Source organism: Felis catus, chromosome B4 (assembly GCF_018350175.1).
Source record: "Felis catus isolate Fca126 chromosome B4, F.catus_Fca126_mat1.0, whole genome shotgun sequence".
In the NCBI taxonomy this organism is placed as follows: domain Eukaryota; kingdom Metazoa; phylum Chordata; class Mammalia; order Carnivora; family Felidae; genus Felis; species Felis catus.
The window spans coordinates 53048711-53192889 of record NC_058374.1 but is presented as its reverse complement, the minus strand read 5'-3'; the positions used below and the strand labels follow the sequence as shown (position 1 = coordinate 53192889).

General features: G+C 38.1%; 1 long non-coding RNA gene across 1 annotated transcript; it reads right to left on the bottom strand.

Annotated features, from left to right (window-relative positions):
- Positions 1-51894: 51894 nt before the first annotated feature.
- Positions 51895-141001, bottom strand: LOC109501478. Its single transcript, XR_006600577.1, has 9 exons — positions 139034-141001; positions 132454-132571; positions 118471-118685; positions 115140-115238; positions 112183-112290; positions 111573-111739; positions 71371-71501; positions 68587-68717; positions 51895-53157 (listed from the first exon to the last, which is right to left on the bottom strand). It is a non-coding gene; the product is annotated as an uncharacterized LOC109501478 (long non-coding RNA).
- Positions 141002-144179: the final 3178 nt, after the last annotated feature.

Genomic DNA, 144179 nt, shown 5'->3' with positions numbered 1-144179 from the left:
CAAGGTCCCAAGGGTTGGGTTTCATCTGATCTGAAAACTATTGACAATTATCCTTTATTGTTACTATTTCTCTAGAACCCTCTCTTTCCCTAACTACAGTCTATGAGAACCTTCTAACTATCCTGTCACAAAGATTCTATTGTATTCAATAATATTTTAAAGAATGCCCACCATTGTTTATTCCATAATTTTGTAAGGTATTTGAGAAGTCTGGGTTTGAATCCCAAATCTACCATTTCTAAGATATCACTTTGGGCAAGTTACTTTACATCTCTGAGACTCAGTTTCATCATCAGTAAAAATAAGAATAATCACATTTCCCTTGCAGAACTGTTGCAAGTATTATAATAAATAAGGTAAAACATGTCATGGCTGCTTTCTATAAACAAGAATGATGATGATGATGATGTCGTCATCATCCCAGCTCCTGCCCTCCGGGACCTCACTGTCTAGTAACCTCTGTCTCTCCTCACCCATGTTGCTGCTTATCCCAACCAATTAGAACTTGTGTCCAAAACAAGTGAATGAGCCTCTCTATGGGCAAGTGCAATATGTAAATACGGGTTTTTTTTTTTCTTATGTCTGAGGCAACGTAATTGCACAGCATCTTATTTTCATTTGCATCTTGTTTTGTTATTTAAACATTACCCTGATTCAAATTCATTACAGCACATCAAGTTCTAAAATGTCTTCCCTTTCAGATCTTTCTATATAAAATATTACTTTCTCTTTGCATAAAAATAGTTGGCACTCTTAAATTAATTTAGGTTTTCCCATCACTAAATATATCTAAATGTTTTTGTGAGTAAGTAGGACCTTGTTACAGAGTAATACGTCATCAGTAAGACAGAAGACACAGCTGGTGTATTATCTGGTGCAAATAGATTTTTTCCAGATTAAGAATCTTTGTTAGCAGTAAGTGTGTAATAGAGGGAAAGAATGTAGTTAAGCTATTGGTATGAGGTTCTAATTCATGGAATTAGAGGAAAAATATTTTGGTTAGGAAATTAAGAAAGCAAGACCTCAATATCAGTATATGAAATAATTTGGAATACTAAAAGTCACTGATATTTGTTCTAAATTGAATATTGAATACCAGAATTTCAAATACAGAATGGAAACTAGCCAAGGTTGAAGAACCCAACTTTTTTTTTTAACGTTTATTTGTTTTTGAGACAGAGCATGAATGGGGGAGGGTCAGAGAGAGGGAGACACAGAATCTGAAACACGCTCTAGGCTCTGAGCTGTCAGCACAGAGCCCGACACGGGGCTCGAACTCACGGACGGCGAGGTCATGACCTGAGCCAAAGTCGGCCGCTTAACCGACTGAGCCACCCAGGCGCCCTGAAGAACCCAACTTTTTAATTTTTATACCACAATGCCCTAATACAGAGATAAAACAAGAGAAAATAGATTATCAATACATTTTTAATAATTTATGAACATAAAAATAGAACCAATTTTAATAAACATTTATGGCCATAATATTTCAAAGAAATCAGTAGAACCTCAATTATGTTATAAAATGTCTGTGATTTTGCCATTTTAAGAGGGATGTACATTTTGGGGCGCCTGGATGGCTCCATCTGTTAAGCGTCTGACTTCTGCTCAGGTCATGATCTCACAGTTCATGGGTTCGAGCCTCACGTCTGGCTCTGTGCTGACAGCTCACAACCTGAAGCCTGCTTCAGATTCTGTGTCTCCCTCTCTCTTTGCCCCTCCCCTGCTTGCACTTTGTCTCTGTCTCTCTCAAAAATAAATAAAAAATTAAAAAAAAAGAGGGATGTACATTTCATATACATTCAAGGGTGACCCTGTATATACATAGTTGCCTATATGATATGGTTTCAGAAATTCCTAAAAGCCTGATATAGTTTTGAAAATGATTTCAGACTACGAAATTTTCTTGTAAGTCTCCATTGTAGTAAATCATTTTACCTAAGCCACTAGAAGCAGAATCCAAATTTACAAAAACAGACAATGGCTGAAACTCCCTATGCAGCTAGGTATTAACTTCTTCCTTCCTCTGCAACCCCGTAACATCAAGAAAAAAAAAAAGGAAAAAAAAGGACGCTGCACATAGCCATAAAGTGCTGAGGAGAGAAGACTCCTGAGACAGCTAAACACGAGAAGTTATTCATGGAGATGCCTAGAGTAGAGTAACCAACTCAAAGTAATTTTCCACTCAATTCAGTATACCTCTTCCATGAGACGCTGATTAGCCAACTGCTAAGATAACTGGTCCCAGTTTTAGAACCCTTTCTTAAGATGAGACCTTTGGTTTCCTCATCTGTCCAGAGAACCCATCTCTCAACCAGTACTTTGTGTATTACCCTTATCTCCATACCAGTTTCAGTTATCTACTGCTGCATAACAGGCTGCCACAACAATTAGTGGCTTAGCAGGGACAGCCTCCTCTTTGCTTCATGTGATGGGCATTGAGACTTAAGAATCCAAGATGGCTTCCCCACCTGCCTGGCACACAGCTGAGATACTGAAAGGGCTTGAGGCTGATTATGTCTCTCTCTTTCCATGTGCTCGGCAATCAGACCTGGAGCAACTCCTTTACCTAGTGGCTCCGGGTTTCAAAAGAGCATCAGAGAATTCTTAAAACCCAGAACTGGCACACTTTCATTTCTGCCCCATTTTGTTGTAAAAACAAGTCAGTCACAAAGTCAGCGGACACCCAAGCGTAGGACAAATAGATTCCATCTGGGAAGAGAGGAGTGGCACATGCTTACAGGGATTGGAAGAACTAAATCTTTGCAAAACATCAGTTTAAAGTTTAACTTCAGCACATTTTAGATAATGCCAGCACACCATCACCTTAGTGATGACAGATGAAATTAAAAGGAAAACTGCTATGGAGTATCAGAGGATAAAACCAAGAACAGTTTCAGAGAAGAGAAGTTCTTGAGATGCACTTTGAGAGGTGGATAGAATTTTTAGAGTGGATAATAGGAAAAGAAGAGTATTCAACGTGGACGCCATGGGGCGAACAATGAAAACTGTAGAACATTTTCCAGGAATAGTGTAGGAAATCGGACAGTTTACAAATATTTAAGGTTGGTGAGGAATAATAATTAAAAATTGAAAGTTGGAAGGTATGTGGAACTCTCACTGTCATTCTAAAGCTTTTGGGTTCTATTCCAAGGTCTTTCTTTGCCCAGGTAAATGCAAAAGAATTTTGAAAAGAATGTATACTTCCTTGCACAATTTTTCTTTGCCATTATGATATAATTGTTTAGTGACAAGAATATAATTTCTAGTAATATCATAAATACTGAATTTTTAAGACATTTTTATAAAATTCTTTTAATCTATCCATTGGAATTCAGAATCAATGATTTGAAAAATATATGCATATACTCTTCTTAAATAATCAGAAATTCAACATTGTTTCCTTTTGTTTCTTGAACTCCTGCTTCTATTTCTTTCTCCTCCATAATTTTATCCTAATTTTCTTATATATATATATATATATATATATATATATATATATATATTAATTAATTTATGTATTTTGAGATAGCATGAGCAGATGAGGGGTAGAGAAAAAGGGAGAGAGAGAATCCCAAGTAGACTCTGCACTGTCAGCACAGAGCCTGATGCAGAGCTTGAACTCATGATCTGTGAGACAATGACCTGAGCTGAAATCAAGAGTCAGATGCTTAACCAACTGAGCCATCCAGGTGCCCCATCTTTTTAAAATATTTTTTAATGTTTATTTATTTATTTTTGAGGGAGAGAAAGAGCACAAGCAGGGGAGGGGTAGAGAGAGAGGGAGACACAGAATCTGAAGCAGGCTCCAGGCTCAGAGCTGTCAGCACAGAGCCAGAGGCAGGTCTCAAATCCATGAACCCATGAGATCATGACTTGAGACAAAGCCAGATGCTTAACCAACTCAGCCATCCAGGTGCCATATCCTAATTTTCTTAAATGTCTTTATAGATCCAGCTTTTATACTTCTCTGGAGAAAACATATACCTAATATATAAATGAAATTTAGTTTGTTTAAATCTTGTTATCAAAATGCTGTGTTTTATAAAAATGTTCCAGATTAAGTTATTACCATGATTATCAGCGCACAATTGATCAAAACAAATATTTTATAAATTTTTATAAATATTATTAAATATAAATGTAGAAATTATTATTGGAAGTGTATCCCTTAATAAAATAGATGAGACTTTTTTAAAAACTTGTTCTGTGCATCAGTGGATGAATATCATTTATACAGAAGCAGATTCAGCATCAACTCTGTTTTTTTCTTTTAGAGATGTTTATAAATGTCATGTAAATAAGTATGTGAGAGAAAAAAGAGTTCTGTTATTAAAAATACCACTCAATTCTTTGAATTCTTGAGTTATATGTCAAAAATCACAATGATCTATCATCAAAAATTATTTTTAGCTATCATCTGGCAAATTGATTAGATCCACCTTAATTTTATGCAAAATAACGATTCGACATTATCTGATCAACAAGAGAGTGTTATTAGAGTCCAATCACCACCAATATTTTAAACTGTCCTTTTTTGATACTTCAAAAATCTCAGTTTGAACCAGTGTATAAGATTCAGAATAAGTGAAGCAGTCACTTCTGTCACATAAGAGAAGGACAACTATTTAAAAAAAAAAAAACAAAAAACGTAGGAAAGAAAAACCCAGTTTGTATCCCAACTCCACGGCAGGCAGATAAATTTGAAAACAAGGAGAATCTGGAAACTAATGCTCATAAAAACTACCTGGAAAGTTTTTGAGAAATCTTCATGTGTCTCTGGGTAATTCTTTGTGTGTCTAACATGTACCCTGTTAGAATACTCCTACAAAAGGGGCCACATGACAGTTTTTGATCAGGGAAATACTACAATTATAACCATGCTTTGGAAATATTAAGCTACAAACAATGTACAGATTGGATTGAAAGGAGAAGCTGTTCAAAGCAAGGAAACAAATGGAGACCTTACTGTAGATCAGCAAGTATTAAAGAGGGCGTGAACTAGAATACTAGCTTTGAAGCAGGAAGGAGTGAAAGACATTATGGAATAAGAACCAAATGATTTAGTAAATAAAATTTGATGTGGGAAATAAGTTTCTCATTTCCCTCTCATTTATTCATTCAGTGAATAAATATTTTTTTAATGCTTGATATATAGCTACTGTGAAGGCAAACAAAAAAAGATGGCACACAGGAAGACAGTGCAGTGAAATTATTTATGTGCTATGATAGAGTATTGGTACAGGTCTTCAGGCTGTCTCCTGAAAGCTAGGGAAAATCATTAGAAGGATGGTAAGCAGAATAGATTTCAAAGGGCAAGAATATCTCTGGAAGACTTGGAGACCTTCTTGAATATTCCAATTCACTAGCTTGGGTATCGCTTCTTCTATTCACTGCCATACAAAATTCTGCCCATTTTTTTCCTTTAGAAGGTGACTTGTATTGGTACCTTATTGCTCCTCTCACTACCCAATACATTGCCTTTAAATGTGTTGAAAGCAAAGAATTAGATATTATCTGATCTGCAAAAGGAAGTTACTTAGTTATTAGGGCCCAATTATACACCAGTATTCCAAACTGTCCCCTTTTTGGCATTTCAGAAATCTTTACAGCCTGAAGCAAAGCACAAGATTCATGATAAATCTTAAATAGAACTGTCAATATCTCTGCATTCCTGACTCATGAAGTGTAATGTGTACCCAGTGCCAAATACATCAAAGCCTACTTCTGCCCCCCAGTTATGAAGTCCCCTCATAGCTGTCCTCTCTGTTGACTTAATCTTCTGATAAATATTCTTATTGATTCCAACATGCCATCTGTATTTTCATGAGATTGTCTCCCCAACCTGGACCAACAACAGCTAGATTCATTCCCATGTCCACTTATGCTCTTATCCGTCTCTGCTATATCATTCCTGTTGCTTATACCCTCTCTCACTCATACATACATCTCAATGTGCATTCTCCCAATCTAGTGCCCAGCTCCCCTTCAAGATCTAGCTCAAGGTTTATATGCTACATGAAGTCTTTTTCCTGTTATTTCTACACACAATATTTTCCTCTGTGTTGATTCCCATTTTATTTAATTAATTAAAACTCAATTCCATTTCCATTTACTAGATTATTTAAGGTTGGTCTTATCATTTCTCTTGCTTTTCAAAGGAACTTCCCCTCTCCTTGTAGTCAAAGTTTCCAGTATTAAATGTAAAGGACAGAATTGTATTCCAGATATTATCTTTTAGATGTGTATACTCATATTCAAATTTTCCAAAATAATACTATGAAATCTAAAACATTAAGGCACCATCTACTTCTCTAGGGAATTACTATTAACTTCTGGGAAACCTTGGGAAAATAGTTCTTTCTATGGGACAAAGGCATTCTTTCCCCTTCTCCTAAACCATAAATTCAAAGGAATAAACAGTAAAGACAAAACCCCTGATATTCCCACTGCTATATTTCTCATCAGCATTAGGCTTGTTTTAGGATGAGATTTAAAAAGGAAACAGATAATGGAGACAACCTACCTTTAAAACAGAATGACTATCCTCAGAATTTCAAAAACATTATTTCAAGGGGTTAAAAAAGTCAACTTATATTAATAATGCTTCTTTAAATCATGATCTTTGTTAATATTGTTAGTAATTAAAATTTATACTCCAGGGGCGCCTGGGTGGCGCAGTCGGTTAAGCGTCCGACTTCAGCCAGGTCACGATCTCGCGGTCTGTGAGTTCGAGCCCCGCGTCGGGCTCTGGGCTGATGGCTCGGAGCCTGGAGCCTGTATCCGATTCTGTGTCTCCCTCTCTCTCTCTGCCCCTCCCCCGTTCATGCTCTGTCTCTCTCTGTCCCAAAAATAAATAAACGTTGAAAAAAAATTAAAAAAAAAATTTATACTCCAAAGGTATGCTTCTCCCACAGATTAGTAAACTACAAGTAAAAAAGAAAATTTAAGTGAAATTCATATTGGTTATGTCCAATATCTTAACAGAAATGAAGAGACTGATACTTCAGAGTCATGGTAGTGGGCAAAATACGGTACACAAAGAAAATGAATCTTATTACAAAGTTGAGAAAGCTGGCCAAAGTGCCATGCTTTACCAATCAGGTTTCATTGATTTATGAATTAGATTTATGAAAAAAGGCATAGAACAGCAGGTGGAAAAATTTCAAGTCAAACATCCAATCAACGATTAATTCTCTTGTTTTTCTAACATTCCTGACTATCAAAAAGATCCAGAGCAGATGTTCAAGTACTTCTTTTGATTAGAAATCCTCTATTTTCCAAGTTATTCCATTCTGTCAGAGAAAAGTTCTGATTATTAAAAATAAACGTCGTAGAGTCAAAAATCTGTCACCCTTTAGCTTCACCCATCAATTCTAGCACCAGTCCTGGGGGTCATAAATAATTGCTTAAATTTATTGCATAAATAATGTGCTTATTACCATTTCTTCCCCTTAAATACTTAAAAATAACTTTACAACTCTGCTTTATGTTTTCTCTTTTAAAGGCTGCATATGTCTAGATTCTTTTACACCACTTCATAGGACTTTATAGGATTTTACACCACTTAATAGGACTTTACAAATAGGACTTTACACCACTTCATAGGATTTTAACTTTCTCATCTTCTTGGTCTGTCTCTTGCCCATGAGTGGCTTTTTCAAGTGTGACTCTTTAAAAGGAATACAATTGTATTCCTATCAGGGGAATGTCAAACCTATCAGGGGAAAATATAGCAGGGAAATCACCTTCCCTCTTTTGGTTGCCATACTCAATGAGCTGGTAACAGTGGCGGGGGGGGGGGTTGGTAGTCAACAGGCCAAATAATATTGTAGAGAATGAAAATTTTCCCTTCTATTCTTCTAGGTTCTGTGTGGCTGGTCTAAGAATAAAAGTGACAGAATACAGATTAACCAGAGAAAAAACCTGAATTATGTACATATGTATAGAAGCCCCTCAAGGATATGAAACTCCAAAAACCACCACATGATTGAAGTTTATACATTATCCTGAGCAGAGGAAAGGGATAAAGATCTGAAGCATCAAAGGGCAGGAGAGGCAATTCATGGGAAGGTGAGAAGAGGAAATATTTGATCAACAGAGATTTCTCTGCCATGCAGATCATTCAAAATGGAGGAAAGACTTGAATATAAGATCTGAAACCACAAAACTCCTAGGATGAAATATAGGCAGCAAGCTCAGTTAGCAGTATTTTTTGGACCAGTCTCTTAGGCAACGGCAACAAAAGTTAAACAAATGAGACTAGATTAAACTAAAAAGTTTTTGTACAGCAAAGGAAACCATCAACAAATGGAAAAGGCAACTTACTGAAAAACAAAACATATTTGCAAGTCATGTATCCAAGAAGGGGTTAATATCCAAAATATATAAAGAACTTATACAACGTAATATCAGAAAACAAACAACCTGATTTTAAGAGAGGCAGAGGACTTGAATAGACATTTTTCCAAAGACATACAAATGGCCAACAGGCACATGAAAAGATTCCCAACATCACTCATCATCAAGCAAATGCAAATCAAAACCACAATGAGATATCACCTCTCACCTGTCAGAATGGCTATAACCAAAAAGACAAAACATAACGAAGTGTTGGTGAGGATATGGAGAAAAGGGAACCCTCACATCATACACTGTTGGCAGGAATGCAAACTGGTGCAGCCACTGTGGAAAACAGTGTGGAGTTTCCTCAAAAAAATTAAAAATAGGACAGAGAGGAAGATGGCAAAGGAAGAGGATCCTGAGCACACTTCCTCACATGGACACTCCAATAGCTACATGTAATACAACTCACTCTGAAAATGACCATAGATTGGCAGAGCACATCTTCCACAGCTAAAGGCAAATGAGAAGGCCACGCTGAGAAAGGTAGGACTCAAAGAGACGGAGTAAGGAACTGGATTCGAGGTGTGGTTGTGACCCACGAGTGGGAGGGATATCACAGGTGTAGAGGCACTCCCTGAGGAAGTGCGGATCAAACCCTAAATCAGACACTCCTGGCTCTGGGACCTGCACCAGGAAGACAAGCCCCCAAAACATCTGGCTTTGGAAATCAGCGGAGCTTAGCTCTAGGAAAGCTGAGGGGCTATAGGAAACAAGTCTCTACTCTTAAAGAGACAGTACATTATGTCTTGGGCCAAGATCCAGCACAGAAGTAGCAGTTTGAAAAGCACCTGGACTATACAATAAAGGATATTTATTGACTAATTTTAGCATGTGTGCTGGAGGGGCAGGGATTTACGAAAGCTTTCTCTGGGAATAGAAGTGCTGGTGGGTGCTATTTCTCTTGCCCTCCCTTCAGCATAGCTAGCCAGATGTTTGGGGAACTCGTTCTGATACTGTCCATCTACCTGCTAGCACAGCTTGCCCCACCCAAGTGTTCTTCTATGGACCCAGCCTGTCCAACAAATCACAAGAGAAGGTGCCTCTCATCAAATCACAAGAGAGCAAGAGCAGGAGAAAAGAACAGGAAAGAAATATAAAAACAACCAGAAAACAACAAACTGACAGACTGTATATACCTATCAGTAATTACTTTAAATGCAAATAGTCTACATGTTTCAATCAAAAGACACAGGTGACTGAATGCACAAAAAACAAAAACAAAAACAAAAACAAAACAAAAAAACAAACAAAAAACAAGAGCCATCTAGGTGCTGCCTACAAGAGACTCCTTTTAGACCTACAGACACATACAGACTGAATGTGAAAGGAAGAAAAAGACATTCCATAAACTTTTAGCAAGACTCATCAAGAAAAAAAAAAAAGGACTCTAAAATCAGAAATGAAAGAGGAGAAGAAACAACCAACACCACAGAAGTACAAAGGATTTTAAGAGGCTACTATAAAAAAGTATATGCCAACAAATTGGACAACTTAAAAACTTACAATCTTCCAAGACTGAATCAGGAAGAAATAGTAAACCTGAACAGATCAACTGCTAGTAACAAAGTGGAATCAGTAATCAAAAAACTTCCAAAAACAAAACTTTCCGGACCAGATAGCTTCACAGGTGAATTTTACCAAACATTTAGAGAAGAGTTAATACCTATCCTTCTCTAACTATTCCAAAAAATTAGAAGAGGAAGGAATGCATCCAAATTCATTCTTTGAGGCCAACAGACACATGAAAAGATGTTCAACATCACTAATCATCAGAGAAATGCAAATCAAAGCCAAATGAGAGATCACCTCACACCAATCAGAATGGCTAGCTTCAAAAAGACAAAAAATAATAAGTACTGGCAAGGATGTAAAGAAAAAGGAACCCTCATGCACTGTTGGTGGAAATGTAAATTGGTGCAGCCACTACAGAATATAGTAGAGGTTCTTCAAAATATAGGAGTTCTTCAAAAAATTAATAATAGAAGTACCATATGACCCAGTAATTCTGCTTCTGGGTATTTATCAAGAAAATGAAAACACTAATTCAAAAAGATATATGTACCCTATGTTCACTGCAGCATTATTTACAATAGTCAAGGTATGGAAGCAACCTAAGTGTCCATCAATAGGTGAAAGGACAAAGAAGACGTAGTATGTATCTATGTGTATATCTATGCACATATATACACATACACATATATATATCCTTATGTATATATGTACACAGATACACACATAGATATATACAGACCATGTGTGTGTGTGTATATATGTATATATATATATACATACATTTATACAATTATACAACTTAGCCATAAAAAAGAATGAAATCTTGCCATTCTCAGCAGCATGGATGGACATAGAGGGTATTATGCTAAGTGAAGTCAGTCAAAGACAAATACTATGGTATTTTCACTTACATGTGAAATCTGAAAAATGAATGAAAACAGAAACAGACTCATAAATACAGAAAAAGAAACTAGTAGTTTCTACATAGTGATTCAACAATTCTGTATATTACACAATGTTCATGGAAGTGCCATATGATCCAGCACTTTTTCTTCTGGATATCTATCTAAAGAAAATGGAAACACTAATTCAAAAAGATCCGTGCACCCAGGGCACCTGGGTGGTTCAGGCAGTTAAGTGGTCAACTCTTGATTTCAGCTCAGGTCATGATCTCATGGTTCGTGAGATCGAGACCCTGTCGGGCTCTGTATTGACATCACACAGCCTGCTTGGGATTCTCTCTCTCCCTTTCTCTCTCTGCTGTCCCCGTCTCACATGCACCCTCTCTCTAAAAATAAATAAACTTTTAAAAAAAATATATGTGCACACCTATGTTTATTGCAGCACTATTTACAATAGTCAAGATATGGAAGCAGCCCGAGTGTCTATCAGTAGGTGAATGGATAAAGAAGATGTGGTGTATATATGTATATATATATATATATATATATATATATATATATATATATATATACATGGAATAAGAGTCATAAAAAAGAATAAAATCTTGCTATTCATGACAACATGGATGGATCTAGAGCATATTACACTGAATGAAATAAGTCAGATAGAAAAAGACAAATACCATATGATTTTACTTATATGTAGAATCTAAACAACAAAATAAACAAACAAATAAAAACAGGGTCCCAGATACAGAAAACAAACTGCTGGTTACCAGAATGAGGAGAAGATGAAGGTGGGCAAAATAGGTGAAGGAGATTGAGAGGTACATACTTCCAGTTATAAAACAACTAAATCATGATGATATATGGTAAACCACAAGGAATATAGCCAGTAACATTATAATACCTTTGTACAGAGACAGATGGTAATAAGGCTTATCATAGGGATCACGTTGAAATATATAAAAATATCAAAGCACTATGATATACACCTGAAATTAATAGAATATTGTATGTCAATTATGCTTGAATTTAAAAAAAAAGTTATCTCTGGTAATAGCTCTGTTTCTGGCACAGGCCCCTTTCTAAGGTAAATTTCCCTCAAAAAGGGTAACTTTCAGTCTGTTTTCAGAGCTTCTTCTGTGTTTACAGTTTTTCAAAATAATCAGTTCAGAATATTCCTTATGCCAAAGAGACATATTGTGGGGTGGCATATTCTGCTACCCCTTAATATGAATGTCCCATTAGTAAAAATAATCAGAGAAAAGGGCATAACCTCACTGCACCTTTGCCTTCCTTTTTTATATATATTTAATACCTGAAAGTCTCCATTTCACAAAAAAAGCAGGATTTTTAAATACAATTAGCACATTGCCATTAGAAATGCCAATTTCCAGTCCTCACCAATTCTTCCCAGAATTCAAAATCTTAAATTATGCTATAAGAAAGCCTATGGCTTTAAGAAAATCAGCTCAACTTTATAATCTAAATAATCTAAAGCAAAAACATTTCATTAGTTACACAATCCATTCATTTACTTAACACTCTCAGATGCTAATGAGCATAATATGAGATCAGATACTCCTCTCCTGCTGTTGGGAAAAAAGTTCAAGCAAAGAAGACAAAAGCAAAGATTATCCCCAAAATAGAAAACAAAACAACATCTTAAATCCAGACAAATGTTTATACCTTGACATACTATTTTACAATATCTCAAGGAAAAGAATTGTTCAATAGGAAAGAAAACAAAACTGGGGCACCTGGGTGGCTCAGTCAGTTAAGCCTCCACCTCTTGATTTCAACTCAGGTCATTATCCCGGGGTTGTGGGATCGAGCCCCACTTCAAGCTTCGTGTTAAGCATGGAACCTGCCTGAGATTCATATTCTCTCTCTCTCTCTCTCTCTCTCTCTCTCTCTCTCTCTCTCTCTTTCTCTCTCTCTCTCTCTCTCTCCTTCCCTCCCTCCCTCTCTCTATTAAAAAAAAAAAAGAAAGAAAGAAAAAGAAAACAAAACTTTATCTCTTTTTTAAAGTCCTTCCTCACTATTAGGAAACCACTGAAACAAGTCATATTTGCTTAATTCCTAGAAGAAATAGTCATTATCTAGAACAAGTAGGGAGGTGTTAAAGGCTCTTGCACAAATCTTAAATACAGTCAACCCCAAACTGTGTTTCTCTCATTGCTAAATAAAATGGTCAAGATTTTTAAAGTCAAGGGAAGACTGGCAGAAGGCCTGAAAGGCTGAACTTCCAGTTTTTAATATTTAAATGTTTTCATTTTTCAAAAGGAACAAATTATAGTATGCTTTAGGCTGGCCTTTCTTTATGGTCTTACATAAGTCCCTTAATTGTATACAACTAAATTCCCTTTGTTCATACCTTCTAGGCATCCAAAAAACACTGACAACAGATACAATACCGAGTTTTTTAGTTCCTTGGGGGGCAAGTAAAATTTGAAATCAGGATATTACTATTGTCCCTATATTTGCTCTATATTTTATTTATTTTTTATTTTTTTAATGTTTATTTATTTTTGAGGGAGCCTGCTGAAGCAGGCTCCAGGCTCTGCGCCCAATGCAGGGCTCAAACCCATGAACTGCGAGATCATGACCTGAGCCAAAGTCAGAAGCTTAACCAACTGAGCCACCAAGGTGCCCCGTACTTGCTCTGCATTTTAAATAATGCCTGTGAAGAAATTTGTGATATGCTGTGGTTTGATGTTTGTGATCCACCCCCCCACCAAATTCAAATGTTATATCCTAATATTCAGTATGATGGTGTTAGGAGGGGTGGGGCCTTTGCCAGGTGATTAGGCCACAGGGAAGAGGCTTTATAAATGGGATTGATGCCTTTCTAAAAGAAGCTTTAAAGAGCTCCCTATGTGTGGATACAAGGAGAGGTCTGTGTGACCCTGAAGAGGGCTCTCACCCAACAATACTGGCATCATGATCTCAGATTTCCAGCTTCCAAAACCATGAGAGATAAATTTCTGGTTTTTATAAGCCACCCAGTTTGTGGCAGTTTGTTATTAGAGCCAAAAAAAACTAAGACAAGAGATTAGAAACATGTTGAGGTTAAGTCCTCTGCAACGAACAGGATAGTATCCAGAGGAGAATTAGGCCCAATTCTTATTGCCAACCAAGGTTCATGGATTATGAAATTTCAGGTCTAAGGGCTTTATCTGCTGTCCTAATTATTGATAACAAATGCACATTTTTAAGTCTAGCAGATGAAGTAGAAAATATGGCTACCAGATAACACCAGTGGCCAAATAAGTCTTTAGAGGTGTCACAAAGGGCTATGAGAAAATTCTAAGTATCTCCATAAGCAAGTCTACTGGGGTGCTGGAAATATTCTAAAATTTAATCTGGGAGGTGGTTGAATGGAGGTGTAAATGTGTAAAATTGGGTGCACTTCACTCTATGTGAGTTATAGCTCAATAAGGAAGGGAAAAAAATGTATCTATAAGTTCATCTTGTTTCAGTAGCTCTAAAATCCAGTTTTAAAGTGTTTAGACTTAAGACCTTCCATTATAATAATGGTTAAGAGCACATGGGTCCTCCATGGGTTTTATGCAACAATGGCATTCATGTTAAAACTCTGCAATGCTCTTGAGCAGAAATGTCCCTCCCTGTTTAATTAGAGCGGAGAAAAACAGAACCAAATCTGACCTACAAGTGAGCAAAAAAGTAACTTTTGTTGTAATTTGTGTTAGGGCAAAAGATTACTGTTCCCCAAAGTCCTTTCCACCAATCTGAAAGAATCCAAGAAATGTCCCTTCTTTTTTTTAACTAAGTTTTTTTTACTTTAATTCCAGTATAGTTAACATACACTGTTATATTAGTTTCCTGTGTACAATATAGTGATTCAACAATTCTATACATCACCCTGTGCTCATCATAACAAGTGCACTCCTTAATCCCCACCACCTATTTCACCCATCCCCCATCTACCTCCCTTCTGGTAACCATCGGTTTGTTCTCTACAGTTAAGAGTCTCTTTCTTGGTTTGTCTCTTTTTTTTTTTTCCTTTGCTCATTTGTCTTGGTTTTTAATTTCACATAGGAGTGATACGGTTTTTGTCTTTCATTGAGTGGCTTATTTCACTTAGCATTATACTCTTTAGGTCTATCCATGTTGTTGCAAATGGAAAGATTTCATTCTTTTTTGTGGCTAATATTCCACTGCATGTATGTATGTGTATATATATATATACCCCACCTCTTCTTTACCTACTCACCTATAAATGGATATGCAGGCTGCTTCCATAATTTGGGTGTTATAAATAATGCTTCAATAAACATAGGTGTTCATGTATCCCTTTTAACTAGTGGTTTTAAGTTTGGCAGGGGGAGGTAAATACCCAGTAGTGCAGTTACTAGATCATATGGTCGTTCTACTTTTAATTTTTTGAGGAACCTCCATACTGTTTTGAATCATGGCTGTACCAGTTTGCATTCCCACCAATAGTGCACAAGTGTTCCTATTTCTCCACACCCTCTCACACTTGTTGTTTTTGTGTTTTTTATTTTACTCATTACAACACGTGTGAGGTGGTATCTCTTCATAACTTTGATTTGCATTTCCCTGATGATAAGCAATGTTGAGCATATTTTCATGTGTCTGTTGGCTCTATGTCTTCTTTGGAGCAATGTCTGTTCCTGTCTTCTGCGCATAGAAATCTCCACTCTTAATCCAACTTTTGGGTACAGGAAGTACTTCAGTAAAATGCAATTTTTTTCAGGTGTTCCAAAGTTACCATTTGAAGAAATGGTACACATGGCAAGTGTTTATTGGAAGGTTTAGAAAATCCAGAGTCTGGATATTGCCCAGCAAGGACAGGCCCAAATGCCACATCACGATGTTGTTTGATGGCAGAAATGGGAAAAGTAGTGGAATGGGGGGTGGGGAAGGGGACAGCAATCTCTCATATGGAGAGACTGTGCAATTATTAACAACCCTACCACCCCATCCCCTCACCACCAGAAATACATGCTGGAAATAAGAGTGTGGGGAAAAAAAATAAGAGTGTGGGAAGCATGAAGAAAGGCAGGGCAAGGGGACAAAACAACTTTCCAACAATTAATTAGCCCCAATGCAGAAGAAACCATACTGGAATAATAAACCAGGAAACTTGGCTTCAGTTCCAAACCTGTCACTATGTAGCTGTGCAATTATCACTTAATTTCTCCCATTCACCATCTCTTCATCTATAAAAGGAAGAGGTGAACAAAATGATGTATAAGTTCAGGGATTCCAAGTGCTCCCGGTCTTACTGACTTATGATATCTCCTACTGTGTCCTGTTGGGCTCTACAATTTTGTAGTTAGAGAGGTGAAATGTTTCCACTTGGGAGAGGAGGCAATCTTTGTTTATTTTCATGTCTACCGTAGCAACATTGAAACATGCTGGGATCACAGAAATGTCTGGCTCTCTCCCCAGTGTCCTCTTGCTGGCATGCTTTCCAAAGAAGCAGACTTGAAACAATAAAGTACAAAGTCATGAGGAATTCCTATATCTTTCTTAAGATAATGCATCACTATCAGGAGCCGGGGTTGGCCAGTGTCAGTACTTCTGCCAATGGCACCAATTTCGCCCCCAGGCTTTTGTGTTCGAATTTATACGTGATTATCCCCAGGAGATATTCGTTAGATTATACTGAAGGGCTATAGTCTTAAAATTCTGAACATTGTTCTATTTCAGAGGGCAAATGTGCCAACAGAGCTAAAACTGAACAGCTAGCAAAAGTTCAAATATCTTACTCTTTTTGGGGTTTGTTGTTGTTGTTTTTAAAAGCTCAAATATTTTATACGTGAGTTCTTCATTTCAAAGCAATACCTCAAAAAAACAACTTTTCATGGATTGAATTCCAATTTGCAATATTAGAATGATATCGAGGAGTCTGAGATTTCGTCTGGCAATGATGACAGTGTCCAGTGACTTACAGGATGAAAAGCGTTGTGGACCTATTGGTGTTGAAGTCCTGACACATCATCTAGGAGACTGCACAATCAAAATTACTCAGGCACACAACAAATGCATGTAAAGAAACAAAAAGTTGGCATTGTTCCTGCTCAGAAAACAAGTTTAGGAGACAGAATCAGGACTTAGGGACTGTAGCAACCATCACCGGGGACAGGTTTAGTCGAATGGTTCTAGTTTATTCTCTAACCACTACGCAGGATTGGCTCCACTACTATCCTCACAAACACCTGCCCTTATCTTTGGGCTGGAGGGGAGACAGGGCAAGTGAAGAGGTAGAAGGAAAGAGGTTTAACATCAACTTTTGGCTACAGATATGGGATCCAGAGGAGAGAGAGGAAAGACCCCTCAGTTACCTGTATCCTGACTCTGCAGAAACAAATAGGTTCCATGAAATTCTACCAATACCAGAAAAAGAAAAAGAAAAGCAGGATCTGCTTAATACATTGTTTACCATTTTCATTTGTGTTTTCATAAAACTAAATTTTACTAACCAGCACACCTGATAAAAATAAGTATGGTTTCATAATAAGCTTCCTTTTAACTACATTATCATTCTGATTTCTATAAATCCAGCCCTAAACAACCCTGATTTTAAATTAAAAGTTCACTCTCCTTTTTATATAACTTCTAAAAATAGTTCGCCGAGCTAAATATGTAGGTCCTGCACAATTGGCTAGATGTATGAAGCATTCTTTAATAAACCAAACAATGTCTATATAAAAAGCAGATGCAATACCTTTGTAATTCAATTTTATAGTCTAAAACTATTCTACATGGAAGTGCCAAATTCTGCCCTGCAGAGACACAGGGCTCCCAGTGACGTCAATAAGAGTCATGTATCCACAAAGGAGGGCAAATCTACGCCCTGAGCACTTAAATTTAGTAATCCATTAGGCACAGCGAGGAAGAAAAAGATCAGTTCAAATACTATCTCGCCAGCATTGAAATCTGCCAGTGCTAGACGCTGTTGGAGGCCCATTTAAACCCACAAAGCTGATAGATGGAGAAGAAACACAGAAGCAGAGGAACAGTCGCTTTTCACACGACTCACCAATTTTTTCATTTGGCATCTCGCGGACCTTTCTGAAACCATCTTTTACCATCTCAAGAAAGCAGGAGTTCTGCTTTCCTGAAATAAAATGTAGAACTTGTGGTTGTATAAACAAGGAAAATCTCCCCCTTAAATGAATAGAAAGAGGATATATATGCGATTCAATGACCGTTTTTGAGGTGAGCCAGCACTCCACATTCACTCGACTAGGGTAAAAGTAGGGAAGACAGTAACAAGAGAGAAAGGCCGAGGGTTGCAAGATCAGAGCTGTGCTTCCAGATTAGGTACGTGCTGTTAAAATGAGGCCGCAGTCCCACATTAATTGTAAAAATACCTTAAAGAGCTAAAGGTATCAGAGAAAAATCCAGTAGTAGCAAAAACATTATGTTGATACAGCCTTCAAATTCAAACATGCTTTCATGTTTCCTTGTCAGAGTCTGTCACTAATGGAATTTTCCACAGGAGGCCTCATGCCTTGACTGCTTTATGAATTTTAAACATCATAGAGATATAACAGGTGCTCTTAATTTTAAAGCAAGACTAAAGTTTACCCCTAATAAGTCTTCATTCTTTCCAGTCTCTTACTCTTTTGGTCACTTTTACTTCCCGCTGCCAGAGTGATCTTAGTGAAGAACACGGTTCCCAGTTTAAACAATTCTACTGCTTTGTCATTAGCCAAAGGGCAATTCCAAACGCCCTAACCTGACAGTCAAGGTTCTCTTTAACCTGACCCCACTTTCCAGTAACCAATCTGAACTATTCACTGTCCCCTCATAATGAGCCTCACACTTTCCCACTTCTGTGCCTTTCCATTTTGCTCTGCCAACAGGCCCATCTCCAGAGGTCCTCACCCAGGTATCTGTCAAGGTGAAATCCACAAACCAGCCCACAATGCCACCCAAACTTCCCATAACAGTTAGCTTTTACTCCCCTACTGCAATGAATTACCTTCGCCATTCAGTTTTGGTGAATAACAAGCGATTTATTTATTAGCCTATAAACACCTTATGGGCAAGTTGCATATTTAATTCTTATTTTTATCATAAAATACCTAGTCCTTCACTAGCACTGCAAGAGCTAAAGACATTTGCCGAAAACTAAGAAGATTAGCCTACAATGTTATAATTGCTGGTTGAGGAAATGATCGTTATAGTCAAAGTCAAAATAGAATAAAATGCTGGCTCTATCTCAAGAGTGGTCAGAACGCCAAGGAGGGCTATAAAACATTCTGGCACAAGAGGCTTCTTGTCTGGCAACAGCTACCAGGGAGAATTTCCTCCCTGGGACCAGGTCTTAAAATGTGAAGCTGTCACTTGTTACATTATTGCCCGAAAAAGATAAAGAGGGAGGTAGCTGAGAAGCCTTTTTGGCTGTCACCATTCAATCCTCAAATTCAGCTATAGGCTGCGCTGCTTGTACTGATTTGAGAAGCACGGTAGGTTTTATAAAAGACAATAACAACAAGGCATACCGGAATACTCTTCCACCCCTTCCTTGACAGAAGCGAGTCCCTGAGGTGGTGTCTTATCTCTTGTCTCCGTTCCCCAGGCAATTGAGGAGCAGACACTTTTCTGGGTAGTAAGGAGGGGCCCGGTTGAAGAGCCAAGGAATATAAAGCATTGGTGAGATGGCTGTAAATTTGGCTGAAGGAAACACATCTCAGAGAATAGAATCCGTTGCGCTGCCACGGGAGAACCCTTAACCATTTCCAGCTGCGCAGACCTGCCCAGCCTCTACACCTGGGGCGCTCAGGGAGCACGTGGGGGCTGAATCCATCCCCACGATTCCTGATTGAGCAAAACTGGCCTAGATATTGGGCATCTGTGTTCTTAACAAGCGCCCGGGACACTATGCGGTATAAATCAGAGATGAAGATTCAAGTGAGTTTAAAAGCTCTTTTCCTTTTTTTTTCCCCCCATTACCTCCATGTAGGAAAACTACGTCATTACGTCCATGAATTAAAATGACTAATCACTGCTCTGAGGTTCATCAAAGTAGGGTGATCAGAATCAACATCAAATATGTACCGGATGGGAATATTTTACTAAGTGTCTTATTGATTAATCAATTATAATCTCAAGCAGAATTTGCAGGGGAGGGAGCACGTATACAAATGATAAGCAGAGTTTGCCAACTAAAAGCAAAACCATCGTGTACCTCGGTATCACCTTCTTTGGCCATCATACAATAGAATTTCATTAATGTGATCAACATTTTTCTTTCAAAAAGACACTGTGTCGAGTAGGTAACATAAGACGTAGATATTCATCAACTACCCTGGAGTGCTTGATGTAGCACAAGGTTGCATTCCCTCTCCTCCCTTTGCAGGGAGGCCCAGGTAAGGCACATCGAAGGCTTATTTTCTTCTGGAAATCCTTATTTATTTTTTTTTCTCCTTCTCCTTTCCAATTACTTATTTCTCTTCCTTTATTATTAGAATCAACAACTGGGTCTCATCATTTGGAGGAGGGCCTTAGAGTAAGAATCCAGTCTGAATTCAACATTTGAATGTACCCAGTATATCTGAAATCCCTGAGTTTCAAAAAACCTGGCTAGAAATAAGCTATTTCTCAGATATGCTATTTAGCCCTTCCTGCTGCATGTTTTCTGTTTGCTGCATTACTAAAAAGTGAAGAAATGGAAGATAAGATGGTGAAAGTTATTCTTTATTTTTTAAAACTTGCAAAAGGGTATGTTTCAGGTGTGAATCATAAGGTTTCTGCTTTGTCTCATTTTCTCTTTTAACTACTGTCTCTCTCCTTTTTATAAGATCTCCTTTTTATAAGATCAAAATTTTGGTGCAGATCTAGTTTGGAAAATCTTTCCCTTCCCCAACCATCACCAATTTTTACTTTATTCTGTAACTCAACATGTTTTAAAATTTACTTGAAAAGGACATTCTTCTCCATTTAGCTGCCTTATATAGAGAGTCTCAATGAGCCTCGCAGAGTAACAGTAGCAAAAAGCAATAATAATGGGAATTGAGAAAAAGGTTAACCATGCCCTTGCTTCAACAAAAGCAACAAATTTCACTCCTAAGTAAAGGTCACCTAACTATTATAGGATATAGGGTATCATAAGAAGAAAGAAGTAAGTACAAAAAGAAAGACCAAAGAAACAAACTATCATCTAGGAGACACCAATTCAAATAGAAGCTTTGTGATTCTGATTTTTTTTTCAATATCAGGTTCACTTTCTCAACTATTTCCAGCCCATAAGACAGCTTTTTGAGTAAGCTACCCCAGTGGCTTAGTATGAAGCCAAGTGCTGATTTTTTTTTCCATCTTTTTAATTTGAGCATAGTTGACAATGTTACAATAGTTTCAGGTATACAACACAGTGATTCAATTTCTCTGTATGTTATGCTGTGCTCACCAAAAGTGTAGCCAAGTATAACTCTAGAATGGAGCTCATCAAGTCAACTCCAAAAGTACTCATGCAGCAAAAATCCTTTAATTCCTTTTGTGATTATCAATTCTTCCTGAATCAAGATCCAAAATGACAAGGTTGAGAAAACTAGGCACACTCAGCTTGTAACTCAAAAAAAAAAAAAAAAAAAAAGAGAGAGAGAGAGAGAGAGAGGCCAGTCAGTAGGTCAATGTCCCACTCTTGATTTCCACTCAGGTTATGATCTCACGGGTCCTGTGTCTGAGCCCTCTGTTGGGCTCTGTGCTGCTCAACAGCATGGAGCCTGCTTGGAATTCTCTGTCTCCCTCTCTCTCTCTGCCCCTTCCACCCTACTGTGAGTTCACTCTCTCTCCCTCTCCCTTTCTCTCTCTCTCTCTCTCAAAAGTAAACATTTTTATAAAGGAGGCCAGAACAGAAAATGATTTTCTAAAATGAGCTCCTGATCTTGACTGCAATGAATCTCTTAAGAGTGGTTGTTATCAAGGCTACTCACAATAAAGCCTGTATCACAGTCCCAATGGCAGAGGAAGGTTGGTGCTATATAATAGTATGTTTTCTTTATGTAAAACTTACCACTGTTAGGTTGTTTGAAAGTTGTAGCTTATTTATATACACAATAAAGATATAAAACAGGGGGTGCCTGGGTGGCTCAGTCAGTTGGGCATCCGACTTCAAGTCAGGTCAAGATCTCATGGTTTGTGAGTTCGAGCCCTGCATCGGGCTCTGTGCTGACAGCTCAGAGCCTGGAGCCTGCTTCAGATTCTGTGTCTCCATCGCTCTCTGCACCTCCCTGGCTCGTGCTCCCTCTCTCTCTGTCAAAAATAAATAAGCATTAAATTTTTTTCTAAGATATAAGATAGATATTAGAAGCTAATCATAGAAATTGTTCACCACTAAAGTTGGAGAACTTAGAAGCTACTTAACCCAATTTTTCACAAAATGCAAAATCCCCAGGCTCTCTGTAATGGGAAGAGGTTGACAACTCATAAATATGAAATTATTCCTAGCACACAGAAGAGCACTAATATATTATAAACACCCAAAATATTTCCTGCCAAGTTTACTCCTTGAATCTAGAACTCTAAGAGAGATGAAAGAGGGAAAGCAGAGAGAAAGTTTATTTGTTAGAAACAGAAACCTTTAGGTTGCTTGGTCCCTCCAGCTAAAGTCCCTTCCATTTGCTCACATATTTTGTGTTCCTTTTTTCACAGACACCCTGCAAATCTTGTGGCATAAGACCTGCTTTCCTTATGTTTCTATTTCTCCACTTAGATGATGAGTTTCCCAAGGGCAGAGGAGAGAAGTCAGGGAGTTTTTATCTTTGAATTCCTGTTGCATAGCACATTACTGTGCTGGGCATCTAACTGCATGCATGACACCAGCAGTAGTGACAGTAGTAAACGTAATACTGTCTTTGGAGAACCCAATAAGCACTAGCTACTCTGCTCACAACTGTTTAAATAGTATCTCTGGTGATGACAATAATCCTGTAAGGTAGATTTGACTGAAGCACGAGTAAACAGGCAGGAAGAGAATATGGAATTGGCCTAGCTAGCATCACACAGGTGTTAAGCGGTGGAGTCTGAATTTTAACCCAGATCAAAATAATTAATGCAATATACTTTCCATTATACCAGTTAGCAGGTGCACCACATAAAAATGTGTTGAGTTGAAATGAATAAAACCAAGGAAATAATATGGATAATATATCATCAAAATGATATGTAACATAGCATCTGAATAACTAAAACAAGTAACATAATTATACAAAACTGGCAAACTTATCTGCTTTTTCTGCAAAATGAGGATTATAAATATGATGACAGATGACCTCGAAAATCCCAAGGACATATAAAAGTATAACGTTTAAAAAGAAAACCTTAAATCCTACTACCCAGACATTGTGAATATTTTTGTAAATATTATCTTAATCATTTTGATACATATAAATACTTTTCACATACATGAAATCATACAATCCTGTGTATAACCTACATTTTTATTCAGTAATGTGGATTAGAGGTGTTTCTATACCACTGAATCTACACCATAATTGTTAACACCCATATAGGACTCCAATCAAAGCTATTTAGCCTACTTCCTATTAATAGATATTAATCTCTTCTCATCTCTTTTTATAATCAATTTCTAGAATATTATCTTATTTTAAATTCTGGGAAAAAGTGAACATTATAAAAGCTAGAAAGCATGACTACAGTGAATAAAGCATTTATTCAAGATGTATATTCATTACTGTAGGAGGGTTCACTGTTTTTCTTAAAAATAAAATCTATGACTAAACAGTGGCCCTTTTCTACTTCACTTCACGTATAAACAATTCCCATTAGGAAAGGATTATTCACATAAAATAAGGAGAAAGCCACCAGTGGAAAATAGCCAAAGTATCAGCCTTTAAACCAGGTATTTTACATGAAAAAAATATATATCTTCATGTACAAGTTGCCCCAACCTATGCCTGGTTTTTACTTCCTCACCTAGACTTGGAGAGTAGGAACATAGAAATCAACTCCAAAAGTGTTCAGTATTTTGCATTGACTTTCCCTCAGTGCTAACACCTAAAATGATCTAAAAAACATGTGAACACTCATGTAACTATACATGCCTAATACAGTGCCTTTTACCTAAAGGAACTCAATAAATTGGGGGGGGGGGTGGAAATCAGTTAAAATAAATCAACTAAAATGAACTATCAGGAAGAAATTAAGAAAACACTTCCACTTAAAATAGTATAAGGGGCGCCTGGGTGGCGCAGTCGGTTAAGCGTCAGACTTCAGCCAGGTCACAATCTCGCGGTCCGTGAGTTCGAGCCCCGTGTCGGGCTCTGGGCTGATGGCTCAGAGCCTGGAGCCTGTTTCCGATTCTGTGTCTCCCTCTCTCTCTGCCCCACCCCCGTTCATGCTCTGTCTCTCTCTGTCCCAAAAATAAATAAACGTTGAAAAAAAAATTAAAATAAAATAAAATAAAATAGTATAAAAAAATAAATAAAATACTTAGGGATAAATTTTACCACGGAGATGAAAGATCTGTACACTGAAAACCATAAAATGCTAATGAAAGAAATTAAAGGAGACACAAATAAAGGGAAAGGTATTCTATGCTTATGGATTGGTAAAATTAATACTGTCAAAATGTCCATACTACCCAGAGCCATCTACAGATTCAATGCAATCCCTATCAAAATTTCAATGACATTTTTCAAAGAAATAGAAAAAAAAATACTAAAATATGTATAGAAGCACAAAATAGCCAAAGCAATATTGAGAAAGAAGAGTGAAGCTGGGGGCATCACATTTCAAACAATATTACAAAGCTACAGTAATCAAAGCAGTATGGTGTTGGCATAAAAACAGACACATAGATAAATGGAACAGAGTAGAGAGCCCAGAAGTAAGCCCACACATATATGGCCAATCTTTTGTAAAGGCAACAAAAATACACAATGGGTAATGCATGGTCTCTTCAATAAATGGTGCGGGAAAAACTGGATATCCATATGCAAAAGAATGAAACTAGACCCCTATCTTTCACCACACACAAAATCAACTCAATGGATTAAAGACTTAAACATAACACCTTAAAATTCCTAGAATACACAGGATAAGATTCTTGCCATTGGCTTTGGCAATGATTTTTTGGATTTGACACCAAAAGCAAAGACAGCAAAAGCAAAAATAAACAAGTAGGACTCCATTAAATTGAAAAGCTTCTGCGTAGCAACAAAAACCATCAACAAAATGAAAAGGCAACATCTGGAATGTAAATAAAAACATTTGCAAACCACAAATCCAATAAGGGGTTAATATCCAAAATATTCAAGGAACTCCTGCAACTCAACAACAAAGAAACAAATAACCAAATTTTAAAAAGAGCAAAGGACCTGAACAGACATTTTTCCCAAAGAAAACATACAAATGGCCAACAGGTATATGAAAATATGCTCAATATCACTAAGCATCAGGGAAATACAAATCAAAACCACAATGAGATATCACCTCACACATGTCTCAACATCTATTATCGAAAAAGACAAAAGATGACAAATTCTGGTGAGGATATGTAGAAAAGGGAACCCTTGTGCACTACTGGTGGAAATGTAAACTGGTCGAGTCACTATGGAAAATAGTATGGAATTTCCTCAAGAAATTAAAAATGGTCCAACAATCTTATTTCTGGGTATATATCCAAAAAAATGAAATTATTATCTCAAGCAGTATCTGCACTCCCATGTTCATTGCAGCATTATTCACAATAGCCAATGTATAGAAAAAATCTTACAAGGCCTTCAAAGATAAAGAATATGTAGTATATACATATTGATAATGGAATATTATTAAGTGGGAAGGGGAGGGCAGGGAAGGTCAGGAAAGGGAAGGCAAGGGAAGGCAAGGAAATTCTGCCATTTGTGACAACACAGATGAGCCCAAAGGGCATTTTTCTTTTTCTTTTTTTTTTCAATATATGAAGTTTATTGTCAAATTGGTTTCCATACAACACCCAGTGCTCATCCCAAAAGGTGCCCTCCTCAATACCCATCACCCACCCTCCCCTCCCTCCCACCCCCCATCAACCCTCAGTTTGTTCTCAGTTTTTAAGAGTCTCTTATGCTTTGGCTCTCTTCCAATCTAACCTCTTTTTTTTTTTCCTTCCCCTCCCCCATGGGTTTCTGTTAAGTTTCTCAGGATCCACATAAGAGTGAAACCATATGGTATCTGTCTTTCTCTGTATGGCTTATTTCACTTAGCATCACACTCTCCAGTTCCATCCACGTTGCTACAAAGGGCCATATTTCATTCTTTCTCATTGCCACATAGTACTCCAGTGTGTATATAAACCACAATTTCTTTATCCATTCATCAGTTGATGGACATTTAAGCTCTTTCCATAATTTGGCTATTGTTGAGAATGCTGCTATAAACATTAGGGTACAAGTGCCCCTATGCATCAGTACTCCTGTATCCAAAGGGCATTTTTCTAAGTAAAATAAGATGAAGACAAATACTTCACAGTATCACTTATATGTGGAATTAAAATTTTTAAAATAAAAATAAGGCAAACTCACAGAAACAGTACAATGGTGATTGCTAGGGGCTGGGAAGGAGAGGATGAGAGAAGTTGGTGAAAGGATACAAACTTTCAGTTATGAGATTAGTAAGGTCTGAGAATCTAATGGATTACATCATACTATAGTTAATAATAATGCACTGTATCACTGAAATTTGCTAAGTAGAACTTAAGAATTGTCACAAAAACAAACAAAATAAGTAACTATATAAGGTAATGGATGTGTTAATTTATTCCTTGTGGGAATCATGTCACAATATAGCCCATATCATATTATCACATTTTACACGTTCACTGTATTAAAATTCTGTATGTAAATTATAACTCTATAAGCTGGAAAAAATAATAAAAAGGTATTGATAAACTGATTTTAAATTTTATATGAAAATTCAAAGGACCCAAATTGGCAAAAAAAAAAAAAAAATACTGAAAAAAATAACCTTTAAGAACTCACTACCTGATTTTTAGACTTATTTTGGAGCTATAATTAAGACAGCGGGGTATTGGGGCACCTGGGTGGCTCAGTCGGTTAAGCCTCCGACTTGGGCTCAGGTCATGATCTCACGGTCAGTGAGTTTGAGCCCTGCGTCGGGCTCTGTGCTGACAGCTCAGAGCCTGGAGCCTGTTTCAGATTCTGTGTCTCCCTCTCTCTGACCCTCCCCCATTCATGCTCTGTCTCTCTCTGTCTCAAAAATAAATAAATGTTAAAAAAAATTTTTTTAATTTAAAAAGACAGCGGGGTATTGATATAAAAGGCAGACCAGAAGCTCTGAAGAGTTTTGGTCTCAGCATTCCTGTACATGCTTGCTAATTACTTAGGATACAAATGAGCTTTTGTTTATATGGGTTATATTTACCATATTTGATATAGAACAGAAATTTTCAAAACTGTTTTTTTAATTCATCTAAAAATAATAAACCAACTACATGTTAACAAAAATATTTTAAGAAAAATAACTATTCTCTAAAACAAAGAAAAATCAGTGACAAAATTAGCATTGTTTTACATTTTTGAAAATCTTTTTTTTTTTTTAAATGCTTATTTGTGAGAGAGAGAGAGAGAGAGTATGTGCATGAGATAGGGGAGGGAGAGAGAGAGAGGAGGACAGAGGATCCTAAGCGGGCTCTTTAATAAGTGACTTAATTGGGGGCGGCTGGGTGGCTTAGTCAGTTAAGTGTCCGACCTCAGCTCGGGTCATGATCGGTCAGTTCACAAGCTGGAACCCTGTGTCGTGCTCTGTGCTGACAGCTCAGAGCCTGGAGCCTGGTTCACATTATGTGTCTCCCTCTCTCTCCACCCCTCTCCTGCTCACACTCTGTCTGTCTGTCTCTCTCAAAAATAAATAAAAACAGGGGCGCCTGGGTGATTCAGTCCGTTGAGCGTCTGACTTAGGCTCGGGTCATGATCTCCCGCTCCATGAGTTCGAGCCCCACATTGGGCTCCGTGCTGATGGCTCAAAGCCTGGAGCTTGCTTCAATTCTGTGTTTCCCTCTCTCTCTGACCCTCCCTCACTCGCACTTGGTCTCTCTCTATCTCTCTCAAAAATAATAAACATTAAAATTTTTTTAAATAAATAAAAAATTTTTAATAAAATAAAATAATAAGTGACTTCACTGAATTAAGGATTCTCATATCTCGTTCTGCATTTAATCCCTTGCTATATTGGTTAGGTTGAAGCAGATGAAGAAAATCAAGCAATACACTGATACGCATCGGGAAAGTGAGGAATATGTTCACAAAGTTTCAAGATTACATAACAAAATTCATCAAGTGGTAACTTTTTAAAGGTTAGTTGTAATGTAGCACCTGAAAACTTACCATGAAGTGTACATGCTTCATTGGTCTGTCTTGTACTGTGAGATTTTTTTTTACCCATGCATGCTTTTGTAACTCGTACAGGTCATTGGGAAAATAACTGATTCAGCAAGTTCAGCGTATCTTCCATATGATGACACATTGTATTATAAAATACTTTAAAATCACATTCATTACTATCACCATCAATGTTATCAATGTCTTTAAGTATTGGTAAGTGATCAAGCTCATGGCATCAGATACATATTTTGCAAAATCATGATTTTATCGATGGCAACAGGCTGTCAGTTTATCTCCTTGGAATGACAGGCTCACTTTGTCCATTTTTGAGAAAATATCTGCCAAATATTCAAATCTGAATGAACAATCATAGTTTGCCAGTCAAGTAATGATGGTGTTTCACAGAAAGAAAAAAAAAAGCATTTAATTCAACCTGCAAATCAAACAATTTCACAGGTGCTTTTTTTCTAGACTGGAAGTCCACAAATTATGACCAAGAAAACCAAATCCAGTTTCACATGGGTTGTGGTAAATAGAGTCTTATTGGAACACAGCCATACCCATTCATTTACATGTTGTCTATGACTGCTTTCATGCTATGGTGGCAGGGCTGAGTAAATTGCAGGATTTTGTGTGTAAAGCTGAAAATATTACTATCTGGCCCTGTACAGAAAAATTTTGCCAATTCTTGCTCTAGACGACCATCAGAACTTCAGCATGTAATTGAACTGCTTTGTGCCTACTTCCCACTTTCGTCAAATAGAAATATTTTTAAATGTATACTTAGGAGACAGATTTAATAAGTTCATTTTTCTCACTTCATCATGGACTTAAGTGTATGGCAGTGAGAAATACAATGACAGTGAGCACAGTTTGGCACCATGGCCTTGATTCACACTAAGGTACCAACAATTTTACCCAGAATTGCTTTTACGTCATCAGTGCAAACAGCAGTTCAGTGAAAAAAAGCAAATAATATCTTAGTATTATTATGAAAATAGTTCTGGCTTCACAAACCCTCTGAAAGGATCTCAGGGACCCCCATGGGTCTGTGGACCATAGTTTGAAAAACATTTTGATGGGAAAATAGGTCAATGAAACAGAATAGAGATTTAAGAAATATACCCACACATATATGTTCAATTGATTTTCAATAGTCACCAGAATAATCAATGGGGGAAACAAGATTTTCCACAAATGAAGCTGGAATAACCAGAAAAAGAAGTGGAAAAAAGGATCCTTGAGACCTTACCTCATCCCAATTACAAACAATTAATTTGAGATAGACCATTAGCCTAACTACCATACCTGAAACTCTAAACTTCTAAGAGAAAAGATCTTTATGATCTTAGGCTAGGTGAAGATTTTTTAAGAAAAACACCGAAAGAACTAACCATAAGAAAATTATCTAGCCTGTCTGTTCCATGAAGATGTGCACCTCCTGGGTTTCCTTTCCCTCAGACATCATATTACACACCCACAAAAATTAACATGCACCAAACAGATAACTTCATTGTGTTAGCAACCTTTACTAAATTGCCAGCAAAAGGAAACACCATCCCTCTCCATGGTTACCACCTCATCACAGACATGCCAGAGGTGAGTCAGATCAGAAGCACCGACCCCCTTATATTTCGAGAAGAGCAATTGAAATTTCATCATTAAACCTTAGTCCAGAGTCTCTACACTCAGGTTTGGGAAAAATGTTTTCAAGAGTAGACGAATTGCTTAGCCTGCTACATGATGACAGTGACACATTTGAATAAGTAATTTCAGAGAGGAGATATGAGGTCACTAAGGAGGAAGCAGTAAATAAAATTACCAGCAGAAGTATCTTACCATGTACTAACAACTACAGATATAAAGCAATCACGTTTAGTTCTATCTCCTACATTGACTGCCAACAAAGCACAGATGCACGCCACATGAGCAGGTGCAAGGATGGTTTCTCGAGCTGTGTGATGGCTGTTTGGAAACAGTAGTGGGCCCATCCCACACTGGAACTGTACATCTGTTATATATCCAGCATTTCATTATGGAAAATCTTTGTATTTGTTTAACCCCTTTGGTGGTGCATTCATTCCGCTGAGCTAAGTATTTCATGAATATTCACTAGTGTACCTTATTGACATAGTTACTAAGCTGTTAGACGCTGCAGCCAATATTCTCACCCAGAACTCTATCTTAACCATTACTCGTGTACAACCACAGTACCATGACAACTGATGGTCATAATGACCCTAAACTATCACATGATTTTGAAGTCCGTTCTTATCAAAGGAAATAAATTCACCTCCAAATCAAATCTCAACTGAAAATAAAAATGGTAATGAGATACCATGTCTGGTCTGTTAAGCTGGCAAAGATTAAGAGAAATGATGAAGGTATGGGGAAATGGGCCCCTAAATACTATTAAGGGAACAGAAATTAGTACAGACTTTTTTAGAGAACAGATTGTCAAGATATGTAAAAGCCTTACAAATAATACTAGCTAATATTTATATGGTGTTTATTATAAGTCATAGAAATTTTAAGTGTTCTGTGTTTATTAACTTATCCTAAAAAATCCCTATGAAATATGGTTATCATCAGCTCCATTGTAAAGATGAAAACACTGAGTGCCAGAGAGATTAATCCACCTGAACAAAGTCACACAGCTGGTTCAAATTCCAGAACAGGAATTTGAACACAGAAAATAAGTCTTCAAGAGTCCATGCGCCTCATAGCCACATTGTATTGCATTAGATTGCACCTCAACATGTACAGACCTTCAAACTCCAATTTCTCTTCTTGGAATTTATTCTAAGGAAACTAAAAAAGATATGTACAAAAATGTTCCTACAGGGATGTTTATTGTAGCATTTTCAATAATAAAAATTATAAATAATCTAATTATTTCATTGTAAGGATATCCATATCCATGTGACAAGCTGCCATAAAGCCATTTTTTAAATGTTAAGTTAAAAAAATGGAAAATGATTATGCATAGTAAGATCTCGTTCTGATTTTTCCTGTTTGTTCTTCTCCACATTTCCCAACCCTTAACCTATGCCCCAAGAGACTAACCCCCACGACCCATATCACCTGGGCTCCCTTCAAGGCTAGATTCCAGCTGAGTTCTGCCAACAAAAAGCATTCACTGTATTCTAGAAGACCAGAATAAACTTGGACGTCTATTTCCTTCCCTACATTAGGGAAGTTTTGTTACTTTTTCTTCAAGTAAGTTCTCCACACCTTTCTCTGTCTTCAGATCCCTACAATGTGAATGTCTGTTCACTTGTCCCAGAAATCTCTTAATCTACCCTTTTTTTATTCCTTTCTCTTTTTGCTGTTCAGTTTGTGTGTTTTCCATTATTCTGTTTCCAGATCACTGATTCATTCTTCAATGTCCCCTAATCTACTGCTGATTCCCTCTAATGTGTTTTTTACTTCAGCTATTGTATTCTTCAACTCTGATTGGTCTTTTAAATATCTCTTTTATGTCTCTTCATTGAAGTTCTCACTGAGGTCTTCCATTCTTTTCTCCAGCCCAGTGAGTATCTTTACAGTCATTACTTTAAATTCTTTATCAGGCATATTATTTATCTCTGTTTTCATTTGGCTCTTTTTCTGAGATTCTTTCTTATTCTTTCTTTTTGGAGCATATTCTTCTGCTTCTCCATTTTGCTTGACTTTCTGTTTCTGTGGGGTAGGAAGAATGGCTCATCTCCTAAATTTGAAGGAGTGGTATTGTGTATAACGTCCCCTATTCAGACAGTGTGTGATTGGTAACTTGATGGCTGGCTGGAGCTGTGGCTGTATATGCATGTAACCCTTTTAAACTGGCTTCTTATAGAAAGAAGAAAATTAATAATAATAATAATAATAATTAGAAAAGAAAAAAGAGAAAAAACAAAAGGCAGAACAAAAAAGTAAAACAAGACAAATTTTTTAATTAAGAAATAAAAGTTTTTAAATTTTTTAGTTTTTTTTTCTTTTGAAAGAGAGAGAGAGAGACAGAGCACAAGGAGAGGGGGGGAAGAGAGAGAAGAGACACAGAATCTGAAGCAGGCTCTCGGCTCTAAGCTGTCAGCACAAAGCCTGATGCAGGGCTCAAATCCATGAACCGTGAGATCATGACATGAGCCAAAGTCGGATGCTCAACCGACTGAGCCACCCAGGTGCCCCAAGTTTTCAAATTTTTAATTTAAAAAAAACCTGTGACTTATTTTCTATGCCCTAGTGCCACAGAGGTTGGTGTGGGCTTGTGGACCTTGGGCTCACTGAGGTGACAAGCTCACTATAAGCCAGACCTTGTTCCAGTCTGGGCTTCTAAGGTGAAGGGGGAGAAAGTAGTCCCTACTGTTCCTTCACTCTTTTAAGCCACAGCTTGGCTTTTTTCCCTGTGTCCCAGGACCACCAGGGCTGTGATGGGCTTGTGGACCCTGGGCAAGCTCCTTGTGAGTACCAGATCTGCTAGTTATGGTGTCCAGACCCGGCTCCAGTCTGGACAGCTACATGTAGAAGAATGAAACTGGACCACTTTCTTATATCATACACAAAAAGAAACTCAGAATGGATTAAAGACCTAAATGGGAAATTCAAAACCATAAAAATCCTAGAAGAGAACGCAGGCAATAATTTCTCTGACATTGGCCATAGCAACATTTTTCTAGATATGTCTCCTGAGGCAAGGGAAAGCAAACATAAACTGTTGGGAATACATCAAAATAAAAAGCTTCTGCACAGTGAAGGAAAACAATCAACAAAACTAGAAGTCAACCTACTGAATGAAAGAAGACATACAAATGACATATTGATAAGGGGTTGGTATCCAAAATACATAAAGAACTTACACAACTGAACACCAAAACAAAACAAAACAAACAACAAGAATAAAAACCCAAGAAATCTGATTTAAAAATGGGTAGAGGCTCTGAATAGACATTTTTCCAAAGAAGACATATAGACATGTAAAAAGATGCTCAAAATCACTAATCATCAAGGAAATGCAAATTAAAACCACAATGAGATATCACCTTACACCAGTTAGAATGGCTAGTATCAAAATAAGAAATAACAAGTGTGGACGAAGATGTGGAGAAAAAGGAACTCTTGTGCCTTATTGATGAGAATGTAAGTTGATATAGCCACTGAAGAATACAGTATAGAGGTTCCTCAAAAAATTAAAAATAGAACTCCTACATAATCCAATAATTACACTACTTGGTATTTACCCAAAGAAAATAAAAACATTAATTCAAAAAGATATATGCACCCCTCTGTTTATTGCATTATTACAATAGCCAAGATATAGAAGCAACCTAAGTGTCCATACATGAAAGGATAAGAAAAATGTGTTACACACACACACACACACACACACACACACACACACACACACTGGAATATTACACAGCCATAAAAAAGGATGAGATTATGCCATTTGAGAAAGCATGGATGTATCTAAGTCAGACAGAGAAAGACAAATACCATATGATTCCACTCATAAGTGGAATCTAAAACAACAACAACAAATGAATAAATGAAAAGCAGAATCAGACCTATAAATACAAAGAACAAACTGATGTTGCCACAGGGGAGGGGGAGAGGGGTTGGGCAAAACAGGTGAAGGAGAGTGGGAGATACAGGCTTCTAGTTATGGAATTAATAAGTCACAGGCATAAAAAGGATACAGTCAATGCTGCTGTAACAATGATGTAAGGGGACAGATGGCTGCTAAGTTAGTGGTGAACATAGCATAATGTATAAACTTGTCAAATCACTATGTTGTATGCCTGAAACTAATGTAACATTGTGTGTCAACTATACTAAAACTTTTTTAAAAAACCAATAAAGTAGAAGTCACAAGAAAAGAAAGAAAGAAAAAAGACTAGAATGGAAAGAGAGAAAGAAGAGATGGAGGTGAATTTCTTTTTCCATTATCGCCCTGTGCGTGTAGCGGTGGTCACAACCCTCCTGGACTATAGCCGCTGGTAAAAAGCCCCTTCTCCTGGCTAGCTTTTGCTGGGCTCCTAGAACTGTATTTTTTTCCTGACCTTCTCAGGCTGGGGAGGTAACAGGCTGCCAGTGTTAGTTTCCAAGTGGCTCAACCTTCCTTGTTGGCAAAACCACACTTACATAAATCATGCTTCGTTGAAGTCTCTTCGGTGAAGCCATCTGAGTAGAATTATGTTGCCAACAGAGACCCTAACTGTAAGGGAATGAGATGGGAGATATATCTTAGCTTAGAAAAAATCTGATAGAATATACAAGAAAATGCTGCCAGTGTTTACCTTTCAGTGGTGACATTATGAGTTATTTATTTTAATCTTTATTTATAGACATTGAGAAAAGAGAAGACTTTATTAAATTGTGGTTCAAAGACTTACTGCACTGAAGGCAATGGGCAAGCAATGTCACATGACCCGGGTGGCTCAGTCAGCTAAGCATCTGACCCTTCATTTCAGCTCAGGTCATGAACTCACGGTTCATGGGTTAGAGCCCAATGTCAGGCTCTGCACTGACAGCACTGAACCTGCTTTGGATTCTCTCTCTCTCCCTCTCCCTCTCTCTCTCTCTGTCCCTCTCTCTCTGCCCCTCCTTTGCTCTCTCCCAAATTAAGTAAACATTAAAAAAAATAGATAAATCACCTAATGTCATGCAGCCATTTATAAAGTAAAAATGATAATTTCTATCGCTTCAGGTTTTTATGGATATTAAGTAAGATAGTCCATGTAAAGACCCAAGTGTACAGTAGGTATTCCAATGACGTCTTGTTTTTAACAGCTTCCTAACACATGATTATTTGTGTGGCAAAACTGCATTAAATGTGAAAAAAGCACATATCCAAAAATACTCAGCATTATCAAGAGCCATATATATATGTATTTTTTGGAATTGTATAGTGGAAAAAAAAGAACTTCCACACATAATAAATAGTGATCTGAAATATTTCTGGTGATTTTTTTTGAAATGATAATACATCTATTCATTAAATTATCACATAGAATATTAGTTTAAAATGAAAGGAACAGAAAGTCATTCTTGGTTTGCATCGATAGCCAAGAATTAGCTCCATACAGAAATAAACAGAATTTCCCCCAAACTAATATATTAGCTGTAAGATTGCCACATGAAGGTGAGAAACACATCCAGCGCATCTCAATAACACAATCCCTCTTTTGACAATAAATAAAATGTTAATTTCACTTTGGATCTATGCACACTCATACCTGCAAGCCATTCATCTGCTTGGTCCCATAGCTCATACGTGACTCACAGTATCATTCCGACACTCTCCCTCCTATCCTAATCAATGCTGGGTGACTAAAAGATTGGCATCGCTCAACCCCAAAAGGCTGTTTCAATGGTAACTTTTTCCACTGCTCTTCCCCAAAATGAGTGACTACATAAAATAATCAAAATTTCATAATAAAAACAAAATTAACGAGAATTCCTCCAAGTTGAAGGTTTGAAAGGAGCCAAACACTATTGAAATGTCTGAAGCCAGACGGGGCTAAGGAGTTCACAAGTTCATTCATTATGGGAAACTGAAGGAAATGCGGTCAGACCTGCTGTCAGTTTAAAGAATATCACTGAAGCTTTACAAAAATGATGTATGTTCCCATTCAAACATAGCAAAAGCTATTGAACTTAATTTCCTTTTTACACATGTACTTTGCTATCCTCAGTTGCTGATGGGTGAGGAAATGCTTTAACCCACAGGGCATTTTTGGTTCACTGACAAATGTATTCACAAGCAGCAGATTGTTCCCAAAAAAACATGTTTTTATGCGTAAGATCTCAAGTAGACCTCCATTTCAAATGTCTTGCCTCTTTTTATTCTTTGTCTTGTTCAGGAATCCAGCCATCTCTCCATCCTTCCATCTCCCTTCCTCGTCGTGTGTCAATTTGGTGCAGCAAACATCTGCGCTAACATCTTCTGTAACATGTGCAGCTAACATCTTCTGTACGTATTATCTTGGTCATCAAAATCAAATCATATTATTTCTCTCCTTGAGTCTTTTCATGCATGTGTCTTGATTTTTGCAGCCCTTTTTGGTCTAACATTGTGCAACTGATTTATTATACTGGCGTGAGTTTCTTCAGCAATAGCAACCAAACTCAGCCCCACAGCAGGACACCCGACTTCAGCACCCAAGACCTTCATGCTTCACTTCATTTACTGTCATGGGAACCTCTCATCCAAAAAACAAAAGTCATAAGTTGCTCCTGGGCTGATTCTAAATAAATCTACCATAGAAAAATAGAAATCAGCTTCCACTCTTCTAGCTGGCCATTAGTAAAGACTAAATACTTCAAAATTCCCAGGATCAGATGGGAAGACTGATGTGTGCTGTTATTTTCCTGCATTTTTTGTCTTGCTTAAATCTGTGGAAACAAGGTAATTTAACGTACAAAATTCCCATTCATATTGAAATATATCCTATGGGCCTCTATGCATATTTAAAGGTATATGCACAACGTTTGTGTGCATTATAACATCTTCCTTACAAACTACCAGAGAACCAGTGGTTCAATGGCTTCTAAGTAACCACATGTTAGTTGAATGGAACCACTCTTCTCTGATTATCTTGTAATGGGCTTCAGAGACTATCAGGATAAAGAAGTTACAGGACAGAATCTGAATATAATCTGATGAATTCTAATTATCGCTGCCATGACTGATTGTTTTTCCTCCAGTTGTCTAAGCTGATTCACAACTAGGTCCTGTTACTTCTAAACTGCATATAGTAATATGGCATGTATTCCAACGAAAGGCCAGGCACGTGTCAACCAACTGTAAGTACAAAGCACTCTAGCCCTAGGAAAAAATTTAAAAAGGACACGCTTACTTGTGCTCAAGGAGAATTTATCGGAAAGTTGTAAACTGTAAAATATAAATTTAGCTTTCGTCAATTCCTGATGGAAAAGTAAATACTTAAACACCAAGGCACACTGATAAAAGGATTATTTTTTGACCATCAGCCTTCCCTCCCCGTAATGCTAGGCTGCATTAAGCCAAAGAGAAATATTGACTCTCTGGTGCCAATTCACTTATTCCCTTTTTGTGATATTTGCTTGGACCACGCTCACATCCTGCCAGCATCACCTCCCTTCTCAGCTGTCTAATCAGTCTTTAAATGACTTGTGATAGTGTAACTGAATGGGCTGAATGAATGAGCTAGCTGCAAATTATTAAATACAGGAAAATTAGGTTAGATACTATTTAACACTTCACAGAAGCAATCCGAGTCACTCAATTCCTATGTAAACACTGCTACTTATTTTTTCACACTCAATTCTTAGTTATTAAAACACAGCGCTTGCTCTCTTCCTCGCTCGCTCGCTCTCTGTTTCTCTCCTCCTCCTCTCTCCCCGACCCTCATTCACAATGGTTTGGAAACTCTCTTAGAGAAAGTTTAGGGGTATCTGGCAGGCTCTGATCATTTTCTGTTTTTCCATGGGGTACGTCTACATTTGTTGCTAATGCTTTTGCAGTATATTATCCTAAACATTAAAATATATAAATAAATAAATATAAACAATATAGAACATTAAAAAAAAGACTCAAGGTTTTAGCTGCCTTTAATATTTCTACTCCCATATGATCCTAGATAGTCATCATAATTCCCTGGAAGATACCACCCACACAGGCTTTAGACTCTTGTAGTGCAGCTAAGTACGTGAATACATGAGACAGTCAGAAATTCTTATTCTGAAAGCATTTACTGAGAAAAACTTTCTGTTGTGCCATGTATTATTAAGGTTCTGTTTTTAACTTCAGATTGCATTAAAAATCATGTAAAACCCTAAAGTTTTTTTTTTACCTTTTCTATGATAGGCAAATATCCAATGCAGAGCTAGTTGCTACCTAAAAACACATCTATAAAGAATGGGTACAGACTTCAAAAAGCTGGTGGTGAATCTATGCACATATTCAAGCACTAAAAATGATGTATACCTGTTCTTCTGTCTTCCCTACTAGGGTGCTACACAAACTAAGGCATTATTCTATAACCAGGGAAATATATATTTTTTAAAAATACATAACAATTGTAGCATAAAAGAATTACAACACAAAAGAAAGTCCAGGATCGTTTTGGAAAAAATATACTAATTTAAAATCTCTAAAAATTAAAAGTACACTTGGTAAACTAGGGATTGAAAATAAACAATAAGAATAAACTTTCAACAATTCATGAGTTGAAGAAGAAACAATGTAAAACAGAACATATTTTTAACAAATTGATAATAAAAATGAGACATATTAAAATTTGGGGGTTACAATGAGGTAGTTCCCAGAATACAGCCTGTAAGATGACTTAAGAAAAAAGAAAAGCACAAATCATCAATATGAAGAATGAAAAAAAGGAGACATCACTACAGATATGACATATATTATAAAGATAAATTAGAAGGAAACATTATGAATTATAGAATAAATTTGAAAATTTAGATGAAATGGGCATATTTCTTAAAAAATACAACTTATCAAAACTGACACAAGACAAAGTAAAACTTTTGAACATTCACAAATACATTAAATACATTTAATCTATAACTTACATAGTCCCAAAAAAACTCCAGGTTCAGATAAACTTACCAAGAAAATCTTCCAAATATTTAATCAATGTAACACAGGTTTTAACAAACGTTTTGAGAGAACAGAAACTTATTTCATGAAGGCATCATGACCTTGACACAAAACTATGATAATGGCATAATAAAAAAGGAAAATTACAAGCCAATCTCAATCTTACATATGGATGTGAAAAATCCTAAGGCACAACATTGAATATTCAGAAACAGACCCACACATATGTGGTCAGCAGATTTACATTAAAAGTACCATTACAGCACAGCAGGGGAGGGATAGACATTTCAACAAATAAAGGCAGATATTGATTTTTTTTATTTAAAAATGTTTATTTATTTATTTTGAAAAATACAGAGTACAAGCAGTGGAGGGGCAGAGAGAGGGGGAGAGAGAGAATCCCAAGCAGGCTCTGTACTGTCAGCACAGAGTCCAAAGTGGGGCTCCAAGTCACAAACCCCAAGATCATGACCTGAGCTGAATTCAAGAGTCCGACACTTAACCAACTGAGCCACCCAGGTGCCCCATGATGTTTGTTTAAAGGTAAGCCAGGCACTATGGCCTTACCTGTTGCCACACCAAGCTATCCTTTGGAAAACAGCAGTGTAACCAGGGTCTCTGAAAATCTCTCCCAATGTCAGGCCCAGGCCAGGTCTCATATGGACAAACTTAGCCTTGTTTCCAAAGACACAAGGATTGGATGGGAGACTAAAGTCTGTTGTTCTCAGAAAGCCAGGCCATGTTGCAAGGGTACCAGTCTTCCCAGAAGTGATCTCCTGGGGCTCTAAGCTCTATGATAGTGATTTGGCCTCACCAGAATTGTTACTAGAAGACAATTCCCATTGTGTTCTGCAGCCTCACAGGGTTCCCAAGAATATCAACTGAAATTTCATGTGGAAAAAATAAGCCCTTAGTACTACCTCACACCAAACACAAAAATCATTTTTAGATGGATTACAAACTAAACGCAAAACATTAAACAATAAAGCCTCTAGAATATAACTTAGAAAACAATTTTAGGGGTACCTGGGTGGTTCAGTTGGTTAAGCATCTGACTTTTGATTTGGGCTCAGGTCACGATCTCATAGGTCTTGAGGTGAAGCCCCACATTGGGCACTGCACTAACAGCACGGAGCCTGCTTGGGATTCTCTCTCTCTTCCTCTTTCTGCCCCTGCCCATTCGTGCTTGCTCACTCTCTCAAAATAAATAAACATTTTAAAAATGGAGAAGAATTTTTATATTTTGGAGGTAGGCAAAGATTTTTTAAATAGGAAAAAATAAGCACTAATCATTAAGTAGATTTAAAAAATTGAAGTACATTAAAATTAAGAACTTCCAACTATCACAAGATGCCATAAATAAGAAAAAAGGCAAGCCACAGAGCAGGAAAAGATATTTACAATATACATCTGGCAGAGGATTTATGTGCATAATATAAAAGAACGTACATAAGTCAATTAAGAGAAGGAAAGACCAGGTTTTGGGGGTTTTTTTGTTTTTTTCTTTTAATGAGCAAAAAAACGAGCAGGTCTCTTTACAAAAAGGATATCCAAGTGTCCAATTAACACAAGAAAAGATATTATACCTCATCAAGAAAAAGCAAATTAAACTCACAAGATACTATTGCACACATAATAAAAGAGATAAAATTTTAAAAATCCAGCATTATCAAATGTTCAGAATGTGGGGCAACTGGAATTCTCATTCACTGATATATGATGTAAATTTTAATTGGTAGGATTGTTGTGAAAAAATGTTTTAGCACTTTATCAAAAAAACACAAATTTTATGGTCCAGCAATCTAACAACAACAAAAAAAAGTGTACATATGTTCACCAAAAGACATGTACAAGAATGTTCATAGCAGCACTATTTGTGAAGATCCAAAACAGGAAGTAACCTAAATAAGAGAAGTACAAAAGATAAGTAAATTGTACATTCATACAATGGAACACCACAGAGTAGGAATTGACAATCATTTTCTGTAAAGGAACAGATGATACATGTTTTAGGCTTTGCAGGCCATATAGGTTCTCTGTTGCATATTCGTATTTATTTTTACGATCCTTGAAAATTATCCATATCACTCGTAGCTCAAAGGCAATATAAAATAGGTAGTGGGCTGTATTAAGCCTGTGGGCAGTTTTATGCCAACCCACAGCATGGAGCAATACAACAAATTATGTGACTACATGAGTGAATATCATAAGTGAAGCACTGGACAAAGACAACAGACACAAAAGAAAACATACTGTATAGAAACATACCACTATAGAAAGTTTGAAAACAAGTAAAACTCTTCTACAGTGTTAGAAGTCTGAATGGTATGGCGGGTATAAAGAGGGCTTCTGGAACACAAGAAATGGTCTCTATCTTGGTCTGGATAGTGTTTACATTGTCCAAATAGTGTTCACTTTAGAAAAATGCCCAGACCTGGGACACCTGGGTGTCTCAGTCAATTGAGCATCCGACTTCAGCTCAGGTCATGATCTCATGATTCATGGGTTCAAGCCCTGCCTCCGGCTCTGTGCTGACAGCTTGGAGCCTGAAGCCTGCTTCAGATTCTGTGCCTCCCTCTCTCTCTCTGCTCCTCCCTTGTGCTCTCTCTCTCTCAAAAATAAACATTAAAAATTTTTTTTTCTCATTTTTTAATTTTATTTTTTATTTTTTAAAATTTACATCCAAATTAGTATATATGAAGCAATGATTTCAGTAGATTCCTTAATGCCCCTTACCCATTTAGCCCATCCCCCCCTCCAACAACCCCTCCAGCAACCCTCAGTTTGTTCTCTATATTTATGAGTCTCTTTTGTTTTGTCCCCCTCCCTGTTTTTATATTATTTTTGTTTCCCTTCCCTTATGTTCATCTGTTGATAAGTCCTCATATGAGTGAATTCATATGATTTTTGTCTTTCTCTGACTAATTTCACTTAGCATAATACCCTCCACGTGGTTGCAAATGGCAAGATTTCATTCTTTTTGATTGCCAAGTAATACTCCATTGTATGTATATACACACACATATCTTCTTTATCCATTCATACATCGATGGACATTTGGGCTCTTTCCATACTTTGGCTATTGTTGATAGTACTCCTATAAACATGGGGGTACACGTGTCCCTTCAAAACAGCACACCTGTATCCCATGGATAAATGCCTAGTAGTGCAATTGCTGGGTCATAGGGAAGTTCTATCTTTAGTTTTTTGAGGAACCTCCATACTGTTTTCCAGAGTGGCTGCACCAGCTTACATTCCCACCAACAATGAAAAAGAGATCCTCTTTCTCCACATCCCCGCCAACATCTGTTGTTGCCTGAGTGGTTAATGTTAGCCATTCTGACAGGTGTGAGGTGGTATCTCATTGTGGTTTTGATTTCTATTTCCCTGATGATGAGTGATGTTGAGCATTTTTTCATGTGTCGGTTGGCCATCTGGATGTCTTCTTTGAAGAAGTGTCTATTCATGTCTTTTGCCCACTTCTTCACTGGATTATTTGTTTTTTGGGTGTTGAGTTTGATAAGTTCTTTATAGATCTTGGAAACTAACCCTTTATCTGATATGTCATTTGTAAATATCTTCTCCCATTCTGTCGGTTGCCTTTTAGTTTTGCTGATTGTTTCCTCCACTATGCAGAAGCTTTTTATTTTGATGAGGTCCCAGTAGTTCATTTCTGCTTTTTTCCCCCTTGCCTCCAGAGACGTGTTGAGTAAGAAATTGCTGCAGGCAAGATCAAAGAGGTTTTTGCCTGCTTTCTCCTTGAGGATTTTGATGGCTTCCTGTCTTACAGTGAGGTCTTTCATCCACTTTGAGTTTATTTTTGTGTATGGTGTAAGAAAGTGGTCCAGGTTCATTCTTCTGCATGTTGCTCAGTTTTCCCAGCACCACTTGCTGAAGAGACTGTCTTTATTCCATTGGATTCCTGCTTTGTCAAAGATTAGTTGCCCATACATGTGTGGGTCCATTTCTGGGTTCTCTATTCTATTCCATTGATCTGAGTGTCTGTTCTTCTGCCAGTACCATACTGTCTTGATGATTACAGCTTTGTAGTATAGCTTCAAGTCTGGAATTGTGATGCCTCATTTTCTTTTTCAAGATTGCTTTGGCTATTCTGGGTCTTTTCTGGTTCCATACAAATTTTAGCATTATTTCTTCTAGCTCTGGGAAGAATGCTGGTGTTACTTTGATCGGGATTACATTGAATATGTAGATTGCTTTGGGTAGTATCAACATTTTAACAATATTTGTTCTTCCTATCCAGGAGCATGGAAACTTTTTCCATTTCTTTGTGTCTTCTTCAATTTCTTTCATCAGCTTTCTATAGTTTTCAGTGTATAGATTTTTCACCTCTTTGGTTAGATATATTCCTAGGTATTTTATGGTTTTTGGTGCAACTATAAATAGGATCAATGCCTTGATTTCTCTTTCTGTTGCTTCATTGTTGGTTTACAGAAATGCAACCGATTTCTGTGCATTGATTTTATATCCTGCAACTTTGCTGAATTCATGAATCAGTTCTAGCAGCTTTTTGGTGGAATCTTTTGGGTTTTCCATACAGAGTATCATGTCATCTGTGAAGAGTGAAAGTTTGACCTCCTCCTGGCCGATATGGATGCCTTTTATTTCTTTGTGCTGTCTGATTCCAGAGGCTAAGACTTCCAATACAATGTTGAATAACAGTGGCGAGAGTGGACATCCCTGTCTTGTTCCCGACCATAGGGGGAAAGCTCTCAGTTTTTCCCCATTGAGGATGATATTAGCATTGGGTCTCTCGTATATGGCTTTTATCATCTTGAGGTATGATCCTTCTATCCCTACTTTCTTGAGGTTTTTTTTATCAAGAAAGGATGCTGTATTTTGTCAAATGCTTTCTCTGCATCTGAGAGGATCATATGGTTCTTGTCCTTTCTTTTATTGATGTGATGAATCACGTTAATTGTTTTGCAGATATTGAACCAGGCCTGCATCCCAGGTATAAATCCCACCTGATTGTGGTGGATAATTTTTTTAATGTATTGTTGGATCCAGTTGGATAATATCTTGTTGAGGATTTTTGCGTCCATGTTCATAAGGGAAATTGGCCTATAGTTCTCCTTTTTAGTGTAGTCTCTGTCTGGTTTTGGAATCAGGGTAATGCCGGCTTCATAGAAAGAGTTTGGAACTTTTCCTTCCATTTCTATTTTTTGGAACAGCTTCATGAGAATAGGTGTTAACTCTTCCTTAAATGTTTGGTAGAATTCCCCTGGAAAGCCATCTGGCCCTGGACTCTTGATCTTTGGCAGATTTTTTATTACTAATTCGATTTCCTTACTGGTTATGGGTCTCTTCAAATTTTCTATTTCTTCCTGTTTCAGTTTTGGTAGTGTATATGTTTCTAGGAATTTGTCCATTTCTTCCAGATTTACCATTTTGTTGGCACATAATTGCTCATAATATTCTCTTATTATTGTTTTTATTTCTGTTGTGTTGGTTGTGATTTTTCCTCTTTCATTCTTGATTTTACTTATTTGGGTCCTTTCCTTTTTCTTCTTGATCAAACTGGCTAGTGGTTCATCAATTTTGTTTAATTCTTTCAAAGAACCAGCTTCTGGTTTCATTGATCTCTTCTACTGTTTTTTTGGTTTCAATAGCATTAATTTCTGCTGTAATCTTTATTATGTCCTGTCTTCTGCTGGTTTTGGGTTTTATTTGCTGTTCTTTTTCCAGCTCCTTAAGGCGTAAGGTTAGGTGGTGTATCTGAGATCTTTCTTCCTTCTTTAGGAAGGCCTGGCTTGCTATATACTTTCTTCTTATGACCGGCTTTGCTGCGTCCCAGAGGTTTGGGGTTGTGGTACTATCATTTTCATTGACTTCCATATACTTTTTAATTTCTTCTTTAACTGCTTGGTTAGCCCATTCATTCTTTAGTAGGATGTTCTTCAGTCTCCAAGTATTTGTTACCTTTCCAAATTTTTTCTTGTTGATTTCGAGTTTCATACCATTGTGGTCTGAAAATATGCACGGTATGATCTCGATCTTTTTGTACTTACTTAGGGCTTATTTGTGTCCCAGTATATGTTCTATTCTGGAGAACATTCCATGTGCACTGGAGAAGAAGGTATATTCTGATGCTTAAGGATGAAATGTTCTGAAAATATCTGTTAAGTCCATCTGATCCAATGTGTCATTCAAAGCCATTGTTACCTTGTTGATTTTTTGATTAGATGATCTGTCCATTGCTGTGAGTGGGCTGTTGAAGTCTCCTACTATTATGGTATTACTATCGATGAGTTTCTTGATGTTTGTGATTAATTGATTTATATATTTGGGGGCTTTCACATTTGGCACATAAATGTTTACAATTGTTAGGTCTTCTTGGTCTGTAGACCCCTTGATTATGATATAATGCCCTTCTGCATCTCTTGATACAGTCTTTATTTTAAAGTCTAGAATATCTGATACAAGTATGGATACTATGGCTTTCTTTTGTTGACCATTAGCATGATAGATGGTTCTCCATCCCCTTATTTTCAATCTGTAGGTGTCTTTAGGTCTAAAGAGGGTCTCTTGTAAACAGAAGATAGATGGGTTTTGTTTTCTTATCCATTCTGTTACCCTATGTCTTTTGATTGGAGCATTGAGTCCACTGACGTTTAGAGTGAGTACTGAAAGATATGAATTTATTGCCATTAAGATGCTTGTAGAGTTGGAGTTTTTGGTGGTGTTCTCTGGTCCTTTCTAATCTTTTGTTGCTTTTGGTATATATATATATATATATATATATATATATATATATATATATATATATATTCATCTTTTGTCCCCTCAGAGAGTCTCCCTTAATATTTCCTGCAGGGCTGGTTTAGTGGTCACGAACTCCTTTAATTTTTGTTTGTCTGGGAAACTTTTTATCTCTCCTTCTATTTTGAATGACAGCCTTGCTGGATAAAGAATTCTTGGCTGCATATTTTTCTGATTCAGCACATTGAATATATCCTGCCACTCCTTTCTGGCCTGCCAAGTTTCTGTGCATAGGTCTGCTGCAAAGCTGATCTGTCTTCCCTTGTACATTAGGGACTTTTTATCCCTTGCTGCTTTCATGATTCTCTCCTTGCCTGAGTATTTTGTGAATTTGACTATGATAGGCCTTGTTGATCGTCAGTTTTTGTTGAATCTAATGGGAGTCCTCTGTGCTTCCTGGATTTTGATGTCTATGTCTTTCCCCAGGTTAGGATAGTTTTCCGCTATGATTTGCTCACATAACTCTTCTGCCCCTATTTTTCTCTCGTCCTCCTCTGGGACCCCTATGATTCTGATGTTGTTCCTTTTTATTAAGTCACTGATTTCTCTAATTCTTAAATTGTGCTCTTTTGCCTTAATCTCCCTCTTTTTCTCTGCTTCATTATTCTCTATAAGTTTTTCATCTGTATCACTGATTCTGTTCTGCCTCGTCCATCCTTGCCATCGCTGCATCCATCCGTGATTGCAGCTCAGTTATAGCATTTTTAATTTCATTCTGGCTATTTTTTACTTCTTTTATGTCTGCAGAAAGGGATTCTAATCTATTTTCGACTCCAGCTGGTATTATTATCATGATTTTAAATTCTGGTTCAGACATCTTGTTTGTGTCTGTGTTGGTTAAATCCCTGGTTGTTCTTTCTTTTGTGCTCTTTCTTTTGGGGTGAATTCCTTTGTTTTGTCATTTTGAAGGGAGAAAAGGAATTAATGAGGTAGAAAACTTGAAACTAAAAAAATTAAAGTTAAAAAAATATTAAAATTAAAAATTAAAAACATTCCCACACAAAATCAAATAGATATGCTAGATCCTTGGTGTGTTTTAGTCTGGGTGTAGAAAGTGGTTTGACAGATTAGAGAAACAAACAAAAAAAGGGGGGGGAGAGAAAAAAAGGAAATCATTTGAGAATTTGAAAAAATGAATACACTAAAGTAGACTAAAATACACAAAAGTAGAGAATATAGTAGAAAAAATTATAGAAAAATATTTTAATAAAAATTAAAAAGAAATATGAATTTTTTCATTTTCTGTATTTAAGAAAAAAGAAAAGAAACGAAAAAGAGAAAAAAGATAAAACAAGAAAAAAGGAAAAGAAAAAAAAAGAAATTGAAAATTTGAAAAAGTGAATACACTGTTGTAGACAAATAAAATGATGGGAGTAAGAGAGAATTTGAAAAAACTTACATAAAAGCAAAAAATATAGTAATAAAAATTAAATAAAAATATTTTTTGAAGAAATTGAAAGTAAAAATGAAGTTTTTCCTCTTTCTGCATTCAAGAAAAAGAAATGAAAAAAAGAAAAAGAAAAGAAGGAAGTTGTTTGAAAATTTGAAAAGGTGAGTACACTGAAGTAGACTAAAATAAAATGATGGAAGTAAAGTAGAATTTGAAAAAAATTACACAAAAGTAAAAATATAGTAATAAAAATTAAAGACAGATATTTTTAATAAAAATTGAAAATAAAAATGAGTTTTTTCTCTTTCTGTATTCAAGAAAAAGAAAAGAATTGTAAAAGAGAAAAAGGAAAAAGAGAAAAAAATTGAATAGATGAACCTGCTAACAGAGTGAAGTAGGACTGAAATTGCTTTTTTTTCCCCTAGAGGTCAGTCCATGTATGTCTTTATAGTCCATAGATTAAGCCGGCAGTGAAATTTGTGTTCTTGAAGAGCAAAGTTGGCTCAGTTGGGCAGGGCTTGGTGTAACAGCTCCGCTCTCCCATATATGGCGCTGCTAGCCTACTGGGGTGGATTGTTGCAGTGCTTGTCAGTGTGCATGTGCATACATGGGAACGGTGAAAAATGGCGCCACCCAGCCACCCAATCTGTTCTCCCGGATCAGCAGTCGCGCACCGGTCCTCCATCTTCAGGTCTCCCCCACTCCCCGCTTTTCCACTCTCCGTGACCAGGCCCCAGGCAGTACCTCTCTCCCAAGTTTTGTCTCAGATGCGGCTGTTTCTCCCTGCCCCTTATTTCCAAAGGACTGCGGCTTTGACTGGCTCTGCCCCTCTGCAGGAGGGTCTCACCAAACGATGGCTGAATGAGCAATGGCCAAATGTTGGCTGAACCCAGGAACACCTGCTGGATCCTGCTGTTGCCAGTGCACAGAGACTGCAGCCAGGTGCCAGCCCACCTCCCAAAAAAATTGTGAGACAGTGTAGCCTCAGCGTTTCAGGGACCATGGAAAATTGCAACACACATCTGGCACCAGGCTTCACCCTCAACAACCTTGCCCCAGCACCAGTGAATGTGGCTGCCTTCCGGGGTCTGCTGGGACCAGGTGGCTTCAACAGTCTCTACCAAATGTCCTTCCAGAAGTGGAACCGCTTTTCCCCATATGGCCCGAGAACCTCCCGGACCCACCAGAGCACCGCCAGATATCGAGCTGCGGAGTTGCAGCCTTTGCGCTCCCCTTGTTTACAGTCTTAATGGAATTTAAACCCTCTCCTTTCTCCCTTTTTAGTTTAGTCCCTGCTGTTTCCAATTTTCCACTTTCTTTCCAGCTGCTTTTGGGGAGGGGTGCTTTTCCCATATGCTCTCCCCCTCCCCAGTCTCCGTCCTCTCTCAGCCCTCAAAAGGGGTTCCCTACCTTTCCGAGTTTCTTGCTCCCCAAGTTCAGCTCTTCGTGTCATGTACCTGCTGAATTCTGTGTTTCAAGTTGTACAGATTGTTGTGTTAATCTTCCAATCGGTTTTCTAGGTGGGTAGGATGGCTTAGTGTTGGTCTGGCTGTATTTCATGGACGTGAGACACACAAAAAGCTTCCATGCTGTTCCGTCATCTTGGCTCCTCCCCATTAAAAAATTTTTTAAAAAACGAAAACAAAAATTCATTGACCTAAGTAAGGTCTATGCACTTTATTATATTTTTGCCTACTGCAATAAAAATTTACAAATTGAATTACAATTATCTTTATTATATATATCTTTATTATTATATATATCTTTATATATATCTTATATATCTTTATTATTATTTATATAGGACTTCTCAGACCATTTGATAAATGAATGGGCATTCTGAAGTTCCCAGAAGAGTATGAAAAATACAGCATTTCCCAAACTTATTTAATCAAAGAATGTTTTCTCCTAGAACACCTCTCAAATTGAATATGACTCTTTGGGAAAAAAAGGAGTGGAACACAAGGTGTGAGAGTGTATAGAGGACAATGAAAAGGAAATAACAGGCTAAGATCATAGAAGACTCCAGTGCCATGTCTTCAAATGGCACGTCTAGTTTCAACTTTTATTTTGTGGGAAACTATTAAAGATTTTAAGTGGGAAAGGGATAGAATCAATTCCATGGGCTTCAAAGATAATAGTGGCAGTAAAGCGAGAAGATACTGGATGGGGGAATGGGTGTTGAAAAGCAAGAGAGAGAGAATAGTAGATTGGGGATCATTCAGTGACTGCAGTCACTCTAACATGCAGATGGAAAGGCTTAATTTGAGCAATGACACCAAGCATAAGACAATTAAGCAGGCTCAAGAACAAATAAATGTGCCAATTGGTCAATAAACACTGGTGATAGATAAACACACTTGTCATATTTTTAAGTAGCTATGTACTACCATTCTATAGTTTCTAATTAAACTTACTTCAGGGAACCTAGGTAGCTCAGTAGGTTAAGCATCTGATTTCAGCTTGGGTCGTGATCTCATGGTTCTTGAGTTCCAGTTCTGCATCAAGTGAACTCGAGTCCTGCTTCGGGTAAACATGAACCCTGCTTCGGGTGAGTCCCACTTCTTTCTCTCTCTCCCCCCTCCCTCCCTCTCCCTCTCTGGATTCTCTGCCCCTCATGGGATTCTCTTTCTCTCTCCCACCCTCGCTCATTTGTGCCCTCTTTTTCTCAATTCAAACAAACAAACAAACAAACAAACTTACTTCAAATCCGGAATTCAATATTATCAGCAAATACAAGATGAAAGAGGCAGCACAGAAGTGCTAGAGAGAAATACTTAGAGAGGGTTGGAAAGGAGCCCATGAAGGTTCTTCTTTACAATTACATTTGAATAGCAATGCCCAATTTTTATTTATGTGAATTTCCATTTGAGATGGCTTGATCCTATATCTGCAGAGCAAAAATTGTATCTTTACATAGAACCTTATGTTTATTTGGTGGTTGTCTGTGAAGGGGCTGATGAAGATTTAGGGGAAGTCAAAATCTCCCCATCTGAGCACCCCCTTGCCTTGGCAATTAAATTAACTTGCAACGTTTTAAAAACCTAATGTTTTTGTGAAATCAATTGGCTTTGTATGCTTTGTTATCTGCCACCAAAGTGTCAAAGATAATAATGGCCATATGAAAATGTTTTGACTCGTGGGGCGCCTGGGTGGCTCAGTTGGTTAAATGTCTGACTTTGGCTCAGATCATGATCTAGCAGTTCGTGGGTTTGAGCCCCACTTCAGGCTCTGTGCTGACAGCTCAGAGCCCGCAGCCTGCTTTGGATTCTGTCTCTCTCTCTCTTTCTCTCTCTGTGTTCCTCCCCTGCCCGTGCTCTGTCCCTTTTATTTGGAAAAATAAGCACAAAAAAGGGAGGTGAACAGGCAATGAATTAAGCATGACAATCTGTTATTGAACTTCATTTACATCTATGATTTCTACAGGAGATTTTATCACGCAGTCTGTGCTAAGCTGAATAATGCGCCCCCCCCCCAATATATGCACATCCCAATCCCAAATACCCAAAATGTTATTTTATATAGCAAAAGGAACTTTGCAGATGCGATCAAGGTAAGGATCGTAACATGAAGATTATTCTGGATTATCTGGATGGGCCCAACACAATCACAATGGTCCTCCCACAGAAGTGAGAGTCAGAGAAGGTGATGTGATGACAGAAGCAGAGACTAATGTGACATGCTTTAGACTGGGAGAATACAGACAGCCAACAGAAGCTGGAAAAGACAAGGATGCTTCCTACAGCATCCAAGGGGAACCAGGGGCCTTGAAACCTTGACTTAAACTCAGTGACACTGTTGGCCTTCTGACCTCCAAAAGGAGGTCATTTGTGTTGTCTTAAGCCATTAAATTTGTGGTGATTTTTTACTGCAGCAATAGGAAACTAATATAACACCCCCGTGAAATGTTTATCAAACCTGATGCACATCAGAATCATCAAGGCAGTCCGTTAAAAATATAGATCCTTGGATCCCATTCCGAGAAATTCTGACTCCCTCGGTCTGTGATGAGACACAGAACTCTAAACTTTTTAAGAAGCTTCTGTGATGATTATTATGCTGCAAACCAGAGTGTATGTCAGAAGAAGAGTGACTGGGGGAAATTCACTGCCTGCATTGGTTTCCTGGGGTCACCGTATCAACTTACCACAAACTTGAAATCTTAAAACAGCAAAAATATATTCTTTCACAGTTCGGGAAATCAGAAGTCCGAAATCAGTTTCACTGAGCCAGAATCAATGTATCCACAGGGCTACATTTGCTGCAGAAGCTCTAAGAGAATCTGCTCCCTGCCTCTTCCACGTTCTGGCAGCTGCAGGCATTCCTGGACTCAGGGCCACAAGGCTCCAATCTCAGCCTCCGTGGTCACACTGCCTCCTCTCCTGTGCACACCAAATCTCTCTCTGCTTCTCTCCCATAAAGACACTGGTGATTGGAATTAGGGCCCACCTGAATAATCCAGGACAATCATCTCATCTCACGACCCTTAGTTTAGTCACCTTTGCAAAAATCCCTTTTCCTTATAAAGTAATACTTATGGGTTCCAGGAATTAAAACCTGGTATCTTTGGAGGGCCATTATTCAGCCTATTACGATCCCTTAGTGCCCTTCAAGGTAAATTAGGGGTGAAGACAATGGAGCCAAAGCAGACTTTCCAAAAAGACTAAAATCTTTTTATATTCAAATCCCCTTTTGACCCCTCACAAATTACAATTACGCTATTAAAAAACAACCGGTCTCACTGGAGTACTCGGATGATTAATGAGGTTGTGATAAGCAGGGAATTGGGGGATTAAAGGAAGAAGTAGGTCCTTAGGCTTCCGTAGCGTTTTCATTATGAGATTATATGCCCCCTTTAAAACCTGGCTTCTCACAAGGGTGCTTCTGAGCATAAAAACATTGCCAACAAAGGAATCTTTATGAAAAGTTTCTATCACAGAGGAATTTACTACATGTGACCACACAAACAGATTACAAGAAATGTTTGTCGAGCAGTTATTTTATGCCAAAGCATATTTCAAATTTAAATAAATTCGAGATTCCGTGCCCCCCACCCCCCAGCGTTTTCACTCTAAGCAATCAAACAATTGAGACTCCTTGGTTCACTGACAAGAGCATCCTTGTCCTGTTTGGCTTTCTAAGGCACTTCAGGTAAATAATCCAGAAGAGAGATTATCTTGAAGTCACAAAGAACACACACGGGAATTCAAACAATGGCCTAAGACGTGTGTATAGTGTGTGGTGATGTTCCACAGAAATAAGTAACAGAAATTTTATTTTCAAAAAAATGTCCTTACTTTTGGAAATGGCAAGTACTGATGCTAATATTTTTCCAGCACCCCTGTACAATAAGGCTGAAGGCCTTTCCTATCTTTTTCTTAAATGTACATTTTTATATCCCATCCCCTAAAAAACATTTGTAGTTCCACATTCTTCCATTATATTCTCCACTCAAAATCTAAATGACTGTCTCCCCTTTATTTATTTCTTTAATGTTTATTTAGTTTTGAGAGACAGAGTGTGAGTGGGAGAAGGGCAGAGAGAGAGGGAGACACAGCAGACTCCAGGCTCTGAGCTGTCAGCACAGAGCCCAACACGGGGCTTGAACCCAAGAACTGTGAGATCATGACCTGAGCCAAAGTTGGACACTTAACTGACTGAGCCACCCAGGCGCCCCAATAACCATCCCCTTAAAATAATCCATGCCTTGGCTTTCACAACCTAATTTTCACTTTAGCAGGTCATTATTCCACCCTTTGAATAGCTTTGGAAAAAAAATAAAAACTTTCTAATTCATTCCACACTTTTCTTGCCTACAAGGTATTTTTCACTTATTTGAATTCCCTTAGTAGTACTGGCTCCAAATTGTGCTGTCAGTGCTCTGGGCTATCTGCCAGCCTATGTCCCTTAAAATTCTCAGAGCAATAGTGTTGGCTAATAACCAACCAATAGTCTAATAAATAATATGCATGATAGCTAATAGTGTTAGCTAATAAGCAACTAATTATAGTGCTAAGAACCACTTCATCAGAACCACCCAGGAAGCTTGCTAAAATGCAGATTCCAAAGCCTTACCTCGGACCTATGAAATATAATTTCTGAGACAATAATTCAGGAATCTGTACTTTTCACAAACACAATGGAACCACTAGTAAATTAGAATCCAATCCAATCTAACACTTGGGAATACCCACTTGGCGCATTCTCTTCTCCTTATACCCAAGTTTTGATGGCTGAATCGCACTTCTGTGGAAATAAAGTAGTTTTGGTTAGTGTCGCAAAGCATCATCCACACGTAACTCAGGAACCTGTTGTACCTTAACTGTACCTTACTGTACCCTTAAATGCTCACTCTGTTTTTATGTTCTTAAATTCCTATCCAATTTTATTCTTCCTTTTTCAATAAACATAACTCCCATCATTTCCTGGAGAAATCCGCCCTTATTTACTCCTCATTTTCAGTGTCCGGTTCCATTTTCTAGAGACTTCACCATAGTGCCCTTATCCCAGTCCACACACAGGAGGGTGGGTAGACAATGAAAAATCAAATATCTACAAGATATATTATTTGGAAAAGTGTTTGTTGTTGTTGTATTTTGTTTTGTTTACAAATGGAGCAAGAGAAGGTAGCAATTAATCTACTGTGAACATATTTGGGACCGCAAAATTTACAAGCAGGACCTAATTTCCCCTTGGTTAGCATAATAGAGACCAAAGACAAGAGGATTATTCTTAGAGGGAGAAAAATCTAGTTCTGTGTTCTGTGACACAGGGAACTTCACTCTTAACTATCTAGAGATTTTTAGTCGCTATAACAACATGAGTGCAATTTAATCTTGTTCAATTTTTCTGTGGATAAACATTTTTTCCAAAAGGACGTTAACTTATCCAACACAGACACAACTCCTCACAAAATGCCAGTGACAGGAGCAATTACCATCCATGCTCTTTGCACTAAAATAGTGGAACCTCGTGGGCAGGACACTGAGAAAGAAAACCTGGTTGTAACTGGGACAGAGAACACATTTTGCTTCGCACAAAGTGAAACTCCTACATTCAAACTGTCTTGTTAAAGTGCTTCACGGCAGAGTGTTGTTGGCCAATTTACATGGCATTTGGATTTGAAGTTATATGCCATTTGGGGAAGATTACTATAATTAGAAAAATGGCCTAATTACTTTTCTGGCAACAGTGAAGAAAGAGAACAGACTTTTCGGCTTATGGAGACAAGTCCTTGAGAAACCTCAAAAGGTTCTGGGATCCTGTTTGACAGGAAAGAATATCTCATCTGAACTTCTTGGATCTGTTAAAAACCAAGTTTTTTTTTTTTTTTTTTTTGAAAAGCCAAACCACAAGACAGGGAGAAAGAAAGAAAACACACACACACACACACACACACACACACACACACACACACACAGAGAAAGCAAGAAAAATACTCCTTCCTATTGGATTTTGAAACAGAGATGACAGGAACAGTCTTTTTCGCTGTGCTGCAAGCTTCATCTGCCAGTCCTGGTAAGAAGCACAAACAGGAAATGATGGGCATGAGAGGGAAAAGTGTGGATTCTCAATGACAACACTTGGAAGATGGTTTCACATGAACATCGTTTGATGGCTTTGTCTGCTTCAACAGCAAAGAACATAACGTTACAACTTCAGTGGTTCAAAGAGAAGCTTCTATTATTTGAGTCATCAAGTTAACACTTATGATAGAAAAGGCAAAGTCATACTAAGTTCCTCCTTTTCTGTGCTGAGAGAGGGAGACAAGGCTGCACTGAACTGAACACCCATTCTCCTGGCCTCCGTCTTACAGGACGCTGCCTTTCGCCTGAGGAAAAGTAGAACAGTGAGAGCTTTGTTAGAGGAAAATGACCCAAGGCTTTTGCTATTTAGACTCTATTTCCTGAACTCAGCAATTGGAAAACCTGCACTCGATCAACCATGTCTTCACAAAAATACAATTTAAAACTGTCATGAATTTTTTTTTAATGTAAGGGTAAAATCAGGATAGTGAAATAACTTCAAAATGTGCATTTTGAGGGGAGAGAGGCGAGAGTGGTATCTGGGGAGAAGCATAAAGGGTTATTAAATGGTGACTGTTTTCAAGTCATGAGCTGTCTAATGAAAATGTTCCCTTGGTCAACGTGGCTCTTGTTATACTGTTTCCTATCATTACTATCATCCCCAAAGTTCCCCCACCCCACTTCCAAGGCACTTTATCTGACACAGAAAGGGGAAGCTGATTTCAGGATGTGTTAAAAGTGAAGGGGCAGCCCCATCCGTCCTTCACCTGTCTTGGAAGAGTCCCCATAGAAAGGCCCCTTTGATCTAGAATCTCAGAGTTTGTTTTTCTTCAACAGCCTAAATGGAAAATGGAAATACATATAAAAATACTGCCCCCTCCTATAGTGGTTTTGGATCTTGTCCAATTTCAGCCTGGCCTTTAAAGATCATCTGTCGAATTGTTTCTTACTTGATGATAAGTTCATACAAGTGAGCATTTTAAAAAGCATGTGTATTGTCCCAACAAGGTTCTCATTAATTTTATCTTCTGGAAAAAAGGATTTGGTGTATGGTATTGCAGCAGTAACCAAGTAAATCTGGTGTTCTTTTGGCAATAATCCATTCCTTTGGAAGAAAGGGAAAATCTACCATTACACAACCTAGGTTAAGCTTTGGTGTGTATTATGTTAACTATTGGAAATACAACCCTTTAATGTAAGGTATATAACATAGCACATGGGTTCTTTATAAAGACACAGAGTAAGAATTCTTTTCAATGAGAGGAATATAGGTCTTTTTAATTAAGCTGCTCTGAACAGAGATGGATCAAGAATTCATCTTGGGTCAAGAATTCTAAAACCAAATTCTTATGGATTGAATTAGGTCTCTTCAAAATCCATATGTTGAAGCCCTAACCCTGGTACCTCAAAATGTGACTGTATTTGTATTTGACAGATCTTTAAAAAGGTAATTAAGTTGAAATTAGGCCATTAGAGTAGGCTCTAATACAATCTTTTAAGAGGAGTTTCATTTTTTAATAAAAAAATTAATGTTCATTCTTGAGAGAGAGAGAGAGAGAGAGAGAAAGAGTGTGAGCAGGGGAGGGGCAGAGAGAGAGGGAGACACAGAATCCAAAGCAGGCTCCAGGCTCTGAGCTGTCAGCACAGAGCCCAACATGGGGCTCGAACTCATGAACCGCAAGATCATGACCTGAACCGAAGTCAGATACTTAACCAACTGAGCCACCGAGGAGCCCCAAGAGGAAATTTAAACACACAGAGACATGAGGGATGTACACCACAGAGGAAAGATCTCATGAGGATATGGCAAAAAGGTGGCCATCTACAAGCCAAGGAGAGTGGCCTCAAAGAGACAGCAACCCCACTGGCACCTTGATCTTGGACTCCTAACCTCCAGAACTGTGAGAAAACACATTTCTGTTGTTTCCACCACCTAGTCTATGGTTATTTTGCTATGGTAGCCTAAACAGACTAAGACACAAACCATCAAGTAAAAGCAGTAATCTCAAAGCCAGACCCTGATAGTAGACTGGAGTTGATAACGCAAAGAGCTAGTATAAAACAGCAGGAGTAACATCAGGAACACAGGAGAAGAGAGTCAGGCTGCCAAGCAACAGCAAGAGGCAAAAGAAGTAAACATCTTGACTTAAGGTATGAAGTATAAGGTAGGGAGATACAGCTTTTTCCTCTATCAGATGAGGATTCTGTTAAATGCAGTGCTAAAATGTATCAGATTGATTCTGTGATAGAAGGGAGAAGAGCCCCCCAGGCTTGGATTTCATGAGATGTTGGTAAAGCAAGATCTTTTGGTACTGAGAGAATTAGGCAAAAGAGGACATAAGTTCTCATTAAGGCATCACTAGAGAAATCTCAATTGTTACAACAGGGATCAAAGCTGATAGAATTATCCCAGGGAGAGGAGAGGGGAGAGAGACAGGGAGAGGGAGAGGGAGAGGGAGAGGGAGAGGGAGAGGGAGAGGGAGAGGGAGAGGGACAGAGAGAGACAGAGAGAGACGGAGAGGGAGAGGGAGAGGGAACCAGGGAAGTAAGTGAAATACAAACCTGGTTAGACTAAGAAAGTTCCCAGATTTTTTTTTCCTGTATCAGGAAGGAGAGCACTTGGTGATTAAGTTGATTAATATTACACTTTCTCACTCCTGAGTCTGTGAAATTTCTTTCATCTACACAATATCTGAAACCTCTTCTCAGAGGTATATTTAAGTATGTAATGTAAAATATTTTATTTTTATCTCTTTTCCATTTGACTATGTCTGTATTGCTTACTCCCCAGGCTCATTATTTTATTCTATACCATGTGGACTATTTTTTTTTAAATGCCAAACTCACTACTTCTCTAAGAATCACAATTTTGAAGCTTGAGGGCTTTTGTTACTGTGCTGTTTTATTTACGACCCTCTCTCAACATTTGGGAATTATAGTAACATGGAATAAGTGCAAATAAGAAGCTTTTGTAATATCATTAATAAATTCTAATATTTACTAAAATAAATATTTTTCCCTTTGTAGTTTAATGCTCCCCCCCTCTTATTTTTTTTTACCAACTACACAGGCAGAATAAAATACTAACATAGGAAGGCACAGGAGGGCATAACTCACCCCATTTTCAATATTTCAGTTAATAAGTATTACAGAATTAGGCCCAGATTCCCTAGCTTGAAATTCAATGTCCTTCACAATTTGAACCATTGAATCATTCACTTGCTAATGCACACTGAGGTCCTATTATGTGTCAGGTTCTTTCCGCTATTCCCTAGAAAACTCCAGCCAGACTGGTCAACTCCATTGGTTAGAAAAAAACCACATATATTCCCTTCTCCATGTTTTCTTCACACCCTCGCCTGTCTAGAATGCCCTCCTTCTCCCTTCTGTTTAATTTCTTCTATTCTTTCAAGACACAAGTCAAAACTTTTCCATGAACCCACTGAGAACTTGCCCAAGCAGAAGCTACTCATTGTCAGAACTATCACTGAGGCTGCAAGTACTGAGAAGGAATGTTTCCTATTCCCTTCTTTGTAACAGAAAAGATGTACTTTGTCAAATAATGTCTAGTTCTTTGAATCATGAGAACTATAAACTAATAAATTAAGGTTTTAGCAGGGAGTTTTTTCAGCCTAAGCAAAGTATCATAGTTTAGGAATAACTATAATCCAAAGACCTAAGTCAAGTAGAGGGCAGTACCAAAGAGTATAGAGGAATGTGAAGATTAAGGATAGTCTTCCAGGATTACAGGAACCAGAGTTCACTCTCTGGGAGAAAGGAACAATAAAAGGGGAAGAATGGGATATTGAGAGCAGTGATGAGCTTTAAGGTCTCAATTCTGCTAAAGACATCATATAACTTTATGTCCCCATAAAGGTATCTTTACTATACTTCCTTAAGACACATTCAATCAGCCCAGGGAGTTACCATATCAAGTGGATGCCTATAGGCCTAGGATCAAACTTTCATATACATGTCTGATGCAGGCAAGAGCTGAGAAAGCTTAAGGAAGGAATAGATCAATTCTAAATGGGGACAAAGAAAAGGCTTCCCTGAGGAAATCGTATTCAAGTTTGAGAATCCTACTTGATTGGGCGAAACTCAATTTTGAGAGCCCTATTTTCACGTTAGCAGTGTGAGATTCCTTGAGGAGGCTGAATAACCATCAGCGGTAGAGGGAAAATACGAGTGTCATATTAACTTATCTTGATGCCTAATTCTTCTGAAATTAAAAACTCAGAAAGGCATCCATAGCCAGGTCTATTAAAAATAAAGCCTCAGTGACTCACTAATAGTTTCATTCCACTTATTTTGGAAAGTCAATTTTAACAGAAATATTACAAGACAAATATTAAGAGATGGCTTCAGGGCAGCCGGCCTCAGAAATCTGAATCTGCCACTCTCAATACATCAGACATGGCGACTGTTATTCCAGCGCAGCCACAGACTTTTTTTTTTACCAGTTATGCACTGTACTGTCATGGGTCATTGAGTGCAACAGGACACCACGGACGTGTGCATGTGCGCAAGTGTGTGTGCACGTGCACTGGTACGAGATTTGAATCTGAATGCGAACACAATGAACTTCATATGATAGTCCTGAGAAAAGGTAACAAGTCTAACAAAGAACAGTCCTATTCTTCGTTCCTTAGGAGTGTACTGTAACTGTTAAATGACACAGGGATCCAGATGAGCCAGCTCCTGAAACCAAATACACATATTTGGAATTGTTTTTCACAGTCTCCATGCCTACTCCTGGGGTTGCCGAGTCTTCTCAGAACCCTGTTTTCACACACATGAGGGAGGAAAACCACACCACACACAGACTCCAAAATTTACACTGGCTCCTTGTTCAGTTAAGGATCCTTCTTAAATTGCTTTCCTAGTTGTTTTGAATTTTCTTCCTGAACTTCCTCCAGGTCCCTGGGACGCCTTCACCTTTGTCAGCTCCTTCTTCACTCCATGCCTTCAATATCAACCATCAAGACCTGGAGAGCCCTGGTTTCCTGTTCTACCAATAAATCCCTGTCAGTTGAGGCAAGTGCCTGGAGACAAAGAGAACTCCCCTTACTGTACCCCATTTTTTTTCCAGCCCCATTCTTCCTGCATGAACCAACTAAACACTCTTCTCCCAAGAGGTTTTTGTAACATCCCTGCTCCAAATCCATTTGTAAGATTAAGTCCAAATTCATCAGCTACACATAATGGACCCTCCACAATCTGGCACCTAGACCTTATCTACTGAAATTGCTTTTCAGCCTTGAGGCCAATTAGAATCATCTATTGTCCATTCCTTACACAACCATGAGTTTCCCCAATCCTGTTCTTCTGTTCATGCTATTCTAACTGTGGCAACATCTTTCCACTTTCTCTTCACTCAACTAAAGCACAGTTGATTCCAATTGTTTGCCGTAGTTATGTTCTATAAAATCACCATGCACACTGAAGGAAGCAATACTGAACCATTGCTCTTAGGAGGAATACAGGGTTAGGTTCCTGTGAGCCTCCGGTCACATTTTTGTCAATCAATCAATACTTAACCTTGTCTGCTTAAAGACACCTTATTTAACATACACTGTTGATTCATTAACATTGAACTCATGGCCAACACCACTATATAACCCATGCCTTAATGAAACTTATGTAACACACATATATTCTCCATAAGGCACATCACAACCTTCCTGCATTCAGGAACACTAGATAGCACTTCAACGCTGCACTTGAGAGCCATTTTTAAAGAGCAAAAGCACCAGCTAAATCGACCACGAAAAGGACACTTGTTTACAGTGTGAGAGCTGAAGCAAGAAGGCAGAATGTTGCCTTGTTCGACCTCAGCTGGGAACATGCATGCGTTGGGGGAGCCAAATGTTCAACCACTCTGTTCCTGTCCATAAATGACTGCAAAAGTGCCACAAGTACCGATTTGGGGGGTACAAATAAATTCTAGCAAATAGGCGAATTCTCAATTATGGAATCCAAGAATAACGAGGATTAAATGTATTACCTATTCATCAAGGAAGCCAGAGAGTAGCAGAATTGGTCCTAGACTTTAAGTGGAAAACCTGGGTGTGACGACTCCTTTCTACCCGGGCAAGTGGTAGCCACGTTTTTGTCTCTCAAGGCCTCAACTTCCTCAGCTTTAAAATGGCAGTAATAATGTGACACTGAGAAGATGAAGTACGTAAAATCCACCTGTTTCAATAAAGCACTATATATAAATGAGAGGTGGTATGGTACTCCTATCTTCCACAAAAACTTTCCTGATTATTCTAGCCCGTCCAATCTGTCTTCCCTGAATTCAGGGCGCTTATTATTTAAAATGCTTATCTGTCATTGGACACAGCCTTTTTCATATTTTGTGCTTCCTCAATTCATTAGATTATTTCACTTGTGACGTTTCAAATAGAAGATAAGCTTCTGGAGGGCAAAGAACTCTTTTCTTTTTTTTCTTTTTTTATTTCTTTTTTTTTCTTTTTTTAAATTTTTTAATGTTCATTTATTATTATTTTTTTTAATATATGAAATTTATTGTCAAAGTGGTTTCCATACCAATACCCAGTGCTCACCTCATCCCAAAAGATGCCCTCTTCAATACCCATCACCCACCCCCCATCAACCCTCAGTTTGTTCTCATTTTTTAAGAGTCTCTTATGAACCAAAGCATAGGGGGAAAAGAACTCTTAACTGCTTCTCTGTCTTGTTCATCCACACCTGGAGCATTCATAAATGAATGCATGAATGCAAAGCTCACATAGATCATTCCACAGACATCCTGTAGGATCCTGACCGTAGGGGTATGGTTTACACATCAGCAGGCATCTTCATGATACCAGGTTAGGGCTCTTAGCATCTGACGGGCAAGCAGTCCGACCAGCAAACTTTTGAGACCTGTTTGCAAAAGACCTTATCTCTCCCTGTTGATAAACTACCTGGCACTGAACCAAAGCCACTTACATACAAGTTAAGAAAGTTCAGTTACTTTCTGATAGCTCTATGCTTCTGGCTTTGGACGGAGACTAGCCTCAAGCATGCTAAGCCTGGAAGAGCAAATCTTCCCACAGGGCATGTGATCTGCAAACACAAGAGAGATTTTTACCCGCCATGAAATTGCTATTTTTTCGGTTGCTGTTTTTTTGGAGTTTTTTTCCCAGATATACAAGGTTTATAAAATGGTCTCTGATTTAGACTAACGTTTGCATGTTGATTAGAACCCAATAGCCAAACATTCTGATATTCTCCCCTTTTCTAATAACCTAAGCTATTTTCATCCACTTCCAATACCGATTCATAGCAGCCCACAGTTTCACATGATCCCATGTTGGGACTAACTGGAGAGAACAAAAAAAAGGGACAATATTCAAAGGAAAGCTATCTGTCTGATATAACAGGACAGAACCATATCACACGGGTAGCTTGTGATGTGCTGTTAGCTGCTGGTCTATCCTTATACTTTCTTAGTGATTTACTCAAGGGGCTCTGCTTTGTTTCACTTGCAAACTATTTTAACATTGCTGTGGGTAAACAGAGTGTCACCAGATTTCCCGTCTTCCCTGGGTCATTTTTCCTGGTTATATAAATGTTTGTCTTAATCCTACTTCTTCCTCTGCACTTTTCAAAATGTTTTTCTATGCTTCTAGTCTGCACAGGGTCAGTGTGCTAATTACCAAATGAGACGAAGATGGAAAAGACTCCGTATTCGGGGCCAAATATCTAGGCTACAAGTCTTCAGGCACCATCATGTTTTTTATAACATTTGTTAGTTATCCATCCAGGCACCCTTCACCCTCCCATGTTGTTTCGTATTATTAACTGACAGCTCCAAATGGGCTCTGAGCAGAAAAACTCCATGTGAAGGATCCAGTAATGGCTGTTTCTGTTCTTGTGGTTTTCAGAAGTGGGAAAGACAATATAGTCAGGTATGATTTATCAGCATGTTTTCTTCAGCCCCAAATTTGTATACGAGGGAGAGAATTCTCGGTTAAATGTGAATGCTCTACAGCTTTCCCACCATCCGAACTGTGTTGTATTTGGCAAATGGTTTTCTGGAAGGGGAACAACACGTTAAGCTCTGGCCATGACATAGTTTGCGATAAGCTTAACTGAATTCAAGAAGGAGCAAATGATGCCAACTGTTCTTACACTCTTAAAATTTCTCATGCACGGAGTGGGGGAGAAAGTTCAAACAAAGCTTGCATGTTTCAAAAGCAATCTGATACACAAACCCAATTAATTAATCCTGATACTATTCTGAAGTGGTTTTAAAATTATAAACAATCCTCTGATCATGTCCAGAGAGAAATATTTAGACTAAAATATTAACGATTGAAACAGGATAAAAATATGCTATTAAGTTGTGTCCTTTAAATACTTCCTGTTCAACCCCAAAGTGAACAGAAAAATAGAGCACTTTTGCTATAAACTAACATAGCTGAAATAATCACAGGCATTAAGTTTTCTGTTTCTTTATGGGAACTGCTTATAATTATAAGCCTCCCAGCAGAAGAGTATTTCTACTAAAACTGTTGAATGGTAGAGACTAAAAATTCTATCACCTAAAGTTGAGCAGCTTCCAAATTTTACTCACCTAAGCCCAGCATACCTTTTGCTGAGGGGAATCATTCTAGCCATAAAGAGATAATTCATTCACGAGCAACCAGCCAATACATTCCATTTTATCTATGGAGAGGCTGACACGTGAGCTCAAGTTCTGTACGTGGTTAAAAGAGGAACTACTTGGAGAAACTTTTCAGAGATACAGCAGTGACATTTCCAATGATTTTAGAGTATCTTAGAGGTAAGGACAAATACCAAGAGAATGGCACAGGACAGCCTACATAAATTATTCTTTCATTTAGCACTATGATCATGGTACTTGGTATGTCATAAAGAAACTCTCTTAGGGGCGCCTGGGTGGCTCAGTCAGTTAAGCATCCGACTTCAGCTCAGGTCATGATCTCACAGTTCGTGGGTTTGAGCCCCTCACTGAGCTCTGTGCTGACAGCTCAGAGCCTGGAGCCTGCTTGATTCTGTGTCTCCCTTTCTCTGCTCCTCCCGCATTCATGCTTTGTCTCTGTCTCTCAAAAATAAAGTGAAAAAAAATTTAGAAACTCTCTTAGATGTAGGTAAGGAGACAGATGCCAACTCAAACAGGACTTCAGAGGTTCAATAAAGGCCTCTGCTTGTCCTCTGGTCTGCCTCTTATGCCCGAAGAGTACCTTTACAATGAAATTGTCAGGCAGGCAGCTAAAGCGAGAATGAGGACAGGATACCTTTGAGAATCATAAAAATTATAAACTTGTTTCCTATAAAAATGATTATATGCACAATTTCACAGGTGTGAAGGAGTTTTTGAGCTTCGTGAAACTCATCTGCAGAATTATAACGATTTATGGACCGCATATTAAGAATCCCAGAAATAAAGGGCATTTTCTCCTAGTAATGAGCTAATGTCCTCTAACAAAGTAACTTCAAACAGTCTGAATCATTAACACTCACAGATTTATTCTCCTTCAGTAAATTCTTACTCAGCACCTACCCTCATACAAGGCACTATACAAAATGCTCTATACCCCTAGGTGGTCTCAGCAGAACCTTACAATTTAAGACCAGGTTTGGATAAGGGGCAGCATTTCCCTTTATAATAGTATTATTGCAACCAAAGCGTTTTGTTCATTACTGTTGTTCTGCTCAAGTTTAACTTTTTATATTTATTTTTCAAAGAAAGATTTCTGCAGGCTCAGAAAACATGTTCACTTTTATAATTTTTTATGTGTATTTATTTATTTATTTATTTATTTATTTATTTATTTATTGAGAGACAGCGTGAGCAAGCATGAGCAGGGGAGGGGCAGAGAGAAAGGGAAAGAGAGAATCCCAAGCAGGCTCTACCCTGTCAGCACAGAGCCCAACGTAGGGCTTGAACTCACAAACCGTGAAATCATGACCTGAGCCGAAGTCAGACGCTTAACCGACTAAGCTACCCAGGTGACCCTGAAAACATGTTAACTTTTAATGATGCAATTTGGGGTCAGTTTCTACAAAAACCTCACTGACTCAGTGGAGACTGTATCATCAGTTATACGTTCCAAAGTCTGACCCAAATCTTACGCCACTTCGCCTCTAGCTATACAACCCAAGCACACCGTCAGGAGGAGGGCTCCAGAGTGCCACGCAGGCAGATATCTACCTGCCTACTGCTGTGGCCAGCAGGTTCAGAGAGCAAGGCCCTACACGAAGGGACTAAGATAGCTGCTGAATCCTGGCAGAACACAAACTACAATCCTGATACTTTACTCTGAGACCCTTTAGCAGAGAATTCCCCAGACTCCTTCACTATTTCTATTATCTTGCCTTTGGCCACTGATTTACAAGAGAAAAACTGTGTTTCAGGTAGGTGGGTTGGAATCCTGCCTGCACCTGCTACTCCCTAGCTTTGTAACTCATGGGTCGAGCAGTTAACATTTTTAAATCTAGTAAGGTCCCTATCATGGAAGCTTTTGTGAACACTAAATGAGATCATCTATCTCCTGGAGGATTTAGCGTGATGCCTAAGAAAGAGAAACACTCCGTAAGTGTTAATTCTTCTCATACATTACCCACTCTGATCCTCACGGCCTCTGAAAGTTAGTTGGGTCTGGTTCAAAAAAAAAAAAATCAAACTTGCTCAAAGTCACATAAGCTGCCAGGTTGGGGAGCCTGAACTGGAAAGGAAGGTTCCTGATCTTACACGTTGGCAAGCCCTCTAGTAAATACACCACGGGCGCATGTAAACATGGACTCAGGCAAAGTGTGCTAAATGCTGCTGATGCAGTAGTAAATAAAACAGGGGTTTTGCTTTCAGGATGGAACAGAGTCCAGTGAGAGAAGCCTCTGACATGCACATGCTTATGTACATGAGGAGAATTTTCAGTAGCAAAAACAAACATAGGGGGCACTACGGGAAAGTCTGTGGGGGATGCGTGTGAGCCAGCAATAGCTTTTACTTGATCTGGGTATCAAGGTACAGTGAAAGACATCTGAAGTCAGAACACCAGGACAGAACTACTGCTTAAAAGCAATGAGGCTTTGAAGAAATGCCTCAATATTCTCTAAATTATAGCTTTTCTGGCGTGGAAAATGGGGATAATAATATCCACCTCACAGAACTGCTATGAGAATTATTAATGTTTGTAAAACCCTTAAAATCAGGTAATCTGTTGTCTAACCTAGGACACTCTTGGGAGTATGAGAAAGTACTATTAAAAATTATCCCAGGGTAACAGGCAAAACCTGGCCATACGGTCACCCTACTTATGACCATACCTACCTAGCACACAGACATCAGTTCTCAAAATATACCAGTTCTTTCATTTGTTCCCAGGGCCTTGAAGGATGCACAGCAATTTCTCAGGCAGGGGAGAGGGGGAAAGTACATAACAAACAAAGAATGTAAAAGGCTTGTAACAACGTTCATTCATGCAGTCACATAATTATAAAATTTTACTCCTTGAAGGAATTGAGATATCATTAAATCTAAACAAGCCATTTTGTAGATGAAGCAGTTGAAGCTCTGAATGGTTAAATGACAGGAGTATTTTGTTTCAGAGCCAGGACCAGCACCTTGATTTTCTGACGGCTCACCCAGGGACCTTACCGTGATCAGCCCTCATCTCTAAGAAAGATTTCTCCTACTCCACAGCTGTCATAGAAATGACAGGAAATCCATAATTCCCCTCAACAGCTTGCCTCGCAGTTCTTAAATTCTTACCGATTGAATCCAACCAATTGCAGCCCCAACCAGTCCTGTCTTCAGGGAGGAAGAGTACAACCAGCAGGTTGTTGGCCAAGACGGAGGAGGAATTTCACTCAGCTACACGTCATTTATCACGTCTCATTTATAGAACGCCTTTTCTTTGCATTTGAAGATTCCATGAATTCATAACAGGTACATTTTATAGAACAAATAATTTTAAGAAGAGGATTTCATAAAAAATAACTTCATATAAAGCTCGCTCTTCCAATTGACAAAATTACGCCCTAGGGCAGAAGCTATCAGTATTTTTCTGCACAGCACGAACGAACTGGTACCCACTCCTGTCCTTAACAATGGTTCACAAAAAGGAGTAGGGAACAGAGGACGGAATCTCTGGAAGATACATAAAATTTTTTTCCTCAAAGGCCCTCAAATTATTATGATCCTCTCTTGACTTCCTTCCCAAATTCCCCCCAGCCCCTAAGCCACTTTTCATGGTTGTGGAAGTAAGTTAAACATGGAGAATATCTCCGCCTGGAAAATAAGTTGGATAGAGAGAGATTCCATCCTTGTTTTCTCGTATTGTTGAAACTGTCCTCAATAGTTTCTTCTCTAAAAGCTTTACAGCCTCATCCTCCAAGCACAGGTAGTTACTCTACCCTCTGGGACCCCAGGGCATTTGCATTCACGCCTAACATATCCTTAGCCGCACTCTCTGCTATAATAATTGCTCAGATCTCTCTGCTACCCAGAGATGTGCAGGAAACTCTGCTTTGTTAACCCAATAACAGCCTGGCACACAGTAGGAGCTCAAATAATCGCCACTAAATAAATTACTTGGGAGCCTTGGGAACAATATATAATACAGAATACTACCCAGGAATTGTTTTCAGGATGAAGGAAATGGTCTATGTAAAAACACTGCAAGTTCTTTGGAAGAAAGATAACTGTAAAACCGCAAGGCACTATTCTCCTTTATTGTATGGCAAATCACCACAGCGCTTTCCTTAAATGGTACTTACTGGCCTGGAAAGCGAATGTCTCTCGTTAGGTGCCTGACTCCCGGAGAGTCACTTATGTAACCTGAAGCACTTGAGTGATTCCACCATAGGAAGTCATCTCGTTTTAAAAAGTGCTGCACACAAGAATTTTTTTATCTTACTTACCACATTATTTGTAATCTTAAGGAAATTATTTAAAAATTTCTAATTTTGAAACCCTGTCATAGAAATATGAGATTAAAAAAAAAAAAGCCAAGACCTGTGAAAGAAAATGTTTAAAAGGTAGGGTGGGAGTGGGGTACTAGCCCAATCTAGCCTATTAAATTAACCCATGTAGTTCCCAAGCTCTCAAGTCCTATTAGAACACATGATTTTCAAGAAGAGTTTGCTGAAATATACATACCTTGGCTTTCATAAATATGCTTTCGGGTTTAAAGAAGGGCCAAGTAAATCAAAAAGAATGAAATCTTGCCATTTGCAACTACGTGGATGGAACTAGAGGGTATTATGCTAAGCGAATTTAGTCAGTCAGAGAAAGACAAATATCATATGACTTCCCTCATATGAGGACTTTAAGACACAGAACAGATGAACAGAAGGGAAGGGAAGCAAAAATAATATAAAAACAAGGAGAACAAAACAGAAGAGACTCTTAAATATGGAGAACAAACAGAGGGTTATTGGAGGGGTGGTGGGAGGGAGGGTGGGCTAAATGGGTAAGGGGCATTAAGGAATCTGCTCCTGAAATCATTGTTGCACTATAGGCTAACTAATTTGGATGTAAATTAAAAAATAAATTAATTAAATAAATAAAATAAAAAGAGAAAGAAAGAAGAGCCAAGTAATTGCAAGATGGAGTGGACAGAGAAAGCCATACAACAGAGACATTAAGAGTTTAAATTTCACCTCACATGATTTTTCACAAAGTACATAAAGTTGTCAGATTCAGTAAAACAATTGATTTTATGTCCTACAGCTATTTTATTTTCCTTATGGCCATCCTGAATGGAAACAGTAATTCATCTGTTGGCCTAGAGATGTATTTTTAAAAATCCTTTACAACTGTGTTATGCAAAATAAATAGCAAATACACTTCCCTGCACTATTAGTGGAGGTCTGGATCCAAAAGTCTCTTCTTCAGACTGACAAACGTGGTCCCTGATTTCATCAGTGAATAAAAAGATTTCAATGCCCATGTGCAATACTACTGCCACCCTCAAAAAATAAAAAATAAAACCACAACACTTTCGACCTGCTGATCAGTTCACATGCAAAAATATTCATTTATCACTAAATGTATTCGTTCCAAATTGTTGCTCAGGGTGTTATGAATTCTAAATGTACATTCTGAGATGTCCAGATATTATCAACATTTAAGCACTATACTGATATATTATGAACTCCTTAAAGATACCTTGGCAATGTCCCCATGTTATCATGATGTCCAAGCAGATCTTTTGAGCCAGAATTTATTGATCCATAAGCAGTCGCCATAAGCAGCTGAAAACTTGATTTTTGCCTCAAGGGGTTTCTATCATTACACACCTTAAAGAAAGAAATGTAGGCAGGGGGAATAAAAACACTTAAACCTGTTTGTCCTAAGAAGAAGGCATCTTTCAACTTTACGTTAACATATTTAATATATATTCAGCTTCCCCACTGATGATACTATGAGTTTAACTTCTTCCCTCTTTTTCAAACAGTTTACTGACTGTCCCATGAATACAATTCCAGTGACCTTTGGCATACAGTCTCCTACACACAATGAGGGACACTCCGGGGCACTGAGCATCAATACATTTGCAGGCCAAAGAACATACGTCATATGTTCTACTGGCTAATGAGAAATTGTGTTTTTCAAGATCTCAATTTTTATATTTACCTGAATAAACATTATGGCACACCTGCCATGTGCCCACTATATTACATTAAGTACCATATATATAAAAATGAATGTTTCCCTGACTTCAAGAAAGCAAAGTCTTCAGAAGGCTTATAAATAATCATGGTCTAGAGAAGTTCACAAAGACCAAATTTCATGCAATTTTTTTGTTTATTTTATTTTGAGAGAGATAGCAAGAAGGGGAGGGGCAGAGAGAGAAAGAGAGAGTGAGAGAATCCCAAGCAGACTCTGCTTTGCCATCCCAGAGCCCACTGTAGGGCTCGAACTCATGAACTGTGAGTTCGTGACCTGAGCCAAAACCAAGAGTCAGATGCTGAACTGACTGAGCCACCCAGTCCACAAATTTCATGCATTTTTATACTCCTTTTAATTTTCTTTCTCAGAGAATGGTCCTATCATCTACTCATTCATACCAATGATCATTAGAGATTTATCCTCTCCCATAATCCAAATTTAAATAGAATGCAAGCCCTGTCGATTCCACCTAATAAATTCCTTTCCATCCAATTCCTGTCACCACTGCCATAGCTCAGATCTGCTTCTCTTTCCACCTGGAATGCTGCCATAATTTCTGTATTTGTTGGAATTGTTTTGGTAGGAAGAGATCAAAACCTAACTCAATGTAGCCTAAGCAAAGAAAAAAAAATGTGGGGGAAGGCACTTTTCTGAAAGGAAGGAAATTTGGGTAGCCAAAGTCAGAAGAATAACCTTGGGAACTCAATACAATTATAGGGCAGTTAGAGACCAGAAGCCAGGACTCCTTCCCTGCCAATATTCTCTCCACCTATGATCTGTCTCATTGTGAGCCATGGCCTTTTTCTGTCATACTGCATGGGCTTATGGAATCAAACCATCAAGGAATACGGCTGTATTGGGTATAACTGTGCTTCTGCCCCCAAATTCATATCCCCCCCTCCAGAGCCTATGAACGAGACCTTCCTTGGAAATAGTATCGTTGCAGATGTAATCAAGTTGAGATAAGGTCATGCTGGATCATGGTGGACCTTAATTCAATGACTCCTGTCCTCATAAGAGGGAAATTTAGTCACAGAGATGCACAATGGGAAGACTGCCCCATGACAATGAAGGCAGAGACCAGAGTGCTGTGTTGATAAGCTAAAGAACCCCAAGGGATGCTTGTAACCACCAGAAGCTAGAAGAGACAAGGAAGGATCCTCCCCTAGAGCCTTCAGAAAGAACGTGGCCCTGCCAAAAACTTGATTTTAGACTTGCAGCCTCCAGAACTGAGGGAGAATACATTTCTATTGTTATAAGACACTCGGCCTGTGGAATTTTGTTAATGGCAACCCTAGGAAACTAAAACAATGGGCATTGGTGGACTGGAGTTTCCATCACTTCTATTTAGGAACCCTGGAAGAAAGAATGCTTCCATCTTTCTTACTAGTGCATTTAAAACCCTAGTCCTAGAATCTTATTGACCTAACTGGAGTCAGGTGCCTATACTTGGACAGATCAGAGTGCCAGGGATGGGATGCCATGATGGGCATGGGATGCTAATGCCTAGGAAATGTATGCATCTCTCTGACTCAGGATAAGGGGCACATGAAAGTGACTGAAAGCCTCACCAAAAACACAGGAGTAGGAAAGGAGCAAACCTCAGACAAAAAGACAAAGATGCTTGGGGCGCCTGGGTGGCGCAGTTGGTTAAGCGTCCCGACTTCAGCCAGGTCACGATCTCACGGTCCGTGAGTTCGAGCCCCGCGTCGGGCTCTGGGCTGATGGCTCAGAGCCTGGAGCCTGCTTCCGATTCTGTGTCTCCCTCTCTCTCTGCCCCTCCCCCGTTCATGCTCTGTCTCTCTCTGTCCCAAAAATACATAAAAAAAAAAAAAAAAAAAAAACATTGAAAAAAAGACAAAGATGCTGATACCAAAACAGTAGTGAAGGGAAACCGAGCAGACAAACCGACACCAACCATGGTCCCTTATCTCTCTTTATCTCACCTTATCTCCCATTTATCCATTCTCCAAGTCAGCAGTAGACAAGTCTTCCCCACCCTTTGGCCTCTCCAAAATCTTTTAACAGCTGTCTTTAGTTTTCAGAGTAAAGTATATTGTCATCTTGCCCTGGCCTCCTGAGCCACCCCAACCACTCCCCCCACCTCTAGCCGGACTGAACTTCTCACAGTTCTCTCAACTCCCCAGCCACTTTACACACCCCAATCTCCTTGCTCCTTCCTGGAATGTTCTTCCTACTTTTCTCCACTTTGTTCATTCCTACTCATCCTTTAAGATTACATGCAAATTTCAACAGGAATGTGCTTCTACATTATCTCACCTCTCTAGCTTCAGAGCTCTCATCTGCAATATGAGATCATTATTAATTTCCAGAATAAATCTCTTCAAACTTAGTGTGCATCCCTGGTGACTATGGGTAACTCTCTGCTTTCTTCTATGAGGCGAATAGGACTGAGAAAAAACATACAGATATATTAAATGACGGCTAGCAAATTTGTCTATCTAGCAACAACATCCTCCCTAATTCTGAAATACCAGCTTCATCGTTAAGTTAGAAATTCAGAAGCAGAAAGAGTTGTTGTATAGGTTAAAGTAATGCTGCCATAAATAAAATAAAAGCAAGTCATTTGACAATTAACAAAATAATAGAAGAAAGAAAGGAAGACGCCATCTAACGATATGTCTGGAGGGTTATTATGAAAGGCCTGGGTGCCTCTTGGATACCCTCCCCCGGTTCTAGAATCTAGAAATACCATATCTGGGAATCATCATAAAATCCAGATCTGACTGGAAAGGATGGCACACTAAGCTAGGACCATTCGTGTACACCTCAGCATTAATTGTCATGTGTAGAGCTGAATCATATAAGCTCTACACTCAGACTAATTTAGTTCAAATCTGTGCTCTGCCATTACATATATGGCCTCGGAGAACTTATTTAAATTCCTAATGTTTCTCACCTATCAAATTGGGAGGATAATAGTACTTCTCTCATAGAGTCTATATGAGGGTTTATTGGCTTGAGATGTATACAGCGCTTAAGACAGTAATGAACACACAAAAAGCATTCCGTAAATGTTTTTATTATAGTATCTCAGTCTTCCAGCAGGACCATAGGGAATAAAGAGACCTGAGGTGGGGGAGGGGAGTGGGTAGGGTAGAGGGGAGTTGCAGGGCTGGCAGGGGAGAGGGGAAGGGACAAAGAGCATAAAGCAGAGCCCATGTAAAAGAGGAGTTGATATGACAGCTAATGGAAAAGGAGGATACAGATGCTAAACCTGGGCTCTGGTGGCATCCCTGCCTTAGCTGAGGCAGGCATTAACTGGAAGCAAGCTGAATGACAGAAGACTCAGTTATTGGTTTGGGAACAGTCACTTTTTTTCCATAGCTTCTCTCAAACTGGAACCTCCTTTAGCGGGGTCTGAAAATAGAATTCTCATCTTTAATTTTTTCTCTACTTCTTCATGCTTATTTCTGGCAGGCAGGGGAAATTTTCAGGGCTGCAATTCATAGATCCTCTATAATCTAGCAGGAGAAAATCTTGTCTGCTATGCTGTAATGATACACCCTGATTCTTTAGCACAGAATGGTATGAGAGCCTACAGAACAGGCTGAAGGTTTTAAGATTACAGTTAGAAAGAGAAAAATACACAAACTGATGAGAGATGACATATTATTTTATTTATTTATTTTTTTGAAATTTATTGTCAAATTGGTTTCCATACAACACCTGGTGCTCATCCCAACGGGTGCCCTCCTCAATACCCATCACCCACCCTCCCCTCCCTCCCACCCCCCATCAACCCTCAGTTTGTTCTGTTTTTAAGAGTCTCTTATGCTTTGGCTCTCTCCCACTCTAACCTCCTTTTTTTTTCCTTCCCCTCCCCCATGGGTTTCTGTTAAGTCTCTCAGGATCCACATAAGAGTGAACACATATGGTATCTGTCTTTCTCTGTATGGCTTATTTCACTTAGCATCACACTCTCCAGTTCCATCCACGTTGCTACAAAGGGCCATATTTCGTTCTTTCGCATTGCCATGTAGTACTCCATTGTGTATATAAACCACAATTTTTTTATCCATTCATCAGTTAATGGACATTTAGGCTCTTTCCATAATTTGGCTATTGTTGAGAGTGCTGCTATAAACATTGGGGTACAAGTGCCCCTATGCGACAGTACTCCTGTATCTCTTGGGTAAATTCCTAGCAGTGCTACTACTGGGTCATAGGGTAGGTCTATTTTTAATTTTTTGAGGAACCTCCACACTGTTTTCCAGAGCGGCTGCACCAGTTTGCATTCCCACTAACAGTGCAAGAGGGTTCCCGTTTCTCCACATCCTCTCCAGCATCTATAGTCTCCTGATTTGTTCATTTTGGCCACTCTGACTGGCGTGAGGTGATATCTGAGTGTGGTTTTGATTTGTATTTCCCTGATGAGGAGCGACGTTGAGCATCTTTTCATGTGCCTGTTGGCCATCTGGATGTCTTCTTTAGAGAAGTGTCTATTCATGTTTTCTGCCCATTTCTTCACTGGATTATATGATTTTCAGGTGTGGAGTTTGGTGAGCTCTTTATAGATTTTGGATACTAGCCTTTTGTCTGATATGTCATTTGCAAATATCTTCTCCCATTCCATTGGTTGCCTTTTAGTTTTGTTGGTTGTTTCCTTTGCAGTGCAGAAGCTTTTTATCTTCATAAGGTCCCAGTAGTTCATTTTTGCTTTTAATTCCCTTGCCTTTGGGGATATATCAAGTAAGAAATTGCTACGGCTGAGGTCAGAGAAATCTTTTCCTGCTTTCTCCTCTAGGGTAAAAGATGACATTTTAAACATAGCTACTGTATTAGAGAAGATCAGGAAAAAAGAACCAATATATATATATATATATATATATATATATATATATATATATATATATATATATATATCATATAGAGAGAGGAGGAGGGAGAGGGGGATGGATTTTAAGAAATTATCCTGCATGACTGTGGGAGCTGGCAAGTCCAAACTCTGTAGAGTAGGCAGGAGTCTGGAAATTCAGATAACACTTGTAGGTGTTGCAGCCTGAGTTCAAAGGCAATCTGCTGGCAGAATTCCCTCTTCCTCAGGAGAAGTCAGTCATTTTTCTCTTGAGGCCTTCAACTGATTGGGTGAGGCCCACCCACATTTTGGCAGATAATCTGCTTTATTCAAAATCTACTGACTTAAATATTAATCTCATCTAAAAAATTTCCATAGCAACATCTATGCCAGTGTTTGGCCAAATTTCTAGGTGCTGTGGCCTAGCCAAGTTGACACATAAATTTAACCACCATGTGTATCAATTAATATTTTTCTTTCCCAGTCCCCAAGAAAATGCCATTGCTTTCAACAACCAGACACAAGTTAGGCTAGAGCTATCTCTACTTCTCTCTTCTATTCTCGCTCTTTCTCTGTCTTTTTCAACTATAACTGTAACAAGAATCATCTCAGTTACATATTTTTCTTTGCTTTACACTCTTCCTTTGAAAATGTAAGATGCTCAGCCCCAAATTCTCTGAGTGCAATATCACAGGATTCAAATTCCATATTCATTTATAGACATACTATAGAGAGCCACAACCAGAGGCAGCTCCTTAACATTGGTGTGGCTTTATTGATAAGTTGTTTAAAATAAAGCCAAATGATGCCAATAGAATTTTAACACTATTGCTCTTAACTCATAATGAAGTTAATACATCATAATAGGAGGCACAGATCCACACAAAATTACAATGCATTAAGAACCAAAATGGCATTTGACAAAATACAGCATCCTTTCTTAATAAAAACCCTTGAGAAAGTCGGAATAGAAAGAACATACTTAAACATCATAAAAGCCATTTGTGAAAAGCCCACAGCTAATGCCATCCTCAATGGGGAAAAACGGAGAGCTTTCCCCCTAAGATCAGGAACACGACAGGGATGTCCACTCTCACTGCTGTTGTTTAACATAGTGTTGGAAGTCCTAGCATCAGCAATCAGAAAACAAAAGGAAATCAAAGGCATCAAAATTGGCAAAGATGAAGTCAAGCTTTCACTTTTTGCAGATGACATGATGTTATACATGGAAAATCTGATAGACTCCACCAAAAGTCTGCTAGAACTGATACATGAACTCAGCAGGGTTGCAGGGTAAAAAATAAATGTACATAAATCAGTTGAATTTTTATAACCAATAACGAAGCAACATAAAGAGGAATAAAGAAACCGATCCCATTTACAAATTGCACCAAGAACCATAAAATACCTAGGAATCAACCTAACCAAAGATGTAAAAGATCTGTATGCTGAAAACTATAGAAAGCTTATGAAGGAAATTGAAGAAAACACAAATAAATGGAAAAACATTCCATGCTCATGGATTGGAAGAAGAAATATTGTTAAAATGTCAATACTACCTAAAACAATCTACACATTCAATGCAATCCCAATCAAAATTGCACCAGCATTCTTCTCAAAGCTAGAACAAACAATCCTAAAATTTGTATGGAAAATTTGTATGGAATAGCCAAAGTAATATTCAAGAAGAAAACCAAACCAAGAGGCATCACAATACCAGACTTTAGCCTCCACTACAAAGTTGTAATCATCAAGACAGTATGGTATTGGCAAAAAAACAGACACATAGACCAATGGAATAGAATAGAGAACCCAGAAGTGGACCCACAAATGTATGGCCAGCTAATCTATGAAAAAGCAGGCAAGAGTAACCAATGGAAAAAATACAGTCTCTTTAACAAATGGTGCTGGGAGAACTGGACAGCAACATGCAGAAGAATGAAACTAGACCACTTTCTTACACCATTCACAAAAAATAAACTCAAAATGGATAAAGGACCTGAATGTGAGACAGGAAACCATCAAAACCCTACAGGAGAGGATTGAGGAGGAAGATGGCGGAGTAGGAGGACGCTGGGTTCACCGTGTCCTGCTGATCACTTAGATTCCACCCACACCTGCCTAAATAACCCAGAAAACCACCAGACTAGCAGAAAAGATTCTCTGGAGCCAAGCGCAGACAAGAGGCCCACAGAAGAGGGTAGGAAGGGCAGAGAGGCGATGCGCGCTCCAGGGACTGGCGGGAGGGAGCTGGGAAGGAGGGGCAGCCCACCAGCAAAGCAGAGCTGGCAGAGTCTGGCTTGCAAAAGCAGAGGGGCCAGATGGAATGTGTTCAGACAGCAAGTGGGACTTAACATCTGGAAGGTTATAAGGTAACAGCTGTGCTCAGAGAGCAGGAGGGCTGGAGGACAACGGGAGGGAGAGTTGTTGAGCCCCGGACGACAGAGCTCAGCTTGGCGGGGAGCAAAGGCGCTCACCAGCGCCATCTCCCTCGTCCATCCCCCAGCCAAAATCCCAGAGGGAACCAGTTCCTGCCATGGAATTTGCTTGCACCACGCAAACACCCAAAGCTGTGCTTCTGCGGATCCATCCCTCCAGCAGCGGGTCTGACTCACTCCCAGTGCTGCAGGGCCCCTCCCAAAGCGGATCGCTGAAAGAAAAGTGAGCTGAGCCTAACCCTCCCACCCCTGTGCACCTTGCCGATCCACCCCAGCTAATACGCCAGATCCCCAGCACCACAAGCCTGGCAGTGTGCAGGGAGCCCAGACGGGCCACGACTCCCCACAGTGAATCCCGCACCTAGGAGAGGGGAAGAGAAGGCACACACCAGTCTGACTGTGGCCCCAGCGGTGGGCTAGGGGCAGACATCAGGTCTGACTGCGGCCCCGCCCACCAACACAAGTTATTCAAGACAGCATAGGGGAAGTGCCCCACAGTTCCGCACCACTCCAAGGACTATCCAAAATGATGAAATGGAAGAATTCCCCTCAAAAGAATCTCCAGGAAATAACGACAGCTAACGAACTGGTCAAAAACGATTTAAACAATATAACAGAAACTGAATTTAGAATAATAGTCACAAAATTAATCGCTGGGCTTGAAAACAGTATACAGGACAGCAGAGAATCTATTGCTACAGAGATCAAGGGACTAAGGAACATCCAGGAGGAACTAAAAAATGCTATAAATGAGCTGCAAAATAAAATGGAGACAACCATTGAAGAGACAGAGGAGAGAATAGGTGAACTGGAAGATAAAATTATGGAAAAAGAGGAAGCTGACAAAAAGAGAGATTAAAAAATCCAGAATTATGAGGGGAACATTAGAGAACTAAGTAATGTACTAAAGAGAAATAATCTACACATAATTGGTATTCCAGAGGAGGAAGAGAGAGGAAAAGATGCTGAAGGTGTACTTGAAGAAATCATAGCTGAGAACTTCCCTGATCTGGGGAAGGAAAAAGGCACTGAAATCCAAGAGGCACAGAGAACTCCCTCCAGACATAACTTGAATTGATCTTCTGCATGACATATCATAGTGAAACTGGAAAAATACAAGGATAAGGAGAAAATTCTGAAAGCAGCTAGGGATAAACGTGCTCTAACATATAAAGGGAGACTGACAGACTCATGACGGATCTCTCTACTGAAACTTGGCAGGCCAGAAAGGAATGGCAGGAAATCTTCAATGTGATGAACAGAAAAAATATGCAGCTGAGAATCCTTTATCCAGCAAGTCTGTCATTTAGAATGGAAGGAGAGATAAAGGTCTTTTCAAACAACTAAAAACTGAAGGAATTCATCACCACTAAACCAGCCCTACCAGAGATCCTAAGGGGAATTCTGTGAGACAAAGTAGCAGAGATATCACTACAAGCATGAAAACGACAGACATCACAATGACTCTAAACCCATATCTTTCTATAATAACACTGAATGTAAATGGACTACACGCTCCAACCAAAAGACATAGGGTATCAGAATGGATAAAAAAAACAAGACCCATCTATTTGCTGTCTACAAGAGACTCATTGTAGACCTGAGGACACCTTCAGATTGAAAGTGAGGGGATGGAGAACTATTTATCATGCTACTGGAAGTCAAAAGTGAGCTGGAGTAGCCATAATTATATCAGATAAACTAGACTTTAAATTAAAGGCTGTAACAAGAGATGAAGAAGGACATTATATAATAGTTACAGGGTCTACCCGTCAGGAAGAGCTAACAATTATAAATGTCTATGCGCCAAATACAGGAGCCCACAAATATATAAAACGATTACTCACATACATAAGCAACCTTATTGATAAGAATGTGGTAATTGCAGGGGACTTTAAGACCCCACTTACAGAAATGGATAGATCATCTAGACTTACGGTCAATAAAGAAACAAGGGCCTTGAATGATACATTGGATCAGATGGACTTGACAGATATATTTAGAACTTTGCATCCCAAAGCAGCAGAATATACTTTCTTCTAAAGGCACATGGAACATTCTCCAAGATAGATCACATTCTGGGTCACAAAACAGCCCTTCATAAGTATACAAGAATTGAGATCATACCATGCATACTTTCAGACCACAATGCTATGAAGCCTGAAATCAACCACAGGAAAAAGTCTGGAAAACCTCCAAAAGCATGGAGGTTAAAGAACAACCTACTAAAGAATGAATGGGTCAACCAGGCAATTAGAGAAGAAATAAAAAAAAATATATGGAAACAAATGAAAATGAAAATACAATAATCCAAACGCTTTCGAATGCAGCAAAGGCAGTCCTGAGAGGAAAATACATTGCATCCAGGCCTATCTCAAGAAACAAGAAAATCCCAAATACAAAGTCTAACAGAACACCTAAAAGCAATAGAAGCAGAACAGCAAAGACACCCTAAACCCAGAAGAAGAAGAGAAATAATAAAGATCAGAGCAGAAATAAACAATATAGAATCTAAAAAACTGTAGAGCAGATAAAAAAAACCAAGAGTTGGTTTTTTGAAAAACAAAACTGATAAACCTCTAGCCAGGCTTCTCAAAAAGAAAAGGGAGATGACCCAAATACATAAAATCATGAATGAAAATGGAATTATTACAACCAATCCCTCAGAAATACAAACAATTATCAGGGAATACCATGAAAAACTATATGCCAACAAACTGGACAACCTGGAAGAAATGGACAAATTCCTAAACACACACACACTTCCAAGACTCAATCAGGAGGAAATAGAAAGCTTGAACAGACCCATAACCAGTGAAGAAATTGAATCAGTTATCAAAAATATCCCAACAAATAAGAGTCCAGGACCAGATGGCTTCCCAGGGGAGTTCTACCAGACGTTTAAAGCAGAGATAATACCTATCCTTCTCAAGCTTCAAAAAATAGAAAGGGAAGGAAAACTTCCAGACTCATTCTATGAAGCCAGCATTACTTTGATTCCTAAACCAGACAGAGGCCCACTAAAAAAAGAGAACTACAGGCCAATATCCCTGATGAATATGGATGCAAAGTTCTCAACAAGATACAAGCAAATCTGATTCAACAGCATATAAAAATAATTATTCACCATGATCAAGTGGGATTCATTCCTGGGATGTAGGGCTGGTTCAACATTCACAAATCAATCATTGTGATACATCACATTAATAAAAGAAAAGATAAGAACCATATGATCCTGTCAATCAATGCAGAAAAAGCATTTGACAAAATTCAGCATCCTTTCTTAATAAAAACCCTTGAGAGTGTCGGGATAGAAAGAACATACTTAAAAATCATAAAAGCCATTTATGAAAAACGCACAGCTAATGTCATCCTTAATGGGGAAAAACGGAGAGCTTTTTCCCTGAGATCAGGAACACGACAGGGATGTCCACTCTCACTGCTGTTGTTTAACATAGTGTTGGAAGTCCTAGCATCAGCAATTAGACAACAAAAGGAAATCAAAGGCATCAAAATTGGCAAAGATGAAGTCAAGCTTTCACTTTTTGCAGATGACATGATATTATACATGGAAAATCTGATAGACTCCACCAAAAGTCTGCTAGAACTGATACATGAATTCAGCAAAGTTGCAGAATACAAAATCAATGTACAGAAATCAGTTGCATTCTTATACACTAATAATGAAGCAACAGAAAGATAAATAAAGAAACTGATCCCATTCACAATTGCACCAAGAAGCATAAAATACCTAGGAATAAATCTAACCAAAGATGTAAAAAACCTGTATGCTGAAAACTATAGAAAGCTTATGAAGGTAATTGAAGAAGATATAAAGAAATGGAAAAACATTCCATGCTCATGGGTTGGAAGAATAAATATTGTCAAAATATCAATACTACCCAAAGCTATCTACACATTCAATGCAATCCCAATCAAAATTGCACCAGCATTCTTCTCGAAACTAGAACAAGCAATCCTAAAATTCATATGGAACCACAAAAGGCCCGAATAGCCAAAGTAATTTTGAAGACCAAAGCAGGAGGCATCACAATCCCAGACTTAATCCTCTACTACAAAGCTGTCATCATCAAGATAGCATGGTATTGGCACAAAAACAGACACACATACCAATGGAATAGAATAGAAACCCCAGAACTAGACCCACAAACGTATGGCCAGCTAATCTTTGACAAAGCAGGAAAGAACATCCAATGGAAAAAAGACAGTCTCTTTAACAAATGGTGCTGGGAGAACAGGACAGCAACATGCAGAAGATTGAAACTAGACCACTTTCTCACACCATTCACAAAAATAAACTCAAAATGGATAAAGGGCCTGAATGTGAGACAGGAAACCATCAAAACCCTAGAGAAGAAAACAGGAAAAGACCTCTCTGACCTCACCCATAGCAATTTCTTACTTGACATATCCCCAAAGGCAAGGGAATTAAAAGCAAAAATGAACTACTGGGACCTTATGAAGATAAAAAGCTTCTGCACTGCAAAGGAAACAACCAACAAAACTAAAAGGCAACCAACGGAATGGGAAAAGATATTCGCAAATGACATATCGGACAAAGGGCTAGTATCCAAAATCTATGAAGAGCTTACCAAACTCCACACCTGAAAAACATATAATCCAGTGAAGAAATGGGCAGAAAACATGAATAGACACTTCTCTAAAGAAGACATCCAGATGGCCAACAGGCACATGAAAAGATGCTCAACGTCGCTCCTCATCAGGGAAATACAAATCAAAACCACACTCAGATATCACCTCACGCCAGTCAGAGTGGCCAAAATGAACAAATCAGGAGACTATAGATGCTGGAGAGGATGTGGAGAAACGGGAACCCTCTTGCACTGTTAGTGGGAATGCAAACTGGTGCAGCCGCTCTGGAAAACAGTGTGGAGGTTCTTCAAAAAATTAAAAATAGACCTACCCTATGACCCAGTAGTAGCACTGCTAGGAATTTACCCAAGAGATACAGGAGTACTGTCTCATAGGGGCACTTGTACCCCAATGTTTATAGCAGCACTCTCAACAATAGCCAAATTATGGAAAGAGCCTAAATGTCCATTAACTGATGAATGGATAAAGAAATTGTGGTTTATATACACAATGGAATACTACATGGCAATGCAAAAGAACGAAATATGGCCCTTTGTAGCAACGTGGATGGAACTGGAGAGTGTGATGCTAAGTGAAATAAGCCATACAGAGAAAGACAGATACCATATGTGTTCACTCTTATGTGGATCCTGAGAGACTTAACAGAAACCCATGGGGGAGGAGAAGGAAGAAAAAAAAAAAAGGAGGTTAGAGTGGGAGAGAGACAAAACATAAGAGACTTAAAAACTGAGAGCAAACTGAGGGTTGATGGGGGGTGGGAGGGAGGGGAGGGTGGGAGGTGGGTATTGAGGAGGGCACCCATTGGGATGAGCACCAGGTATTGTATGGAAACCAATTTGACAATAAATTTCATGTATTTAAAAAAATAAAATAAAATAAATAAAAAGCAAAGGCAAAGCCCACCTAGGACACCTTTGCTTGCTTCACTTGCCTATGGTAAAATAAATAAATAAATAAATAAATAAATAAATAAATAAATAAATAAATAAATAGTACAGTAAGAAAGAAATCTATCTTTAAAACCTATCATTTACTTATATTAAAATAAGGCTTATTGATTTCATTCTGGGAATGGATAAAATCTCAAAAGGTGTATATATTGTGCTAAAAATAGTTACTACTTTGGAATATTAATATAACCTAAAATTCTTTTTATTTATTTATTTACTTTTTTTGAGAGAGACAGAGTGTGAGTGGGGGAGGGACAGAGAGAGGGAGACACAGAATCTGAAGCAGGCTCCAGGCTCTGAGCTGTCAGCACAGAGCCCGATGTGGGGGTCAAACCCACAAACTGTGAGATCATGACCTGAGCCGAAGTCAGATATTTGACCGACTGAGCTACCCAGGCACACTTATATAACCTAAAATTCTAATTAACTTTTGCTTTATTCTGAAGGCCTTTTACAAATCAGGTTCTTGGTATTGTTTTCTTGCCTATAAAAGTAATAGGAAATATGACAGCTTCATGTTAGTTCTGATCAAATTTTGCTGCCAAAAGAGTCTGTTTTCTCTGTAAAAGTTTTTTTTTTAAATGGGATCATGACAAAGATATGACAACATAGTTTTCTGACCCATTTTTTTCTCTTAATGTTGCATTATGAGCATTTTCCCATGTCACTATTCTTCCAAAACCGGATTATTTTCATGGCATTTTAATATTCTTCTATATGGACATACCATACATTTTTTTTAAGTTTTTACTTAAATTCTAGTTAGTTAACATACAGTATAATATAAATTTCAGGTGTACAATTCAGTGATTCAACACTTACATACAACACCTGGTGCTCATCACCCTGCATAATCCCCATCACCTATCTGACTCATCCCCCCATCCATCTCTCCTGTGGTAACCATCAGTTTGTTCTCTATAGTTAAGCGTCTGTTTCTTGGTTTGCAATCATTCTTTCAATTTATACATTTAGGTTATCTCTGTTTTTTTTTTTCTAATACAAATTACACTTGAATAAATACTGTTATGCACAGATTTACATTCTATGACAATAAGGAAATCTGTTTTTCCTGGAGATTTTGTAAGTCACTTGAATTATTTTTCAGTGATTTATTCACCTAAAGAACTTGTATACATCTTATTAATCTATATAAGCTCTTCATATATTAAAGATATTAATCCCTTTTTAAAAAAAGCCCTACAGGAGAAAGCAAGAAACAACCTCTTCAACCTCAGCCGCAGCAATTTCTTACTTGACACATCCCCAAAGGCAAGGGAATTAAAAGCAAAAATGAACTATTGAGACCTCATCAAGAAAGAAAGCTTCTGCACTACAAAGGAAACAATCAAAAAACTAAAAGGCAACTGATGGAATGGGAGAAGATATTTGCAAATGACATATCAGACAAAGGGCTAGTATCCAAAATCTATAAAGAAGTCACGAAACTCCACACCCAAAAAAAACCCAAATAATCCAGTGAAGAAATGGGAAGAAAACATGAATAGACACTTTTCCAAAGAAGACATCCAGATGGCCAAGAGACGCATGAAATGATGCTCAACAACACTCATCATCAGGGAAATACAAATCAAAGCCACACTGAGATACCACCTCACATTGGTCAGAGTGGTTAAAATGAACAAATAAGAAGACTATAGATGCTGGAGAGGATGTGGAGAAATGGGAACACTCTTGCACTGTTGGTGGGACTGCAAATTGGTGCAGCTACTCTGGAAAACAGTGTGGAGGTTCCTCAAAAAATTAAAAATAGAACTACCTTATGACCCAGCAATAGCACTTCTAGGAGTTTACCCAAGGGATACAGGAGTGCTGATGCATAGGGGCATTTGTACCCCAATGTTTATAGCAGCGCTTTCAACAATAGCCACATTATGGAAAGAGCCTAAATATCCATCAACTGATGCATATATACACACACATACATATATATGTGTGTGTGTGTATATATATATATATATATATATATATATATATATATATATAATGGAATATTACTTGGCAATGAGAAAGAATGAAATCTGGCCATTTACAGCAACATGCATGGAACTGGAGGGTATTATGCTAAGTGAAATAAGTCAGTCAGAGAAAGGTAGATACCATATATTTTCATTCATATGTGGATCTTGAGAAACTTAAAAGAAGACCATGGGGAAGGGGAAGGGGGAAAAAAGTTACAAACAGAGAGGGAGGGAGGCAGACCATAAGAGACCCTCAAATACAGAGAACAAACTGAGGGTTGATGGGCGGTGGGGGAAAGAGGAAAGTGGGTGATGGGCATTGAGGCGGGCACTTGTTGGGATGAGCACTGGGTGTTGTACGGAGGCCAATTTGACAATAAATTATATTTTTTTAAAAAAAGAATCAATAATGAATTAGGTAAACTTAAAGTCACATTTGAAATAATATTAATAACAAGGTAAGAAAGTCACTGTACTTACTCGTCTTTTACCTCTGGGGTGTTGGATCCCAATACAAATCTAAAAATCACCTTTATAGAAACCTGAACTGAGAAGGTGCTCTAAAATCTTCCATATTCTCAGAATATTTGATGTCACCATAACCATAATCACCGAGCCTCTACTCTACTGGGTGCCAGCTACTTCTCACTTTTGCCTGCACGCTGCACATGTACCCTTTTCAGAAAAGGTTTTAATCATTTTAGGAAGCCAAGGGAAAAAGTTGTAGTTCATCACTCCCTGAAGTACATAAACTATTAATTTATCCACCTATCCATTCAGCAAGTATTTATTTGTGTCTATATATTTTGAAATGTCCTGGGATATACTGATGAATAACACACATTCCATAACCTCTTGGAGTCAATGGCATACCAGGGAGAGAGAACCCTCTGGGATTTACGGACTAACATGAAAAGAAAAATAAGCATTTAATTACAATTCCAGGTGCTTTTCTGGAAATATACTCATGAGAGTAAACCAAGGAGGATCAAATACGGTAGCTGGAGCAGAGGATCAGAAAAAGGTTTCCTGAGAAGGTAATATCCAAGCTAAATCTTGAAAAGACGTTAGGCAGGATAATGGTAAAAGAAAAAGCATTCCTGGGGTAAGGAATATAGCAGTGCAAAGGCCTCCAGGTAGGATGCAGCAGGACAAATGCAAGAGCCAGAGAATAGGCTTGGGGCATAGAGCAGGAGTGGAAGCACACAGGTTTCATCATTCAGAACCTCTTTGGGCCATCTCAACCTCCAAAGGTGGCCCAAAACCCAAGGAAATATATAAGCTGAAACATCTAACAATGACCTTTCCTTCCATTCGTTTAGGAGATTTAAGTCATTTGGGGAAAACATGTATCTTGAAATATCAATAAATTACATACAACTTCCTTCCTGTTACATTGAAGTCCCAGAGCTACAGAAATAATCTATGTTTTTAAATCATTGAGAGCACAATTATAAAATATTATTTTAAAACTAAATATTAAATATTTAAAACCAAACATTCTCTCTATGCTATACTATAATTAGAGCATAAGTTCGTGACTACTACCTCTAGCAAACCCTAAGAAAAGAAGGTAGGAGGTTATGGGGCTTTCAAATGCAACAAAATGGACTTCAGCAAAATACTGTAAGTTGAATAAAATACAAGATAGAAAAAAGTTGAATGATATCAATGGACTCACCAATGGATTTTCTTCCCCAGATATCTTTAAGTACATCTTAGTTTAATTTAAAATAAGTAACATTGGGGTGCCTGGTGGCTCAGTCAGTTGAGAGGCCAACTCTTGATTTCAGCTCTGTTATGATCCCAGGGTTGTGGGATCGAGCCCCACATCAGGCTCTGTGCTGACAGCATGGAGCCTGCTTAGAATTCTCTCTCTCCCCCTCTCTCTGCCCACATACCCCACTCACTCACTCCCTCTCTCTCTTTCAAAATAAATAAACTTAAAAAATTATAAAACAAGAAACATTAGTTTTTCCACTTTAATATTAAAATTTATGAAGTATACAGAAAGTAAATCTGCAGAGATAATCATAAGGTAATATAAATACATGTGAAATACTAGGGAAGTCACAGACTACAATGTCAGTAAGAATATGTGAGGGATGTTGTGATATTGTAACTTGGTTGCCTCTACATATGAATTTATAGGTAAAGGGGTAAACCATGATGTTGTCAGAGGGAACCTAGTGCACAGACATGAACTCAAGAGGTCATGAATTCAGTGATAGGTCTTTGGAAATGATGTGATGTCAAATTCCTAAGCCTTCTCCTTCACTGTGATTTTTGGTTTCTGCTTTTTCCTTTCCTGTCTTTGAGAACAAGAAGCCAGAGCACTGTATCTGAATATAAGTAATTAGTTGCTATTTATTCCTCTCTGTTAACTTGGATGTAAATGTCTCTATTTTTCTATCTTGACACTTTGAATAAGAACTGTACTGTACTGTAACATTTCCAAGATGTATTGAAATCCTGAAAATAGGAGTGTAGAGTGAGGGTTACAATTTCTCACCAGAAAGTGACTTCCAAGGTCCCTCTGAGTCCTAAGATGCTATGATATGCTCCATTTGTTGTATATCCATCATAACCCCAAAGCTAAGGTCACGGCTGTGTTAGCAGGAAGCATTGGTCTGGGTCAGACATTAAAATGGTGGGAAAAGAATGCGGTCTTAGCATCTTATATTAACATCAATAAAATTCAACATATGTCTTAGGAGTGGATAATAAAAATGAAAGGCTATTAACTTAAAAACTCAAAATAGAAATGGGGCAGGGTAGGGAAAGAGCCATCTGGGAAACAAAGAGTCAAGACTTTCAAGGAATCATAAATTAGCAAGGAGAGAGTAACAAGTTATTTTTTTTTTATTATGAAGGAAGTTAAATAGCCACATTTCCTTCAAATCAAGAACAGATTTGAGCAGCCACAACTTGCCAGGATGAGTGGGCTATCTAAATTACCTAATTAGATGAGGGTCATTTGATCATAGTAACTGATATTGCTGTAACTCCACTTATTTCTCCAACCAAAACAAATCAATCCACAGAACCTTATGGTGGTCTGAATGTTATTTCTTTAGCACTTAAAAATGTTACTAAAGTTGGGGCACCTGGGTGTCTCAGTTGGTTAAGTGGCCGACTTTGGCTCAGGTCATGATCCAACAGTTTGTGAGTTTGAACCCTGCATCGGGCTCTCTGCTGTCAGCACAGACCCCACTTCAGATCCTCTGTCTCCCTTTCTCTCTGCCCCTCTCCTGCTCACTTGCTCTCTCTCTCAAAAATAAATAAACACATTTTTTAAAATGTTGCTGGGGCGCCTGGGTGGCGCAGTCGGTTAAGCGTCCGACTTCAGCCAGGTCACGATCTCGCGGTCCGGGAGTTCGAGCCCCGCGTCAGGCTCTGGGCTGATGGCTCAGAGCCTGGAGCCTGTTTCCGATTCTGTGTCTCCCTCTCTCTCTGCCCCTCCCCCATTCATGCTCTGTCTCTCTCTGTCCCAAAAATAAATAAACGTTGAAAAAAATAAAATAAAATGTTGCTGAATATTATCTTCACTTCTAGGTCTTTTCTAACATACAAATTCTCTAAGGCAGACAATACAAGAAAGAAGGAAGGAAGGAAGGAAGGAAGGAAGGAAGGAAGGAAGGAAGGAAAGAAAAAGAAAGAAAAATTTTCTTTTACCTTTTTTAAAAACACAAGATATTTTTTAAGGTCTTAGATATTCTAGATTAAATCAATAGAAACTGATTTGGAAAGAAAAAAATATATAACAAAATTCTGAGGCAGCAGCCCACAAGAACCCATAGAAAAACTGCTCAAGTTAATGAACAAATTCAGCAAAGTTTCAGGGTATGTGATTAACAAAAATCGCTTGTGTTTCTAATACACCAGCGATAAACAATCTGAAGAAGAAATGAAGAAAACAAGTCCATTCATAAAGTATAATGATTAAGATGACAAGATTTGAAGGCAAACTGCTTGGGTTTTGAGGCCCAACCACCACTACTAACAGGGGGGCAGGGACTGTCTCATGCAAATTACCTAATTACTCTGTGCCTCAGTTGCCTCATCTGTAAAAACAGAGATAAACCACCAACTGCTTCATAGGGTTCTTGTGAGAATAAATCAGTTAATCCATGTAAATTGCTTAAACAGTCACCTGACACACAGTGAGCACTCGATAGATATTAACAGTAGGCAAGCACAACGAAGAGCTGGATTTGTGTGTTTGGGGAAAACTGTTTTGTTATTTGGCTGTGCTGCTTTAGACTCCAAGGCAGGGGACAGACAACAGTGAAGACTGGCTAACGGACCTCAACATCAGTGATTCTGCAAGAAACACTATATTCTTGACAGGATGTTTGAATGAGCAGCTAGCCGTCTCTGAAATCCACCTTTGCCTCAGTCACTTCCACATCTGATCATTAATCAAGTCCTGTGATCCTAACATTCAAAATGGTTCTCCAGTCTCCCTTCCTACCTACTCTCTAGTCTCACTACTCGGGTTTAAGTTCTCATGGCCTTTCATTGGAATACTGCCACGGTATCCAAACTTCTCTCCCTTTGTCCAATCTCATAATCTTCAAATCTCCCCTCTACATATCCACCAGGGATGATCTACCTAATCACACCAACTCCCTGTTTGATGTGCCATAGGCCATTCCACAGGATTCCGAGCATGCTATGCTAGATCCCTTTCACTCCAGTTTCCTCCATTACACCACCAGTTGGTTTTCCAGAAACTGTGGTTTCCTTGAAAATAGAACTTGCTCATTTATTCTTGTATCCCCCCCCCCCCCATGCACTGCGAGGCACCTTTGTACACAGTGAAAACAAGGATTCAACAATTGTGGAACACCATGCTCGTAGCATAGGGCCTGACATATAGCAGAGCCTCAATAAACACTGACAAATAAGGAAGGAAAGAAGGGAGGGTGAGAGGAAAGAATAGTGTTTGAGAGTTAAGAGCCAGGGAACCCTGGGTGTGCCTGGATGGCTTAGTCAGTTAAGCAGCAGTCTCTTGATTTCAGCTCAGGTCATGATCTCAAGGTTTGTGAGGTCAAGCCCCACATCGGGCTCTGCGCTGGCAGTATAGAGCCTGCTTGGGGTTCTCTCTCTCCTTCTCACTCTGCTCCTCCCTCCCCCTCTCTCTCTCTCTAAAAATAAACATTAAAAAAATCTTAAAAAGAGCCATGGAGTCCTGAATTCTGAAGATACAGCAAGCCAAAGGTTCCTTGAAAGAAACAATGTCCCACATTGGCTAAAATATAAAGAACAAGTGTCCAAAATCTGCGCAGTGTTACCACTCCTAATTCTGTCACTTTCCATATGACAATGAGCATATAACTCTCAGTATTCTCCTACATAAAATACAACAATTATTACCTACCCATTGTTTTTTAACATTGAGACAGTTAAAGCACCTAAAGCAAAATCTAGTACATATTCCTCAATAAATAGTAGCTATTGATTTTAGGAATAACATTTGTTTAATAGATAATGTAATCTTAATTAGATAGATATGGATAGATGAAAGGGTGGGTGGGTGGGTGAATGGATGGATGGATGGATGGTCTATCTAGACAAACCCATTGAACCTCAGGAGATATCTAATATGATCTCCTACCTTCATACAGTTAGGTTCTCTTCCCCAACTTTCCTTCCTTGCAATCATCTGCCATTAAAAAAACTTTATTTCTCTTCTAAAATTTAATTCATTGAAGGCCTCCCAGTATATTACACTGTGCTGTGTTCTCTTCTTCACTGTGGTCAGTACCCTCAGAATGTGATTCTAGTTTCATCATTATTTATCTAAAGTGTGGTGACCCAAAGTGGATGTAATATTTTGTTTGTGCGTTTTTAGGGTTTTTTAATTTTACTTATTTAAATTCAAGTTAGTTAACATACAGTGTAGTACTGGTTTCAGGAGCAGAACCCAGTAATTCATCACTTACATATACCACCAATGTTCATCCCAACAAGTGCCCTCCTTAATGCCCATCACCCACTTAGCCCATCCCCCCACTCACCTCTCCTCCAGGAACCCTCAATTTGTTTTCTGTATTTAAGAGTCTCTTATGGTTTACCTCCCTCTCTGTTTTTATCTTATTTTTCCTTTCCTTCCCCTTTACTTCAACAACACATGTTTTGTTTCTTAAATTCCACAGATGAGTGAAAACATATGATATTTGTCTTTCCCCGACTGACTTATTTCACTTAGCATAATAGTCTAGTTCCTTCCACTTGTAGCAAATGGCAAGATTTCAATCTTTTTTCATCACCAAGTAGTATTCCATTGTGTGTGTGTGTGTGTGTGTGTGTGTGTGTGTGTGTGTACCACATCTTCTTTATCCATCTGTCAATAGACATTTGGGCTCTTTCCATAATTTGGCTATTGATAATGCTATGAATATTGGGGTTCATGTGTCCCTTCAAAACAACACACCTGTATCCCATGGATAAATGCCTACTAGTGCAATTGCTGGATTATAGGGCAGTTCTATTTTTAATATTTTGAAGAACCTCCATACTGAGGTTTTCCAGAGTGGCTGCACCAGTTTGCATTCCCACCAACAGTGCAAAAGGGTTACCCTTTCTCTGCAGCCTCACCAATGTCTGTTGTTTCATGAGTTGTTAACTTTAGCCATTCTGACTGGTGTGTGGTGGTATCTCACTGTGATTTTGATTTGTATTTCCTTGATGATGAGTGACGTTGAGCATCTTTTCATGTGTCTATTAGACATCTGAAAGTCTTCTTTGGAAAAGTGTATATTCATGCCTTCTGCCCATTTCTTCATAGGATTATTTGTTTTCTTGGATTCTGAGTTTGCAAGGTTCTTTATACATTTTGGATACTAACCCTTTATCCAGTGTGTCATTTGCAAACACCTTCTCCCATTTCATCATACAAATCCACTGGCTTTTAGTTTTATTATTTCTTTCTCTGTGCAGAAGCTTTTCATTTTGATGAGGTCCCAATAGTTAATTTTTGCTATTATTTCTCCAGCCTCCGGAGAAATATCTAGTAAGAAATTGCTGCGGCTGAGGTCAAAGAGGTTGCTGCCTGTTTTCTCTTCTAGGATTTTAATGGTTTCCTGTCTTACATTTAGGTCGTTCATCCACTTTGAATTTATTTTTGTGTATGGTATAAGAAAGTGGTCCAGTTTCATTCTTCTGCATGTTGCTGTCCAGTTTTCCCAGAACCATTTGCTAAAGAGGCTGTCTTTTTTCCATTCGATAGTCTTTCCTGCTTTATTGAAGATTAGTTGGCCATACATTTGTGGGTCCATTTCTGGATTCCCTATTCTGTTCAATTGACCTGCATGTCTGTTTCTGTGCCAGTACCATACTGTGTTGATGATTATAGCTTTATAATACAGCTTAAAGTCCATAATTGTGATGCTTCCAGGTTTGCTTTACTTTTTCAACATTACTTTAGCTATTCGGGGTCTTTTGCGGTTTCATACAAATTTTAGGATGGTTTGTTCTAGCTTTCTGAAGAATGCTGGTGCTATTTTCTTAGGGATAGCATTGAATATGTAGATTGCTTTGGGTAGTATAGACATTTTAACAATATTTTTTCTCCCAGTCCATGAGCATGGGATGCTTTTCCATTTCTTTGTGTCTTCTTCAATTTCTTTCATAAGCTTTCCATAGTTTTCAGCATACAGATCTTTTTACCTACTTGGTTAGGTTTATTCCTAGGTATCTTACGGTTTTTGGTGCAATTGTAAATGGGATTGATTCCTTGGTTTCTCGTTCTGCTGTTTCATTATTTGTGTATAGAAATGCAACCGATTTCTGTACGTTGATTTTGTATCTGGCAACATTGCTAAATTCATGTATCAGCTATAGCAGTTTTTTGGTAGAGTCTTTCAGGTTTTCCAGGCAGAGTATCATATTATCTACAAAGAGTTAAAGTTTGACATCTTCTTTGCAAATTTGGATGCCTTTCATTTCGGTGGTGTTTGTTGTTGTGTTGTTTTGGGTTTTTTTAGGTTTTTTGTTTTTGTTTTTTGGGTTTATTTTTTGGCTGATGGCTGATGCTAGGATTTACAGTACTATGTTGAACAACAGTGTTGAGAGAGGACATCCCTGTTGTGTTCCTGACCTAATGGGAAAAGCTCTCAGTTTTTGCCCATTGAGGATGATTTTAGTTGTGGGCCTTTCATAGATGGCTTTTATGATGTTGAGGTATGTTCCCTCTATCCCCACTTTCTTGAGGGTTTTTATCAAGAAAGAATGCTGTATTTTGTCAAATGTTTTTTCTATTGAAAGGATCATATGGTTCTTATCCTTTCTTTTATTAATGTGGTATATCACATTGATTGATCTGTGAATATTATGCCAGCCCTGCAGCCCAGGAATAAATCCCACTTGATCATAGTGAATAATTATTTTAATATACTGTTGAATTCAATTTGATAGTATCTTGTTGAGAATTTTGCATCCAGGTTTCTCATGGATATTGGCTTGTAATTCTCCTTTTTAGTGGAGTCTTTGGTTTTAGAATCAAGGTAATGATGGATTTATAGAATGAGTTTGGAAGCTTTCCTTCCATTTCCATTGTTTGGAACAGTTTGAGAAGAAGAATAGGTATTAACTCTTCTGTAAATGTCTGGTAGAATTCCCCTGGGAAGTCATTTAGCCCAGGATGGGAGATATTATTTGTTGGGAGATATTATTGATAAATGATTCAATTTCTTTGTTGGCTATGGGCCTGTTCAAATTTTCTATTTCTTCCTATTTGAGTTTTGGTAGTGTGTGAGTGTCTAGAAATTTGTCCATGTCTTCCGGATTGTTCAGTTTGTTGGTATATAATTGTTCATACTATGCTCTTATGTTTGTATTTCTGTGGTATTGGTTGTGATCTCTCCTCTTTCATTTGTGATTTTATCTATTTGCGTCCTTTATCTTTTTGAGAAGTCTAGCTAGGGGGTTATCAATTTTGTTTATTCTTTCAAAAAAAAAAACTCCTGCTTTTAGTTTCATTGATCTGTTGTACTGTTTTGTGTTTGTTTGTTTCTATATCATTTATTTCTACTCTAATCTTTATTATTTCCCTTTTTTCTGCTGGTTATAGGCTTTACTTTCTGCTCCTTTTCTAATTCCTTTAATTTTTTTTTTCAACGTTTTTTATTTATTTTTGGGACAGAGAGAGACAGAGCATGAACGGGGGAGGGGCAGAGAGAGAGGGAGACACAGAATCGGAAACAGGCTCCAGGCTCCGAGCCATCAGCCCAGAGCCTGACGTGGGGCTCAAACTCACGGACCGCGAGATCGTGACCTGGCTGAAGTCGGACACTTAACCGACTGCGCCACCCAGGCGCCCCCTAACTCCTTTAAATATAAGGTTAAGTTGTGTATTTGGGACCTTTCTTGCTTCTTGATATAAACCTCAATTGCAATGTGGTTTCCTCTTAGGACTGCCTGTTGTGTTATTTTCATTTGCTTCCATGTATTTTTTTAAATTTCTTCTCTAATTTCCTGGTTAACCTAGTCATTCTTTAGTAGAATGTTCTTTAACCTCCATGTATTTGAGGGCTTTCCAAATTTTCTCTTGTGGTTGATTTAAATTTTCATAGTATTGTGATCTGAAAATATGCATGGTATGATCTCAATCTTTTTATAACTGTTGAGGGCTGATTTGTGATGTGGTATGTGTTCTATTCTGGAGAATGTTCCATGTGCACTCGAGAAGAATGTGTTTTTTGCTGCTTTAGGATAAAATGTCCTGAATATAAAATGTTAAGTCCATCTGGTCCAGTGTGTCATTCAAAGGCATCGTTTCCTTGTTGATTTTCTGTCTACACGATCTGTCCATTGTTGTAAGCAGGGTGTTGAAGTCCCCTACAATTACATTATCATCAATGGATTTATTTATATTTGTGATTAATTGATTTATGTATTTTGGTACTTCCAAGTTGGGTGCATAAATATTTATCATTGTTAGAACTTCTTGATGGAGAGACCCATAATGCCCTTCTTCATCTCATTACAATCTTTATTTTAAAATCTAGTTTGTCTGATATAAGTATGGCTACTCCAGCTTTATTTTGATGTCCATTAGCATGATAGATGCTTCCCCATTCCCTAACTTTCAATCTATAGGTGTCCTTAGGTCTAAAATTGGTCTCTTATAAACAGCATGTAGATGGATCTTGTTTTTTTTATCCACCCTGATACCCCATGTCTTTTGATTGGAGCATTTAGTCCATTTACATTCAGAGTAATTATTGAAATATATTAATTTAGTGCCACTGTGTTATCTGTAAATTTGGTGTTTCTGGTGATGTTCTCTGGTTTTTTGTAGCCTTTGCTGCTGCGGCTTCTTTTTTTCTCCACTCAGAGAGTCCCCCTTAAAATTTCTTGCAGAACTGTTTTAGTGGTCACAAACTCCTTTAATTTTTGTTTGTCTGGAAAAGCCTTTATCTCTCCTTCTATTCTGAATGACAGCCTTGCTGGATATAGGATTCTTGACTGCATATTTTCCTATTCATCACATTGAGTATTTCCTGCCACTCCCTTCTGTCCTGCCAAATTTCAGTGGAAAAGTCTGTTACTATCCTTATGTGTCTACCCCTTTAGGTTCAGGACCTTTTGTCTCTTGCTGCTTTCAGAATTCTTTATCCTTGTAATTTGCAAGTTTTGCTATGGTATGTCATAGTGTTGGCCTTTGTTTGCTGTTGATTCTGAAGGGAGTTCTCTGTGCCTCTTGCACTTGTATGTCTGATTCCTTCCCCAGATTAGGGAAATTCTCAGCTATAATTTGTTCAAATAAAGCTTCCACCCCTTTTTCTTGCTCTTCTTCTGGGACTCCTATGATAAGGATATTGTTTCATTTCATGGAATCAGTTCTCTAAGTCTCCCCTTGTGATCTAGTAATTTCCTTTCCTTTTTTTTCACCTTCATTATTTTCCACAATTTTATCTTCTATTTCACCTGTTCTCTCCTCTGCTTCTTCAATCCTTGCTGTCACTATAGGCAGTTTGTTTTGCATCTCAGTTATAGCATTTTTTAATTCATCCTGACTAGTTCTTAGGTCTTTGATTTCTGCAGCAAGGGTATCTCTGGTGTCTTCTATGCTTTTTTCAAGCCCAGTTAGTAGTTTTATGACTGTTGTTCTAAATTCTTGTTCATATATATTGCTTATATCTGTTTTGAGCAAGTCCCTGGCTGTGATTTCTTCTTGACCTTTCTCTCAGGGAGAATTCCTCTGTCTTGTCATTTTGGCTAAGTTTCTTGCTTTTTGCATATTTGAAAAGCTTGTTTTGTTTCCTGTATCTGATAGCACTGCTATATTAAAAAGAGATCATACACTGCCCAGAGTCTGGCACTCCAGGAAGTGTTCATGGTATATACTGTGTGCACTTTGCTCTTGAGTTTTGTTTGAGTTTTGGCTGCTCTTTCTCACTGGCCAATCCTCTGCAGAGCTCCTCCTTGCTTGCAGTGGGGAGTGTTTGCACCTTTAACTAGGTGTGCTTTGATTTGTTTGTTGAAATAACCTTGGAAAAAAAGGGGTGGAGCCTACCCCCCCCCCGAAAAAAAAAAGAAAAGGGAAAAGAACAAAAGAAAACAGAGAATCAAAAGGCTGATTTCAAAGAAAAAGACAGAGAAAATGGGGGGAGGAGGCAGAAGGACAAAGAAGGAAAAAGAAAAGAATAAAAAAGCCTCATCAAAAAAAAAAAGAAGAGAGAGAAAAGGAAATTAAAAAGAAAAACAAAAGCAAATGAGGAACTATAAGCCTGATTTCAAAAGAAAAAAAAAGGAGGAAAAATTGAAGAAAACAAAAAGAGTTGTCTGTTGGTGCACAGGGGGTTGCTGGCTGTGCTGGTCGGGAGAGGCTGGCTGCATTGGCTCAGAGTCAGTTTTGCCCCAGTAAATAAGCAGTTACCAAATACAGAGGGAAGGGTCGGGGGGGGGGGGAGGGGGAGCAGGGTCCTACCTTCACTGTGTTGCTTTTTGAAGTCCCACCATGTTGGTGTTGAGGGGAAAATGTCACCATCCCAATCTCTTGTCCCCAGACCAGGGATCTCAACCCTTAACGGTTCAGGCAGCCCTCACAGAATAGTGAGGAAAGTCAGTTCAGCCTGAACCAAAACTCTCTTGTGTTTTTTCTTTGGCGCGCAGCTGGTATTCAAAACTCTAAGTCTTAAAGGACTGGGCATTGCGCCCCAACTCTTCCTCCCGAGTACAACCTCTCCACCCTGCTGATCAAAGGCCTTTTGCAGGGTCTTTTGTGCCGGGGAGGCAATAAACCCTCTTCCAAAAGTACTCCAGGAAGGGGACTGTTCTTTCCCAGAGAGTCCCAGAGTTGGCCACACCACATTTTGCACTCCAGGGCCAGCTCCCTCCTCCTTAGGAGCACACACCACAGCTCCACTCTGGAGAAAGTTGTGCACTTCCAAAACCTCAGAGTTTGAGCTCCAAAAGCTGTTTGCAAAAAAGAACTAGGACACTCATTACTTCTCGCTCCCTGGTCTGTGGTCCAGAGAGGTTTTCCTTTTGTGCTAACTTGATGCTGCACTATCTCAACCCTGGTCTCTTTCTCTCCCTTTTGTCTCGCCATGGAAAGGGTTCCCTCCCCTCCATGGCACAGCTGTTTTTCTCTCCCCCAATTCACATCCATATACCTCGCACCTGCCAAGCTATCTCCCTCCAACCATGGAGATCCTGCTGCTGCTCCCCAGATTGATTTCTTGGGTATTCCAAGTAATCAGACATCAATACAGCTGTGTTTGAGGTATGAGGAACACCCAGGGTCCCCCTCCTTCTCAGTCTAATTAACTCCTCCTCTGGAGATGCAATATTTTAATTGTGGCTTTTTCACTAACCATCTAGATAATGACTTACTTCCTGAGTCTTAAACATAATATCCCATTATTATATTACAAAATCAACTTTCCTTTTACTAAAATACTGCCGTAACATTTACTAAACATGTTGAAATGGATTCTTCAATTGGGGCGCCTGGGTGGCTCAGTCGGTTAAGCGTCCGACTTCAGCTCGGGTCATGATCTCACGGTTCGTGGGTTCGAGCCCCACATCGGGCTTTGTGCTGAGAGCTCAGAGCCTGCAGCCTGTTTCAGATTCTGTGTCTCCCTCTCTCTCTGCCCCTCCCCGACTCGTGCTCTCTCTCCCTCTGTCTCAAAAATAAACCTTAAAAAACATTTTTTTTAAAGAAATGGATTCTTCAAGAAATTTCTTTTACCCTTACACTTAAATAATATTACTTTGGTGCTCAAAGCTTGGGCTGTTTTCTTTTTTCTACAGAGCCCTTTGCCCTAATTTCAAATAATCATTTTCCTTATTATCACAATCACTTTGAACTTTGAATATTAATCATATTAAATAAATTTTCTTAAGTTTATTTACTTATTTTGAGAGAGAGAGAGAGAGAGAGAGAGAGAGAGAGAGAGAGAGAGAGAGAGAATGAGCAGGGGAGGAGCAGAGAGAGAGGAAGAGAGGGAATCCCAAGTAGGCTCTGCACTGTTAGCACAGAGCCTGACACAGGACTTGATCCCACAAACCATGAGATCATGACCTAAACCAAAATCAAGACTCAGGCACTTAACTGACTGAGCCACCCAGGAGCCCCTTATGTAGTTTTCTTAGTGGAAATTTGATTTTTTAAAACTCACCCTGTAGTAGCATTTTATGGTGATAAATGTTAGCTGCACTTGCAGTGAGCACAGCATAATGTACAGAGTTGTCAAATCACTAGGTTATATACCTGCAACTAATGTAATATTGGGTGTCACCTGTATTTCAATTTAAATTTTTTTTAATTTTTTTAACATTTATTTTTGAAAGACAGCATGAGCAGGAGAGGGACAGAAAAAGAGGGAGTCACAGATTCCAAAACAGGCTGCAGGCTTTGAGCTGTCAGCACAGAGCCTGACGCGGGGCTTGAACTCACAAACTGTGAGATCCTGACCTGAGCCAAAGTCAGACACTGAACTGACTGAGCGACCCGGGTGGTCCCTAAAAATTTTTTTAACTCACTTTGATCCCTTTATTCAGACAACGAGGTATCTAAAAGAATATGTCCTTAGACAGTAAGACAAGCTCTGTAGGCCACTAATTGAAATATCTTAGGCTTCTTCTGAGTGTATCACTGCTGAGAATGCTTTGAATACAGTGTCCAAGCCACTAGGTCACCCACCTGTAGTTGCAGTGGTATAAAAAAAAAAAAAAAAACCTGAGGGGCGCCTGGGTGGCTCAGTCGGTTAAGCGTCCGACTTCAGCTCAGGTCATGATCTCGCGGTCCGTGAGTTCGAGCCCCGCATCGGGCTCTGGGCTGATGGCTCAGAGCCTGGAGCCTGCTTCCGATTCTGTGTCTCCCTCTCTCTCTGCCCCTCCCCCGTTCATGCTGTGTCTCTCTCTGTCTCAAAAATAAATAAATGTTAAAAAAAAAATTAAAAAAAAAAAAACCTGAGGTGCATCCCATACATGACACTTATAAGCTTTATCACCTTTGGAAAAGTTACTGAGATAGAAGAGATAGAATTACATTTTTCCTTTTAATTAAAATAAATAGTTGGATACCATGGAAAAAATAGATGAAACAGTTATCTCCATGCTTTTCTGGTGTTGGAAGCAAGAAATACACATCATAGTAAATATCAAATTTGCATTCTCTTTTGATCATTCCTACTATCCAATAACATGCATAGTAATCCCATTTGCCTCCAGCTACTGTCTCACTTCTATTTAACAAAACTCCTCCATAGATTTGATTATACACAATATTACTATCATTTGAATAAGATTACCCATCCTTGCCATCCCTGTCCCCAAATAACTCACTGTTTATAAGAAAAGATAGAAAAACACACAGATAGCTTCAATATAATATGACAAATGAATGAGAGAAGTATGCACAGAGTAATATGAAAGCACAAAAAGGGGGGGGGGGGCATTGAGCCCATTCCCAGCAAAGGGCAGAGGATACAAGAAAATTTCTCAGAAAGAAGCTGCTTCAAATGAGTCATGATGGACTCAATCAAACGTACCCAGGTATTCCAAGAAAATGTTGCAAATGCAAAAGCATATGGACAAACAATAGTGGTTAACTCCAGGAACTGCAAATAGTTTGTCATAGCTGAAGAGTAGGTTATTTGGAGTTGACAAGTCTAGACAGTTAGCCTAATATTCTATTACAGCCTACATCATATTTCCCTTTAATCACTTGGTTCCTATCAGCCTTTCCCACTGGACCATAAAACCCATGCGGTCAGGGATAATAAGCATTGCTTCATTCTTTCCTGTATGTATCACTTCTGTATAAAATTCAGTGCTCAAAAATTATTTTTTGACTTTTAGGTGGCTTTGCTGCCATTAACAGTAGCTTCAGTCTATCGCACAGCCAATGAAGAGTCACTGAACCATTAACAAAAGAGGTCAGCATGATTATATTCACGAACAGTCACACTGGCAACAATGCCAAAACTGAAGGTGAGGAGGGTGAGACTGGAGTCAAGAACAGATAATAAACTGTATCCATACAACTATTTTGTTTCTACTCAGAATAATTAGCTTCCCAAATATCACAGATTTACAATGTCAAATAATTGGAATGTTTTTATTTTTTATTTTTTTATTTTAAAAATGAGACTTTAACATCAGTTTTTATTTTATAATTTCAATGGAGAACTTAGGCAATATAGAATCTGATCAAAATATTGGAGAAAAACTTCTTTTACCTTCATTTATTCTTTCCCATAGAAATCTATGAATTTCCTTTTCAATATTTTTATAATTTTTGAGCTAAGTTCTTAGGTCATTCTATTGCTTCTTATTGTATGTCAAAGTTCAGATCATTTTATCTAAAGAGGTAAGGGACCTGTGGTTGACTGGCTTCTACACCTTTTTAAATTATTTAGAACTTCATGAAAAAGAAACTTCTATGTTATAGCCATGAAAATTAACATAGAAGTCAATAGAGCAAAAAGTTCACAAATAGGCCAAATATGTACCAGCATCTCAAATCAGTGAGGGAAAGATAGCTTTTTAAAATATATGGTCCTCTGAAGGGAGATAGTGGAATAGGAGGATACTAGGCTTCATCCCATGGATACACCTAGATAACACCCACATCAGTGGAAATAACCCAGAAAACAACCTGAAAACTGGCAGAACAGACTCTCCACAGCTAAATGTAGAGAACAGGCCACAACTGAAGAGGGTAGTAAGGGCAGAGATGTAGTTTAAAGCCAGATTGACCTGCAGTACTGCTTACAGGAAAAAGATATGCTGTAGGTACAGAGGGAGGAGAGAAAGACCCTGACCAAGCATCCCAGGCACAGAGGACCCACACTGGGAAGACAAATCCACAAAACATTTGGCTTTGAAAACCAGAGGGTTTGAAGAACTATGAGTTCTTAGAATCACTGGGGCTTAAAATCTGGAACTTTAAAAATCAGCAAGTTAACTCTAGAAGAGCTGGAGGGAGATAAGAAAATGAGTCCTTGCCATTAAAGATACAGCACAACAAACAACTCCATGGAAACACAGCATAGAAGCAGCAGTAAAACAAACAAACAAACAAACAAACAAACAAACAAACAAAGAGAAAAAACACCTGGGGTTTAGAGGAGGGAGATTTCTGTACAAATCTCAGAGTGTGTGCTAAAGGGGCAAGAATCTTTGGGAGAATTGTCCAAAAACAAAAAAGCTGACAGGCACCATTTCCTTCCCCTCCCCAGCCTAGATCTACAAACACCTGCAGAAATGGCATGAACACTCTCCACCCAGCTTGCTGATAGCACACCCTGCCCCCATGCTTTTCTTTGGACCAGTTTCCCTGAACACAGCCTTAGCAAGAGTTTTCCAAAGAAGTTCCAGGTCCCCTCTCACAACAGACCAGACTACCACAAACCTTCCTAACACTATGCACCTCCATATCCACACTATCCTACAGACCCACTTCCTCCAACACACCCTTAGCAGGAGTCTATCCAAAGTAGCATCACAAGCACAGCAGTGGTGTCCAAGCAGCCCCAACAGGAGTCAGAACCACCCCAAAGTGATTTCTGACCCAGGGAGAGGGGAAGATAACCACACACACCAGTCTGACAGTGACCCCAGCAGTGGGCTGGGGGCAGACATCTAGTCTGACTACATGCCCTGCCTGCCAGCAAAAGCTTCTCAGGAGACAACACAGGGAGAATGTCCTGTAGTTCAAAGCAATTGCAGCTCTAGCAAATGCCTGGTCTAACCCAGTTCAAACCCAGGGCAGCCCCAGATTGGCCCTTTAACAACACAGGGACCAAAACCTGCCCATAAATGGCAAAGAGATCCATCACAGACAACTGAACTAAAGGCAAATATGGCTCAGCCCCAAGAGTAGGGAACGGGCAACATCCATAGGAGACACCCCCACAATGCCAGGTTCTGGTGAACAGGGAGATTACGCTGCAGGGCACTACAAGACATCTTCTTCAGAATGCCACTACTTAAAGATCAGGATACATAACTGACTTTCCCACCATACAGACACAGAGAATTGGACAAAATGAGGAGACAGAGGAATATGTCCCAAATGAAAGGACACGATGAAAATCACAGCAAGAGACCTAAGCAAAACAGAGATAACTGATATGTTTCACAGGGAATTTAAATGAATGGTCATAAAGATACTCAGTGGATTTGAGAAAAGATTAGAGAATCTCAGTGAGAACCTCAACAAACAGACAGAAACCCTAAGAAAAAACGATCAGAGGTAAAGAACTCAATAACTGAAATTAAAAATACACTAAAGGGCTCCTTCCACCATCTTGGAGCCTGTGGAAGCTTGCTGGGAAAGGACTCCTAAAACAACGAATATGTCTAAAAGGCTGTGGTCCAAGGTCATTATTGCTAGCTATACACAGCATTTCCAGAACCAGAGGGAGCATACAGTGATTCTTAAAATGGAAGGTGTTTATGCTTGAAATGAAACTGAATTCTATCTAGGCAAGAGATGTGCTTATGTGTACAAAGCAAAGAACAATACAGTGACTACTGGTGGCAAACCAAAAAAAAATACAAGGTAATCAGGGAAAAGTAACCCATGCTCAAGGAAACTGGCATGGTTCATGACAAATTCTGAAGCAACCTTCCTACTAAAGCCATTGGCCACAGAATCCAAGTGATACTGTAGCCCTCAAGTATTTAAACTTACTGAAAAGTAATTAAATAGAGGTATAGATTTGTTAAAAAGAATACACTAAAGCAAATAAATAATAAACTAGAGGAAGCTGAAGAACAGATCAGTGACCTGGAAAACAGAGTAATGGAAAGCAATCAAGCTGAAGAGCAAAAAAAAGAATAATTAAAAATGAGAATAGATTAAGGGAACTCAGTGACACCATCAAGTATAATAACATTCACAATAAAGGCATCCCAGAAGGAAAAGAGAGAGAGAAGAAGGTAGAAAAATTATTTGAAGAAATAGTAGCTGAAAATTCCCCAAATCTGGGGAAAGAAACATACATCCAAATCTAGGAATCACAAAGTGCCCCTAACAAAATCAACCAAAGAAGGTCCACACCAAGATACATAATAATTAAAACTGCAAAAAGTAGTGATAAAGAGAGAATTTTAAAAGCAAGAAAAGAAAACCATTAAATACAAAGGAAACCCCGTAAGGCTCTCAGCTGATTTTTCAGCAGAAATTTTGCAGGCCCTTGGGGCGCCTGGGTGGCGCAGTCGGTTGAGCGTCCGACTTCAGCCAGGTCACGATCTCGCGGTCCGTGAGTTTGAGCCCCGCATCAGGCTCTGGGCTGATGGCTCAGAGCCTGGAGCCTGTTTCCGATTCTGTGTCTCCCTCTCTCTCTGCCCCTCCCCCGTTCATGCTCTGTCTCTCTCTGTCCCAAAAATAAATAAACGTTGAAAAAAAAAATTAAAAAAAAAAAAAAGAAATTTTGCAGGCCCAAGAGAGTGGCATGATATATTTAAAGTGCTGAAAGAAAAAAAAAATGCAGCCAAGAATACTCTATCCAGCAAAGCTATCATTCAGAACAAAAAGGAGAGATAAAAAGTTTCCAAGACAAACAAAAGTTTAGGAAATTCATCACCACTAAACTAGCTTTGTATGAAATGAAAAAAGGACGAGGAGTGGAAAGGAAATACCATAAGCAAAGTAAGAAAAGTAGGCAGCACAGAAGTTTCAAGGGATTCACAAAATAAAAGAATGTAGTATGACACCATATACCTAAAATGGGTATAGAGGTGGAAGGGTGGTAAAGAGTAAAAATTTAGTGCCTTAAGAATGGGTTCAAATTTAGTGGCCATCAGCTTAATATAGACTGCTATATGCATAAGATGTCATAAATAAACCTAATGGTAACCACAAATCAAAAACTGATCATAGGGATGCCTGGGTGGCTCAGTCAGTTAAGCATCTGACTCTCGATTTCAGTTTAGGTCATAATCTCAAGGTTCATATCTTGTATGAACCTTGTATGAATCCCTGCTTAGGATCCTCTATTTCCCTCTCTCTGCCCCTCCTCCACTCTCTCTCTCTCTCTCTCATTCATTCCTTCTCTCAAAATAAATAAATAAATAAACTTAAAAAAATCTTTAGGGGTACTTGGGTGGCTCAGTCAATTGAGCATCTGACTCTTGGTTTTGGCTCAGGTCATAATCTCATTGTTTTGTGAGTTCAAACCCTGCATTGGGCTCCTCACTGGCAGCACAGAGCCTGCTTGGGATTTTCTGTCCTCCTCTCTCTCTGCCCCTTCCCACTTCACACTGTCTCTATCTCTCTCAATATATATATAATATACTCTTTTAAAAATCTTCAAGAAAAAAAAAAAGACTGGTAATAGACATGCAAAAACTAAGGAAAAAAGAATCCAAGTATATCGCTAAAGAAAGCCAACAAACCATGAAAGAAGAGAGCAAAAGAAGAAAGGTGTAAGGTAGAACTACAAAAACAACTGTAAAAGAAGTAACAAAATGGCAATAAATACATACCTATCAATAATTGCTTTAATGTAATGGAATAAATGCTCCAATCGAAAGACAAAGGGCGATAGAATGGATTAAAAAAAAAAAAAAAAAAAAAAAAAAACAACCAGATCCATTTATATACTGTCTACAGGAGGCTCACTTCAGACCTAAAGACACATGTAGATTGAAAGTGAAAGGATAGAAAAGCATTTATCATGCAAATGGAGTGAAAAGAAAGCTGAGGTAGCAATACTTAAATCAAACAAAATAGACTTTAAAATAAAGACTATAATGAGATAAAGAAGGACACTATATAATCAGAAAGGGAAAAATCCAAGAAGATATAACAACTGTAAATATGTATGCACCCCAAATGGGAGCACCCAAATACATAAACCAGCTAATAAAAAACATAAAGGAAGTAATCAATAGTAATATAATAATAACAGAGGACTTAAACACTCCATTTACATCAATGGATAGATCACCCAGAAAGAAAATCAACAAGAAAACAACAGCTTTGAATGACACATTGGACCAGATGGATCTAATGGATATTCAGAACATCCTATTCTAAAACAGCAGAATACACATTCCTTTCAAGTGCACATGGATCATTCTCCAGAGGAGATCACACATTAGGCCCTCAAAATAAGTTGCAACAAACTCAAAAACACTGAAGTCAGACCACAAAACTGGGAATCAACCACAAGAAAAAAAAATCTGGAAAGAGCAAAAACACATGGAAGTTAAATAATATGCTACCAAATAGTGAATGAATGGGTCAACTAGAAATCAAAAAGGAAAATAAAAAATACATGGAAACAAATGAAAATAAAACCATAACTTTGGGATGCAGCAAAAGCTGTTCTAAGAGAGAAGTTTATAGCAATACGCACCTACTTAAAGAATTAAGAAAATTTTCAAATAAACAACCTAATCTTACACCTAAAATTGTTTTAAGAAAGAAAAAAACAAAATACAAAACCAACAGAGGGAAGGAAATAATAAAAATTAGAGCAGAAATAAATGAAATAGAAACTAAAAAAAAAAGTAGAACAGATCAATGAAAGCAGTAGTTTGCTCCTTGAAAAGATCAACAAAATTGATACGCCTTTAACCAGAATCATCAAAAAGAGGGGGGGGGGGCTCAAATAAACAAAATCAGAAATGAAAGAGGAGAAATAACAACTGACATCACAGAAATACAAAGGATTATAAAGAATAATATGAAAAATTATATGCCAACAAATTGGACAACAAGAAAGGAATAAAATGGATAAATTCCTTGAAACATATAACCTCCCAAAACCAAATCATGAAAAAATAGAAAATCTGAACAGACTTATTACCAGCAATTAAATTAAATCAGTAATCAAAAAAACTTCCAACCAGGACCAGATGGCTTCACAGATGACTTCTACCGAACATTCAAAGAAGAGCTAATACGTACTCTTCTCAAACTATTCCAAAAAAATATAAGAGGAAGGCAGGCTTCTAAATTCATTCTCTGAGGCCAGCATTATTCCAATACCAAAACCGGATAAAGACACTACCAAAAACAGATGGCCAATATCTGCGATGAACATAGATGCAAAAATCCTCAATAAAATATTAGCAAACTGAATCTAACAATACATTAAAAACAATCATTCACCATAATCAAGTGGGATTTATTCCTGGGATACAAAGGTGGTTCAATATTCACAAATCAATCAACATGATATATCACATCAACAAAAGAAAGGATAAAAAGCATATGATCATTTCAATAGATGCAGAAAAAGCATTTGACAAAGTACAACACATATTCATGACAAAACCCTCAATAAAGTAGGTTTAGAAGGAACATACTTCAACATAATAAAGGTCATATATGAAAAACCCAACTAACATCATACTCAATGGTGAAAAACAGGGAGCATTTCCCCTAAGATCAGGAAAAAGACAAGGATATCCATGCTCACCACTTTCATTCAACATAGTACTGGAAGTACTAGCCCCAGCAATCAGACAACAAAAAACTAAATAAATAAAAGTCATCCAAATTGATACAAAAGAGGTAAAACTTTCACTATTTGCAGATGACATGACACTATATACAGAAAAGCATAAAGACCACCAAAAAACTACTAAAACGGATAAATGAATTCAGTAAAGTCACAGTATACAAAATCAATGTACAGAAATTCTTTGCATTTCTATACACTAATAATAAAGTATAAAAAGCAATCCCATTTACAATTACATCAAAAATAATAAAATACCTAGAAATAAACTTAACCAAGGAAGTGAGAGACCTATACTCCAAAAACTATAAAACAACAGTAAAAGGAATTGATTTCACAAACAAATGGGACAAAGTTCCATGCTCATGAATTGGAAGAACAAATATTGTTAAAATGTCCAAACTACCTGAGCACCTGGGTGGCTCAGTTGGTTAAGTGTCCGACTCTTAATTTTGGCTCAGGTCATGATCTCATGGTTCATGAGTTCAAGTCCTGCATTGAGACTCTCTCTCCCTCTCTCTCTGCCCTTCCCCCACTCACATTCCCTCACTCTATCTCCCTCAAGATAAGGAAATAAACTTAAAAAAATGTCTTGGGGTACCTGGGTGGCTCAGTCAGTTAAGCATGTGACTTCAACTCAGGTCATGATTTCGAGTTTTGTGAGTTGGAGCCCCACTTTGGGCTCGCTGCTGTCACTGCAGGGCCTGCTTCAGGTCCCTATTCCCCTCTCCCTTTGCCCCTCCCCCACTCATTCTCTCTGTCTCTTTCTCAAAATAAATTAAAAGATAACTTTTAAAAAAAACCTAAAAATATTAAAAAAATTTTTGAATGTCTATACTACCCAAAGCAATCCACATATTTAATGTAATCCCTATCAAAATGTCAATAGCATTTTTCACAGAGCTAGAACAAATAATCCTAAAATTTGTATGGAACCACAAAAGACCCCAAATAGCCAAAGCAATCTTGAAAAAGAACAGAAAAGCTGGAAATATCACAATCACAGATTTCAAGACATACTACAAAGCTACAGTAATCAGAACAGTATGTACTGGCACAAAAAGATACACAGATCTATGTAACAGAATAAAGAACCTAGAAATAAGTCCATAATTATATAGTCAATTATTCTTTGACAAAGCAGGAAGAATATCCAATGGGAAAAGACAGTCTTTTCAACAAATGATGTTGAGAAAACTGGGTAGCATCATGCAAAAGAATGAAACCGGACCACTTCCTTACACAAAAATAAACTCAAAATGGATTAAAGACCTAAAAGTGAGACCTAAAACCATAAAAATCCTACAAACGAGCACAAACAGTAATTTCTCTGACATTGGCCATAGCAATGAAGGAAACAATGAGTAAAACTAAAAGGCAACCTACTGAATGAAGATATTTGCAAATGATGTATCTGATATAGGGTGAGTATCCAACTCAACACCCAAAAAACAAAATCCAACTAAAAATGGACAGAAGACATGAATAGACGTTTCTCCAAAGATGAGATACAGATGGCCAATAGACACATGAAAAGATATTCAACATCATTCATCATCTGAGAAACGCACATCAAAACCACAATATCATGTGATATTTGTCAGTTGTCAGAATAGCTAAAATCAAAAACACAAGAAACAAGTGTTGGCAAGGCTGTGGAGAAAAAGGACCCCTCATGCACTATCAGTGGGAAGGCAAACTGGTTGGCCATTGTGGAAAACAGTATAAAGTTTCCTCAAAAAGTTAAAAAAATGAAACAACCCTATGATCCTCCAGTAATCACACTACTGGCAATTTTCCAAAAAATACAAAAACACTAATTCAAAGGGATACATGTATCCCTATGTTTATTGCTGCATTATTTACATTAGCCAAATTATGGAAATAGCCCATACCAATCCATAAATGAATGGATAAAGAAAAAGTGGTTTATATATACAATGGATATTAGTCAGCTATAAAAAGAAAATAAGAATTAAATCTTGCCATTTGCAACAACTTGGATAGATCTAGACAGTATAATGGTAAGTGAAATAAGTCAGAGAAAGACAAATGCCATATGATTTCACTCATATGTGGAATTTAAGAAACAAAACAAATGAGCAAAGAAAAAAAGAGAAAAACTAAAAACAGACTCTAACTTTAGAGAACAAACAGATGGTACTGGGTGTGGAGGGATGGGGGGTAAAACACGTAAAGAGGATTAAGAATACACTTACCAAGATGAGCACTGTCTAATACAGAATTGTTGAATCACTATATTGTAATCTGAAATTAATATAACACTGTATGTTAATTACACTGAGAATTAAAATGTTTTCAAAAATGGAAAATAAATAATAATAAAATACATGGTGCTGTGACAATGAATCATATTCTGGAAAAATGGTAATGTTGGTTCCAAAGGAATCAGAAATTTAAATATAAAAAAATGAAACTATAAAATTAGTAAAAGAAAACACTGACAAGTTCCTCTATAACTTTGGACAGAGAAAGACATTTCTGAGCAGATTAAAGTCCAAAAACCATTAAAAAAAAGATTGACAAATTTACTACATCAATTTATTTTTATTTCTACTAGATACTTTGCAATGCCAAAAAATAAATAATAAAATGGCCAAAAAAAAAATTGTGACTCACACCATAAACAAAAGCCTAATTTCCCTTAATATGTAAAAAAAAAAACAAACTCCTAGGGATTGTGGGGAAAGAGACCAACACCCTTAAACCTGTGCAAAATGCCTGATATCACTTGCAATAAACCAAATTCAAGTTAAAACTACAATATGCCATTTCTCAGAAGCCTAGCAATTGATAACATATTCTGCTGACAAAGCTGGGGGCAAAAAGGCACCTCCTACTTTGCTAACTGGCAGGTACCATGTCCTGTGGAGAGCCATTTGGCCATAACTAAAACTTCCAAATTCATTTTCCCCCCACCCAGCAATCTCAATTCTAGGAACTTATCCATGATAAACTTCCCATGTGCTAGTTGACATACATACAATATTATTCACCATAGCATGATTTGTAGCAGCAAAAAAAATAAAATAAAAAATAAAAATAAAATAACCCAAATGTGTATCTATGCAAGACCAGTTACATACACAGTATATCCACTTACCTCTAGATACTGATATAGAAAGATGTCAATAACATATCATTAGTAAGGAGGAGGTAAGTAAGGTTAGTAAGGAGTTAGTAAGGAGTAAGGAGGAGGAGGAGGAGAAGGGGAGGAGGGAGAAGGGACGAAGGGAGGGGGAGAGGGAGAAGGAGAAAAAGGAGGAGGAGGAGAGGAAGAAGAAGAAAAAGTTGTGTAAGAAAGGGATAAAGTAAGAATATATATCTATATTTGCTTGTATATCTCAAAGGTATGAAACTAATAAAAGAGGCAAATGTGTAAAAACGAAGTGATCAAAAACAGGCAAAAGTGATACTTCTCCATGTTACCCTTTAAATATTATTTTTTTGAACCATATGAAAATATCACCTATTCAAAAAGTTTCATGCCTAACATGCCAACAGATGATTAAAATAATTACCATATTTTAAAAACTAAAAAGAATTGAAAACTGAGAGCCCTTGAAAATGACATCATGGAGATGAAAGATCTATTGGTAGATTTTGTGCTTCATACCCTTTTTATGATTTCTTTCTATGACGTGGCTGTTTTCACAATGGCAGTTTCCTTGGAAGTGTCCTCCACATCATTTCTCCTGACCAGCAAAAAGACTGATTCGTAAACTCAGGAGCCTTTACCACAGGCAGAGAAGGAGCTTAAAAGCTGATGTAAGCTTGTTGTTCTCACATCTAACAATTCACCCAAGCACAGTGTAGTACCTTCCTTTTGAAAGTATGCATTCATATCTATATAGCAACAATATGCAAGTACAGAAAAGAACCAGAGGAAATAGGTTTGCATCAAAAGCGTAAGGAAAATACACAAAGGAGCTGTAACTGTTTCAAGAAAGATCCATAAAATCAATTTCAACAATATGAATGTGTCAAAAACAGGTAACTGAAGCCAATGTGCTTTCCCCATAAAAGAGATGGAGAAGGCTTTCTCCCTTGGGGAAACCTTTCCCGCCAAACCACCCCAACTGATGGCAACAGATACACCAAATCTGCCAGCACTAAGAAATGAAAGACAAACACAGGAGACATTCAAAAGCAATCAAGCATTTGAAAGAAATAAGAAGGAATGAATGAGTTGGTTCTGACAAAATTTAAAACACTAAAGTAAGTAAATAAATTTGGAAATAAAGTAATGGAAAACATCACATAGTAGCAAAGTTATATTGAGGGCACCTTAAGATATATTTTCTTAAAATTCTTATCCAGATCACAAAATGACAGTATTATATTTTCAACTGGGTGGAGCTGTTTTATTAAACATACAGATCCCCATTTTATAGAAGGAAAACTGTGGCTTGGAGAAGTGAGGTAGATTGCCTACAATCAGCTACAACAGTCAACAGTGGACCTGGGATTTCTGGTGCCAGAAATAAAAAGAGCAACAACAACAAAAAGCTAATACTTCTTCATGTCTTCCTAAGTGCCAAGCTGTTTGCCTGCACTATTTCATTCTCTCCTTGCAACAACGTGTAATGTCAGTGCCATTATCATCCTCATTTTAAGATAAGGAAATTAGAACTTGGAAAAGTTAGGCAAACTTAACCTCCTCACTCAACTGCCAAGTGGCAGGGCCAAAATTCGGACGTGAGCCTGAACTCATGCTTATTTTAGGGACCATAAAGCCGGAGGGGCTAGGCTCTGGGGACAGACTTCCTGAACGTGAATCCTGGCTCTACCCACTGTGAGCAGAGCCACCTTAGGCCAATTACTGAACTTTCCTGTGCCCCTTTCTCAGTTAACTCATCTACAACATGAGAACGATACTGGTTCTTACTTCATAGTGTTCTAACAAGAATGGGATGAGTTAATATGAAAAAAGCACTCAGAAATGTTCCTGCACACAATATCCTATATGATCACACATGGTAACTACTATGAAGATGATTGTTATTGTTGTATCTTTAGCGCTCTTGACTCTCCAGCACCACAGAATAATGAATGCTTATGAGATTTCTCTTAACTATTAGGAAGTTTCATCTAGTTTCAATAAGTTTAACAAAAAGAAAGTTTGCCATATATTTTAGAAAGGTTTTTCCTAAAAACATTTATGGGATTAATGGAATCTGCCTTAATTATCCCAAAAAGTCATTATAAGGAACAATGAGGTTAGATAAATAAGTTGCCATTGTTTGTGAGAACATTATTTGACTCACACTAGTGAGAACCATGTACCATCAATGTGATTACATTTCCCTTGTACTTCTGATCACCAAGGGATTTGCAATTAATATTAATTCTTTTTAAAAAGAAGCAACCAGATCCAAACACCCAAATTCTCTTAGAGCTTACCTTTGCTCTTTGCTATTAAATTTTTTTTCACCATGTTAATCCGAAAAGTAAAATACCATAGTAATCCAAGATTCGTCCATATTGAGTTTAGATGCAGAAAAGAATTGGAGTCCCTCTAGTGTGATTTCCAAAGCATAGGTTACTACCTTATGTAAATTCTAAACAAAAGAATAAATACTTAGCTTGGGGATAATGACAATATTTTTAAAGAAATATCCCATCACATGATTATGTAAACATTCAACCAAGATGTTTTCCCCAAATTTAGAGACACGTTGAAAATAAGTAGACTTTACCAAACTCCAAATTGGTCCAATTTCCCGCTGGGCCATTTCTTCATGTTTGCATAGATTGATGTTTTTTAATTAACTGACTTTGGACAGCAGTTGCATTCTCTGTGCATAAAAACACTTCCTTATTTCCTGTTCACTTTGTGTTAGACACACTTCTCTGTTTCACCACACTGGAAAATGAAGTTGGAACACATATTTTCAGAGACAATGTAGACACCACAAAGAAATGAGGGAGGGAGGAATCAGTCCTACTGCCACTGAATGGGGAAGCAATATGAATTTGCTGCAGACACACTCCCACAGAAGAAAAAATTAAGCCTATTGTTTGCCCATTTTCAACTAAACTTGTAGGAGGAATGAAACATGTTTTTTTCAATGACTCAACAGGAGAGAGGCAAAGGAAACTATTTTAAGTCTATAATATGTTATTAACCTTTTGTGACAAGAATGTCTTTGCACTTTACAATATGGGAAGAGGACACGTTAGAAAGGTATATGCAGTGGTATACGTCAGCAATAGGACAAGGAAGGTTTTTCAGTGTTGCATGTATTTCCCTGTGTTCTATTTTAGGTATCTCACCCACTCTGTCTCATTGCAAGTGCCCTTACTTACAATGAGAGGACAGGTGCAGACTGTGGACAGGAGAGGCCACAGAAGGGGCCTTGGAAGTCTTCCTTATCCAATCGGCAAACCACAACATGGTGAGGAAGGGTGTTGACACTGGTTGTGAAAAAAAAAAATTAGAAAAGGTGAATAAAACAGAAACCAAAATTTTTAAAACACACTAAAGGACTAAAAATCTGCATAAAATAATATGAAAAGGGTTGTGTTCAAGGCAATTCAGCAAATACCGTCTGCCTACGAGGTGCCTTGCACTGTGCTAGGTGAGTAAGCTAATGCCCTTCGGGACATTCCCAAGTACATAGTCTTCCTGAAGACATTCTTCAGTTGCCAAATTCCTGATAGAATTGAATGATTAGGAAAGAAATATGTAAGATCTGTAAAGATGAGGGGAACTGGAAAGAATCTGGACGACACATAAGTCATCCGCACAATAAAGGAGAGTCAGGGAGAGCAAAACCTGTTCAGGGAACCATAAATAGTCCAGGAGGAGCTAATGCCCAGGGGCCATGTGAAAATTGGAAAAAATGCTGGAGTCTTGAGTAGAGCTGGGTTCAAGTCCCACTGTAACATCAGCTGTACGGCTCTTATCAAGTCACGTTATAGCTCCAGGCCCCAGCTCCCTCCTGCATAAGAGGTAATACTATCTATTGTCATGACACCTATCTCAAAAAATTATTGTGAGAGTTAAACTGGGCAATATATGTGAAAGATTTAGGGCTCTTCCTGGCACACAGCCATTCAGTTATATACATTATCAAACTGGAGAACAATGGCAGAAATGGGAAAAGAGCTGGAATTAGTAGGTTGGGATTAGATAATCTAATTTAGCTACCAAAGAAGAAATAAAAAGAAATATGCAAAGATGTGCAATCTCTCTAGTAATCAAGGAAATGCTATAGTGAAATATAGTGAAATAACATATTTAGCTATCAGATTCTTAAAAAAAGGAAAAAGAGGGGCACTTGGTGGCTTAGTCGGTTAAGTGTCCAACTCTTCATTTCCACTCAGGTCATGATCTCGTGGTTTGTGAGTTCAAGCCCCATGTCAGGCTCTGCACTGACAGTGCAGAGCCTACTTGGGATTCTCCCTCTCTCTCGCTCTCTGCCCCTCCCCCCACCACATGCATGTACTCTCTCAAAATAAATAAACATTAAAAAAAGAAAAAGATAGATATCCACTGTTTGCTAAGATGTAAGGAAATAAGCATTATCTTGCACAATCAGTAGGTGTATAGACTGACACAATCATTCAGACGGACAAACTGACAGTAATGCACATGCCCTTCAACCCAGCAATTACACCACAGAAATCCTAATTCATGTGTTTGTACATATATTGCTATCACTTTAGTCCACACCGCCACTATCTGGCCTATTGCAATATACGTCTGTATCAGTCAGCTTTGCTGCAATAACAAACCACCCCAATATCTTCATAGCTTACAGTATCAAATGTGTATTTCTCACACTTGTGGTTATATTTGGTTATATAAGGGCTGAAAATTTGCTATGGGTTGTGGCTCTTCACAGGTCTTTTCATTCCAAGAACCCAGCTGATTCTCTCATTGCAGGGAGAAGAACCAAAGGGCTAAAATGAACCATGCAATCTGATTTAAGGGCTTTAGGAGTTCATGTCTGCACACATTGCACTAAACCAAAGCCAGCTGTATGATCCAGCTTGACAACTGGGTGGATGTGTAATGATGGGGAGAAGGGACACAGAGATACTTCCGTAGGGCGGCATTGCATACCAAATAGCAAGAAAGTAGGAATGTATAATCCTTGTTTATGGAAGAAAAGGGAGAAATTGACTATGAATAATCATAGATTCATACCCCTAACTGGTCTACTGGCTTCCACACTGCAGCCAGAGTGATCCAATTAAAACAGAAGTCTGATTCTATAACTCCTCTACTCAAAACATTCCAACAGCTACACATGTCACTCGGAGTAAAAAACCAGTCTTCATCATGGCCTAAAAGACCTGGATGGTTTGAGTTCTCTCCTCCAGCCCATTTCCCTTCTGATCATCCCCTGTCAAAACTCGTCTTTAGCCACACTTGCTTCCCACCTATCTCAGGGCCTTTATACATCCTGCCTAAAGTACTCTGCGTTCAGATATGCCCTGGCCTAGCATCCCCGCATCCTTTAGGCTTCATCCAAATGGCAACTTAAAAGTAGATAACTGGTTACCTGAATCTATACATGTAATAAAACTGCACAGAACTGTACACACATACACCCACACAGTGAGTACACGTAAAAACTGGGAGAATTTGAATGAGGCCTATAGACTACACCACTATCATTTTCTTCATTTTGATATGACACTATACTCATGCAAGATATTACCATGGAGAAATCTGGGTAAGGTATTATTTGTACTACTTTGCAACTTCCAGTGAGTCTATAATTATCTCAAAATTCAAAGTTTTTCTTAAATGAGAAAAAATAGGTCATTAACCACCTTGTATAAAATGACACCCTCCTACTATATATCCCTTTATTCTGTCTATTCCACTTCACTATCCTTATGAGCTGACAGATTTACATGGTTTGATATAGGTCATATAGTTATTTGATTACTGTCTGTTTCCCCCACTAGAAAATAAATCCATGGCAGCAAGACCTTTGTTTTGTTTACCGTTGATTCCCTGGCACCAAGAAGAATTCCTGGCATGTAGTAGGTACTCAATAAACATCTATTAAAAAGAATAAATGTGCCCAGTACTCAAAATTAGAAACTACCTAAATGCTCATAAATGGGGATAATTAGTTAAGTTTTGATATATGCTGAATACTCTATGGCAATTTAGAGAATGAAGTAGATCCCTATATACTCACATGGAAAGAACACCATGATATATTGCTGAGGGAAAAAAACAAGTTCTATAAAACTGGCACAAGATGATCCCTCTCAATTAGTAAAGCAGAAAATCATAATACCTTAGAGCAGGGATTCTAAGTGCACATCCTCATTCCACTCTTCATTTGCTGGGTGGCCTTGGATAAGTTATTTCATCTCACTGGCCTCAATTTCCACATCTGCAACATCAAAATAACGCTGCAGGGATTAAATGAGTAAAGACCATGACATGGTATAATACAGCTCTAGTTCTTAGCATACTGTAAACATTTAAAAGTTAGTTATGATTATCGTTTATGTACAAAGTCCTATACAACTATCCGTATAAGTGTTTTAAATCCAGAGAGAAACATCAAGAATGAAACAGAAAAGTGTTAGCAGCAGTGACCTCTAGGGAGAGGGAAGGGAAGAGATGTGGGATGAGATGAGTTGGGTTTTTTTGTTTTGTTTCTGTTTTTTTGTTTTTGTTTTTGTTTTTAATTAAAAACCACACATCCGAGGGGTCAAATAAAAATCACTTTAAATTACATACGCTATGCTTTCTTCCATAACTGATGGATAATCAAGGATTAACTACAGCTGCTTCACCTAAATTTGCAGTGGGGGGTGCAGAGCCCAGGAGCCCACACACAGGGCTGAGGCTGCGGGTCCCCAGGGCCCTGCCCAGCACTCCTAATTGCTGAGCAACACTGACGTGGGCGCTGGTGCCCAAAGTGTGCTGAAGGGCAGGAGTATGAGTACCCGCTCCTCTCTCTCTCTGTTCTTCACCCATTAGCCACTCTATTAAATGGGGCCTCACACTATGGAAAATTGTTTCCAACTCAGAGAATTCTGCTAAGACTCTGCCACTTGCTGGCTTCCAGCTGGTGGGTCAGTTAATATCTTGTCTCATTTTCTCCAGGTTTTATTTTGGCTTTTGACAAAACATCTCTTCTCTGCAGCTCAGCACGGCTTTAGCTTGTTACTCAGTTATGCTAAATTTATTTCTCCTGGTGCATGTTTGTTATTCACCTTCCTCATCTCCCTTCATCCTGCTTTTACCTTTGTCTTTTTTAGCTTTTATTTTAAATCATACATTTTTATGTTTAATCATTTTTGTTTCTCTGCTAATCAGCCTCTGTCTCATCGTTACTTTTTATTTACCATTATTTAAAAATATAATTTTGGGGGCTCCTGGGTGGCTCTGTCAGTTAAGCGTCCAACTTCAGCTCAGGTCATGATCTCACGGTTTGTGAGTTTGAGCCCCACGTCAGGCTCTGTGCTGACAGCTCAGAGCCTGGAACCTGCTTCGGATTCTGTGTCTCCCTCTCTCTCTGACCCTCCCCTGCTCATGCTCTGTATCTCTCTGTCTCAAAATAAATAAAAACATTTAAAAAATTAAAAAAAGATTGTAATTTTGTCATGCTCTTTAACTTTTATTATTACTTTGTTTTAAAATTCAATAACCCTATAAAAAACTTCATGCTTATTTCTTTTAGGTTGTTCTTTATTTAGGTTTGTAAAATCTTTTATCTCGTTTTTAATATAATCCTTATTTGTTTTGCATTTTGTGGAAAATTCAATCGAATTTTTCTCTTCTCCTTTCTTAATTTAAAAAATGTTTATTTATTTATTCTTTTGAGAGACAGAGATAGAAAGCGAGCAGTGGGAGGGGCAGAAGGAGAGGGACAGAGAGAATCCCAAGCAGGCTCCGCAACTATCAGCATAGAGCCCTACTTGGGGCTCAAACCCACAAACCGTGAGATAATAACCTGAACTGAAATTGCTTACCCAACTGAACTACCCAGGTGCCCCACTCCTTTCTTAAATTTTAATTCAATTTCATGTCATGATTTGCCTTTATGATGGCAGGTTGACAGCACAGGCAAAGTGGTGGTAATACAGACAAACACACCATGCTACCAGGACAATTGGAGGTCTGTGATCCTTCAGCTGTCCCTGGAGCCACCCCTGTAGTTCTATCACCTTCTTCACCCCTACTTAGCAAAAGGCATCCTTCTGTAATATTTGTTTTCTAAATATATTCCTCCATGGTCATCATGATAGAGTGTGTACTGTCCCAACTCTCTGTGAGAAGCTCACCATTCTAAAATTCAGAGTTTGACCATAATCTAAGAAGCCCAAATTGGGCAAGAGATTATAGTAAGAGAAGGTGGCTTCATCAACATGCCTGGACTGAGCGTGGCTAACCCACCCACAGATTTCTATCAAAGACGCCAAAGCACAGCGACCATAATCAGACTTCTACAACACCACTTCTACATCAGCCTGATTCTGATAACTTATTTCTAGCTTAGTCTTCACCCTTCTTGGCAGACCTCTAGAAGGAGCCTCCAATCTATTAGTTTCTTCATTATCTTCCCTCATTATGAGACATAAGCTCAAAAGAATTGAGTTGATCCTTGACAGAGTGGAGAGAGGAGGGTTTTTTGTTTTGTTTTGTCTTAATTGAGTCAGCTTTGCTTTAACTGAGTAACATCATAAACATACAGTAAAATCATTAAGTGGTATGGTCTATTTAGCTTATCAAAATTGAATGCAGAGATGATGCTCCTTCAACTTAAGAGATTTATATGATCCACAAAATGTCTCAAACTACAGTGAAACAGCTCAGTTTGGGTTTCTCCTTCCCTATTTCACTCTCCCAAAGAGAAACACAAAGCTATATGAGAAAAGAACCTAGTTCGTGTTCTGGGCTTGGGCCATAACATTGATTTTTCTAATTTCCTGCACTTTTCTCTCATTATGCCTCTTGTTTATTCTTTTTGGACCCTTTCCCTGTGGACCCAGCCTGCTGTTGCACAATCCCCATGATTCTATCCACCCTCTACCAACAGTCCTAGGAAATAACATTAGCCAAGTATCCTGACTGAAGATCCAAATCATCAGACCATTCCCAGTCACTACCCACACCCATCCATGACAGCTCTCTTCAATCGACTCACTCTCTAATGAAGGTCCTTCTGGTCAGGTATCTTCTAAGATCTGTCCACCTGGGCCATAACCCGGCTCATTTAAATTTGGTCTGTTCAACCAGCAACTGCAACTTTTTTTTAACGTTTATGTATTTATTTTGAGGGGTGGGAGGGCAAGGAAGAGAGGGAGAGAAAGAATCCCAAGCAGGCTCTGCACTATCAGCACAGAGCCCAACGTGGGGCTTGATCTTATGAGCTGTGGGATCATGACCTGAGCCAAAATCAAGAGTCAGACACTTACCTGACTGAGCTACCCAGGTGCCCCTCAACTGCAACTTTAACCTACTAAGCTGCATAATGCCAGTGTATACATTTCCTTATCATCAGTAAAACCACAACTAAGTGAATGTAAATCCCTAGGAAATAAATTGCAAAGGAATTCAATGACAAAGATCTTCATAGGTTAGTTTTTCTAATCCACTTTAATAATAGATACCTGCTGCAAGAGACACGTGGTTCAGAAATCCATTTGCTGTATTCAGTGTTTAGGTTTCTCTCTTTTTTTTCCTAGCCATACAGGGGAGAGATCTGGAGGAAAAAGGCCACTCTGCTGGCTGTCTGCTTCAGAGATCACCTGCTGTGCAGTTCACACTCCAGAAATGTGTCTATTTAGCCCAATTTTTCAGTTCCCTGATAAGCCATACACACCTGCTGGGCCATATGTGCAAAGGAAGAGAAAGCTGTGTCATTATCTTTTCCTAATACTTTGTTTCATTTCACTTCAGACTCTGACAGGAAAGCATTTATTAAATAAAAGGCATAAGTGCATTACAGAAAATTATAAATGTTTAAGTTTATGATGTTAGAAGAACTCGTTAAAAAGAGCCTAATCATGATTTCCAACAGGGTTTCCAGAAAACACATTCTTGAAGCTCCCCAAAATTTACCAAGTTGTTCAGATTCAGGGAAGTGATCATGGTCTTGCATGGCAGAGTATAAATTGATTGTCATGATTCTGAGATTCACAGAAATCTTCTGCCAAAATCCCAGAGCAGAAATAAATATATCAATTGCTGCCAAACCATGAAAACAAAATAGTAAATCAACTTGGAGACAGAAACTAGCTATAAACGAAAGGAAGAATTTGAAGATGTCTTCCAGGGTCAGATATGATACCATTTTTTTAATTTTTTTATTTTTATTTTAATAGAGAGACAGAGCACAAGCAGGGGAGGGGAAGAGAGGGAGGGAGACACAGAATCTGAGCTGTCAGCCCAGAGCCCGATGTGGGGCTCAAACTCATGGACCATGAGATATGACCTGAGCCAAAGTCGGACACTAACTGACTGAGCCACCCAGGCGCCCCAGATGTAATACCATTTAGAAAGTATAACCAACACCAAATTACACCTATATTTAATACAAAATGTCCTCCAAAGTTCTGAGAAACATTAGCTCAGTAACTTCTGTTGTTCATAAAAGTAGGTATTATTGCTCGTACAAATGGAATAATCCAACATAGAAAGGGGGGGAAATGTATGCCCAAAGATGTTCTTCTCAGTTTTATTCACAATATTTTTTATCTGAAGCCATATAAATGATCTAAAATTGTGAAATGATTAATTAGTAAGTGAAATGATAAATATCAAATATACAATGGAATAATTTTCTACATTGAAAATTATTTTTGGGGTGCCTGGGGGCTCAGTTGGTTAGGCATCCAACTTCAGCCCAAGTCATGATCTTGCATTTGGCCAGTTCAAGCCCCACGTCAGGCTCTGTGCTGACAGCTTGGAGCCTGCTTCGGATTATGTGTCTCCCTTTCTCTCTGCCCCTCCCCCACTCACGCTTTCTCTCAAAAATAAACATTGAAAAAAAGAAAATTATTTTTATAAATAGTTTATTATAACACATGGAAATGATTTTTATAATAATTTTATTTTTTTAATTTTTTTAACATTTATTCATTTTTTGAGAGACAGAGACAGAGACAGAGACAGAGCATGAGTGGGGGAAGGGCAGAGAGAAGCATGACACAGAATCTGAAGCAGGCTCCAGGCTCTGAACTGACAGCACAGAGCCCGACGTGGAGCTTGAACTCACAGACCGTGAGATCATGACCTGAGCCAAAGTCTGACACTTGACCGACTGAGCCACCCAGGTGTCCCTATAATAATTTTAATTGGAAAAAGTCAGGATAAAAAATTGAATAAGCATTGCACAGAGGACTCCCATTAGATTCAACAAAAACCGACCACCAACAAGGCATATCATAGTCAAATTCACAAAATACTCAGGCAAGGAGAGAATCATGAAAGCAGCAAGGGATAAAAAGTCCTGAACCTACAAGGTAAGACAGATCAGGTTTGCAGCAGACCTATGCACAGAAACTTGGCAGGCCAGAAAGGAGTGGCAGGATATATTCAATGTGCTGAATCATAAAAATATGCAATCAAGAATTCTTTATCCAGCAAGGCTGTCATTCAAAATAGGAGAGATTAAATGTTTCCCAGACAAAACTTAAAGGAGTTCGTGACCACTAAACCAGCCCTGCAAGAAATTTTAAGGGGGACTCTCTGAGGGCAGAAAAGACGAAAATACATACATACATACATATATCAACACCAAAAATTGAATAAGCATTATATATAAAATGACGAAGATTAAAAAAGAAATTTTTATAACAGACACATCCACAGTTAGGTATGGAAACTTAGATGACATTTCTATGTAACATGTCTATGTAACATGATGTTGATGAAGATTTATTTTCCTTTGCCCTAAAATTAACAATCAGGATCCAAAATTTAGAACAAACGTATTAATTAAATAAAACATCCGAAGCAGATCAAAAACAATAAACCCAAACACAAGCTCAGGGTTGATTAAACAGAAGCTGAGCTGGTTCTGACATTCAACGTTCACCCCATCACTATTTTATCTAAGCCAAATAGACAGTCAAGATAAAGGAAAAGAAATAAAGAGATGACCCAGGTTATTAGGACTGAATTATTCAAGGTGAATGGGGTTTCTGAACCCTGAAGCCAAGTGAAAAGGAATTCCCAGAGAATCACTTGCCTCGGAAAGGAAGTTATCATCTGGGTGTTTCTGGGGCCATAGAATCTATGGATTCATGCTGATCTTACCACTGGAGTGAAACAATGACTTCTTGAGGGAGCGTGATGTATTTGGGGGCATACATGAACTTAGACACTCTGGCCTACTTCTGGACTACACATTTCCAAAGCAAGGAGGCATGCCATAGCACTGGTTCCCACAAAGCAAAGACAGACATAGTGTGACTGAGATGAAGATGGCCAGCAACCTGACACTCAGTCCTCACGCACCCTCAAGAGGCACAGAGAACCACAGTAGAGGTTTCCAGGAGTGATATGTGATAAAGCACATAGGTGACAATAGAACTAGAAGGTATTTTTAGAAAAATCAAACAAAAACTCTTAGAACTATAAAATTACTTGTTGATTATCTCTCACTGAACTGGAGATAAGTTGGTAGAGAATACCCAGACAGAAATGAAAAGAGAGAAAAAAGGGAAAAACAACAAACTGGGTGTATTCCTATGAGATAGAGTGAAAGTACTAGTAATGAGTAATACTGTACCTATTTAAAAACATAGAATCTAACCATAAGAGACTCTTAACTACAGAGAATAAACTGAGGATTGATGGAGGGAGGTGGGTGGGGGGATGGGCTAAAAAGGATGATGGGTATTAAGGAGGGCACTTGTTATGTTGAGCACTGGGTGTTATACGTAAGTGATCAATCACTAAATTCTACTCCTGAAACCAGTATTACACTATATCCTAACTAATCAGGATTTAAAAATTTGAAGGAAAAAAAAGAGCACACAGGTGGAGACATGAGCTGTGAAGCTGCCAGATTCCCCACTAGGAAAAGAGGTTGGCACCACAGCTCCCAAAGGAGCCCAAAGATGCTCCTTTCTTGGGGTGCCTGGGTGGCTCAGTCGGTAAAGCGTCCGACTTCCACTCAGGTCATGATCTCGCGGTCCATGAGACAGGTCTGTGCGGACAGCTCAGAGCCTGGAGCCTGCTTGGGATTCTGTGTCTCCCTCTCTCTCTGCCCCTCCCCCACTTGCACTCTGTCTCTGTCTCTCAAAAATGAATAAATGTTAAAAAAAAAAAAAAGATGCCCCTTTCCTTCGAAGCCAAACACCTCCCCAAGAAAACAATACCCACCATCTCTAGAGAAACTGCCCCCTGAATGGAAGTGACTAGCAGTGGAGAGAACCAGACCGAGCCACTGCCAGACTGGGCTGCCCTCCCAACAGAACATATTTAAGAACGCAATTTCTCCTACACCTTCTCCTGGCTCACCCAATACACCTGAGAAACCAGTCAGAAACCCAAGAAAGGGAAGGAGAGGTGGTGACCCAGAGGCAAATCATGTCCCTCCCATCCTATCTCTACTCTCTACTGGGGTAGGGGAGGAGTTTTTAGGGCCTAAACCTGTATGGTGCTGAAGGAAGAGAAGGAGATATTTATGGAATTGAAAATGAGACCAATGCTTCACCCTGGGCCATGCAGAATGTCGAATAATGGAAAGTGACTGGAAAATATGGGATAGGAACAAGGTGTTGATAAGCAATGTAGATAAGGAATTCATCATGACACAGAAGTATTGGAGAAAATAAAATCACTTACATTTGTAGCCCACCAAGTTTACAGTTGTAGCCCACCAAGTTTACAGTATTCAATAAACTAGTCATGTTGTTTTTTTTTTAATTTTTTTTTTCAACGTTTATTTATTTTTGGGACAGAGAGAGACAGAGCATGAACGGGGGAGGGGCAGAGAGAGGGAGACACAGAATCGGAAACAGGCTCCAGGCTCTGAGCCGTCAGCCCAGAGCCTGACGCGGGGCTCGAACTCACGGACCGCGAGATCGTGACCTGGCTGAAGCCGGACGTTTAACCGACTGCGCCACCCAGGCGCCCCAAACTAGTAATGTTTTTAAATGTGCTATCATGATCATGTGGCAGGGGGGGTTGTATTTGTTTCTGTTTGTTGGTTTTCAAACTCTATAGTTAATCGCTTTTAATTTGGTCAGATCAAAAACAATTTTTGATTCAGGATATATAAATTCTCTCCTTTTTAATATATTTCTTTTAATTTTTATTTCTGAGGGAGAACAAGTGAGTGTGGGAGGAGCAGAGGGAGAGGGAGAATCTTAAGCTGGCTCAGCACTGAGTGTGGAGCTCAATCCCACAACTCTGGGATCATGACCTGAGCCAAAATCAAGACTCGATAGCTCAACCAACTGAGCCATCTAGGTGCCCCAGTATTTTATATATATTTTTAAGTAATCTCTGCACTCAACATGGGGCTTGAACCCACAACCCCGAGATCAAGAGGTGCATGCTCCTCTGACTGAGCCAGCCACATTCCCTAGGGATATACAAATTCTTAAGTCCGAGGGCCCTTTATCTGTTCCTATTATTAGGGCCTTATATATTTTATGAACAGGTCTAATTTTCCCCATTAAACTGATGGCTATTTGAGTGCAGAATTTAAGTCTGATGTATCTTTTTATCCCCTAAGTGTAACACAGTACCATGCATATAGAAGGTACTCAGTAAATATTAATGGAATGAGCTATTTGTTCATGTATTTTACTGCTAAAGTAAGTATATGAGAAAGTTGCTTACACATTTATTCATGAAGAGTGATCTGAGTGATGGGTCATTTAGTTCTGGAATTACACTTTGGAGACCTATATGGGTCTTCCCTCCTAGGGGAACAGTGGTTAACTAATGCAGTTGTATGAAATATTAACAATCCAATCTAATACATATGCCTTCCAGTTTACTGTAAATTGAGAAAAATGTGCCAACTTATTTTAAATTGGGAAAACCTTCAAGTTCAAGGCAGTTATCTCTATTTTCAACTTCTCAAAAATAATTCATGTGATGCTGAAACTTGAAAGTGTTATTCATCCTTAGTTATCCTGTAATGGATAACTATTGATATGAGAAAGTGTCCTATATTATAAATTATTATTCATATTGCATGTGTCCAAATTAAATTCAAACTTGAGGAAATTAGGTTAGTTTCCAAATCTCTTAGGTAGTGAATTACATTTATTAAAGTTGACCAAGTACAGTCAGCCAAATAGTTGTATGCATATAGACAGCCTGAAAGTCATATGTAGGTTATGTTATGCAATATTTTATTAAAATTTCTGAATGGAAATTCTATAAAACATAATAATTAAGGTCAAAGTGTTATTTTTAATGCACAGTTTAAAAACTATTTCATAATTCCATATTTTAACAACAAAGAAAATTATTCAAAGTCTACAATCAGAGAAAAGCTTCCCCAGACTAAAATACCAGGAAAATTAATATATAAACATCATTTTTTCTCACAATTGTTTGCTCCATGGATATTTTAAATATCCATTTTTAACTAGTTCTCTCCTAACAACATACATGTAAAATGACTTATGTGGTTACAAATATTATTATATGTATAAAGAGATAAACTTGGCCTTAAGAAGCATAAGTTATAGATGTTGTATCATCACTTAATTAGTGAAAATACCAAAAGTCTAAGTCCCAAATTAGAAACTCAATTCATAATTGTAATAGGATGGTACTATATGAGTGCAATTAAATGTAAAATGTAATTTTTTGTACCCTGTTTCTCCTTAAAAATATATTTGGGGCACCTAGGTGGTTCAGTCTGTTGAGCAGCTGACTTCAGCTCAGGTCATGATCTCACGGTTCGTGAGTTCGAGCCCCGCATCAGGCTCTGTGCTGACAGCTCAGAGCCTGGAGCCTGCTTCAGATTCTGTCTCCATCTCTCTGCCCCTCCTCTGCTCAAGCTCTGTCTGTCTCTCTCTCTCAAATATAAAAAAATAAAATATATAAAATATATATGTATGTATGTATATATTTGATCACTAAGCAATGATAAATATAACTTTTTTTAAGGATGAAAAAATTTAAATGTGAAAAATCGTTCTATATACATATATGCAAATTACACATATGACGTGTGTGTGTGTGTGTGTGTACATATATTTAAAGTCAGCAACCCTAAAGTAAAATTGAGCCATCCTAGGGGTGCCTGGTGGCTCAGTTGGTTAAGCATCCAACTCTTGATTTCAGCTCAGGCCATGATCTCATGGTTTGTGTGTTCGAGCCTCACATCAGGCTCTGCGCTGACAGTGCAGGGCCTGCTTGGGATTCTCTCTCCCTCCCTCTCTCTGTGCCCCTCCCCCGCACACTGTCTGTCCCTCTCTCTCTCAAAATAAATAAATAAACTTTAAAAAATATTGAGCCATTCCTATCTGAATGTTTAAGAATGATTATAACCTAAAGCAAAATAAATGTCTTCTACAGTAAAAGAAAAAAACAAAAAAGAAGTCAGTGTAGTTGTTATGATTGGGTTTCAAATCTTGCTCTACGCTTCCTGGCAGCTAAAAAGAGAGCAAAATGTAATGGTCTGTTATTTAACCTCCAGAGTGGAATTATGACAGTACTCTCTTCAAAGACACATTGTGAAAATATACTGAGAAAATGTAGGTGAAGTGTTTTGGCATAGCATGGTGCACAGGAGATGTGTATTCTCCAGTATTACTACCTAGAAGGAAAAGACAAGTGAAGTTTTTCATGAAAGATCTAGTTAATGCCACTACCAAATCCTAGGGAAATTTTCCTACATGGATCATCGTATCAGGGACTTAAATGAGTCACTTCATCAAACTTGACTGTGTACACCAGTAGAGTCTGAATTACGATAGTTTCTTTTTCCCTGGAATGCTCATTGTATTGGTGTCAGGCACAGTGCCTTCTACATAATGAATAGTCATGTTTAATTGATCTTGTTACAACATAATGCTTTCCAATAAATATTTCTGGCTATCAAAGCCTTTCAATTTTACTCCACAGTCTGTAAAGTACCTGAGCTACGGCCAAGGCTCTCCTCTTCAAATCTTCCAAATACCTTGCAGGAAAAAGAAACCTAAATTCCCAGTCAATGCCACCTGCCATAATAAAGCACATCTACTCATCTACAGCCAAGAAATGGAACAGAGTAGAATATGCATCATATCTCCCTTATTGTACTGCAAGGTGACATTCTACTTTCCTAAAAAATATGAGAATTCACCACAATGAGACACTACTTCACACCAGTCAGAATGGCAAAAATTAATAACTCAGGCAATAACAGATGTTGGCGAGGATGCAGAGAAAGAGGAACCCTTTTGCACTGCTGGTGGGAATGCAAACTGGTGCAGCCACTCTGGAAAACAGTATGGAGGTTTCTCAAAAAATTAATAATAGAACTACCCTATGACCCAGCAATTGCACTACTAGGTATTTATCCAAGGGATACAGGTGTGCTGTTTCAAAGGAGTATGTGCACCCCCATGTTTATAGCAGCACTATCAACAATAGCCAAAGTATGGAAAGAGCCCAAATGTCCATCGATGGATGAATGGATAAAGAAGATGTGATATAGATAGATAGATGTATGTGTGTGTGTGTGTGTGTGTGTGTGTGTGTGTGTGTGTGTGTGTGTATATATATATATATATATATATATATAATGGAATATTACTCAGTAATCAAAAAGAATGAAATCTTGCCATTTGCAACTACATGGATGGAACTAGAGTGTATTATGCTAAGCAAATTTAGTCAGTCAGAGAAAGGCAAATGTCATGTGACTTTACTTATATGTGGAATTTAAGATACAAAACAGATGAAATTAAGGGAAGGGAAGCAAAAATAATATAAAAACAGGGAGGGGAACAAAGCATAAGACACTCAATTACAGAGAACAAACTGAGAGTTGTTGAAGGGGTTGTGAGTGGGGGATGGGCTAAATGGGCAAGGGGCAGTAAGGAGGACACTTGCTGGGATGAGCATGGGGTGTTATGTGTAGGGAATGAGTCACTGAATTCTACTCCCGAAATCATTATTGCACTATACGCTAAGTTGGATGTAAATTTTAAAAATAAATAAATAAATTTTTAAAAAATAATGAAATGTAAAGCAAAAAAAAACTACAAAGGTTTCAGTGAACCTCAACTTTCTGATTTTCTCCCATACCTCCCATTCTCTTTACAACCAAGTTCAAATTTGCTATCTGTTTCCTCCTTACACTCCTACCCCATCAGCTCTCTAGTAAAACTACTCTTGCATCACAAGGTCTCAAAGGACCCATTACCAAACCTTATGGACATTTCAACTTGCATGAATTTTTTGACCACCATAAAATATATGTATTTTGAAACACACCCTTTTAGAAATTCTCTCTTCTCATGACTTATATGACATCACATTTTCATAATTTCATGGTTCTCCTTCTATTCCTAATCATTTTCTTTCCTCTCTCCATCTAATTCTTAAATGTTGATGTTCCCAGGAATACCTTCATTGGCTCCTTTCTCTCACTTTTACAGCTTTTTCTGGTCAAATCCACTGCTATGCATCTTTCCACTACCTCATCCTGCCCACAAAGCCCTCGCAGGGCTCCTAATCTGCCCCAACATGAAAGGGACTATGAAAGCTTTGTATCTTCAAGGAGCATGCATTACAATGCAGCCGGGGAGGAGGATGAAGTTAAAATGAAGCTCCCAAAAAGAAATCAATCAATCAATCAATCAATTCATTCTAAGGTGGAAAGAAAAAAAAAAGGAAAAAAAAATGAAACTCCCAAAGGACAAAGTCAGGAGTCACAGAGAATATGCACTAGGGAATTCCTCTCAGACACCAAAGGCAAGAGCTACCAGAGAGACTAATGAAGGAGGTTTTCTAATACCAGAAAAGAAAGATTTCATAATTCCTGTCCAGCAGAATTTGATAGCTGCTATGGATAGTGAGGTCTATGCCTTTCTCATTTCCCTCTTTTCTGAATAAGAAACTTTATAGCAGTTATTTTATTTGTTCTCTACCATTGGATTATGAGGGCTTATGAAGCAGAGTGTCTTGGCTTACAGGTTACCAAACCACAGAAAGCTACACCTGACCCAGGCATACCTAGAGATCATGGACTTTTAGTTGGATGAGTAGCTTAATGGGATTTGGGAGTTATCTTCCTTATGGAGGAACGGATGGTGTTTTATGAATGAACAGCGGTATGTTCATAGATATTTGGGAGTCCAAAATGTTGTCTCCCAATATTCATTTCCTTCTTTTTCAGTGGTGATAGTCTTCAGTTTGGGGCTTGGTCTGTGGCTTCCCAGAACAGAGACTGTAGCTTCCACTTCCTTTTTGCAGCTAGGTATAGTCACAAGACTAAATTCTGATGAATGGGATGATAAGCGTAAGTGTTTAGGTAGCAGCTTCTGGAAATCTTTTTGATGAGACAGAGCATGTATGCCCTTTGCTCTCTTCTTTCTCCCTTCCTCCAGCCTACTTCCTGGAACTCAGATGTCACCATCCATGACAAGGCAATAAGATATACAGAACTTTTGTCCTTGTGTTATAGAGCACCATATCAGTACAACTAATTATTAGTCCAGCTCAGATTTTTATGTGCAGCTAAAATAAACTTCAGTATCACTTAAGGCACTATTAATTGGGATGTTCTGTGACTCAGAGTAAAACCTAGTCCTAACTGGCACAGGTATATGAAATGGAAAAAAGTCTCTTGCTTGAGCAACTGCAAGAATGAATGATGACATCATTCACTAAGATAAGAAAGGGCAGGTTTAAGTGAAGGATTCAGTTTTGGATGTGTAGAGTATTGGGTACTCCTAAAAATCCAAATAGAGACACTCTCAGAAGGGTAGTTTAGGCAAGAACAAAAAAAAATCTGGAAATCTATAACATGAAAATGATATATAAAACTTCAAGAATGGACAAGTTCATTCAAGGAACACATATATACACAAACTAGACAGGCAACCATGGTATGAATCCACAAATATTATTTCAGGCCTACAAATGTCTGTCATTTCTCTTGTTCTGGTTTTCATTCTCATGTTTACTCTGTATACACAGTATTTGTGCTGAGCCAATCTCATATCAGATGCAACCTTGCCCCTCAGGAATAACCAGTGGAAAACACTGTTCTAATAAAGTCAATGGAAAGTTCACAGGCTTGCCCAAATCTTATCTACCCTATTTATAGCCCAAGAAACAGAACTAGAACATTTAGGGTAAAATGGGTTTTTTGAATAACTACCATTCACAAACATAACTAAAAAAAAAAAAAATCACAAAATCTCAGGATAGAAAGTGCCCTTAGACCCTTCTAAACCAACATACTACCATAAATAAAGATTATATATCATAAATATAATTTATTTAATAAGAATCCTAAGTGAACAAATTTAAAAGCTATTCAACATATTTGAAAGAATAATAAAATAAAAAGCTTCTTTCAAGAAATAACTTAGTAAATGTAAAAATGCTGTTTTACGTACTTTTTATGTTGTCTCCAGGTCTTTTCCATTCCTAATATCCACAAAACAAACTCATGGATGATATTCTGACATCAACAAGGAAGGTCAGTTTAAATATTGGGAACCCTCTTTTACTGCAAGGTGATTCAAACATTGGTAGAGTTTGCCAAAGTAGTTTATGGAATCTCCCTCAGAGGTTTTTAAACATCAGTTAGACACTCATTTGAAAGAATTAGTTTAAGATAACTTAAATATACTTCTTTTGCAGCAGGGAGTTGAACCACAAGATTGTTTTACTATGACACTATTTCCTGGCTGGAAATTGAAGGTGGGAAAAGAAAATAGTGAGTTTGAAGTTTGGGGTTTTATTATTTAAATCATTTCCTCATATTTAATAAGCTGAAAATTTCACCATTTATGGCATTTAAATATATTCAAGACACTAGTACATTTTTCATGCCTTTGTCAAATGGGATTTATTTAATTTCTGACTAATTTATACTTAGGATTTCTCTGAAGGAGGCATAATATCTTGGTTCTGGCTCCAGCTTTATAACTTCCAGTCAAGGCAGGAGAACCGCAAGACTGAGCTACCACAGTGGACTGACCTCTATTGTTCAAGGACATCTTGGCTTGCCTGGACACTCTTTGATACTTGAAACTAGCATTTGAAGTCACACAGAGAAGTCATCTCTATGGTTTGGAAGCAGTTAACTTTTCCAACCAACAGATCTATGCAGTCAACTCTTGATTAATGGGTTAACGAGGTGGAGAAAAGCAATGACTGAATTCTAAATCATAGACAAAACAAAACTGAAATTAAGCATGGTTCATCCACACCCAAAGCCATAACTTCAACATTCTAAATTAATAACAAAAAAACACGTATAAAACAGTACGGGGAACTTGACCCAAAGACTTACTCCAAATGCAGCCTTGGAAATCAGGTCTATCATGTGCAGAGTTTACAGGAAGAGTGATGGACTGCGCTCCATACTCTTAATTTTTTTTTTCTCTTTAAGATGAATCTTATTTTTTTTTCTTTCTTTCTTATTCTTTCTTAAAGGGTATAGGAAAACAAGGTCACTTTATTTTTTTTCAATATAATTTATTGTCAAGTTGGCTAACACACAGTGTATACAGTGTGCTCTTGGTTTTGGAGGTAGGTTCCTGTGACTCATCACTAACATACAACACCCAGGGCTCATTCCAACAAGTGCCCTCCTCAATGCCCATCGCTCATTTTCCCCTCTTCCCCCACCCACCCAACCCTCAGTTTGTTCTCTGTATTTAAGCGTCTCTTATGGTTTTCCTCCTTCCCTCTTTAAAACAAGGTCACTTTAAATTCCCTGTGACCCAATAGGATCATAATTAGCAACAACTAACTGAGCAAATTACTAAATGGGGAGAATAAAACATTGTGGATGACCACTACAAATGACACCAATTTTAAGACTCATTAAGTGCTTGATACATGAAGTATTTACGTCAGAGTTCCTCTTCTAGAAACAGAGGCCTGCCTTCACTGCACCTCTCTGCACATCTGGCCCAAGATTACAGGAAGTGAAAGGAATAAAGCTCCTGTGAGTTGGCTTTCTAAGCTGCTGCTGCCATATCTGCAGGCTACTGATTAAACTATAGGGCGTTCAGGCCAAAGTACCTTCATCCTCAGTGCTTTCCATCCAGAGAATGTTCCAAAGGCAAACGTAAAGTTGATTTTGAAGGTAGGAGGAGACTAATATTAGGCACAGTCTTCTTTCATGAAGAATGTATGTGGGGAATTGATGCACATGACTCATTTCCCTTAGACACAGCAAGCAGGGGATAAATTGACCTTGGTCTATACAATCTTGTATTCAATCCCCCAGGTCTTCTGTTTCCTGTCCATGTGCCCTGGAGCAAGTCCTTTATTTTCCCTAAGGCTCCATTTTCTCATAAAAAGAAGAAAAAGAAAAAAGAGAAAGAAAAGAAAGAGGAAGGGGACGGGAGAAAGGGAAGAGAAGAAAACTGTAAGACACCTACCCTAATGGATTGCTATGAGGGTCAAAAAGTTAATTATATGAAAGTTTTTGGGGGGCACCTGGGTGGCTCAGTTCGTTAAGCATCCAACTCTTGATATCCACTGAGGTCATGATCTCACAGTTCCTGAGATTGAGCACTGCGCCATGCTCCTCACTGACTGAGTAGAGCCTGCTTGGGATTCTCTCTGCCCTTCCCCTGCTTGTGCGTGCTGGTGCGCGCGCGCTCTCTCTCTCTCTCTCTCTCTCTCAAAATAGATAAATAAAACTTTTTTAAAAAAGAAAAAAGTTTTTTGGAAAGTATAAAAATTACCGAATACAAGGAATTACTATGCTTATCATTTGATTGTCATTATCAATTTGATGTTCTCTTAATTCTGTTCCAAAATCCATCCACACACACACACCTGGAAGTTGTCACTTTTTAATGCAGAATAAAGATGTAATACTTAAAGGATACAATCCATAAGCCACATATATATGTGTCAAGTACCAGACCCAGAACATAATATATCATTTTTTATATGTACATATATCACATACTTAATCTATAAAGCTTTATAACTTCCAGTCAAGGCAGGAGAACTGCAAAACTGAGCTATCACAGTAGACTGACCTCTATTGTTCAAGGACATCTTGAACTTAAATTCAAATGGTAAACAATTTTTATAAAAACTGGGTTCCTAGTGATCATGCCAAACACTTTACATCTTACTGATGCCTTAAATATTTTCCCTTGAGAGGCAGTCTTGATTTTGTGTTTTTCCTGTCCCATTCTGTAGAGTAATTCTCTCCTTCTCTGGAATTATCAAAAGAATGCCTTAAATAATAGCTATTCTTTACTAACAAAATTTAGAAAAAAACAAATTGACATTTATTGTGCACCAATTATGGGCTAAGCACTTCACATGTAACACTACTGAAAAAATTGAGAAGCCTCATGCTTGCTAAGAAACCATCATGTCTCAGACACTGTAATAGGCAATTTCAACATGTCATTTAATTCTGACAGCAATAATTTTTTTAAAATGCCTATTTTTCAGATGAGAAAAGTAAGACTTACCCAAATTCACACAACAGGCCACAAATTCCAGGATTCCACATCAACTTTCTCATTCCAAATATATTTAAATAACAACCAGTTGACTTGTACAGAGGAAATAAGGCTCACAAAATTATTCCTAAAATATACAATTATATATAAAACAACCACGTTAATGTGAATCTCAAAACCAAAGACTTCCAGTAAAATAAAAATAAGGCAGCAGTTGAAAAGAAAGTTATCACATTTGACCCCACCTTTTTTTATTTCCTTGAGTTATATTTTCCTTGGATTTGGGTTTGTGAAGCATTTCTTAGGTTTTTGTTAGAGGCAGATGTCTGTTCTTTCTTAGGCTGGTTATTTAGAGAGCCAGGAAACGATGAAATTTTACAAGTAAAACTTTACGGATTAAAGAATTTTCAAAAAACTGAGGCCTGCAATAATTCTACTGGCACTAAATCAATCAAAAATTATTTCTTCCATAATTACTATGTTCTCAGCCTAAACAAAATCTCATCTCCAGAGTAGACTAGATGCTTTCTTTTATCACTTTATCACACCCTTTATGTTTCCTGTGTAACTGTTCACTATCTTTCTGCTGCATGAGGTCATAAACTAGGCTACCTAAGGGTAGGGCTATATATCTGTCCTATTGCCTGCTCTATTCCCAGGCTTTTTCACAGGGACCCAGGGACGGACACACACACATGTGCATGCATACACACACAGCCCTTACTAAATAATTTGCTCCATGAATGAATGAACTAAAGGGTTTAGCAGTTCACCAGCCATATGCTCCATGGTAGAGCACTTCTGTTAAGTTTTCTAAAGTGATACCCATTCTAGGCAAATTTTAAATATAAACAAACAAACAAAAAACCACCTGGCTTCAATATTTTTAAAATAAAATTGTTGCACATGCTTTGCCTTATCGGAATGTTTCCTGTGGCTTTTCTGCATATAAAATGATGAAAGCCAAACTCTCCAAACTGATCTCAACCAAAACGGAGAGAACAGCCTGCCATCACACCTGCATCGAGCCACTTCTGCTCATTCCCAGAATCCTATTCACTCTCAAAGGCAACAGCTTCCTTGACACTTTCAGGATACTTTCCAAATTCATTTCTCAACAAGCAGCTCTATACCTGACTGTTAACTGTTAGTATTCCAAATGTAGCTCACCTGCACACTAGTAAAAAAGGAACTGTCCTGAGACCAAGAATAAGAAAACTACATAGAAACAATAAAAATTAGTATTAAGAATAAACCTTTGCCAGGTTAAAATTCTCACAGAAAACTCTAGAGAAATAAATTCTAATAACTGTTCTCCATTGGTGATCAGCACTATTTTAATTATTTTAAAAAAATTAACTTTGTAAAAGTGCATTGCATGATCAGGTTGGATTTTTAAGTCTAGAATCACTGAAAATGGGCTGCAATATATATATATATATGGAAATCAACATTTCTATTTCCAAAATGCTCATTTTCTATATTATCACCTTTGTTTCCCTTTACAGGACAGGGTCTTCTCTCAAATCTCTCTCATCACAAATGGAGAATACCATCTCTGCATCTTTTGCAGACAAAGCTTTTCTCTCTTAAAATGATCACGTCCTTCTTCCTGAACCTCCTACAAACAATTCTCTATAACTCATTCAGGACTTTTCACCAAATGAGATTTACTGTGTCTGTTTAAAACGGCAATACACATTACTTTTGCTTGTATGGGCAGACTAATGATCTGTGAAGCATATTTTTATATGAACTCGGGATACAAAAATGAACTGCCCTTTTGTGTAACCTTTGACCACTGGCTCTAAAAGTTTTCTCAATGTATTTTGGTAAGACATGCTCAATCTGTAGTCTTCTTTCCTGTGAATTTTCTTCTGCCATTTTGGGGCTGATTTTCTCATTGTGCAATGGAACGTTTTGTGTCTACTGGTTACTGGAAAAATTTTTTATGAAAATGAAACTTTCTCTCTGGAAATTTCAAAGATTTGTCAAGATACCAATCTCCAACTTCAAGTTTCTTCTCTTTACCAGTGGTTATTATACTTTCTTTCCTTTAATAATTCATAGTGCTATAATTAATAATTTAACAATAGTAAAGACTTTCTATTTACTTTTCTTTTACATGTTTGCTATGAAACACAACATATATGTAAAAGACTATGTTAATTCTTCATTTACACCCCAGAGAGAAATCATAAAATGGTCACTCTAAAATATCTGCCACCTTAAGAAACAGATCCTTGCTGGTAACTACAGGCTACTTAGGGCCCCCTCCCCAGTTACACCCCTCTCCTTTCTCCTTTCCCCCAAACCCCAGGTCACTACTACTCTGAATTATGTTAATTATTTCCTTGTTTTACACTTAGTTTTTCACAAATTTGTGAATCCGTTAAAAAAGTTTTGTCTCTTTTGGAACCACATATGAATGGAACCATACCATATACGTTCTTATGTGATTTCTTTTACTCCACGCAGTGTCTTTCGAAATACAAGCATACAAATACACATAGCTGAGTTCATTAATTTTGAATGCTGTATAGCATTCCAGTATATACACATACCACAACTTATTTATCTAAATGTTTAATACTTACAAAAATTTTACAACAGTGGAAAATACCTCAGTAAATAGGATTTTCCTGGTTATAATGAGTTTGAGCACCTTTTCAGCTGTTTATGAACCATTAGCATTTCCTCTTCTCCAAAATGCCTAACAGTGTTTTTGCCTGTTCTTTTGTCATCTTTTTACTGATTTCTCTACTACTGCCGTTTCTTGCTGTTTTCATTCACTTTATGCCCTTTGTCAATGAATAGGAATTCTTGATTTATAAATCTTTCCTTCTATGGTTTCTACATTTTGCATGTTGAGAAACTCCTCCCACCATGAGATTGTGATATTTTTAAAATTCTATGTCTTCTAAAAATTGTTATGGTTTTGCCTTTCAGGTTTATTTCTTCTGTCCTCTAGGTATCATTCGTGACAAGATCCAGTGTATAAGGGATCTAGTGTTATTTTTTTCTGTCATTAAACATTAGGAACCCACAATTTGCAGAAGAGCCCATCCTTTCCCCACTGATCTGCAATACCACTACATCATATATCATTGGTGCCTTTCAATTTCTGAGGATCCTGTTCCTGTGCCAACACCACATGGTCATAATCCCTACAGCTTCATAATTACAAGAATTTCAGTTTCTCCTCATTAGTAATCTCTTGAAATCTCATAGAGTCAATCCATACCTTGCCTTTTTTCCTTCATTCGTATTCTATTATTAGCCCTTTGTTCCCACCCATGAATTTTAGAATCATTTCCAAGACCCTTTGAGACTTTTAACTTCTATTAAGTTTACAGATAACTATATGTGAACTTAATATCTTTAGTCTTGAATCTTGCTACCTCATGGTAAATATCCCCATATGTTTGAATAACTTTGATATCTTTAAAGACAGTTAATGTTTTTTTTCCTATAGAACTTGCACACTGTTACATTTATTTCTAGATTTATTACACAACTATTTAGAAATGCAACTGGCTTTTTTAAAAAAACTTTCTACTGAAGCAGAACATACATACTGAAGTACACAAATCATAACTTACAACCCAGTGAATTATCACCAAGTGACCTTGCCCATGTGACTACCACCCATATAACAATAAAATAGTACCAGCACCCAAAAACCACCAGTACCAAAACCACTATCAACTTCCTCCCTAGGAATAAACACTTTCTATCATCAACTTCTATCGCCACTCCCCTTGCCTGGTCCTCATGTTATATAAGTGAAATTATACATATTATTTTTGGCTTTCTCTAACATCAAGTTTGTAAAATTCATCTATGTTATTGCATGTAACTATAGTTCATCCTTTTTCGTTTCTTTATAGTATTACACTGTGTGAATGCATGAATATAACACAATTTATTTATCCTTCGTTGTGATAATGGATATTTAAATCATATCAAGTTGTTGGTTATTAGAAATAAAACTGCTATGAATGTTCTTGTATATGTCTTTTGGTAAAATACACATACATACACCTATACTTTTTTATATTTACCAACTCATTGGATATCCTAATTTTTAGAGTGCTTGTTCAAGTCAATTGCCCCTTTTTTATATTCAGTTATCTGTCTTTATCTTACTGATTTGTAGTAATTCTTAAAGCTCTGGCTATATGCCCTCTCTCAGTTCAATGTACTGCTGATATCTTTTCCCACTCTGTGGCATGCCTTCTATTATATCTTATGATGAACAAAAGACCTTAATTTTGATGTTGAGTAGCCAATACTTTCCTTTATAACAAGCACTTGGGGCCCCTGGGTGGCTTAGTCAGTTGAGCATCCGACTCTTGATTTAGGCACAAGTCATGATCCCAGGGTGTGGGATCTAGCCCCACATCGGGCTCCATGCCCAACACGGAGCCTGTTTAAGATTCTCTCTCTCTGTCCCCCTGACCCTCTACCCAGCTCGTGCTCTTTCTCTCTAAAATAAAAAATATATATAACAACCACTTTTTGTGCCCCCTTTTCAGAAATCACTCCCTACCCCAAGGTCATGAAGATACTCTCCAATGTTATCTTCCAGAAACTTTTGTGCTTCATCATTTACACTTAGAAATAGATTTCACCTAGAATTGATTTTTTGAGGGGGTGCCTGGGTGGCTCAGTCGGTTGAGCGTCCGACTTTGGCTCAGGTCATGATCTCACAGTCTGTGAGTTCGAGCCCCACATCAGGCTTCTGGAGCTTGCTTCCGATTCTGAGTCTCCCTCTCTCTCTGCCCCTCCCCTGCTCATGCTCTGTCTCTCTCTGTCTCAAAAATTAATAAAAACATTTAAAAAAATTTTTAAAGAATTGATTTTTTGAGTAGCATGTTAAGTAGGGCTTAAGTTTTATTTTTCCCATATGGCTCTCTAATTAATTCAAAACTATTTATTTAAAAAACTGTCATATCCCCACTGCTCTGCAGTGGCACATTTGCCATAAATTACAGGTGGGTTAGTTGGCAGAATTTGTGTTTTGTTCTATTGATCTGTTTTGTTTTTAATTGATCTATTAAAAAATATAAGGAGATCCAAAGTTCCATTAACTTTTTAAATTTTTTTTAAGCTTATTTATTTATGTGAGAGAAAGAGAGAGGGAGGGAGGGCAGCGAAGAAGGGAGACAGAGAGAATCCCAAGCAGAGCCTGATGCAGGGCTCGAACCCACGAACCATGAGATCATAACCTGAGCCAAAACCAAAGGTCGGATGCTTAAATGACTGAGCTACCCAGGCACCCCTGCATCTCCTTATTTTAAAAAGAAAGCATAATAAGGGAACAAATGATAAATACAGTTTATATTCTAACTACTTGTTCTTAAGAAAATGATTATTTTGGATGCATGTCTCTATATTATAATCTATTTCTTCCACTTCTTGAGAAACAGCATTAAAAAATTGTTTAATGTATTTACCCTTTGGCCCAATAATTCTACCATTGTGAATACTACATAAGAAACATGCCAAAATATCCCACCAAACATTTATACAAAAATATATTTGTTGCAGCCTTACTAGCACAGAAAACAGAAACAAAAACTAATGATCCAAAAACGGGGGCAAGTTTGAGTAAACCGTGATTTAGCCACATGATGAAACACCATATTAATATTGAAACATGTATGTTTTAAAAATAATTTCATAATAAGAAGGAAGAGGGCTTATGTTATAAATGAACATATGTTAACTATACTGGAATTTAAAAACCTAATAAAAATAAATAAATACAAATAAAGCTAAGTGTGGGGGGAAAGACAATGGAATTGCTTATTCACTCTGAGCTCAGCTATACCAAAAAAAAATGATTGAAATGAAAAAATCATTGAAATGATTGAAATGATTGAAATGAAAATGAAAAATGATTGAAATGCATATCTTAGAATGGTCAAGTTGTAATTACACTATCCTTTTAATTTTTCCAATTATCTATCATGAATTTTTATTATGTTTCTAATGAGAAAAGTAGAACTTATATTTTAGGCAAAATTCTTTCAGGATACATTTTGAATTCAATGGATTGAGTTTACCAAGAAAGTGAGGCAAAGCAATGCATAAAACTCTGGTTCCAATAGATAGATACCACTAGCAGACTCTCCAGCACCTTACACATTTTATTCAATAAAGAGTAAAAGTAATTATCAACTAGGGGGCCTCAGCACTGTGTGGCCCCATGCTCTAGCACCACAAAACTCTGCAAAACAGCACCTGGTCACTTAGTACACCCCAGCTCCACAGTTCACTTTATTGCTATCACTCGACCTGATATCTAGTTCTTCTGGAGAACAAGTTCCGTTTACTGAAATTGGCCTAATGGGCAACTGCTGTCCGCCTCCATGACAGAATGCTACATTATTTACTGTTCTGAGGTATACACACAGATTGTCTTAGTTCTGAGACCACTAATAATTTATCCTGAGGATAAAACTGTGACAACCAACCACAGTGGCTAAGTAACTTTCTGAGGACAACCTCTTTTCCTTTTGCATTCTTTTGCTTTGTTTAGGTTAGGACAGACACAGCTTTGCCCACCACAAGACCCACTCACCTCTCCAGACAATTTCTTCTGGTTTCAAGCAGGCTTTGTTCATCAGAGCTCGAGTGAATAAACAGCTGCTCTCTGACTCCAGCAAATGGGAGAAACATGGAAACCTGACATGTGAGCAGTTACTCCTTCACTGCATGTTTTGTCGTCATCTTCAAGTCATACATTTGACAATCCTTATTCTGAGATTGAAAATAGTCTCAGAGGAAAAAGCATGGGCTTTGAAATCAGAAAACATTTGGTCCAAATCTTGGTACAGTCATGTATTTGTCTTGCAACTTTGGGCACGTTTTTGGACCCCTATAGCCTTAGTGTCTTCTTTGTAAAATGATGGTAACAATTCTTAACCTTTTTGAGTCTGCAAGATTTCTTGATATAGTTAAAAGGCTTAACAACAGTATTTGATATCAATATTCATGAAGTCATAGTTAAAATAAACATACAGGTATGAAAATACAAGTTTCACTTGGAACATTTCCTAAAATGAGGAACTAGAACAAGTCCAAAACTGTTCAAAGAATCTAAGAACCAGAGAGAAGATGCTGAATTGACAGGTTATAAAGACTGGGAGTTGGGAGATTATGAAGGAGGAGACTTGCTGTATATTTTCAGCACCTGGATGAGATTATTTGGACTATTGTTTTTCTTAACTAGTATTACTGAGGTCTAACACACAGAAAAGTTAAAAAATGTAAATGTAATACACAGTGTATTAAGTAAGCATCATACAACATCCAACACCACATATCCAGAAACAGATCATTGCCAGCACTACAGAAACCCAGAGGGGAATTTTTAAAGAAAGAATTTCAGAGAGAGAGAGAGAGAGAGAGAGAGAGAGAGAGAGAGAGAGAGAGAGGAAGGAAGGAAGGAAGGAAGGAAGGAAGGAAGGAAGGAAGGAAGGAAGGAAGGAAACGAAAGAAAGAAAGAAAAAGAATGTCAAAGAATTGTTAACCCTTCACCTAAGTCCAAAAGGCAGTAGCTTTAAGGAGGCAATGTTCTGACTGTTAAGAACATAGGGGCAAGAGGCTGACTAAAGTAGCCTAAGCAGGACAGAACTGTTTTCTGGGAATTTATCAGTGCAAAGGATGTATGAGTGTTTCTCATGGACCAAATGTGAGTCTCATGTAGGAGAGAGAACTGTATGGGGAATTGTATATACTAAGAGTGCCTGCAGGACAAAGAACAAGCATCCACAGAAAGAAGCAAGGGCTTTCATTCCTAGGAGCAATAGAGGAAATGAACAACTAGACTAAATAAAAATATTTGCTCACGTCAGAGGAATTGCAGGAATTGTAACATGGGGATCATCACACATGTGCCCATGCAAACAAGAATCAGCTTTAATGCCTACCATACCAGAGCACATCACCATCACCTCCACAGTGCCAAGCAAGCAAAATGCCCCTGTCTTCTCCACCCTCTCCTTCCTCCCCCTGCCACCAACATGAGAAAGATCAGAAACAAGTTAGCAAGAAGAGAGGAGCAACTGAAAGTTAGGCAGGCATGAGAACAAGAACACATCACATAGCTACTGAGATCCCACCTGTCTGGGGACACAAGCTTTCAAGAGGAAGAGAAGCTTCAACTTTTTTCCCTTTTTCCTTTTCTTTTTTAAATTGAAAAGTGCAATAATGGTTTCAGGAGTAGAATTCAGTGATTCATCACTTACATACAACACCTGGTGCTCATCACAAGTGCCCCCCTTAGCTTCAACTTTAAATCAAGTTGTGCCTTTTAATGAAAATTGATGGCTCTTACATGGGACTGGACATTTTGCTTTTTGGATTTAGACTCTGAATCACTTAAGATTCCCCAGAAAATTCACTAAATTGCATACATTTTCAGGGTCTAGGAAAGAACCAACTTAACTGAATAAACATAAAGGAACAATGAAATTAAAAAAAAAAAAGTTCCTTTCTGACTCTACCATTAGAGTCAAGTGTGTCCAGTACATTAGCTGTATCATTATTCTTTTTTTTTTTTCAGTTTATTTATTTTGAGAGAGACAGAAAGAGAGAGCCAGTGGGATAGGGGCAGAGAGAGAAAGAAAGAGAATACCAAGCAGCCTCTGTGCTGGCAACACAGAGCCAGATGTGGGGCTTGATTCCACAAACTGGGAGATCATGATATGAGCTGAGATCAAGAGTTGGACACTTAACCAACTGAGCCACCCATGTGCCCGGGCTGTATCATTCTTACTGTCATGGCAGGGTTTAAGACAGGTGGAAGAAACAGCCACATCTTATCCAGTGCTGGCATAAGTTAGACCTCCAGGCCCACAAGCAGGATATACAATTACACGAAAATATCTGCCCTGGTGAAGTAGCTGCCCCTGGAATATAATTTTTTAAGTGTTTTTAAAAACAACATTGTTGGGGGTGCCTGGGTGGCTCAGTTGTTTGAGAATCTGACTTTGACTCACATCATGATCTTGTCGTTCATGGGTTCAAGCCCCATGTCGGGCTCTGTGAGGACAGCTCAGAGCCTGGAGTCTACTTTGGATTCTGTGTCTCCCTCTCTTTCTGCCTTCCCCACCTCATGATCTGTCTCTCTCAAAAATAAATAAACATTAAAAAGAATTAAAATAGACATTTGTTTAAAAAAAAAAAGCATCGCCTATTTCGTTGTAGTAAGTAAGGAAAACATCCTCATACCTCTGTGTCACTTACTCAAACACTAGACACTGAATGGCAGGAGTATAGCAATAATGTGGAAGACCACCTATGGACTCTAGGTTACTGGTTACTCTAGAGACTGAGGTCTCTAGGTTATTGCTCAGACCCACAGCACATCCATCTGCTCCTTACTTTGGGTTGCTGCCAGAACATTTTACTATACGACCTCAATAAAGCACATGGTGGAAAGTTCATCCAAGAAAGTGTCTCTCCTGGGTTCTGAGATTACTCGCACTTGTCATAGTGACTTGTAGAGCACTGCATCATTTCAAAAACGCAGTGTTGTTAGCATAAATGAAAAGTCATTTGAAAATAATCAAATATGTAACTTTCTTCCTTTGTTTATAGCCTGTGACATAAAATTTAAAACTCAATGATTATAAAAGGTGAAAATATCAAACCCCAGAAATATGCTGTCAATTAACTCCCACAAGCATAAGGAGATTAAAATCAAGTTTTTAAATATCAAAGCTGGTAACCTGGCTTATATTTAATAGAGTTTTACAGTTCTAGAACTTAAAAACTGAATAAAAAATCATTCTCTAGATATTTCTATCTTGACTGATGAATTAAAATTTAATTTGGCCATAGCTATGAGCCTTTAGCCAAATTCTAGTTTCAATCTAATATTTTGTGTACCTGTCTTCAATAAGGGGTCTTAGTTTAAAACCCAAAAGTATCAGAATTGTAAAAAAAAAAAAAAACAAAAAACAAAAACAAATAAGAACCTTAAAAATCATTTAATTCCATGCCCTATTTTCCATACAGAGAAAACAAAGACTCAGAAAAATAAAGTGACTTGTCTAGAGTTGCCTAAGTAATTAGTGAGGAAGATGAGTCTAGAAGTCCAACTAATATCCTTTGCATTATACAGGAGATTTTCCAACTCTATTCTCTACAACTCTTGGGATCTCCAGAAATGCCTCAAAGGCTAGTTCAGGTTAAGGAAGATTGTTAGCAATTTGCTGTAGACACCAGACTCCATTATCCTTTCCCCATTTCAAACTAAACAGCTACACTTTAATTTGTTCCACATATTGGCTTCCATGTTAGATTTTATTTGAGGGACGTATTTGGCTGAAACAATTTGAAAATCATTGCTTTCTATCAACATCAATGAACTTATTTTCAAAAAAAAAAAAGCCCTATGAATCAAAAGAATAACCCTAGCATCATTTATCATTTTTCTATGCTCTACAAGAGAAACTTGAATTGCTACTAGCCCTTAAAAAAACAACAAACATCAATTAAACAGCCTTTAGATTTACCTTCCTTTCCCGAAAGGTAGGAACTTGCAAATAAATCACTAATTGGCTGTTCGTTGGACCTTGATTGAATAACTGGTTTTAGCTACATTATATATCATCTCTTCCTGTGTTTCATTTCACAGAAATAATCCACTGAAGGAAAGTACATTTAGAATATGACTACATGTGAGAGGGTACACCAATATGTTTATATCATGCATTTCCACAAAAAGCAGGCAAGTTATATTGGGGATGTCAGCTGTAGTCATCATTTCAAAGTCTTGTCATTATTTAGAAACTCTGTGTCCCAGGATACTTTCACTCAGATATATCTACCCCCCAATTATTCTAGTTGCATAGAAGGAGCTCTCTCTATAATACCAATAGAGAAAAATCGATGCTCTGGCAATGCCTATAATTTCCTGCAATGTCAACTGCTTATTACTAATTATCATGTATTCTCACAATTGGTTTTTTAGTTAACTGAAAGAGGATGATGGGTAGAGTTAAAAAGTAGGAAAAACAACAACAATAAAAATGCAGTCTTTTAGTATAAATAGTACTGATTGTTCCAAGACTAAGATGGAAATCACGTAAGCCAAGACAAATAGAATCTGAATGGATAATAAGTTAGTGTAAGGAGTTCAATATGTGGCTGAGGGCAAAGAGCTACCCTTTTCACCTTCTACATGACAATTTGACCTTCAGTGAACTTTCTAGCTCTGCTCCCTTGGCAGCCTAGTAAAAGTTAGCATGCCGTATATTTTATAAGGCAACTTTGCTTACAGTGAAAATGATCTCTGATTGGTAGACTGCATCTGGCTGGAAGAACAATAAATACCAAATTGGAACCCATCTGTAGAGCCTAACTTCTTTCACTCAGCCTAATGTTTTCAAGGTTCATCCATGTTGTAGTATATTTCAGCATCTCACGTTTTTTTTCACAGCTTCATTGAGATATAATTCACATAACATGCAATTAACTCATATAGAGTGTACAATTCAGAGAATAAAAGGCACAGCATAGGGAAGAGAGTCTATGATATTATAATAATGTTGTATGGTGAGAGACCGTAGCTACACTTGTGGTGAGCAGAGCACAACTTATAGAGATGTTGAATCACTATGCTGTACACCCGAAACTAATGTAACATTGTATCAACTATACTCAAAGTTTAAAAACTAACATAAAATGTACAATTCATTCATTCTTAGTATTCAGAA